Raw genomic sequence first — 144,179 nt, forward strand, 5'->3', positions numbered from 1 at the left:
GAATGGAAGCTACGCTTTAAGAATACGGATGCCTCTTTTCAGCACCAGGTAGAATGAAGACCAAGATAGGCAGCTAAAATGTGATACTTCCAAGCAAAATAGATTTGAATCGATTTGATACTGATCTGATTTGGCTCTCTGTCTTGGACATAAGAACAGAACATTGGCTATATCTTGACTTCACTTGAGGCCATGTAGAGACAGGGTTTACTGACATTTAACCCTAAGAATTTTGCTTGGCTTTAACAAACTGTAAGTATGCTATTGTTCTTCATGATGAATGTGACAACTGGTCACACCTTGTGGATCACATTAAGGAGATTAAAATTCCTGACAAAAACCTGTGTATAACTAAGTGGATTCATGGCCCGCTGACAAAAATAAGCCATTATGGGGTTTCTGCAGGTCTTTCATTGTTTGAAAAATATGCACCACATGGTGCTTAGGACAAGCTCACAATAAACTTCATTAGGTTCCTAAAAATATTTCATGTTGTATAATGTTGATAAGGTAATAATATTCTCAATCTCATTACACTGAAATTCCATTTTTCTTTTCCTTTCTAATATGCGGTGTCAACAATAGAATGAAGGAAAATGACATTAAGTATCTGAGCAGCTGGATACTGAAATTAATCTTATAAGGGTGCCTCACTCACAACTATATGTTACTGTGATTTTTTAATGCAATAATTTTAAGAAATCCTAGGGGAATGGATGTCAGGCTTACAATGTTTTTAACCAGAGAAACAGAATGTGCTAAAAAAACAAACAAACAAACAACACAACAACTGTATTATATCAATTCTTGCCTTTTTGGCATTGGATAGACTTAGTTTAAAAAATTCCTTGTTTATAAAGAAGGAGGAGGCCAGGCTCAGTGACTCACATCAGTCATCCCAGCACTTTGGGAGGCTGAGGTAGGCAGATCACTTGAGGTTAGGAGTTTGAGACCAGCCTGGCCAACCAACACGGTGAAACCCTGTCTCTACTAAAAATACAAAAATTAGACGGGTGTGCTGGAGAACGCCTGTAATCCCAGCTACTCGGGAGGCTAAGATAGGAGAATTGCTTGAACCTGGGAGGCATAGACTATAGTAGTGAGCTGACATAGTGCCCCTGTACTCCAGCCTGGGTGACAGAGCAAGACTCTGTCTCAAAAATAAATAAATAAATAAATAAAAGGAGGAAGAGGAAGATAAGAAGAAGGAAAACCCTAATAGTCAAGGTCTGCTTGAAAATTTGCCTTAAGATCATGTAATTCTTCTTGAGAAATAATGTTATAGTTTTGAATTTATAACAACTTCTCTGGAGGTAATGCTTGAGAGTCTAGAATTTTCTTAAGCAATCCTATGAGAATAAAATAGTGGCAGCTATGAGAAAGTCAAATGCGTGAATTACTTACCACTTATCCTGAATCAAAATAGCCTTAAGCTTTAAGTATTCGACGTGGTGCAACCTTTTAGGGGGAAATATATCGGTGCATCTTCACATTAATCCAAATGGGTCAGTGTAAAGATCCAAAATGAATTAGGTCTGTTTGGTCACCATTCTATTCTATAGGGTATGAGTTACATGCTCTGCCCATCCAAGACACTAGGATCATGACTATACATGCCATCTAGGTCCTTTCAGTTAATGTATTCATCCCTAAAGAGATTTTAAGGTAAACGCTACATAAAAAACTCCCCACTGCAACCGAGAAACACTTCATTCTGTTGTTGCTCTCTGTGTCCTGTTACTAATGCCCACTATGGCTATAATAGATTCTTTTTAGTTTATTTTTTTCTAAAGTATACTTATCTATATTAATGTGACATCCTAATATCTAAAGTAGATACATTAGTCATTTCTTTCCATGGAATAATTTCCTCCCTGAAGTCAGTAACATCTGTCAAGCTAAGGAAGGCACACAGCCAAATGTCTTCCTGTAATTGTAGAAAACCGTACTAGTCTCCTAAATTACCTGTTTGATTATTTGCTTCAAATAGGGTTTTGGGGAGGGGGTTGGAGTGGCGAAGGTGAGATCTTTGACAATGGTGTGGTGACTTCCATTGACCCTGGAAATTTTGGGCATATCCAAGTAAGCTATCATCCATGTGAGACATAACTCATGGGAAGTTACCTACAGAATGGCAATATTTGGTGCATTCCGTTATATTTCTCATCCTCAAATATCTGAGTTCTCTTTCAATAAGTAAATTTCTGGGTAAGAAAGCAAGAAAGCAAAAGGACTATGGAAGGAAACCACTATAGGCTCTTTGCTACAAAACGGTAGTTGGGGTCAGGTCCAAAAGTGTGTGTGTGTAATTGTGTGTGTACATACATATGATCATGTATTGTGTAAATATTTATGTGTATTATGTGTAGAGAATCAGATTTTTGATAACCCTTTTCTTGCTGACAATGTACTCACAGCAATTACTTTAAGTGCAAAGGTTTTTCTAAATTTTAATAAAAGAATTGGGGATCTTTACTTTGAAAAAATGATCATCTGGAGAGTGATGAAGAGGGTGTATAATGGACCTGATGGATGCTTTCAGTGTGAAAGATTTATCTCATAACAGAGGGATTTAACCCTGAGAGATGATGTGAGGCAGATATACGATGTTAAGGCCGGAGTGAGAACTGATGAATAGAAGTCATGGTAAAGAATGCTTTTGCTCAAAATATGGAAGAACTTTCTAAATTCTACCTAAAATTGACTGAACCGAATGATCACTTTTCAAGGGCACTGCGAAGCCAATTTGTACACTGGGTTGAAAGATGGACTCTAAGATTTCTTCTACCAGTAACGTTGGGGAACTCTATTATTCTAAATTGAAATTATACCTGCTGTGTGCTGAATTTCCCTTTGAACTCTTGACTTCTTTCAGAGCATGATCCAGGGATCAATTATAAAGCTATTAAAAGAGTGGCTTCCTCAAAAGACTGACTTTGTCTCCTACCTGTCCTAAAGCCTCCGTGTGCTGCTCAGACACTCCGGACTAGGTGTGATCTAGCCAGAAGGTTCTTTGAATGACTCAAGGGAGACAGAATATATTTTCAGCCCAAGAATGTCAATGACATTCGTTACATTAACACATTCAAAAGGGAAAATTGAAAGATTAGGAAGGAATATATATGAACTCAAAATATTATAATATCTCATTCATCAATAGAAGTCAAGCAAACAGCAGATGAGGTCATAGCAATAGCAATAACTAACCTTTACTTTATCAGTAATATTACTGTTTGACTTTTTTTTTTTTTTTTTTTGGAAACAGAGTCTCGCTCTGTTGCCCAGACTGGAGTGCAGTGGCATGATCTCAGCTTACTGCAACCTCCACCTTCTAGGTTCAAGTGATTCTCGGGCCTCAGCCTCCTGAGTAAGTGGGACTACAGGCACCTGCCACCATGCCTGGCTAATTTTTGCATTTTTCATAGAGATGGGGTTTCACCATGTTGGCCAGACTGGTCTCAATCTCCTGACCTCAGGTGATCTGCCTGCCTCAACATTCCCAGGTGCTGAGATTACAGGCATGAGCTACCATACCCGGCCTTGAATGCCTATTATTTCACAGTTTTGTCTCATTCCACCTTCATAACAATTTTATAAAATAGATACAACTATTAGCCCAATTTCATGAGCATAGAGATGTTCCAAGTAGGAATGACTAGTAAATGGCAATGAGATTTAAACCCGGATCTGTCTGTTCCCCTACCCCACCACAATCTTAACCACTGTACTCAGAGGAGATTGGGGTCTCCCAAATATCTTGAATGGCCCTACCCAGGTGGCCCTGAATCCGGCTCTCTGTGGGAGATCTTTGATAAAGAACCTGAAAAGACCACACCAGTCCTGGAGCACACAATCTCAAGACTATATGGAGCTTTGGAAGTAAAGGAGGGTGATCTATATGTAACGTATGGGGAAGAGATGAATAAGTTCAGAATTGGAGGTTATTTGAATGACACGGGAGAAGTTTGAGGAAGTAGACCAGCATTTTCACATAGGCGAAGGTGTATTATTCTATTGTATCTAGTAATGTAGTGCTCTTTCTTTTATTAAGAGCAAAGTAAGAGAATATTTTGAGAGAAATGGTCTAGGTCCAATATGAGGAACAAATTCCTGGAAGAGAAAATTGTAGAGCTTAGGAACACATTGCAAAGGAAAGTTGTGACTTTCAAAAAAATTACCCCCCAATGTGGACTAATTTGTGCTTTGACTACACAAACGACCATGTGACACTCACAAAACTTCAGGAGGGGAAAACAGCTAAATTTGTTGTTTACTCTCATGTAGTCTTAAAAAGAAAAAAAAATTTTTTAAAAATTTTTTTGCTTTTGAACTAGCCATACAAAGAGAAAATGAGGACCCATTTCACTTTTTCCAAATGGTTGTGCTGTGACTTCAATGGCACATTGCAAAGCAATGTGTGCTCACATTTTTAGTTTTATTTTATTTTATTTTTTAATTTTTTTTGCACTTGGCCAATTTCTGAGCTGGAAGAGTAGGCAGAGGTTATTTGGGTTGAGTCTCCTCCTGCTTCTTGCTGCTTTTGGATCCTGGTTTTCAGACTAACAGACACAATTCTCTCCAGTCTGTGTGCGAAGCTTATGTGAGTAAGGATGGGCGAGGAGCTTGGGCTCCCTCGCTACACAGATAAATCAACATTTCAACCTCGGGAAAGCCATTCAGGGTGTGATGATCACACATTGCCATTCCCTTGTGATTCCGTGATTCATTCATTTCAGGATGGATAAAATACTAAGTATGGGGAGTACTTTCCAACAAGAAATTTAGATGTCACTCAAGCTTTTGGAAAAACTGATAAATCTGTCACCTCGGAGCTGATGGAACTTTGTGAGCAGCAAGAAGGAGAGATCTTCAAGAGACTCCTACCATGTGGTTGTGATGCCAGAGGCTTTTCCTGATGGGCTTTCTCAGTTGAGTCTTGGTTTTCTCAGCTGTAAAATGGGGACAATGGGACCATACATGCGAAAATGCATGCTAATCTGAATCATACCAGAGATACGCTATGGGAGGTATTAGTATCATTGATAGAGTTCCTGTTGATGTGACATCACTTTTCAATTCGGATCAGTTATCTTTTTTATTTTTATTTTTTTGAGACAGAGTCTTGTTCTGTTGTTCAGGCTGGAGTGCAGTGGCGCCTCCAGCCACCACTCACTGCAACCTCCACCTCCCAGGTTCAAGCAATTCTCCTGCCTCAGCCTCCCGAGTAGCTGGGATTACAGGCGCCTGCTACCACGCCCAGCCTGGGTCAATTATCAATCAATAATTCCAATATTATCGGAAACATTGCTTTCCAAATTAATAATAACCCCTAATTATAGAGCCTTTACTATGTGCTAGGTACTGGGCTAAACTCGTTAACATATAAGGTCTTGCTTAATACTTACCACATACTAAGGTAGTGTTATTATCACTACTAATAAAGGTATTTACATTTATTAATCTACAAATGAGAAATCGAGGTTAAGAGAAAATGAGTAACTTGTCTGATGTTACCAAGCTTGGAAGAGCCTAGCAAGCACCTCTCCTACCGCTGTCTGACTCACGCTCCCTGAGAATCTTACTGTGGCTTTAACTTCATTTTCTAAACTTGCTGAACAGGAAGGACTTTCTGGTAAGATAGGAATGGGTTTTAGCGAATGTCTACGGTAGCTTCCTATCATGTTCAGCCGCTCTTCTGCCAAGCCACCATCAGGGCACAGACTTATAAAAGACAAATAAAAACCCAGGACCCCAATTCATGCTCCCAAAAGGAAAAAAGTAAGCTGAAAGCTGAGTCATGCAAGAAGCTGCTTTCCCTTTTGTTTCTAAGTAGACAGCTACAGATAAAAGGTTAACTGTCTCCACAGGGAGCAAATCTATGTTCATCTTATCTTGTGAGAAGCACCGATTTACTGAGCACAGGAGCAATGTGTCATTGGTTCTTCCCCTACCTGCTCCTTTTCTCTTGCAACACGTAGATTACCATGGCCTCCCGCTTTCCCTCTAGCCTGCTTTTCCCCTTTAAAACTAAAACCCTCAAACTCATCTGTGGAGAAAGGGACAGACCTGTCTCCCCAGTGCATCCTTAACTTTGGCAAAATAAACCTGTAAACTGATGGAGACCTGTCTCAGACACTTTTTGGTTTACAGCCTGATGCTTTTGTAGTGACGGCTGCTTGATACAGTAGAGGCTGTTGCCGCCCCACTTACATTCTCTCCACGTGTCAGCTCATCAGCCTGTATCTTCCAACAACTCACAGCTGCCTCCATTCTAAAGCATTCTCCATTCACCCTGTCAGACCTAGGAGCCTTGCATAACCCACCCACCCACCCTCAGAGGCCTTGGCCGACGTTGCACAAGCCCAAGCCAGCCCCTTCACCTCGAGGTAGGATGCAGCTCTGGTGCAATGTACTCCAGGGTGTCTCCATGTGGTCTCCATCTGAGACTACATTCTCGCTTAGCTTCCCCAACCCCAAACCTCCCTTTTTCTCTTATTGTCCTTTCTTTCTTTCTTTTTTGAGATGTAGTCTTGCCCTGTTGCACAGGCTGGAGTGCAGTGGTGCAATCTCAGTTCACTAAAACCTCTGATTCCTGGGTTCAAGTGATTCTCCTACTTCAGCCTCACGAGTAGCTGGGATTACAGGCGTGTGCCACCATGCCTGGTTGATTTTTGTATTTTTAGTAAGATGGGGTTTCACCATGTTGGTCAGGCTGGTCTCAAACTCCTGACTTCAAGTGATCCACCCATCTTGGCCTCCCAAACTGTTGGGATTATAGGCATGAGCCACTGTGCCTGGCCTTATTTTCCTTTCCTCAGGGTACAAGCCAATAAATCACTTGAATAAGAATCTTCATTTCAGGATCTGCTAGGTAATCTGAGCTAAGACAGTGGGCATGGTTGAAAGTTTTTCTGTGCTCTAATACTTAATTCAAAGTATTTATAGTACTTAATTTTTTTGAATTAAGTGTATTATAGTATATTATAGTACCTAAGTAAAAAATTAAGTACTTATGGTACTTAATTCAAAGTACTTAATTAAGTACTTAATTCAAAAAAGTAATTAATTCAAAAAAATTTAAAGGCTTGGAATTCAAATAATATGGAAGGTGTGATATCCTAAACAGTGGCTTCAAAGAGGTTGTTTTGGCTAATTTACTAAGTCTAATTAAGACATAGTAAATGGCTTAACACAGGTTGAGAATTCCTTATTTGAAATGCTGAAGTGTTTCAGATTTTGGATTTTTAAAAATTTTGGAATAGGGATGGGACCCAAATCTAAACATAACATTTATTTATGTTTTATATTCACCTTATGTCATAAGCTGGAGGTAGTTTTATACAACATTTTAAATAATTTGTGCATGAAACAAAGTACTGACTGAGTTTTGACTGGAATTCATCACATGATTCTTAATTTTCCACTTGTAGAGTCACATTGGTGCTCAAAAAGTTTCAGATTTTAGAGCAGTTCAGATTGTGGACTTTCAGATTAGGGATGTTCCACATGTCCCTTCTAGCTGGGCTGCTGCTTCTTGTCATACATTTACAAAAACATGCTATCTCCTCAGAGAATCTGCAATACAGACAGTTCCCATTTGGGGCACTATGATTGTGATAGCTCCAGTTCTCCAGGGTTTCCAGCCATATGAAGGACAGTGTCTCTTTCCCTCTCACAATGTCTAAAATGTGTCCTTTTTTTCTTCCCCAAGGGGAAGCATCTTCTCATGGTTTTCTCTTTGCCTTGGCTTCCACGCTGGTTGCTAAATCAGGCTTCAAATAGGACTGTGGTAATTGCGCTGAGGAACTGTGACTATGCTGTTCTGTGTTGCCCTGAAGCAATAACAACAATTCCTTGAGTTAAATAAATAAATATACTTTTTCCAAAAGGACCAATTTTAACAATTTGGAAGATAAGTTACACACACACACACACACACACACACCCACCCACTATTGGCTGTTAAGGGAAAGTATCTGTTTGGGGAAACCACCAAAAGGACTAGGAATTTCGTTTCTACCAGTTAATCATTTACAATTTTTAAGTCTAGGCAGGCAAACAAGGTCCATGACAAAAAGATAAGAAAGTTGGAGACCATCATAGGAACATTCACAAGTTCAAAGTCTAACGATTAGTCTACGTGGCTGATGTGGTCAATTTCATGGTTTCCATTCTCCCCCACGGTGCACAGTGTGGGTTGTGTCTTCAGGACAATGTGAGGACAACAGTGAGAATGGTTTCAGGATTTCTCCACGGCACTAAGCTCTTACTAAGCCATGGGCCCTCCTGACATTTACTTACTTAAGACAGAGCACTCTGTCTTCATCTCTACAACTTTCCCCATGTCCTAGTGGTTTTTCACTCATTTGTTATAATCATGATTTACTTAATTTCTTTACACACATCTGCCCATTGATGAATCTCATCTCCCCCAAATTTTTATAACCTTTCCTTTCTGATTGAACTTTTTCCAGATCCTGGTAACCTGCAGTTTTTCCCTTTCTGTACAGCCTATCTCTAGGTGAGTTCCAGAATGACTGTTACAATGTAGCTGATATAATTGTTTAGACTCCTGTAGCTCACTAGCAAAAGTCTAGGCGCTCCTTTGCATGATAATTTAAGTCAACCATTCTAGCTTTCTTGCCTCCTCCTTCCCAGAGCATTCTCCTGCCAGACATGGCCTCTGTGGGTCAGCTATAGCGTAGCAAGAGTCTTGAAAAGAGTCTAAGACTAAAGGAGGACTTGTTCTGTACCTGGAGTAGACACCTCTAAGCTTTTTTTGGATCATAATGTATTCATCCAGGTAGTAATTTCCTGCTAACATCACTTTACCAAGTAATGTTCCTTTCCTCACATGGCAAACATTTGCTCCATGGCATTTAATATGAATGTTTTCCTATACGCAAAACACATCCATTTATAGACACTCGCGCATGACCAAATGAATTATACGAAGTATAAAACACCATTTACAACTCATTAAAGATTATTTGAGTCATTCCTAATCAATGTCAGTTGGTTATGACTTATACAATCATGAATAAAAATACAACTTGACAAAATGGTAACTAATTTTTCTATATTTTCTGCCTTGTAAAGCCATCAAAGCAAAGATCTAAAAAGTTCATTTATCAGTTGGTCTTTTATTGAAAGGACTTGTTTTCACTGGGTAATGTCTTCAATAATGTCATCATTTTTGTTTGTCTGTTTGTTTCGTGATTTTTGATCCTGGAGAATGATGACTGGCTGGGCCCAGTGCTGTCCTCTTGCCAGGGAGGCAGAGGAAATGAATTCTTGGTATCCTCTTACCACCCCTTCCTCAACATTTTTTTCCCTTTCCTCTATTCACTCCACACCCCCTCTTCACATGCCTGCCTGTGCATTTTCCTATCAACCATCCATTGTTCTTGGTTAGGGGTTGGAATCTCTTTATAGAGAACCACAAAAAGTCTGCTGCCATTTTTTCAGGAGTATTGGGATATAAATTCAAAATTACTTCTTTCCAGTTATAAATTTTAAAAACATTTATTTTAACAGCTTTTTTAAACACAACAAAAAATTCTAAACATGATGCAAATTTACCTGTAATCCTACCTTTCAGAGATATTTGTCTTAGACTTTTGGTACCTTTGCTTTAAAAAAAATTACAATAATTGAGATCATTTTGTACATCAGTTCTTTAATATGCTATTTTTCACTTGACACTAATTTGTAATTATTTCCCAAGTCACTAAAGTTGTTATTGAAGCACAATTTTAAAGGATTCATCATATTGTACTATGTGGCTTCATCATAATTTACTCTACCATTCCTTTGATACAGAGTTTTTAGTCTCTTTCCAATTTTGCTATTGTAAATAATACTATAACAAATACTTTCCCCCACATGTCTGGGGCATTTTATTTTATTTTATTTTATTTTATTTTATTTTGATAGAGTTTTGCTCTGTTGCCCAGGCTGGAGTACAGTGGTGTGATCTTGGCTCACTACAACCTCCACCTCCCGAGCTCAAGTAATCCTCCCACCTCAGCCTCCTGAGTAGCTGTGACAAGCACATGCCAACACACCCAGCTAATTTTTGTATTTTTTCTACAGACAGGGTTTTGTCATGTTGCTCAGGCTCCTGGACTCAAGTGATCCACCCACCTTGGGCTCACAAAGTGCTGGGACTACAGGTGTGAGCCACCATGCTGGGCCTCTGGGGCATTTTATCATAATAGGGGATTCTTGAAGACCACAAGAAATGTCTCTTTGTGGCTAGGCATGGTGGCTTGAGCCTATAGTCCCAGCTACTTGGGAGTGAGGTTAGGGCTGGAGGATTGTGTGAGCCCCGGAGCTCAAGTCCAGAGTCCAGTCTGGACAACATAGTGAGACCCTTCTTTTTCTTAGAGAAAAGGAGAAAAAAGAAAGGTCTCTTTGACACTGAACTGCATGAATTGGTTACAGGCAGCAGCTATACTTTTGAAGAGATAAGGGGCTCTTGCTTTGCTTGCTTGTTGAAAATGTTAACTATTTTTGAGTATGTTCAAAGTCAGAGATGATCAAGCAACTGCTGTTGACACCGGCTTAGGTTATCACTTTGGTAAGTCAGGTGAAAGTTGACCGGTTTTCAACTAGTAAACCGAGTCTGCAGGCTTCCTAGTTTCTATTTTCCATGCATTATTCCAGGATGGCAGTAAGGCTGGCCCTTCTGTGAGTGTTGATGTAGTGTTCTCCATTGTCTAAAACACTGTATCTCCCATCAGTGATGATCTGTTAAAGGAAGAAAGACATCCATGAATAAAGAGTTCTCCAAAGTGTGATGTGTCCCAGGTAGAAGTGAAACCCTTATTCCCTTCTTGCTTCCATCATTGTATTTCAGATGGCTGCATTCTTTTGAAGTTCTTCCCTGTAGAGCTCCATGGAAGGACCCTGACTCCCTCTAGTGGACAGCACCACTAGGCAAACAATAATTCTGCCCAGTAAAGTCCAGAAGCCAAGAGTAAGTGTCCTTAAATGCCCTCTTGAAATAATGGAAGCTGTGTTTCTGAAGGAGACTCTTCCCAGTTCACAGAAGTTTTTGTCTTTAGCGGGCCATCTGTGCAACTGCTGCCACAAGACATCAGGGGATTTTTTTTTTTCCTTCAGGGCAGCAATTAATTCAATAATCTACAGAGTTGTGTTTCTTTTTCACTAGCATTAGAGACTTGTTATGTCCAGATTTACTTTATGCCACAAGCAAGAGGCATTACTAATATGAACAGAACCCAGAAGAAACGAGCTATGAATCTGAGAATGCTCATATAAAGAACTGGAAAAAAGTCATAAAATCATTCTTTTGCTTTAAAATAATTCATTAGGAATGTAAAGAAAAACAGAAGAGACTGTTACAAGCTGTCTTAATCTGTTTCGTGCTGCTATAATAGAGTACCATAGACTGGGTAATTTATAAAGAACAGAGGTTTACTTCTTACAATTCTGGAGACTGGGAAGTCCACTATCAAGGTGAAGGCACCTGGTGAGGGCCTTCTTGCTGTTCTTGTTCTGTCATCCCATGGCGGAAGGACAAAAGAGCAAGCGAAAGAGAGAGAGAGAGAAAGAGAAACAGGCAACTTGAAGACTTGAAGCCTGAAGTCCTTTTATAATTGGCACTCTGACCTAAATATATCCTATTGGGACCCACTTCCCAACATTATTGCATTGGGGATTACGTTTCCAACACATGTTTTTTTGGGGGGACACATTCAAGCCACAGCACAAGGATTACCGGAAAACCATATACTGTGTCCAAAGGGTCTATAATATTTTTTTCTCCCAGTTCATTCAATCACCTCAGATAACCATCCTGCCATTTTAGGAAGGAATTCAGAAGCTTCTATGTATGAATTGTCTAAATCATTTATTGGTCTCTACATGTGCTTATAACGAAGTCTTGGTAACCCGGATAATACAACCTGGCAGTGGACCTATACTTCCTACGTATCTACTTACCTAGGGCAAACTGCTTGGAAACGCTGGGTCTAGATTTTCTTATTTGTAAAATTACAGGATTGAATTAGATGAGATGTAAACAGCTCTTCTAGTTCTAAGTGTATATAAAAAAATAACATGTAGTCTCTTCTTAGAGAACACCTAAGGGAAGATTTCTTTCCACTGTTGTCTGCTACCATCACTGTTTGCCTGTGATCTAAGGCAAGTTCCATCAACAGAGCAGGAAACATTTCCTTTTTTCTCAATCCTACCTCAAGTGTCCTCTAAATGTGCCATTGCTGTTATGACCAGGGCATTCGAGCATCTCAAATCTGTACTTGTTGAAGAGCAGACAGCCTCTAGTACTTAACATGCAGCTCCAATGGCTGAAGACAAATGCCCCCATTTTATGGGAATCTCAAGAATGGAATGGCTGTACGTGAATCCTTTGTCTTTTATTTAAACTGAGATCAGAGTGAACACTATAGCTCTGACCTGTGCAAATACAATAAGCACTTCAGCCCAGAAACAGTTTTACCTCTTTTATTAGGTTGGGCTTTCAGTATGTATTTGAAGAGGAGCTATTTATGGGCTTGCAAACAAAGTGCTGGAGGAAAGGAATTTAAAGGACGTCCTTGAGCGAATTCAGGGGGTTTTATTTCAAAAGGCCAAACTGTGCATTAACCCTTCACTTCGTGGCACATACCACCTACACACTGCTCTTCCAGGGGCCTGGGAGAGATGGGTGGTTAGGTAGCAGGTGGGGAGGACAGGATTCACTTGCATGGTCTTGAGAAAGTCACTTCCTCAGTGTGCTGGCTCTTGCTCTGGGTGATGGGGACCTGTGGAATTGGGAAGAAAAAGCAGCTTGAGAAGAAGAAGAAGACAAAGAAGTCTTTTTGAGTAGGGATGTGGGTGCATTGATGCTGACGAGGTTATTTGCATGTCATTCAAGATTTGGTATTTTTTTAAAAACTTGATATTTTCATTTAGTCATAGTGGAAGAATGCATGAAATTTTTTTTGAAATAAAGTAGACTACTACTGCATTGGCATGCCCATTGTAAAATATAACTATAGTAGATTTTAAGATAAAAACAATTTGTTGGACAAAACTGCAATTAGTCAAGGCTCAGTTTATTGGAATGCCTGCAGTATCACCTCTCTGCCTGCTTAGGTGCAGACAATAAACACTGTGATGTAACCATGTCCTTTTGGTTTTAGTCTGCTCTGTTTGCAGTGTACTCATTTAACATCTTTAAGCTTGAGTTAGAGAGAGTAAGAAATAAATCTTTTATTTGACCACTGGTTACCTTCTTAAAAATTTGATGAGGGAGGTGGCTGAATCCCCGTTAGAGTAGGGCAGCAATACAGTTCCCAAAATATTTGCATGTGATGCAAGATAATAAATGATACCCCAGAAAAAAAGGTTTTGTGCTCTAATGAATTTAGTATGTCTCAAAGGGAACAAAGTAATCCCTGTTCTCGCTGGAACCTCAGCTGACCCTGCTGCCGTGTCATCCCATGACTGGTGGTAGAAGAAATGAGAGCATCCTTGTGTCCCCTGGCACTTGGACTTGGTCGGAGGAAAGTTGCTGGTCTGTCGCTAGGGAGTGTGTGTCTCCTGATCAAATGACTGGACTCCAGTGTTGAAGAACGGCTACATTGAAAGGTGCAGACACCTCATTGTACATCAGACTCTGTTGTCTCCCAGGCCACCTGGTATATATTCTGCCACGGCTAAGTCAGGCTGGACACGAGAACTCTGGGCCCTGTGTTTCAGAAGACCCTGCCCTGACTCTCCTCCAGCTGATCCCCTCCTGAAAGGGCAATGAAACTATGCCCACGCAGAGCCTGCAGCCCTTCTTTCTAGATCAGTAGTTCTCAGAATGTGGTCCTCCAAAGAGTAGCATCACATCACCTAGGAATTTGCTAGAAATGCACATTCTTGGCTCCCAACTCAGAACTCCTGAATCAAAAATTCTGAAGGACGGCTCCTGCAGTCAGTATTTTAACACCCCTGTTGGTGATTCTGATGCTTGCTCAAGTTTCAGAACTGTTCTGAGCTAAACCATGCTCTGGGATGCCCGAGACCCAGGAATTCGCTATTCAAAGGGCTCTGCCCACCTTGAGGGCTGGCACCAGTGTCCTTCCTGGGTCTGGGAAGAGATGTGCTTCCAGTGGCCAAAAGCAGCTCTCCCAGGAGAGTTGAGAATTAGACCTTGAACTGGTAGGTAGCTCATTCACAATTATACCTTCTATATCTAAGTCATTATTAAAGTACATTTTTTAAGTATGAGGACAGAATATGATTTATTTAACAGTTTGTTCACTTGATTTCACATCTATTTAGACATATGGTATACAGGCCTCCATTTTTACTCTTGTCCTGGCCTTTGCAAATGTTAGAGGTGGGTATGCTGCTAAAAGTCTATATTCATTCATTCATTCATTCATTCACCCGTTCATTTATTTATTCATTTATTTGTCTATCTCTTTACTGATAGTGTCTATTTGATAGTGACATCATCATCACACCTTTCTTTACTTCTTTAATCATGGTTTCATTTAGTCCTCTGAATAGATTTATAATGGCCTTTTTGAAGCCATTTTCTGTTAACCCCACAATCGATTTGTTCTCTCAGGCAGTTTGTATCACCAGCCTGGTGTATGGGGTCATACTGATCTGTTTCTTTGCATGTCTTGTCATTTTTTTATTGGAAACTGGACATATTGTAGTAAACTCTGAGTACCGATCCGCCCCTGCCGTGTCCCAGAACTTGTTATTGTTCTTTGCTTATTTGCTTAGTGACTGCCTATATTAGTTTAGTTAAGTGTTCCGCCCTCCCCAGCCCACTGGTCATCTGCCTCACTGAGCTAGGATGGGGCAGAAAGAGAGTAGTCTTGGCTCAGATAACATACTCTTTTTTTTCTTACTAAATTTTCATAGATTTTCTTGAATAGGTGTATCTTCTTTTGCTGTATATCTTTAGGCTTTATGTGGTTGTTTTAAAAATAATTTTTGGCTGGGCGCGGTGGCTCAAGCCTGTAATTCCAGCACTTTGGGAGGCCGAGGTGGGCGGATCACAAGGTCAGGAGATCGAGACCATCCTGGCTAACCCAGTGAAACCGCGTCTCTACTAAAAAATACAAAAAACTAGCCGGGCGAGGTGGCAGGCGCCTGTAGTCCCAGCTACTCGGGAGGCTGAGGCAGGAGAATGGCGTAAACCCGGGAGGCGGAGCTTGCAGTGAGCTGAGATCCGGCCACTGCATTCCAGCCTGGGCGACAGAGCGAGACTCCATCTCAAAAAAAAAATAAAAATAAAAAAAAATAATAATAATAATTTTCACAAATTTCACTAGGAAGCAGGCCTGCAGAGCTCCTCATATTGTGCTCCCAGACGTTGATCTTTGTGTTAATTTCTTATATTTAAACATTCTGGCTGGGCGTGGTGGCTCACGCCTGTAATCTCAGCATTTTGGGGAGCCGAGGTGGGCGGATCATCTGAGGTTAGGGTTCAAGACCGGCCTGGCCAACATGGTGAAACCTCATTTCTACTAAAAATACAAAAATTAGCCAGGTGTGGTGGTGGACACCTGTACTCCCACCTACTCAGAAGACTGAGGCAGGAGATTTGCTTGAACCTGGGAGGAGGAGGTTGTAGTGAGCCAAGATTGTACCACTGTACTCCAGCTGGGGCGACAGAGTGAGACTCCATCTCAAAACCAACCAACCAACCAACCAACCAACCAACCAACCAACCAAAAACACTGGATTGAGCATCCACTGTATGTCAGGTGCTGTACTAAGTGTTGGGAGTACAGTGGTGAACAAAAGGAGCACAGTCTTTTAGTTTGTAACCTAGCCATATGTTTGGCAAATGTGGCGAACTCAATAAATATCACATAATTAAATGACTAATAAATAAGTGTTTACATTTTTTTTTCACCAGAGGTCTGTGGAATTCCTAGAATATCTTGATAACTGAGTTTCCAGATATCTAGAGGCACTAGGAATGCTATAAAGACAGTATCTTCGTACAATAATCTTGTTCTATCATGATATTTGCACAATCTTCTTCTAATCCCAACTGTTTCAAAGGAGTACAGGTGGCAGTTACTATCATTAGTCCCTGTTAATTTTTTCTTTCTGCTTTTGGGGACCTTCATTAAGGGTTAAAAGTGTGCTCTTATCACAAGGCGGCAGGTTTGGTGACTGCTAGATCACACTCTTGGCATGGTCTTGGCCAGAAAAACCTTATTTTGGGTTGTGTGATTTCAGAAGATCAGTTTGTACTCATCTCCCTGGAGTTCTCTAATTTACATTTTCATCTAGAATCTGATATGTCCTTTCCAATGACCTAGAATGTGATTTCTTCCTGATCCTTATTGTTCTTTTAGGAAGGCACTACAGAAATGCTGGAACTGAACTCTGATAAGAGGACAACTGAGGTGTCTAGTCCAGAAGAACCTTGCTGCTGTTGCTCTGACCCCAGCGCTTCATTGGTGAAGGAAGAGTTGGATCAGTTGTCCAGGTGGGTTGTATTTGGCCAGATGGGTCTGAGGACATATTAGAGTAACTGGAAAGCTTTATCAGAATAAATATGATCTGGCTGGGCATGGTGGCTGATGCCTGTAATCCCAGCACTTTGGGAGGCCAAGGTGGGTGAAATCACATGAGGCCAGGAGTTCGAGACCAGCCCAGCCAATATGGCAAAACTGGATCTCTACTAAAAATACAAAAATTAGCCTACCATGTCGTGCACATCTGTAATCCAAGCCACTCGGGAGGCTGAGGCAGGAGGATCACAAGCATCGCTTGAACCCGGGAGGTGGAGAATTCAGCAAGCTGAGATCATGCCACTGCACTCCAGCCTGGGCAACAGAGCGAGAGTCTATCTCAACAATAACAGTAACAACAAAAGGAGTGGATATGTTGCTACCTGTAAAAGCTTGTCAGAGTCCAAAGTGAGTGTAGCAATGGGGTTGGGTACTTAAAGGGATTCAAGGAGTAAACATGATGGGTGCAAGTTGAAAAACTTCTCCCCCCAAACACAGATTTAATTTTGGAGAACTAATTGGGTACCCCCAGAAGCTTGTAGATCAAGACTATAGTTTTAGTAAATCTCCAAATAAGCATGTCCTGCCTCCAGCTCATGTCTGTTTGTGTCCTGAACTAAGGCACATCTAGACCCAGTGATAAGCATGTTATTTTAATAACCAGGAGAAGTGCTAAATTAGCAACCCTGGAGAATAGCATCCTCCATGCACAAAATGAAGCAAGAATCTCTTCCTGGAACTCAAGAAAGCCAGGTGAGAAGGAATTGGACTGGCTGGTTGAACTTCTCAGGATTGCAAGGTTGGGATATTTATTTATTTATTTATTTATTTATTTATTTATTTATTTCACATAAAAGCAGTTCTTCAAATACATAATTAAATGTAATTTTACTTTTAAGATTTCCTAAGAATTTTCATATGCTTAAGTTTAAAAAAAACCCTTATCATTCATATGTTCATTCATTTACTTCATCCATGCAGTCAGCACTTATTATGTGCTAATTATATGCCAGACACTGTTCCAGGCACTAAGATAAAGATGTAAGATACAGCTGGGCGTGGTGGCTCACGCCTGTAATCCAGGCACTTTGGGAGGCTGAGGCAGGTGGATCTCTTGAGGTGAGGAGTTCAAGACCAGCTTGGCCAACATGGTGAAACCCTGTCTCTACTAAAAATACAAAAATTAGCCGAGTGTGGTGGCAGGCACCTGTGGTCCCAGCTATTCGGGAGGCTGAGGCAGGAGAATTGCTTGAACTTGGTGGGGGCGGAGGTTGCAGTGAGCCAAGATCACGCCACTGCACTCCAGCCTGGGCAATACAGCTAGACTCCATCTCAAAAAAAAAAAAAAAAAAAAAAGATGTAGATGTAAGATACAGTCACTGACCTCAGGAAGTCAGTCCAATAGGGTTAATGGCTCTGTAGGCACATAATTATAATTTGGCAACATTCACTGAGTGATAGAGGGCTCTTTGGGGACATAAAGGGGAAGAACCTAATTCTGATTGGGTGGATGGGTGTTTCAGAGGAGGCTTCTTGGAGGAAAGGACACTTACATTGAGTCTTGGGTGAATAGGAATCAGCCAGAGACTAGAGGGCTGGCCATAAGAATCTGGGCATAAGGTGAGCCTATACACAGACACCGAAGTGAGAAAGTGAGAAACTTCATGGGCATGTTTGGAAAAGCGCAAGAGCTGGGTTTGGTGAATCATTAGTTGGAAGATGAGGATGAGAAATGGTGGTACTATTCCAGAGAGTCTTTTGTGGCTCATTAAGGAGCTTGGATTTTTCTCTCTAGGCAAAGAGCAGTTATTAAAATGTTTTATACAGTGAGGGGGCATGGTAGGGCTGTTGGAATTGGGTAAAGTGGATTGGGGACAATACTGGAGGCAGGGAAACCAGAAGACTGTTGACTGATATATGGAGAGAGAGGGTTAGATTTGAGAAATAGTTGAGAGTTATTATCTGGAAGAACTGGAGATTAGTTGAATGTAGGGATAAGGGAGACGGAGTACTGGATGATTGTCAAACCCCACATACCACAGCCAACCTCACCTTAAGAATAAACAGGCTGGTTGTGGTGGTGCACACCTGTAATCCCAGCTATTCAGGAAGCCGAGGTGGGAGGATTGCTAGAGCCCAGGAGTTCCAGGCTGTAGTGAGCTATGCTTGTGCCACTGCACTCCAGCCTGGGCAACAGAACATGACCCCGTTTTACCCCAAGTACTTTGGATTGCAAATCACATGCTTGGAATTCTTTTTTTTTAATTTTTAATTTTTGTGGTTACATAGTAAATGTATATATTTATGGAGTACCTGAGATGTTTTGATATAGGCCTGCAATGAGTAATAATCACGTAATGTAAAATGTGATAAACGTCCCTTCAAGCATTTATCCTTTGTGTTACAAACAATTCAATTATACTCTTTTAGTTATTTTAAAATGTACAATGAAATTATTATTGACTTAAGTCATCTTGTTGTGCTATCAAATACTAGGCCTTATTCATTCTTTCTAACAATTTTTTTGTACACTTAATCATCTCCATCTCCCGCTGCCCCACTACCCTTTCCAGCCTCTAGTAACCATTCTTTGACTGCCTATCTGCATTACAATTGTTTTGATTTTTAGATCCCACAAATAAGTGAGAACATGCGATGTTTGTCTTTTTGTGCCTGGCTTGTTTCACTTAGCATAATGACCTCCAGTTTCATCCATGTTGTTATGGTGAGTGACATGATCTCATTCCTTTTTTTATGGCTGAATAGTACTTCACTGTGTATAACTGCCACATTTTCTTTTTTCTTTTCTTTCTTTCTTTCTTTTTTTTTTTTTTTCTGAGACAGTCTGGCTCTGTTGCCCAGGCTGGAGGGCAGTGGCGTGATCTCAGCTCACTACAACCTCCACCTCCCAGGTTCAAGCAATTCTCTGCCTCAGCCTCCCGAGTAGCTGGGATTACAGGCGCCCACCACTACGCCCAGCTAATTTTTGTGTTTTTAGTAGAGACAGGGTTTCAGGCTGGTCTCGAACCCCTTGACCTCGTGATCCACCCACCTCAGGCTCCCAAAGTGCTGGGATTACAGGCGTGAGCCACCGCGCCCGTCCAAGTGCCACATTTTCTTTATCCATTCATCTGTTGATGGGCATTTAGGTTGTTTCCAAATTTTAACTCTTGTGAACAGTGCTGCAATAAACATGGGAGTGCATATATCTCTTCGATATACTGATTTACTTTCTTTTGGGTATATACCAGCAGGGGAATTGCTGGATCATATAGTAGCTCTATTTTTAGTTTTTTGAGGAACCTCCAACTGTTCTCCATGGTGGTTGTACTAATTTACATTCCCACCAACAGTGTATGAGAATTCCCTTTGCTTCACATTCTTGCTAGCATTTGTTATTGCCTGTCTTTGGATATAAGCCATTTTAACTGGAGTGAGATGATATTTCATTGTAGTTTCGGTTTGCATTTCTCTGATGATCAATGATGTTGAATATCTTTTCAAATGCCTGTTTGTCATTTGTATGTCTTCTTTTGAGAAAAGTGTTCAAATATTTTGCCCATTTTTAATCGGATTATTACATTTTTTCCTATAGAGTTGTTTGAGCTATTTATGTATTCTGGTTACTAATCCCTTGGTGGATGAGTAGTTTGAAAATATTTTCTCCCATTCTGTGGGTTGTGTCTTCATTTTGTTGATTGTTTGCTTTGCTGTGCAGAAGCGTTTTAGCTTGATGTGATCTCATTTGTCCATTTTTGCTTTGGTTGCCTGTGCTTGTGGGGTATTACTAAAAAAATTTTTGCCTAGACCAAAGTCCTGGAGAGTTTCTCTGATGCTTTCTCGTAGTAGATATATAGATTAAGGTCATAGATTTCACTCTTTGATCCATTTTGGTTTGATTTTGATATGTGATGAGGGAGAAGAATCTAGTTTCATTTTTTTTTTTTTTTTTTTTTTTTTTTTTGCGTATGGATATTCAGTTTTTCCAGCACCATTTATTGAAGAAACTGTCTGTTCCTCAGTGTATCTTCTTGGCACCTTTGTTGAAAATGAGTTCACCGTAGGTGTGTGGATTTGTTTCTGGGTTCTCTATTGAGTTCCATTGGTCTATATGTCTGTTTTTATGCCAGTATGATGCTGTTTTGGTTACTATAGCTCTGCAGTATAATTGTAAGTAAGGTAATGTGATTCCTCCAGTTTTATTCTATTTGCTTTGACTATTCTGGGTATTTTTTGGTTCCAAATACATTTTAGATTTTTTTTTTTTGTATTTCTGTGAAGAATGTCATTGGCATTTTGATGGGGATTGCATTGAATCTGTAGTAGTATGGACATTTTAACAACATTGATTTTTCCAATCCATGAAGATGGACTGTTTTTCCACTTTGCGGGACCCTCTTCCATTTCCTTCATCAGTGTTTTATAGTTTACATTATAGAGTCTTTCACTTCTTTGTTTAATTCCTAGGTATTTTATTTGTAGCTATTGTAAATGGGATTTTGTATCCTGCAACTTTACTGAATTTGTTTATCAGTTCTCATAGTTTTATTGTGGAGTCATTAGGATTTTCCAAATATAAGATCACATCATCTAAAAATAAGGATAATTTGAATTCTTCCATTCCAATTTGGATGCCCTTTCTTTCTTTATCTTGTTTGATTGCTCTAACTAGGACTTCCAGTACTGTGGTGAATAACAGTGGTGAACGTGAGCATCCTTGTTGTGCTCCAAATCATGCTGTGTTTCCCCATTCAGTATGATATGAGCTGTGGGTCTGCCATATATGGCTTTTATTATGTTGAGGTATGCTCCTTCTAACCCAGTTTTTTGAAGGTTTTTATTGTGAAGGGATGTTGAATTTTATCAAATAATTTTTCAGCACCAATTAAAATGATCATATGTATTTTGTCCTTTATTTTATTGATATGATGTATCACATTGATTGATTTGCATATGTTGAACCATCTTTGCATCCCTGATCCCTGGGATAAATCCCACTTGATCATGATGAAATATATATACACACATATATATCTATATAATGATTATATTATATAATATATAATATATATGTACCTATATGTATTTACATGAAGAGAGAGAGACACGAGGTCTTGCTCTGTCACCCAGGCTGGAGTTCAGTGGTGTGATCACAGCTCACTGCAGCCTCAACCTCCTGGGCTCAAGTGACCCTGCCACCTCAGTCTCCTGAGTAGCTGGGACTACAGGAGTGTGCCACTATGCCAGGCTAATTTTTGTATTTTTTGTAGAGATGGGATTTCCTCATAATGCCCAGGCTGGTCTCAAACTTCTAAGCTCAAGTGATCCACCCATCTGAACCTTCCAAAGTGCTGGGATTACAGGTGTGAATTACTGCACTCAGCTGATGATTTTTTAAATATACTGTTGGATTTGATTTACTATAATAGTATTTTTTGAGGATTTTTAAATTAATATTTATCAGAGATATTGGTCTGTAGTTTTCTTTTTTCAATGTGTCTTTTTTCTGGTTTTGATATCAGGCTAATACTGGCCTCATAGAATGAGTTTGGAGGTATTCTCTCCTCCTCTATTTTGCGGAATAGTTTGAATAGGATTGGTATGAGTTCTTTAAATGTTCTGTAGGATTCAGCAGTGAAACCGTCAGGCCCCAGGTGTTCTTTCCTGGGAGACTTTTTATTACAGATTTGCTCTCGTTATTTGTTATTGGTCTGTACAGATTTTGGATTTCTTCATGGTTCCATCTTGGTAGATTGTTTGTGTCTATGGAATTTTCCATTTCTTCTAGATTTTCCAGTTTATTGACATATAGTTGCTCATAGTAGCCACTAATGGCACTTTGAATTTCTGTAGTATCAGCTGTAATGTCTCCATTTTCATCTTTGATTTTATTTATTTGGATATTCTCTCTTTTTTTCTTAGTCTGTCTACCGTTTTGTCAATTTTGTTTAACTTTTCATAAAAGCAACTTTTTGTTTCATTGATCTTTTGTATTGTTTCTTTATTTCAATTTCATTATCTCTGCTCTCATATTTATTATATATTTTCTTCTATTAATTTTTGTTTTGCTTTGCTCTTGCTTTTTTAGTTCTTTAAGATGCATCATCATGTTGTTTATTTGAAGTTTTTCTACTTTTTGATGTAGGCACTTACAGCTATAAACTTTCCTCTTAGTAGTGCATTTGCTGTATCCCATAGGTTTTATTATGTTGTGTTTCTATTATCATTTGTTTCAAGAAATTTTTCTATTTTCTTCTTAATTTTTTCATTAACCCATCAGTCATTCAGGAACATATTGTTTAATTTCCATGTGTTTGTGTAGTTTCCAAATTTCTTTTTTATTGATTTCTAGTTTTATTCCATTATGATCAGAGAAGATGCTTGATATTATTTTAATTTTTTTGAATGTTTTCAGGCTTGTTTTGTGACCTAACATATGGTCTATCTTTGAAAATGGTCCATGTACTGAAGAAACAAATGTGTATTCTGCAGCCATTGGATGAAATGTTCTGTAAATATCTATTAGGTCCTTTTGACCTAGAATGCAGATGAAGTTTGATGTTTTTTTTTGTTGATTTTATGCCTGGAAGTTATGTCCAATGCTGAAAATGGGGTGTTGAAGTCTCCAGCTGTTATTGTGTTGGGGCCTATTTCTCTATTTACCTCTAATAATATTTGCTTTATGTGTCTGGGTGCTATGGTGTTGGGTGCATATATGTTTAAAATTGTTATATCCTCTTGCCAAATTGACCCCTTTACCTTTATCATTTTATAGTGACCTTCTTTGTCTCTCTTTTTTTTTTTTTTTTTTTTTTTTTTGAGCCAGGGTCTTTGTCCGTCACCAGGCTGGAGGGCAGTGGCACAATCTCGGCTCACTGCAACCTCAACCTCCTGGGCTCAAGGCATCCTTTCTCCTCAGCCTCCTGAGTAGCTGAGACTACAGACATGCACCACTGTGCTTGGCTAATGTTTGTATTTTGTGTAGAAATGAGGTTTTACCATGTTGCTTAGGCTAGTCTCAAACCCCTGGGCTCAAGAAATCCATCTGTCTCAGCCTCCTAAAGTGCTGAGATTACAGGAATAAGCTTCTGCACCCAGCCCTTTGTATCTATTTATAGCTATTCCTGCTCTTCTTTTGGCTTCATTTGGCACAGAATATCTTTTCTTATCCCTTTATTTTCAATCTCTACATGTCCTTATAGGTGAAGTGTGTTTCTTGTAGGCAATAGATCAATGGCTCTTGTTTTATCCAATCGGCCACTCTACATCTTTTGATTAGAGAGTTTAGTCCATTTATATTCAATGTTACTATTGGTAAGTAAGAACTTACTCTTACCATTTTGTTATTTGTGTTTTGGTTGTTTTGTGGTCTTATTTCTTTCTTTTCTTCCTGTTTTCCTTTTAGTGAAGGTGATTTTCTATGGTTATATGATTTAGTTTCTTGCTTTTCATTTTTTGTGTGTCCATTGTATCCATGAGGCTTGCAAATACTATCTTATAGCCCATTATTTTAAGCTGATAAGAAGTTAACATTTTTTGCATAAACAAACAAACAAGCAAAAAAAGAAAAATAATAATGATTCTCTAACTTAACTTTGTCCCCTGCTTTTAAACTTTTTGTTGTTTCTATTTATATCTTATTGTACTGCTGTCTTAAAAAGTTGTTGTATTTTTTTATTGCTTTATTGTTTAGTCTTTCTACCTAAGATAAGAGTAGTTTACACACCACAATCACAGTGTTACAATATCCTGTGGTTTTCTGTGTACTTATATTACTAGTGAGTTTTGTATCTTCAGGTAATTTCTTATTGCTCATTAGTATCCTTGTCTTCTTTCAGATTGAATACGCAACTCCCTTTAGCATTTCTTGCAGGACAGATCTGGTGTTGATGAAATCCCTCAGCTTTTGTTTGTCTGGAAAGTCTTTATTTCTCCTTCATGTTTAAAGGATATTTTTTCCAGATATGCTATTCTAGGGTAAATTTTTTTTTTCTCCAGCACTTTAAATATGTCATGCTACTCTCTCTTGACCTGTAAGGTTTCCACTGAAAGGCCTGCTGTCAGATGTATTGAAGCTCCATTGTATGTTATTTGTTTATTTTCTCTTGCTGCTTTTGAATCCTTTCTTTATCCTTGACATTTGGAAGTTTAATTATTGAATGCCTTGAGGTAGTCTTCTTTGGATTAAATCTGCTTGGTGTTCTATAACCTTCTTGTACTTAAATATTGATACTTTTCTCTAGGTTGGGGATGTTCATTGTTATTATCTCTGTGAATAAATTCTCTACCCCTATCTCTTTGTATACATTCTCTTTAAGGTCAATAACTTTTAGATTTTCCCTTTTGAGGCTATTTTCTAGATCCCATGAGTGTGCTTTGTCATTTTTTTTTCTTTTTCTTTTGTCCCCTTTGACTGTGTATTTTCAAATGGCCTGTAATCAAGCTCCCCAATTCTTCTTCTTGATCGCTTCTGCTATTAAAAGACTCTGATGCATTTTTTAGTATGCCAATTGCATTTTTCAACTCCAGAATTTCTGCTTGATTCTTTTTTACTATTTAAGTCTCTTTGTTAAGTTTATCTGATAGAATTCGGTATTCCTTCTCTGTCTTATCTTGAATTTCTTTGGGTTTCCTCAAAGCAACTATTTTGAATTCTCTGTCTGAAAGGTCACATATCTCAGTTTCTCCAACATTGGTCCCTGGCACCTTATTTAGTTCATTTGGTGAGGTCATGTTTTCCTGGATCATCTTGATACTTGTAAATGCTCATCTGTATCTGAGTATTGAAGAGTTAGCTACTTATTATAGTATTTGAAGCCTGGGTTTTTTGTAGCCATTCTTCTTGGGAAGACTTTCCATATATTTGAAAGGACTAGGGTGTTGTGATCTAAGCTGTGTCTGCTTTAGGGGGCACCCCAAGCCCAGTAATGCTGTGGTTCTTGCAGACTCATAGAGGTATCACCTTGATGGTCTTGGACAAGATCCAGGAGGATTCTCTGAATGACTGGGCAGAGACTCTTGCCTCTTCCCTTCCTTTCTCCCTGAAAATTGGAGTCTCTTTCTCTGTTCTGAGCCACGTGGAACTGGGGGTGGAGTGACGCAAGCACCTCTATGGCTGCCACCACTAGGACTGTGCTGGGTCAGACCTGAAGCTAGCACAGCATTGGGTTTGACTCCAGGCATGCTATAACTACTCCCTGGATATGGCTTGTATTTGCTCAAGGCCCTGGGGCTCTACAATCAGCAGATGGAAAAGCCAGCCAGGCCCATGTTCCCCAGGACACAGGTGATGCATTCGCCCAGGCCCCCAGTGAGTCCAGAGGTGCTGTCGAGCAGCCAGGGACTAGAGTCAAAAACCTTAGAAATCCACCTGGTGTTCTATCATACTGTCGCTAGGCTGGTGCTCAAACCACAAGATGCAGTCCATTCCACTCTTCCCTCCCCTTTCCAAAGGAAGAGGAGCCTCACCTCATGGCCACCACCATCACAGGCCCATGGGTGTGCTGCCAGACTACTGCTGATGTTCTCCTAATACCCAAGGTCTCTTCAGTCAAACTGTGGTGAATGCTGCCTGGCCTGGGACTCACCCTTTGGGGCAGTGGGTTCCCCTCTGGCCCAGGGCAGGTCCAGGAATGCCATTTAGGAATCAAGTCTTGGAACTAGGGACTCCAAGAGACTGCTTGGTGCTCTACCCCTCTGTGGCCAAGCTGGTACCTAAGGTGCCAGGAAAAGTAAAGACAAAATACCCTTTACTTTACCCTCTGCTTTTCTCAAGTTGAAAGAGTCTTGCCCTATAGCCACCATAGCTGGGAATGTACTAGTGTTACCTAAAGCCAGCAAGTCTCAGAGGCTCATCCAAGGCCTTCAATATAGTATCTGAGTATTGCTACCAGTAATTCAGGGCCCAAGAGTTGGGTCTTCAGTTAGCAAGTAATAAATCCTGCCAGGACCAGATCTTCCATTGAAGGCAGCAGGGTCTGTTTTGGCTCAGAGTGTGTCTAGATATGTCCTTCAGGAGCTAGGGTCTAGAAAGGGGGCCTCATGCCTTTAACCGGGGCCTTATACTACCAATTGGTATACAAGACAAAGTCCTTCCCACTCTTCCCTGTCCTCTCAAGTGGAAGGAAAGGGTCTCTTTTGGAGTCACAAGCTGTGCAGTCTGGGTTTAGGGGAGGGGTGATGCCACCACTCCCAAAACCATGCCAGCCAATGTCGCAGGTGGTCACGTGCCCGCCACCTTCCCCCCAACCAACTCGCTGCCAGCCCCAGTCTACTGTATTTAGGCCTAGTTCAGCACTAGGACTAACCTAGGAGTTGTAGTCCTTGTAGCCTAGACTGTCTTTCAAGTTTATTTATGGCCCCAGAGCACTTTAGCCTATGGTGGCGAGGATTGTGGGAACTCACGTTTTGATCACAAGGATCCGCAACTCCCCCTGGCCAGGGCTGATTTCAATACTCCCTCCATGCGCTGGTGTCAGCTGAGTTTGGTCCTGTTTTGTTTTCTGTAACCACAGGGCAACACGGAGTTCAGTGCCTCACAATTGCTGTGCTCTCCCTCTCCCCAGGGCACAGAAAGGCTCTCTGTACCATGATGCCCCTGCCGGGCGTTGGGGGAGGGGTGGTGTCAGCAATTCAAGACTGTTTTTCCTACCACTGCAGTTCCTTTTTAGGTTATATGAAGTTAAAACCAGGTACTGTGAGTGCTTACCTGATTTTTGGTTCTTTCTGTGTGTGGATAGCTGTTATATTGATGTCCTTGCCGGGGGACAATTCAGTGGAGCCTTCTATTATGCCATCTTGCTCTGCCTCCTTCTCCACATTCTTGGAATTCTGTCTTTTTAATTTCTTCATGTCTTGAAAATTCTTCCTCTTTTTTCCCCCCCAAACCCTACGATAAAATGTAAAAGTTACTAAGAAGCAAATACCTTTAAAACCTGTGACGGTGTTAGCTGAAAGAATTTTTTAAATTGTTGAGCTAAGATGTTCGTGGTTATGACTAGATTATGTTAGTGTATCGTTTGGGGGCATTTTTCTTCCTCTGGGGACTTTTATCACCTGAGCCTTAAAAGAAAATCTTTTTGTACTTTTTTTCTGAAGGGAGTAGAAGAAGTGGAAAAAGCAAAGGTATGTTGCCCTTAGCAACTTGACTTGAGCTATCATAGCGCCACTAAGCAAAAATAGCAACTTAATTAAAGGATATGGCTCTGTGGAACTTTGCCAGCCTACAGGGGAAAGCCAACCCACCCTGGCTCCAAGTGCCATACATAGGGCCAACATCTCCCGATTGGAATAGACATTTATCTTTGGTGTGAGTGGTTTAATTTATTCAATGAATGTTCTTTAAGCACCTTCTGTGGACAGCACAAAGACAAACACACTGTCCTCTGGAGAAGAGAGAGAGACAGAAGGAGGAAATGGAGGAGCAGGAAGAGACAGAATTTTAGACAGTTAAGATAAGCTATGTAGAAAGTAAAACAGAGTAAAGAAGCAGAGAGTGATCAATGGGGCAGGTGTGGCCTGGAGTAGGGGCGTAGATCATGCAGTAAGATATGAGTGCCCCAGATTTTCCATTGTCATTGCTGCCATGTTTGACACCTGAAGTGAATGAATCATAATTTAACAACCACCTCCCGTACACAGTAAAAGTATTGCTCTCAATAGGAATTGTAATAGGAAAAGAAGAATGACCAGGAAAGGGCTGGGCATGGTGGCTCATTCCTGTAATCCCAGCACTTTGGGAGGCTGAGGCAGGAGGACAGCTTGAGCCCAGGAGTTTGAGACCAGTCTGGGCAATATAGGGAGATTCTGCCTCTACAAAAATATATTTAAAAAATTAGCTGGGCATAGTAGTGCATGCCTGTAGTCCCAGCTACTTGGGAGGCCAAGGCAGGAGGATCAGTTAAGTCTGGGAGGTTGAGGCTGTGGTAGTTATGATTGTGCCACTGCACTCCAGCCCGGGCAATAGAGTGAGACCTTGTCTCAGAAAAAAAAAAAAAAAAAAAAAAAAAAAAAACCAGAAAAGAAACAGTAAGATTTTTCTTTTCTTGAACTTTGTTTATATATTTAGGCCAATAAAAATAATTTTTTAAAAATAAAGCCTAAGATAAACATTACAACACATAAAAGAGAAAATACACAGCACTTCAACAGATCTTGTATCTATACAGCAATTTGAACTAACATATAATTAGTCTGATATAATATCTCATGAATAATTTTTAGTAATTATTAGATAAATATTAATAAAATGGAAAGATCTGCAAAAAGTATAGTTTAGGTAACTATGAAATCATACCATAAATATTTTTTTCTCAACTCATTCTCTACTTTTAAAGCAATTATCTGTAGTCCCAGCTACTTGGGAGGCTGAGGCAGGAGACTTGCTTGAACCCAGGAGGCGGAGGTTACAGTGAGCCGAGATCGCGCCACTTCACTCCAGCCTGGTGACAGAGCGAGACTCTGTCTTGAAAAAAATAAATAAAATAAAATAAAATAAAATAAAATGAATACATTTCAAGTTAAAAGATATTATGAAAATTCAGTAAAATATTTAATGTATGAAATAAAGTTTGCACCTAAACCCCCCACCCAAAAAAATAAATAAATTATAACTCACCTCACAGTTCTCATTACTTTACTGTTTTGAAATTTATTTTCATTTTATTTTTTAAACTTTATTTCAATAGCTTTAGGGGTACAAATGGTTTCTGGTTACATAGATGAACTATATAGTGGTGAAGTCAGGGCTTTTAGTGTACCCATCACCTGAATAGTGTATGTTGTGCCCAATAGGTAATTTTTCATCCCTCCCTCACCCTCCTCCTTTTCTCCCCTCTTCTGAGTCTCCAATGTCCCTTACACTGCTCTGTATGCCCCTGCACACCCATAGCTTAGCTCTCTCATAAGTGAGAACATGTGGTATTTGGTTTTACGTTCCTGAGTTATTTCACATTGGATAATGGCCTCCTGTCCAAGTTGCTGCAAAAGACATTATTTTATTCTTTTTTATGGCTGAGTAATATTTCATGGTATATATAATACCACATTCTCTTTATTCTCTCATTGGTTGATGGGCAAGTAGGTTGATCCCATATCTTTGCAATTGTGAATTGTGCTATGATACACACATACATGCAGCTGTCTTTTTTGTAGGACTTCTTTTCCTTTGGGTGGATACCAAGTAGTGGGATTGCTGGATCAAATGGTAGATCTGCTTTTAGTTCTTTGAGAAATCTCCATACTGTTTTCCATAGAAGTTGCACTAATTTACATTCCTAGCAACAGCATATAAGTGTTCCCTTTTCACTGCATTGGCACCATCATGTGTTGTTTTTTGACTTTTAGTAATGGCCATTCCAACTGGGGTAAGGTGGTATCTCACTGTGATTTTAATATGCATTTTCCTGATGATTAGTGATGATGAACATTTTCTCATATGTTTGTTGGTCACTTGTATATCTTCTTTTGAGAAATACCTTTTCATGTCATTTGCCCACTTTTTAATGGGATTATTTGTTTGCTTTTTCTTGCTGATTTGTGTGAGTTCCTTGTAGATTCTCGATATTAGTCCTTTGTGTTTTAACATTTAAATATTAAATAACAAAAAACTGGTAGTCATGCCCATAATCTCAGCACTTTTGGGAGGCTGAGGTGGGAGGATCACTTGAAGCAAAGAATTTGAGACCAGCCTGGGCACCAAAGCAAGATCCCTGTCTCCATAGAAAATTTAAAAAATTACCCAGGTGTGATGGCACACACCTGTAGTCCCAGCTACTCAGGAGGCCGAGGCAGAAGAATCGCTCGAGCCCCAGAATCGGAAGCTGCAGGGAGCTATTATGGCTCCACTGTACTCCAGCCTGGGAGACAGAGCGAGACCCTGTCCCTAAAAAAACCAAAAATATAAAACCAAACAAACTCTATTAGTGGTCATGCTGAATGCCAAAATTGAGACTCAAATCCATCTTTATAATCATTGAGCTATCGTTGTTTATTTAGAATCCACTGTTTAAATGCAAGGGCGTATGGTACCATAGGGATTGCAGACATGAACTTCACCCAAAGCAAGCTCAAAAGATTCTGAATGGGGAAAAACTTACTCTTCAAAGGAACATGTATAGCTGTGTCTGTGTTGGAGGCCAATTGTGTAACTGGGATTTCTCCAAATTAAATTCCATATGGAATACAATGTGTATTCTAGAATAAGTTATTAAAATGAGGTCATTTGCCATTTACATATATTATTAATATTGAACAATAAACTACAGCAATTGCTCAGAATTTAAACCAGCTAAAGATTTTTTAGTAGGGAGGGATACTTTATCATTGACATTGTTTCAAACTGCTTACAAAGATGATAATAAAATGCAAACTGGTTTTGGTCAGATGTTATTGCTTTGAAATTCTCTGCAGACAATGTTCCCTTTTCTCATCTGGGTCTGAGGGCTTCAGTTGCTCTTCTGCCCTAGAAAGGCTACTGGATTTCCCCTAAACTCTCCTTCCCAACTACCTGTGCCTAAAATTCTCCTGTTTTCACCATTTAGGTGAAAGGCTTTTAGAATGCACATACCCTGGAGTCATATTGCTTGGCCCTAATGATAATTTTCACTTTCATCTGAAAGAGTTCATAATAGCTTATCCTGAGAGTTTAGCCATTCATTCTTCCATTGATATATCAAACATGTTTAACAATCCCATGATATAGGCCAATGAATGTGGCAGGGTTGTGGTCCTAAGGGAATGTACAATCTTGTGGGGGAAACAGGCACATGGAGCAGCAATTGACAGCAATTGACCTCTGGCATGGTAAGGACGGGTGCCTGGTTGGATGTCTGGAGACCCCACTGCTCTGTATGAGGCTGTGGGAGGGGAGCTAATGGGAAGAAACACCCAGGGGGAAGCCGAGGCCACTGATTACCATCTTAGAGCCTGCGTGTTTCCAGCCAAAGGCAGTACATCTGTTGGCTGTGCACCATCGCAGAGGTGGGTTCTGCTGGTGCCAAATACTCGGCAAAGACTCATTTCCGCTGCTGTTGGAGACAATAAAGAGGAAAGTGTCTCACCAGCAGGGACAGGAGGAATGGGAAGATTGAGTGATTCCCTAGAGGAAAGGCAGGACCACTTCTTCCTTAACAAACACCCCGACCTGCCTGATGCAGTGACTCCCTTTAGAGTTCCACTTCCTGAGAGGGGCTTTGATATGAAATGCAGCATGAACCTCCTTTGCATGAATTTCCTATTAATTAATACACTGCTTCCTCTCTGCCTAGACGTTGGTAAGAGTTTCCATGATACGAGGTAACTGAACTCCTGCCAAACTGTCTATCTTGTGCCTGCTTTGCATAACACAGCTTGTCTGAGGTTGAACTTGGAGTACAGCGACTGGTTCTGGGACACCCTCCCGCCAGGAGCTGAGTTTGTAAGCTGCGGTAGGTGAATGGTTGCTGTCAGGGAGCCAGAATGAACTCCAATAGGGGAAGGCTGGAAGTTGGATACAGCCAACTTGCCTTGTTTTAGGCATCCTGGAGCTGTTTTCTTTAGGGGTAGAGGAGAGGAAGGGAGATGCAGAGAAAAAGGGTTTAAATGAGAAAAGTCTTGGGAAGCCCTGTGTCCAGTCATTTCAGGTCAGGGCTGAGCTGGACTCTGCCCAGGAGCATGGCTGATTAGCATCTGAAGGCAGGAACAGGAGACGGACCTGAAGGCAGGCTCCCCATAGCTCTAGGAGTTGCAAAAGTAGAGGAAGGGTAAAGAGCAGGCTTTGCTTCCACCTCCACCTCCTCCTCCTCCTTTAAAGCCCAGGGAACCATCTATTTGATACATGCAATAGAACTGGATAATGCCACTCACTAGCTATATGATGTAGAGAAAGTTAACTTTTATAGGCCTTGGTTTTCTCTTCTGAAATATAGATTGGTCTTTTTGTTCTGTAAGCTCTCTCTCCCTGTGCTGAGAATCTGGCCTTGAAGTTCAGTCCTGTCCTGGGGTGGAGGTTAGGAGGGGCTCACGGGCAAAAAATGGCCCAGCTGATGTGTGGAGATCCCTTTCATCTCCAGGGTGGCGTGCTGATGAGCTGGTGAGCCCAGAGGGCACTCAGATGTCATTGCTCATGAAGGGCGTATTTTCATATTCTTGCATTAAAGTGATCACATACTAAGTGTTTAAAAAGAACAATTTCATGGCCCTTGTTCTCAAGGAGTTTCTGTAAAAACAAGACATAGACATACAGACAATAAATGAAAAACAACTCATGATGAAAACGCTGCTTTAGGGGCCTCTCCTGAAAGCATCATGGGAAGGGGTGTCAGCTGAGTGTTGGAAAGAACAGGTTCTTAGAATTAGCAGAGGGACTGATTAGAGCCTGCTGATTCATGGCTCAGGAAGCATCTCCCCGGTAACATTTGCAGAGTTCTTTTGGGGAAAAGAGAAGTGGCAGTCATTTGAAAGCTGGAACGAATGAGGCCAAGGTCACAGGGGCTCCGTCTTATACCAAGGATTAAAAAAATTGTTCCGGGTGGAGTGGGAGAAGGGAGAGTATTAGGAAAAATAGCTAATGTATGTTGGGCTTAAGACCTGGGTGATGGGTTGATAGGAGCAGCAAACCACCATGCCGCATGTTTACCTATGTAACAAACCTGTACATCCTGCACATGTACCCCAGAGCTTCAAAAATCAAAAATAAATGTTCCTTAGCCACACATTGTGCCTTCTGTGCCAGGCAGCAAAGAGGACCTCAGTGTCCAAGTCGGGGAATGCCAGCAGGTCCATGTAGCAGCCCCTCTAGGACTGTCTCAATGAAGGAAATTAAACTGCAGGGGCTGCCAGATCAGCACTCCCCAAACCCTGGTTCTGCAAATCCCCTTGCAAGATCGGCCCTGCCAGCCCTCTTCTCTCCCAAACTCCCCAGCAGTGTTGGCATTGGCTTAGTAAGGGGCCTCAGGTCAACATAGCTGGGTCCCACTAGGGCTGAACGGGTGCCAGCCAGTCAGAACCTGAAGTTGCTTCCCCATCCTTGCAGGGACACCGAGGTAATCTCATACCTTTGGGTAGCTGCTTCTTTCTGCCCTGTCTCCACAGCCAGCCCTTCTCTGCCTGCCTATCAAGATCCATTAGCTGTTGCAGCCCTGGCTGTCTTGGATCTCTCAGTTCCAGTGCAACCCAAAGACAATCTTCTTTGGGAAGACAATCTTCTTTGGGTTACAATTCTACTTCTTGAGACAAAGAATCTGTTAGCCCATGTTGAGTCAGGTATTGTCATGCCGATGCCTATCGACTTCAATAGGGATGGTACCGCCGCCAAGAGGCTGAAGAAAGGATCCAAAGCCAGTCAACAAGACCTAGGGTTTCTTCAGGAGACTTACATACAGGGATGGTCCACTGGCAATGAGCTGGATGGGAAGACTACTGCTATTTGTGAAAAGCATGTGGTTTGTATAGCATTTTCACTTAGCACCCTCCACCTAGCAGCTTCCATTTAACCTGAAACAAAGGGTCTCAGTCCCCTCTACAGCCTGTGTTCAAGGGATAGGCCAGCCTTTTCTCCAAGAAGTCTCTATGCATTCCTACTGCCATCAGAGCATGTCTCATTTCTTTAATTACTCATATGCAGAGCAGTCCTCCTCCTGCTAAACTGCGATGGATGGTGACTTTCTGAGATAAGAACTGGGTTTTGCTTGGGCCCAGTGGTTCACTCTTTATAATCCCAGCCCTTTGGGAGGTCGCGGAGGGTGGATCAACCTGAGGTCAGGAGTTCAAGACCAGCCTGGGCAACACAGTGAAACACCATCTCTACAAAAAATACAAAATTAGCTGGGCATGATGGCGGGTGCCTGTAATCCCAGCTGCTCAGGAGGTTGAGGTGGGAGAATTGCTTGAACCAGGGAGGTGGAGGTTGCAGTGAGCCAAGATCGTACCATTACACTCTAGCCTGGGTAACAGAGCAAGACTTAGTCTCAAAAAATAAATAAATAAAATAAAATAACCGGATTCTAGAGTCATTTCCACATCCCCAGAGCCTAGGACCGGGCCTGAAACATGAACCATGGAAGATTCTAGATACTCAATAAACTCTGTAGACAGAGGCAGTGAGTGATTGGGTCACTTCAGGGTTATCTGGCCAACGAAGGGGTGGCAGAGGGCAAGGAAGTTGGCAGTGAGAGGAATGCATAGGATAAGGACTTCATTCAAGATGTTCTCTGTCTGCAGCCCAACAGAAGACCCAAATCTGCTGGTGTGGGAGCAGACTGTTGCAATTGCCATGTGATATTCGTTTTCTTCACGCTCATTTCCTATTAATTAACACAATTTTTCCTTAGCAGATGAATTGGCTGGGACCTACAGAATCAGAGCCGATGGGATATCTGCCAGCCTGTCCATCTTGTGCCTGCTTTGCATAATGTTCCTTGTGTGAGTGCTGGCTGGATCTGGCCTTGCCACCTGAGAAATGACACTTGGCTTCTGCTTTGACAGGAAGATCTCCACCTTTGCTGTTCTTTCCACATCATGGATTTTACTTTCTTGACCCTTCCCGAATTTCAGTTTCAGGACCAGTTTGCGCTCATGAACCAGCTTGTCATATCTGGGAGGAGTTATCTTTTCAAAGGAGGGTCCTGTCACATTCAGAGGTGTTAAGCACTAACCATTCAACATCCATCTCTGCAAGTTTATTGGAGCCTCCTTTTACAGAAGGCTGTCTTGTCCTCATAATGAAACAGACCTTGATGCTTGGCAACAGGCTAAGGTTAAGCACCTTGATTCCTGTCTCCCATGCTTTCTGGAGGTTGTTCTCTCCAGTTTCACAGAGTTCTTTTTGCTGTAAGTGAAAACTCATTTCTGTTCCCTGAAAGCTACTTTTTAGCTCATTGCCTGAAGCATAATGCTATGGTTCACATTACAGAGGTTTGGATAACAACTTCGCATCTTTTTTTTTTTTTTTTTTTTTTTACACAAAACATTATTTTAAAGGAGGGGAGTGACTGAGTAATTTACAATCCCCAAATTATTCTTCTTTTAAAAACCCAATGAATCAAAATTTATAGACATCGTTCTCATTGCCATTCATTTAAAAATGAAGCAAAGTGTTTATATGGGACAATGTCTATTCTCCTGAAGAATGTCCTGGTTTGGGCACTTAAGGATGATGAGATCATTGTCAGGTGCTGAAATTCACACTGGGTAACTTAGGGACTCATCCTGTGACTCTTTATTTGGCTCTGATTGCAAATGCATTTTAAAAGTCTCCTTAAAGAAAAACAAAGCTTTTCATATTTATGATGAGTCTCTGGAAATTATGAAACACAATAGTCTTCTTCTGAATGTGTTGTGAATGTCTTAAAATTGTCAAAGTTTTCCTAATTGTTGGCTATAAAAATCTGCATGGACATGTGTTTTTTATTAAGACATAACGTCACACATCATCCATTCATAACACATTACTGACTCTACTCCCTCTATTAGCAGCTGGAAGGAGAAATGGAAAGTTGAATTGAAAAAATGAATTTATATATTCATTTAGCTTGGTTAATTAGCTGCTGAAATAATGTCTTCATTTTTTAATGGGTGCTCCACTCGATGGATAAGACAGATGCCCATGAGGAGGTGACAGCTCAAAAAGGCACCTGGTTTATGATAATGTTTGTCAAATACATGACAGGAAAAAGCAGGTTGCGATGTTCTATCTGCCAACAAACTAGATGCTGGCAAGCCTGGAGGCAGTTGACTGACAGCTCGTTTGAACTGAGGTTGCTTACATAATAATAGTACCATTTTGTATTCTTGGTAATGCTAATGTATGCAGATTCATGGGCAATACATTCCATTGGACTACCGTGTACTCGAGCTCTGATGCTGACCATCTGAATACAAGGAACCCCGGGATGCAATCTGATGCTTGACTTTACATGATGCTTACCCATGATTTGTTTTTTTTTAAGAGGGGTAAATGATTCACGTTGTGCTTTCACTTCTATTAATTGGCATCACCACCATCAACCTTCTGAGGCCATCTCTAGATTGCAATGGCAATTTTTTTGAAAATTGAAGATCTCATTGGAAGGAGGGATAACCTTTCTGGTCTTCAAAAGCCTGACTGGAGTTGACTCAGAGCATCTCCATTTTTCTTTTCCTTGGATATTCTAAAGTTCCCAAAGTTCATTTTATCAGGTCGAAATCATTTACCTTCTCTACACTGCTGAAAGTATGTTGAAGGTAGATATTGCCATTTTTATTTTGTAGAGGGGAAATTGAGATGCAGAGAAGTTGTGGCCTCCACTCAGTTGGTTCCTCCGATTTCTAGTTAATGCATTTTTTATATCCTCCTAACTAGGTCACTAGTGAGGGATGCCTGATAATTGGACCAGAAAAATGCTAGGTGTACAGATCTACTGGAGCTAGAAGAGGGGTGTGCACTTCTATTTCAGATGTGGTTAGGAGAGGGCTGAGTGTGGTTTATGAACCAAGCCTCCCAGAGCTGACTCCTACTCTGTCTCCTCAGTTCTTCCTGTCAGTCACAGACAACAGTATTCACTATGTATCTCCTAAGACTTTTATTTTCAGCCTGTTGCTACTTTTTGAATACAACAGGATGTTAAAAATAAAAGTTACTGCTGAGAACATCTATCTCAAACCTTTCTTTTCTTTCTTTCCTTTTCATTTTTCTTTTCTTTCCTTTTTTTTTTTTTTTTTTTGAGACGGAGTCTTGCTCTGTCACCCAGGCTGGAGTGCAGTGGCGCAGTCTTGGCTCACTGCAGCCTCTGCTTCCTGGATTCAAGCTATTCTCATGCCTCAGCCTCTTGAGTAGCTGGGATTATAGGTGTGCACCACCACACCCTGCTAATTTTTGTATTTTTAGTAGAAACGTAGTTTCACCAAGTTGGCCAGGCTGGTCTCGAACTCCTGACCGTAGGCGGTCTGCCCGCCTTGGCCTCCAAAAGTGTTAGGATTACAGGCTGAGCCGCCGCACCTGGCCTATCTCAAGCTTTTCAATTTGTGGACATTTTATGAGGGAATAGACCCAGAGCGTTTAAACAATTTGCCCGGTGAAGTTGCAACTTTCATCTCTAGTTAGTAGCAGTGCCTGGTTCACTATACGTGTCTTGACTTTTCATTATTCTTTATCTTTTAGTGATGGTTACTATTACAGTTAGTTTTAGTTGACCTTCTACTGTGTCAAGCACTACATCTTCCAAATGGGTTACATTATCCTCATTTTGCAAATGGAGAAGCCAGAAGTCTATATAGTTGAGTAACTTGTCCACACAACTGCTAAGTGAAAGACAAGTGGCTTGAGTTTAAAGAGCTGGCTTAAAAGCCCTGGCCTTCCTGCTTGTTCTTCCCATTTCACCTCTTTTCTGAAGGGAATGATACTGTTGCTTATTATTAGGATGGCCTAGAAATGGTATCACATATTTGCCATTAATTTATAAAGGAATATTTTGTAATAATGATTTTTTATAAAAATACTGCAGCCCAGGCCTCTCCTGCAGACATTCTGGGTTGGTACCCAGGGAAAGTTTTTAAAGCTCGCCAGGTAATTCTAACCTTCAACTAGGATTTAGAGGTATTGTAGGATGTCAGAGACAGGAGAAATCTCATTACTAATGGCTATCCTAGAATCCCAGATGAACTTGGATTCCCAGAATGTGTTTTCATCATTACTATAATCACCACTGCTGTCAATCATACTCACACAATGCATTAGAATCAGGTCAAGGAAAGGGTTAGCCCTATTCTGGTACTTCACACTGTAGCCATGATTTAGTTCCTATTTATACTTACCTTGATATGGATGTTCACTTTGTGGAGAAATGCAACGATGCCTGTACCTGTTAACCTCCCTGGCTAGTCATAAAGCCTTGCCATTTGATGTGGTGTGCAGGGCTCAGTCTGGGTATCGTAAGTGTCTCTGTTGTTTGTACCTCTATTATTTTGCTGTTAACCAGTGGGCTCAGTTGAGGAAAGTCTATCTGGTGCTCAGGTCTCTTTGGAAGATTACGTAAAACAACAACAAAAAAGCCCCCCAACCAAATGAATGGACCCCCTCTTGGCTAAGGGGATCACAGAGAAATCTGAAAAACTGAATTCCTGGCCATAACAGGAAGGGAAGTTGAACACACCTCATTATACCGTGTGGAGTTTAGGCACAACTGACAAGCATTAACATTAAAATACAGATAGTAAGTCTGACCAGACAGACTCTTTGTGGCAATAAGATACCAAATTCCAGCCTGACTTCAGTACAGCATCACATGATAGATAGCAGACCCGGAAGGAAATCAAATAGAGTTTTTATCTGACCCAAAATATATTTCTTTGATGTAATTTGGAATGACCCTGCAATGCTGTCTTTGGTAGAAATTTGCATCTGCAGAGAATCTCCATTAATGCAGCCAGGCCTTCCCAGGATCTAAAAGAGAGCAACTAAGAGTCTCACACCTGTTTAAGATCCCAAAAAAGATATTTACCATCTGTTCTCTGGAGGCTTCATCTACATAACAAGAACCTTGGTTTCTGTAACCCCCCTTATATTAATTCAAGCATTTCTTTTTCACTGGTTTCAAGTCTTTAGATACAATGTAACTCTTTCAACTAATTGTCAATCAGAAAACCTTTGAATCCATTTTTGACCCACTTTGAGAAGTCCTACCTTTTTAGGCTGAACCAATGTATATCTTACACGTATTGAGTTATGTCTTTGTAATTTCTGTCTCCCTAAAATATATAAAACCAAACCATAACCCAACCACCTTGGGCACACTTTCTCATGACCTGTTGTGACTGTTCCCTGGGCCATGGACACTCTTGTTGGCTCAGGATAAAACTCTGAATACTTTACAGAGTTTAGTTTTTCCATTAACAGTTTCTAGGGGAAGCGCTCTTCCTTAGGATGATAGCATGCTGAGTTTCAGTGGAGCGATAGATAGCCCAATCTCTTCTATTCCCAATTTTGACTTTGACTGTTTAGCTTGTAAACTCCTTAAGGACTGATTCCTTGACCCTAGATCTCCAATTGTAACAATGAATGGGTTAGGTTGCAATAGTGTTAAGCAGAAAACATAAGAGGCCACAGCCTGTTGAGGTAGCTCACAGCTGTAATCCCAGCACTTTGGGGGGCCGAGGTGGGAAGACCGCTTGAGCCCTGGAGTTCAAGACCAGCCTGGGCAACATGGTAATGTTACTGGGAAAAAGTCCCAATCCACACCCCAAAAGAGGGTTCTTGGATCTCATGCATGAAAGAATTTGGGGTGAGTCCATAGAGTAAAGTGAAAGCAAGTTTATTAGGAAAGTAAAGCAATAAAAGAACGGCGACTCTATAGGCAGAGCAGTGGCTTGAGCTGTTGGCCTAAAGATACTTACTGTTACTTCTTGATTACATGTTAAACAAGGGGTGGATTATTCATGAGTTTTCTGGGAAAGGGGTGGGCAATTCCTGGAACTGAGGGTTCCTCCCCTTTTCCTGGTAACTTCCTGACATTGCCATGCCATCTGTAAACTGTCTTGGCACTGGTGGGAGTGTCTTGTGGCATGTAATATATTATAATTAGCATATAATGTGCTGTGAGGATGAGCAGAGGTCACTTTCATCGCCATCTTGGTTTTGGTGGGTTTTAGTCAGCTTCTTTACTGCAAACTGTTTTATCAGCAAGGTCTTTATGACCTGTATCTTGTGCTGACCTCCTATCTCATCCTGTGATTTAGAATGCCTAATCTCCTGGGAATGTAGTCCCGCAGGCCTCAGCCTTATTTTCCCTAGCCCCGATTCAAGATGGAGTTGCTCTGGTTCAAACGTCTCTGACAGTGAGACCTTGTCCTTACCAAAAATTAAAAAAATTAGCCATCTGCGGGCTGGGTGTGGTGGCTTACGCCTGTAATCCCAGCATTTTGGGAGGCCGAGGTGGGTGGATCATGAGGTCAGAAGTTCGAGACCAGCCTGGCCAACATGGTGAAATACCATCTCTGCTGAAAGATACAAAAAATTAGCCGGGCATGGTGGCGGGCACCTGTAATCCCAGCTACTTGGGAGGCTGAGGAAGGAGAATCACTTGAATCTGAGAGGCAGAAGTTGCAGTGAGCCAAGATCACGCCATTGTACTCCAGCCTGGAGACAGAGAGAGACTGTCTGGAAAAAAAAAAAAATAGCCATCTGTAGTGGCATGCACCTGTAGTGCCAGCTATGGGAAGCTGGGGGGCTGAGGTGGGAGGATTGCTTGAGCCCAAGAGGTCAAGGCTGCAGTGAGCTGAGATTGCACTACTGCACTCCAGCCTGGGTGACAGAGCAAGAGCCTATCTCAAAAAAAAAAAAAAAAAAAGAAAAAAAAGAAAAAGAAAAAGAAAAAAGAAATGCCAGAAGCCATTATTAGTGTGGAACCATTAGTAACTTTAATGGGATATTTGCATTATGCAGCTGTCATTCAGGCTGATGGGAGAAGGTGTAGAGAGGAGGCAATAATTTGGTGCGGTTTTTTTTGAAACAGAGTCCCACTCTGTAGCCCAGGCTGGAGTGCAGTGATGTGATCTCAGCTCATTGCAACCTCTGCCTCCTGGGCTCCAGCGATTCTCCTGCCTCAGCCTCCCACGTAGCTGGGACTATAGGTGTGTGCCACCATGCCTGGCTAATTTTTGTATTTTTAGTAGAGATGGATTTTTGCTATGTTGACCAGGCTGGTCTCAAACTCCTGACCTCAAGTGATCCTGCTTTGTCCTCTCAAAGTTCTGGGATTACTAGTGTGAGCCGCTGCCCAGCCTGGTTGTTCTTTTTAAATTTTGTTTCCATTTTCATCTACAGTCAGGTTAGAATTGGTAAGAACCAACTAGAAAAATGGCCAGTGGAGCAGAGATGCTGACCACCAATACTTCTAAATCTCAGGGCCAGTGTGTTCTAAAAAAATTCAGGCTGAGTGTTGTGGCTCACGCTTGTAATCCCAGCAATTTGGAGGCCAAGGTGTTTGGATCCTTTGAGGTCAGGAGTTCAAGACTAGCCTGACCAACATGGTGAAACCCTGTCTCAACTAAAATACAAATATTAGCCAGGCATGGTGGTGGGCTTCTGTAATCCTGGCTACTTGGGCGGCAGAGGCAGGAGAATGGCTTGAACACAGGAGGTGGAGGTTGCAGTGAGCCAAGATCACCCCACTGCTCTCCAGCCTAGGCAACAGAGCAAGACTCTGTCTCAAAAAAATAAAAAAAAAATTTCAAAACTATTACTCCACATCAGGAATTTATCAGTTATTATAAAAGACAAGTGGATTTTCTGACTCTCTCATGTCACGTACCTATTTCAGAGCCTTTGCCCGTGGCCTTCTAGTCCAACAGTGCAGCCCAGCCTGCAAGGGCTGATCCAACTCCTTCTCTCCTCTCAATCCCATCTCATCCCGCTTCTCTCTCTCTCTCTCTCTTTTTTTTTTTTTTTTTTTTTTTGAGACAGGGACTTGCTCTGTCCCTCAGGTTGGAGTACAGTGGCACAATCGTAGCTCACTGTAGCCTCGAACTCCCAGACTCAAGCGATCCTCCCACCTCACCCTCCCAAGCAGCTGGGACTACAAATGCGAGCCAATATGACCAGCTAATTTTTAAAAAAATTTTGAAGACGGGGATCTTGCTACATTGCCCAGGCTAGTCTTGAACTCCTGGGCTCAAGTGATCCTCCTGCCTTGGCCTCCCAAAGTGCTGGGATTCCAGGCATGAGTCACTGTACCCAGCTCATCCTGTTTCTCACTGCAACCAACACTCGCCATGTTTGCAGAGCATCCCTGGCTGCCTCCCACATCTTTGCCTTTGCTCACAATGTTTCTTCTGTTCACCCTTCTCTTCCCCTTTCAGTCCAAGGATTTCCTGACCCTTCCTTCCCCTCTTGGTCTCCCTATTTTATCCACCACACAATACCCTCTTCAGATTTCTGTCTGAGGACTGATAACACTTCCTGACGCATGTTTGTTTAGATCATGAGCTTACCCTGTGACTCTCTGAACTCCTGTGATGGACTGCATGAACTTCTCAGTGCTGGACCCGTTTGACACAGTCTTTCGGAAAGATACTTAACAACTTTCTGCCTTAGTTTCCTCATCTGTGAAATGGGGATAACAAAAGGATTGTGGAAGAGATAAAGGAAGTGATATGTATAATAATGCATAATAATAATAAACATAAGAGTTACTGATATCCATGACATATAACAACTTTCCTAATAACTAACACAGCATTCACAATGTGTCAGGTTCTGCTCCAGGGCTTTACACATTTAACTCATTTAGTCCTCTGGGTAACCCTATCAGGTAATTACTCTTATTACCCCTGTTTACAGATTAGAAATCGGAGGCACAGAGAAGTTAAGGAGTTTTCCCAAGGTCACACAGCTTGTAAGTGATAAAGATGAGGGTTGATTCTGGGTAGTCTGGGCACCAGACCCTATGCCCTTAGTCACCAAGCAACTTTCCTTCAAATGATCGGTATTTGTTAATTACCATTAAGTATGAATATGTCTAAAATCTATGATCAAGCTTAGCCTGGAAGTTAAAGACCAGTGAGCCAATCCACAGGGAATACTATTCAGGGGCCGCCTTAAAGACATGAGCCAGCCCTGAGAGTTTCCCTCCTGTCCCCTTACTGACAGGTGGACCAAGAAAAAGGGAAAGAAAACCGTATTCCATCTTCACAGAGGTTCCAGTCAGTTCCTAGGCAAAGAAGCAAGAAATCAAAAGCATCCACAGATGTTGTGTCTACCACTCTGAGGCAGAAAGAGCTTAAGGAGAAGGTCTGACAAGGGACAGACAGTTTACTTATGGAAACAAGCAGAAAATTAAATTTGGTCCCTGCCCAGCAAGCATCTCACCTCCCACCATAGTGTCTGGCAGAGAAATGAGCCAAGGTGTCCTCTGGTGCAGCAAATGTTTGGCACGTCCATTTGCACAGGGGAGGGAAGAAGGCGCCTTCCCAAACCCTTCCCATCACCTTTCAGGATCTTAGGTGCCTTATCCACAGCCACGGCACAAACCTTTACCACTAGGGGGCGCCTAGACATTTCGGTTGGCTACCAGGCAAGCGGCCCGCTCAGGACAGGAGCAGTGCTCTGTGAAAGAATGGATTCCTGCTTTGTTCTAAGTACAAACAAGGGGGAAATGCTTCTGCAAAGTTAAATGAGGTTGACGCGCTCCCCGCGGCTGACGCGACAGTCCCTCCTAACTCTCACCCGCCCTGGGCAGCTCTCTCAGCGGGGTGTGGGGTGGGAGTGGGAGCTGATGGAGGGTGTTCTCTATTCAGACTCTACTTGTTCTAGACTGAGTCACTGGTGGGGGCAGCGGTGTTTGAAAGTGGGCATCACTCTTGGGCTTCCACATTGACTGTAGTTTTACAGAATGTTTGGTGAGTAACTAGTTTTCTAACTTTTCTTTATTTCTCTCATGCATTTGTCCATGTTCTTTCCTATCTCATCAAAGAGGATGCCAGGTAAACCCAAAGAAAGGCCCTAGGAAGAAATCAGTGCGAGTGCCAAGATGAGCCGGATCCAGGGTGGAGCTGAGAGGCCCCGAGGCAGCTGCTTTCACTGTGCGCCTTCCCCGAGTCCCAGCCCCAAATCACCATGGTGACAGATACCCAGCAGCATTGAGAAACAGCTTTTTGTTTTCTGCTACTCTTTTAACTCCTCACTCCACTTCCCTCCACCTCCACCCTCTTAAACCTATATATCCTCTTGCTCATTCCTGTGAAGGTATTGGCTGATAAGGAATAATAAGGACTTCCTAAACAAAGGCCTTTAAAATAAAAGTAGCTAACATTTATTCAGCGCTTACTATGTGTCAGACACTCTTCTCAATGCTTTGCAAATATTGGCTCACTTAATTTTCTCAACAATGTGGCAAAGAAGGTATTTATTTTACAGATAAGGTAACTGAGGCACAGAGAGGTTATGTAACTTGCCCAAGGTCACACAGTAGATGGGGGAGTCACAATTTGAATCTAGGGAGTTCTTACTTTTAAGCTCACACCTTGCTTGCAATACCAGAGAACCTTCAGAGATGTGAAACACTGGACTGTGGGCTACCAGGGGCCAAAAAGGGATTGTGATTTGGTGTTCTTAGTTGGTAACCCCCAAAATCACAAACGATGTCTACGTGGCAGGCTGGCCAGGGCTGAGAGCTACTGCCTTTGGCTTACATTTGAGCAGATTGCTGTTCTTCTCCTGAATACATGGTTTGGCATCCTTAGGGTTGGTTTATTATGACCCTAAAGACTGGATTTACTTTGTTTTCTTTTTGTTTTTTTTGAGGTGGAGTCTCACTTTGTCACTCAGGCTGGAGTGCAGCGGCACAATCTTGGCTCACGGCAACCTCCACCTCCCGGGTTCCAGTGATTCTCCTGCCTCAGCCTCCCAAGTAGCTGGGATTACAGGCGCCCACCACTATACCCAGTTAATTTTTGTATTTTTAGTAGAAATGAGGTTTCGCCATGTTGGCCAGGCTGGTCTCAAACTCCTGATCTCAGGTGATCTGCCCACCTCAGCCTCCCAAAGTGCTGGGAATACAGGCGTGAGCTACTATATATCCGGCCTGGATTTCCTTCTTATTCTTATTCTGGCCTGGCTCCCTCTAGATGATTGCAAACCCGGGATCAAGGACCCATACCCTACCCATCTTTGTATTTCCCACAGCCTCCAGATCTTGGGCTTAGTAGGTGCTCATTGCATGTTGACTTATTTAGTCTGTATCAGCCACCTTGAATTATGGGCTATGGCAAAGCTGCCCTTCTGGGACAGGCAAGTGTCATGTCCCATGGCCACTGATCCTTCCTTCCTTCCGTCCCTCCCTCCCTCCCTCCCTCCTTCTTCTTCATCTCTGCAAAGGGGCAGCATTTTTTTTTTTTTTTTTCTCGATTCAGATCTAACATGAGGGGCAGCTATCTCTGATAACTATGGGAAAGAACCTGTACTGTGTATCCCACCGCTCAACATGGTTTTTTTTTTTTTTTTTTTTTTTTTTTTGGTTTTATATGAGTAGAAAGGGCTAGAAAAATCTACCTGTTGTTTCTAATTACTTACCTTCAGTATGAAGAGTAAACTAAGCTGTATTATCTTATCTCAACCTGTCTTTTTTTTTTTTTTTTTTTTTTTTTTTTTTTGAGATGGAGTCTCGCTCTGTCGCCCAGGCTGGAGTGCAGTGGCCGGATCTCAGCTCACTGCAAGCTCTGCCTCCTGGGTTCACGCCATTCTCCTGCCTCAGCCTCCCGAGTAGCTGGGACTACAGGCACCTGCCACCTCGCCCGGCTAGTTTTTTGTATTTTTAGTAGAGACGGAGTTTCACCGTGTTAGCCAGGATGGTCTTGATCTCCTGACCTCGTGATCCACCCGCCTCGGCCTCCCAAAGTGCTGGGATTACAGGCTTGAGCCACCGCGCCCGGCCGACCTGTCTTGTATCTACCATTTCCTGTGCTTTTCTCTGCTACATGCTTCCTTTCCCGTGTATTTTATGAGCATTGCAAATCATTTTGTTCTTCATCCTCCTTTTATTTTTTAGAAACAGGTCTCTCGTTCTGTTGCCCAGGCTGTATCGTAGTGGCATGACTGTAGCTCACCGCAGTCTCGAACTCCTGGGCTTCAACTTCTGATCCCCAGCTTTTTGACTAACTGAACTCGTCCAAATATTAATTTAGAGACTGAAGCCCATTGACCAGAGGCTTGAATCCCAGGAGTTTCCAGGATGCAATTATCTTTCCTGAGTAACAGGATCTCTGGGAGACTCTAGATTCCTAGAGTAGGGCAGACTTTGCTTTAGAAAGAAAATTGGGGAGTATGCAGAACATTCTGGAACCCCCTATTCTGACCCAGAGCAGACAAGGGTATCTTGACCAAGGCTGACTGTAAGCCAGAATTGCTCCTTTCGAGGTGCAAGGGTGAAGCAGCCTCACTTGGCATATGTGGTTATTCCAGTCCATGCCTTGCTGTAGACATTCCTGAGATCTTTCATCTTCCTCTGCCATTATGTTCCCAACACATTGGAAATCAAATTCCCCAAATCGCTTCCTCCATATGGCCACACCTGATCAACCCTAAAGATCTCTGAGTCTTTCTTTATTCTACATCCTGTCATCATCTAAATTCCAAAATTTAATGATGGATTTTTTTCCAGACTTCTTCCATAGACCTGGAATATTTTTAGCATCTTTTCTGCAATAAATAGATTGGTGAGGATCTTGAGGTTATATGGAAGGTTTCCTACAGTTGTGTGTTTTAAATGAAATTTGGCTTTTATATTATTTTGGTAACCTGTGAATCTTTTGCTTAATAAAAATCCTCCAGGCTCTCTGCGTGATGTTTTTCTTACCAAAGACACAGACCTGGGCTTCCTGGGGTCCTCCTTCTGCAGCTGTGATAATCAGCAGTCTTCCTGGGGTGAGAGTCTCCTTAAAAGGGCCCTCGGTAATTTATCTACATCTTAAAAAGTTCCGTCAGCATCCAGAAACAATATACCCTACCGTGTAAGGTATGAGTTCTGTTACTCAGCAAAGGCATATTTTCCGGGCCTGGGTTTGGGGGCATGGGTCCTGAAATTCTCTCTGTGCCATACTTCTGTAACTTTTCTCATTGCGCACCTGCACCACAGCCCAGCAACCTCCTTTCCCCTGCTCTGGGATTACAGGATCTAGGAATTTTCCACTAAGTCCTGCCTTTTCAGGAGGAGGCCTGGGCTGGCCTAGCATACAAGTCTACCTTCTTCAGCTCATTCCCTCTCTGTATCTCACAGGCTTTGCTTGTGGTGCTCCACACATGCTACACCAGGCTACATTGAATCTGGCCAGTGGGAATCCCGGAGGGATGATCGCCTGCATAGAAGCATTTAATCCACACTGCCTTTGAAGCTGATAGATTGCTGATCTTCTCATGGCAATGATGAACCTCCTTGGCTATTTCTTTATGCCTATAAAGAGATTATCAAAACGAATTGAGCATACTTTAATTAATATTTTGGTTTTTTAGACGCAATCAGGCTCTGTCACCCAGGCTGGAGTGCAGTGGTGTGGTCTCGGCTCACTGCAACCTCCGCCTCCCGGGTTCAAACAATTCTCCTGCCTCAGCATCCTGAGTAGCTGGGAGTACAGGTGTGCACCACTATGCTCGCCTAATTGTTGTATTTTTAGTAGAGATGGGGTTTCACCATGTTGGCCGGGCTGGTCTCGAACTCCTGACCTAAAGTGATCTGCCTGCCTCAGCCTCCCAAAGTGCTGTGATAAGAGGCGTGAGCCACTGTGCCAACCCAGCTTTTTAAAAAAGGTTAAAAACAACAACAACAACAAAACCCAGGACCACTAATCAACACATAATCAATTGCAAAGGAATTTGAATAAATTTTCTTATTTTTCTCCTGAGAGAAATAGAGAGTAACAGGAAAGGGGAAATGGGGAGGGCCACTCATTAAAACATATTTTAATAAATTTGCTGTCTATTTCAGGAAGGTTTACACTGAAACTTATAACATACACAAATGAAAGAAATGAAAAGGTGACTCATTGGTTGGTATTTTTCTGGAAGACTGATTGATAATGTTTTCATGTATTTGAGATAATCAAGTTCAGAGAGCAAAGTCATGGGATATGAGTGACGCCCCGTGACCGTGGGGACCGCTGTTGATATATGGTTGTCTATTTTCTGTCTGTTGGGCAGTGTGTCTGCGATGCCCCTCCCACACACTTGTCTTGCTCTTTCTTCCCCTGACCCTTTCACATGACTGACTCCCTCTTGGTAGTGACTTTTCCTAAGATTCTTTTGTTGTAATTTAGTCATGCTATCTTTATACAAAGGAAAGTGCTAGAAATAGGTACTCAGAGTAAAACACAGCTTTCCTTCTCCTCTGAAAAGGCCATGACCTTATTCAACACAGCTTCTACTAGGTATTTGAAACAATTATTATTTATATATATACACATTTAATTGATATATGAGTTGTACATATGTTGGGGGTACCTGTGATAGTTTGATATCTGTATACAGTGTTACTATATCTTAATGTAGTAAGTGACCTATGTCTTGTGCTGACCTCCTGTCTCATCCTGTGACTTAGAATGCCTAACCTAATGTTGCTATGCAAGTTACCTATAGTCTTCCTTTTACAGACACTAACGGCAAAAAATCTATGTCACCAAGTCCATGTAGAAAAGTCATTGTATTTCATAGGATTAATGGTGGCAATCCCAGTTTGGATTGTTCTTCCATGCCCTAGTTAGCCCCTTTTATGGGAATGAGGAGAGGCAGGAAATGCTGGCAATCAATGGTTGTGGCCAGGCTCATTTACTATTTTGCTTTTTTGTTACTGTTGTTGTTAAAATGGAGTCCCTACTATCAAACTAGTCTTTAAGAAGAAGAAGAAGAAGAAAAGAGGTCTTGCTCTGTCGTCCAGGCTAGAGTAGAGTGGTGTGATCATAACTCACTATAGCCTCAAACTGCTGGGTTCAAGGGATCCTCCTGCTTCAGCCTCCTGAGTAGCTGGGACTACAGGCATGTACCACTATGCCTGGATTGTTTTCTTTTTTTTTTTTTTTTTTAAAGTAGCATCATTATTTTTTTCTGGCTATAGAAATAGTCATTCTGACCATTTAAAAAGTACAGAAAAATATGAAGAATATAATTAATAGCCCACAAAATACGAATGCTATTAAATTTCAGTGTCCTTTCTGTTCACATTTTCTAAAAAGAAAAATGTAAGTATTTGATAAAGTTTCAGTGTAATGACACATCTATCATCTATCTATCTATCTATCTATCTATCTATCTATCTATCTATCTAATTTCTATTACAAGATTGGAATCATATTCTACATAAGTTTTGTATCCTGTTTTCACTTAGCTGTATAAGGTGGCCATTTCCTGAGGTCTTTAAATATTTCTCAAAAACATAATTTTAATAGCTTCACAATAGTCCACCTCATATGACTGTACCAGGATTTATTTAACTGGTCTCCCACTTGCCAACATTTCAGTTGTTTTCATAGTTTTTACTACTATAAAGCAATGATAAATAGCCTTAGGTAAATCTTGTATTCTCAGTTTCATTCCTTAGGGTAGATATTTACAAAGTGAATCACTGGGCCAAGTGGTAGAAGCACTTCTGGAGCACATATATATGTGTGCGTGTGTGTGTGTGTGTGTGTGTGTGTGTACATGTGTTTATGTGCGTGTGTATCTATCTATCTATCTATCTATCTATCTATCTATCTATCTATCTATCTATCCATCTTGCCGAATGGCCCCTGAGAAAGACAGATGCAAACTAAAATCCTATCAGCAATGGATAAGAGGCCCACTCCCACTGCAATTTTATTAGCACTATTTGTTTGTGTGTGTGTGTTTGTATGCATTTAAACATACCTCTGCAAATAAATAGAATGAGATAGGTAAGAAGAGACGGCGTCTGATTTTAACTTGCATATTTTACAATTAGTGAGACTGAGTAATTTTACATAGATACTTGGATATAACATGCTGATCAACTATTGACTTGAAATATATTCATTTTTCCAGTGGATTTGTAAGGTTGTTAAGAGATTTGTATGTTTCTTTTTCTTTTTTTCATTCATCTTCCTTCTTATTATAGCATCTGAAATAAAACTAGCTCTGCACATTTAGAAGTAGGGACTCTGTATGCGTTGAAATGAAATATAAATTGTAGAATTATTGTGGCATTTGAGAGCTAATCAGACCACACAAGCAAAGCACATAGCGGTGGAAGGGAAGGCATAGGAGAGACAGCCTGAAGTTGATAGAGCAAACAGTGGTATTGTTGGAGGATTTGAGTTTAAATGAAAAATGTGAGGAGGAAATTGTTAATCATTCCCTCGATTTTATTTTTATTATCCTATTCCAATGAATCCAGATGCCACTGGTGAGGTAGGCAGCTTCTATGTACAGAACCACCCAGAAAGCTTAGGATATAGGAGTCAAGGGCACCTGCTTTGCACCAGAACTGGGTTTGGGCATTGCCTGGGCATTTTATATTTACTTTCCAAGTGCCCTTAGGCAAAAACCGCTTAACCTCTCTTAGCCTCAGTTCCATCAATTGTGCTTTGGGAATAATAATACCTCCTCCCCTGTGTTGTTGTAAGGATGAAAAGAAAGAATTTACATAAGCCTGGAGCACAGTGTGTGACACAGAATAGGAACCCGATATATGGTCGCTGTCATTGTGATCACATGAGAGTGTGACATGTTACCTGCAGCCAGCATCTTGCACCGAGGTCACCGTGCCATGCCTCTGTGTAGTCCTCGGATGGTAAAATGATGGTAAAATAAATTCAATTCGTTCTTCTTATTAATGCAAGTTTAGCCATGTGGCCTGTTAGCTGGTTTAATTTACCTCCCACCCCCATCATGTGTCAAGGGATGTTGATTTTCTGAACCCAAATGGAAATGAAAATGACCCAGTTAGAGGAAATGCAATAAAAAGACCAACCAAATATAAATCAGTGTGTTTTATTCATCCTCCACTCATGTGAGTCTCTGGATTTGACAAGCAGAATATGGTGGTGCACGGGAATGCAGACCCTGAGGTCTCTGTGCTTTAATTGAGTAACACGCTTCTTGATATCGACAGTCTTAGGACTATTGAAGTCATGCCTTTTGGCTCTTTGAATGGCTCTATTTCCATTTATTTTCCATTTCTTTTAAATTTTAATCACATTAATCATACACACATAATTTGGATATTAAAATTTGAACCTCATGCAAGCAGCCGATATACATAAAAAATGCTCAATATCACTAACCATCAGTGAAGTGCAGATTAAAGCCTCAGTGAGATACCACCTTATACCGTCAGAATGGCTATTGCTAAGCAGTCAAAAAAACAACAGATGTGGAGAAAAGGAAGCACTTATACACTGTTGGTGGGAATGTAAATTAGTGCAATTTCTATGGAAAACAGCATGGAGGTTCCTCAAAGAACTAAAAATGGAACTACCATTTGGCCTAGCACTCCCACTCCTGGGTATCTACCTCCCCAGAAAAGAAATCATTGCACAAAAAGGACACGTTCACTCATGTTTATCACAGCATTGTTCATAATAGCAAAGTCATAAAATCAACCTAAATGTCCTTCAATGGATGATTGGATGAAGAAAATGATGATTGATACATATACACCATGGAATACTACTCAGCCACCAAAAAGAATGAGATCATGTCTTTTGCAGCAACATGGGTGGAGCTGGAGGCCATTGTCTTAGGTGAAATAACTCAGAAACAGAAAATCAAATACTGTGTGTTTTCATTTATAAGTGAGAGTTAAACAATGGCCACACATGGACATACAGATGGAAACAATAGACACTGCGGATTCCAAAAGGGGGAAAGGAAGTGTCAGAGGCATGTGAACCAGAGCAACTCCATCTTGAATAGGGGCTGGGTAAAATGAGGCAGAGACCTACTGCACTGCATTCTAAGATGCTTAAGGCTTTCTAGTCACAGGATGAGATAGGAGGTCGACATAAAATACAGGTCATAAAGACTTTGCTGATAAAACAGATTGCAGTAAAGAAGGTGACCAAAACCCATCAAAACCAAGATGGCGATGAGAGTGACCTCTGGTCGTCCTTACTGCTACACTCCCACCAGTGCCATGACAGTTTACAAATGCCATGGCAACGTCAGAAAGTTACCCCATATGGTCTAAAAAGGGGAGGCACGAATAATCCACCTCTCATTTATCATCAAGAAATAACCATAAAAATGAGCAACCAGCAGCCCTCGGAGCTGCTCTGTCTGTGGAATAGCCATTCTTTTATTTATCTACTTTCTTGTTAAACTTGTTTTCACTTTACAGACTCACCCTGGATTCTTTCTTGCATGAGACCCAAGAACCCTCTCTTGGGGTCTGAATTGGGACCCCTTTCCTGTACCATCTTTCTGTTGACCACAGAAGTGACTATAGAGCAGAAACCCCTGACCCAAAAGTTAACTTTGGGTAAGTTTGGGGTCCTGTAATATCTTTCTGGTGACCACAGATGGGACTATAGTGTGGAAACCCCCAGTAAGTGGTGGGGTCTGGTAACATCTTTCTGGCAAACCCCCAAAAAAGTTGATACTGAGGAGACCCCCCCAGTCCAAAGGAAATAGACTGCAGCACTGATTAGACAACTTCGGGTAAGTGGTGGGGTTCCCGGGTAGAGGATGGGATTGGGTTAGAGGTCCAACTTAAGGGAGTTAGAGTCTCTCCTAAGACAGTGGCTTAGAGGCCCCTCTTAATAAAAGGCAAGGACACTTGACCAACCTTGGGTTAGAGGTCCAATTTAGGAGTGGTTAGAGTCCCTTCTAAGGTTTAGGGGGTGAGTGCCCCTCTCAGTAAAGTCCCTCTCATAAAGTCCCTCTCAGTTAAGAACAGGTTTGGCACTATGGGATATTAACTGTTATTCTCTTTGGATTAATCTGCCTTGCACTATTTGCTGACAGTTGTGGGTGACAGGATTAGGCATGTACAGGATCGTGGGACATGGGGAGCTTTCTCCTCCCTAAAAGGGGAAACTTGAGAGCTGATGGGTCTGCTGGAAAAGATCCCTTCGCTACCGAGAAGCAGCTGCCTGAATTTCTCAGGGTTGCTGTGCCTCACCTTCCCCACCCTGCTTCAGGCAATGTTTTCGTCTCTCTCTCTTTCTCTGTCTGTGCAAACTGGTTGAATGGTAAAAATGATTGTTTATCTCCTGTAAAGTTTTGATTAATGGGAAAAAGGATTTGTGAGGCTCGCCTTTAACTGTAGTGAATTTGGTGTGCTTTGTATGTCTTTCTGTACTGTTCCGTCATAAGAAGGGTACCTTAGGATAGAACACAGGCTTAGGACACCTGTAAGCCTGCTGTTCAAGATGGCCCAGCAAACTGGTCACTCATTTCCTTGGGAGCTTGACCTTGTAACCATGTGGCCATGCTTTCTCTTTTCACAATGATGGCCCCAGTTTTGGGTCCAATTCCTGGCTTAGGGAACGAATGGGTCCTTTAACTTCTGTCTGTCTATGTATTTATATGTATTATGTATGTGTAATATAAAAGAGCTTTGATTAATTGGTTTAATAATAATAAGAACCTAAATCAAATGTCAGAAAATTAAAAAATGTAATGCCTTTTATTTAGTTCATGTGACTTTAGCAATCTTTAGGAAATAAAAACAGCTTTAAAGATTATTGGTAAAATAAAAACATTTGGTCTAAGTTATGCAGGTCAGATATTAAATTTGCTAAATGCTTTAAGGTCATAAACTGCTTCTTTGACTTTTAAAAATTGTTCAATGTATCTCCTTTGGAGCATTAGATTCTAGATAAGGCCTGAGGACATGTGGAGTTAGCCATGCCCCTAGCTGTGCTGGAAAAAGTCAGCCCTTATCTGCACTTACTTTTGCCTGGTGTGTCCTGGGCTAGGCTCCACATCTAGCACATAACTAAAATCCTGAACTTACCAAGTTTTTCATAAAAAATAAGAGTCGCTAAGAGCTAACATTGTAACATGTAATTGTGACTACTGAAGAAAAAGTTCTACACACAAGATGTGTAAGGAAAGTAGAATGTACTTTTGGTAAAACATTATAAGAAGGCATGGGAATGTGGATTTCTTGCCTCACTTTAGAGGGTAAAAGGATGGTTTTAAGTGAGATGGGAAAAATCTGAAGGTCTGAACAGTTGTGGAAGAGATTCTGTGTGCAAACATATTGGCTAAAGTCAAAGGGGTATTCAGTTTTTCTGTAAATTAAACATTGTAATAAATGCATAAGTTTTTTCAAGCAAAAACCTGCGTATGATCTGGTCTTTGGCAAAAATTATAAAGCGTTATAAAAGGTTTATGAGAATGTTACCTTATGGCCAAACTGATTAAGATTAAATACACTTGTCTGTAAGGTTTTATTAAGAATTGGGTTTGACATCAATAATGCACTAATGCAACAGTAACATTTGCCTTATTTGGTATAAAGGTCATACAGGGAGCATTATCAAATGTGAAATAGTGTTTGTTTTTTTTTTTGGCTGTATTTGTATAAGTGTGTTATTGGTACATGATCCAAAATTATGGGAAACTCCTATAATCTGGTATGACCTAGTGTATGTTATTAATAATTGTTATGTTAAAATCATTGTATGCCACAGAGGTAACCAAATTTCTTTGTCAATCGAGTTTTTGACTGTGGCTGTCTTAAGATGTTTTGTCATCCACAGATAATTGTTGTCATGTTTTAATCCTCTTTAGGAGATGGTTTATAATCAGCTATAGGACTTTTTTATTTTTTTGAGATGGAGTCTTACTCTGTTACCCAGGCTGAAGTGCAGTGTTGTGATCTCGGCTCACTGCAACATCTGCCTTCCAGGTTCAAGTGATTCTCCTGCCTCAGCCTTCCTAGTAGCTGGGATAATAAGCATGTGCCACCACGGCTGGCTAATTTTTGTATTTTTAGTAAAGATGGGGTTTCACCATGTTGGCCAGGCTGGTCTCGAACTCCTGGCCTCAGGTGATCCACCTGCCTTGGCCCCCGAAGTGCTGGGATTATAGGCATAAGCCACCATGCCCGGCCAGGACTTTGACAGATGTTCTTAAATGCAAGTTTCTGATAACTTTGGAGATTGTGACATTTTAATAGAGGAAAAAAGTTTCAGGACACATGGAGAACTGGAATGTTCATATATATCAAGCAGAACAGGAGTTAAATGAACTGACCACACCAACAACAGTCTAAAAAAATCTTTTTCACTTTTTGCTTAAAACATTGCTGATCCTTTGTTTTGCTTTCCAGAGTCCAGAAAACTTTTCTTCTTAGTTATTTACAGCTTTTAACAATTGAGCAAAGTGTACTCCTTTGAACAAAATCTGGAGCATATTTGTTTCTCTGTACCTGATTTCTCTAGAATTTGGAAACTATTTGTAAGATCTTAATTTATGGCAATATAGTTATTTTCATAAGTGCAATAAGAACCTCTTTTCCTTTGCCACAGGACAAAATTGGAGAAATTGGTTATTCTTCCAAGGCTTTGGCTGGAATGGATGCTTTCCTTTAAGGAATCACACTTGACTCGTAAAGCCAATAAAAGCTGTTTGGGGAGCTGGCCTCATACCTTGCCTACAGAGTCCCTGTACAGGGTTTCTGACCTGTGGTAAGTAAAGAATGTCACTTTCTAACAGGTCCAGGAACCCCAAGTTATCTTTGGACCCCAAGGAAAGAAGAATTTACTCAACTCATAGGTATTTGAGGGTACAAACCCATGGCAGGGTTGGGCTCTAAAAAAGTCTTATCTAAGATTCCTTCTATGCAATAGAGTTCCATCAAAGCCAATTTAAAAAGAGCTTATGTGAAAAACAATTATTCTTGCTGCACTTTATACACATAATTAGGCCAAGTATAATAAAGCAAATCAGTCTTACTGTGATTTGTCTTTAATAAAAATGGGAAACTGGAGAGAGAAGTTATGTTTCAGAAACTATGATATGCTTGTATTAAATTTTTCTCATCAGTTGTTTTTAAGTTTGTTTCTGCAATTTAGGCTAACCCTGCTTATTCCTGTGAACCAACTAGTGATCTCTGACTGCTGTTCAGAAAAAACAAGAGGGATACGTAACATAAAAATCTAAATCAATATTCTAATTCTGGGCAAATTGCAATCAGCTAGCGACCCCATCTCAGCACAGTTGCCCAGTTCATGGAAAGCCTTCTAATTCAGTTTACTTGGAATAATTTTACTTATTTTACTTTACTGTTGTGGAATATATTGCCGTTGTACTCTGTATAGGAATGCAGGATAAGCTTACTCAACATTGTCTTAAACTGAACTCTTCCTATTTTTTCAGAGAGCGCCTTTTGTCAGAACTTAAGAGTTGTGAATGGCCCTTACCACACTGATGCTTTCTGATAGATCTCCCCTCTACCCCTAACACAAGAGATTCTGATAGGCAGGAATCATCACCCCTATTCAGCCTGAAGAAGTTACAGAAGATGAATCTTTGTCCCTCTACAACCCTTAGGATTAAGGGTTCTTTTATAAAAGGGAGAGGGGAAATGTAAGAGGCATGTGAACCAGAGCAACTCCATCTTGACTAGGAGCTGGGTAAAATGAGGCTGAGACCTACCGGGCTGCATTCCCAGATGGTTAAGGCATCCTAAGTCACAGGATGAGACAGAAGGTTGGCACAAAATATAGGTCATAAAGACCTTGCTAATAAAACAGTTTACAGTAAAGAAGCTGGCCGAGACTCACCAAAACCAACATGATGACAAGAGTGTCCTCTGGTCGTCCTCACTGCTATACGCCATAACAGTTTACGAATGTCGCGGCAAGGTCAGGAAGTTACCCTATATGGTCTAAAAAGGGGAGGCATGAATACTATTTGGGTACAATGTTTGGGTACAATGTTTACTATTTGGGTGATGAGTACATGAGAAGCCGTAATTCACCATTATGCAATATATCCATATAACAAACTTGCACATGTACCTCCTGAATGTAAAATTTTTTAAAAATGAACTTATTAGGCCGGGCGCGGTGGCTCAAGCCTGTAATCCCAGCACTTTGGGAGGCCGAGACGGGCGGATCACGAGGTCAGGAGATCGAGACCATCCTGGCTAACATGGTGAAACGCCGTCTCTACTAAAAATACAAAAAACTAGCCGGGCGAGGTGGCGGGCGCCTGTAGTCCCAGCTACTCGGGAGGCTGAGGCAGGAGAATGGCGTGAACCTGGGAGGCGGAGCTTGCAGTGAGCTGAGATCCGGCCACTGCACTCCAGCCTGGGCGACAGAGCGAGACTCCGTCTCAAAAAAAAAAAAAAAAAAAAAAAAAAAATGAACTTATTAGAAGTTTTCTCCCACAGAGACTCCCACCTCCCCTTTCTACTTCTTTTGCCCTCAAGAGACAAAACCCACCTATTTGAATATTAGCTACATTAGTATTAGTTAAAGGATTTGCCCAAGAGAACTCAAGAACAGAGACAGGGCCTGCTTGGTGGCTCATGCCTGTAATCCCAGCACTTTGGGAGGCCAAGGCGGGAGGATGGCTTGAACCCAGGAGTTTGAGATCAACCTGGGCAACATAGCAAAACCTCATCTGTATAAATAAAAAAATAAATAAACAAACAAATAATTAGCTAGGGGTTGTGGTGCATGCCTGTAGTCTCAGCTACTTGGGAGGCTGAGGCAGGAGGATTGCTTGAGGCCAGGAGTTCAAGGCTGCAGTGATCTATGATCGCAGCACTGCACTCTAGTCTGGGTGCCAGAGTGAGACCCTGTCTCAAAAAGACAGACAAAACAGACAAACAAAAAACAGAGACAAAAATAAAGCTTAGTATGACACATGCAATTCAAAGGCTTCCCAATGACAAAACCACTGTTGAGATTCACAGCAACCATCCATGCATCTTCCTTAGGCATGCCTCTTGTTCTCCTGGACGGCATTGGCATGTCCTTCCACGGAAAGAGCTAAGAGTCAGTACCTCCAGGCACCACAGGAAACGTCTGGACTCTCAGGGATGCCTCTCACCTAAGGTGCACCCTCGCTAGAGCTCGCCAGATTGGGGGCCCGGGAGCTGTGCTGGCACAGACGGGCTCCTGCAGCTGAAGCTGATCTCCCTCCTTCATGGTTTGGTGGGCAAGGAATCCGGTTGCCATGGCAACTCCAGCAGCCATTCAGGCTAGAGGGAACATTCCCTAAGGCTCATCTCCATCTGTGTGTCCTTGGCGATTTCCCTGCCTTGGTGAAGGAGGTGGGGATCCACTTCCTCCAGGGATCTCCCCCAGCTCACCGATGGTATCAATGGGCAGGGGAAATGCGTTGCCATGGCAGCAACTCCTCTAGTTCTTCCATTCGGAGAAAGTCTGGCTCAAGGGATCTGCCTGGTGTTCCCAACGGCAAAGCTGGCAAGGAACTGCATTATCATAGTGATTTCCACACTGTCTTTCCAAGAGAGGGTTGACTTTGTTGGGTGGCTGCTGGGGGCTGGGCCCTTGTTCCCACTGCCATGGTAATATCCCCAGTGGCACGGACCAGGTAGGTTTCTCACCAGCCAAGCCCCAATGCCGCCTTTCAAGTCTGTTCTTGTTTCCCTATGCCCCTTTTCTTCTGTTTCCCAAACCCCAGACATTCTGCTGGCGTCACCTCTCTTAATCCTGGAGATCACTGTGATCAAGCCTTTCTTCTTGCTCAAGACTAGTTTTAGGGTAGGATGCTGTCTTTGACTGTGTTCACCTTCCCTGCTGTCCACTAGAGTTACCCTCAACTAAAACAAAATTTCATTTTGGAAAAAGGAGGGTTTTGTATGCAAGATAATGGGATACAGTGAAATCAAAAGAGTAATCATGGGAATGTTTACCAATCCTGTAAGTCATACTGTGTTCATCCATGTGAGGGCGTCTTTTCCCTCCAGCTCTCACACTGTCTTCCTGTTCCTGGACTTGGAGCCGTTGGTGGGAGCAGAGCGGGCTTTGGTGTTGGAACATCTGGGTTTGAATCTTGTTTCAGTCATTTTTGTTTTTATTAGAGAGGAAACCTTGCTATATCACTTGGGCTGTTGCAGCTCACGGCAGGCTCACTGCAGCCTCAAACTCCTGAGCTCAAATGGTCCTCTCACCTCACCTTCCCAAGTAGCTAGGGTTATAGGCCCTGCCAGTGTGCCCAGCCTCAATCTGCTCTTACGAGCTGAGAGATCATGAGAGAGTCACATTTTTCTGGGAAGGAGAATTAGAAGGAGGAAGTAAGTATCTTCCTTGCCGAATTGTGGTAAGAGAGAGGCAATACGTAAGAAAGTTCTTTGTCAGTACTCCAGGCACTTAACAAACCTTGATAATTTTGGTAGTTTTTATTCCTATGGGACATTTGTAATGGATGTATTCATTCAGGTGGTCCTTCAGTGGATGAATTATGGGGTTCATTCCAATACTTCCCTTAAGGCAGGCTCTTTAACCTTCCAGGAGCATTACTTTTCTCATCTGTACCATGGGACAGTACCAGTCTCAGTGGAGGATTTTGAAGATTAAATGAGGTACTGAATAGAAATGCATACAGCAGGCCCAGGCAGACAGTTCCTGCCCGATTAATGGTTATTATTATTATCAGTTGCCTATTATGTGCTCTTACAGGATTCCCCTCTGAAGTCTTGAGTCAGTTTCCTGCTGCTGTGGCTCAGGCCTTTCCCACACGTACTCTAGTACATTATTTATTTATTTAGAGACGGAGTCTCCCTCTGTTGCCCAGGCTAGAGTGCAGTGGCACAATCTCAGCTCACTGTAACCTCCACCTCCCGGGTACAAGCAATTCTCCCACCTTAGCCTCCCGAATAGCTGGGATTACAGGTGTGCACCACCACACCTGGCTAGTTTTTGTATTTTTAGTAGAGATGAGGCTTCATCATGTTGGCCAGGCTCGTCTTGAATTCCTGATCTCAAATGATTTGCCTGCCTTGGCCTCCCAAAGTGCTGGGATTACAGGAGTGAACCACCACGCTTGGCCATATTTTTCAATTGACAAATAGTAATTGTATATTCATGAAGTACATAGTGTTGTTTCAATTACAGATAATGTACAGTGATCAGGATAATTAACATATCTATCTTCAGAAACATTTATTATTTCTTTGTATTGCGAATATTGTATATACTCTTTTTAGCTATTTGAAACTATGTAATATATAATAATAATAATTATTATTTTTTGAGATGGAGTCTCCCTCTGTTGCCCAGGCTGGAGTGCAGTGGTGCAATCTCAGCTCACTGCAACCTCTATCACCTGGGTTCAAGCAATTCTCCTGCTTCAGCCTTGCCAGTAGCTGGGATTACAGGCATGTGCTACCACACCCAGCTAATTTTTATACTTTTAGTAGAGATAGACTTTCACCATGTTGGCCAGGCTGGTCTCAAACTCCTGACCTCAGGTGATCTGCCTGCCTCAGCCTCCCAAAGTGCTGGGATGACAGTCGTGAACCACTGTGCCTGGCCAGAAACTACGTAATATATTATTGTTAACTGTAGTCATCCTGCAGTGCTATAAAGTACTGGCATTTATTCCTTCTATCTAGCTATAATTTTGTATCCTTTAAATCTCTCCCTACCCCTCTCTTTGAAGGGTGAGAATAAGCAAAAAGGGATGGGACCACACAAGACCCCCTGCAGACAGTGACTGTGCCCCAGGACCAGGGGTTATTTGAAATGACCAGAGGGGCCAAAATACTTCCCCCTCTTTTAATACTCAATGGTGGGTGCTATAGTTTCAATGTTTGTCTCCTCCATACCTCATCTTGAAATTCAGTCCCCAGGGTTGGAGGTGGAACCTGGTGGGAGGTGTTTGGATGATGGAGCTGGTCATGGATAGGTTAATGACCTTCCTGTGGGGACGAATGAGTTCTCACTCTATTACTTCTTGCCGGAGCTGACTGTTTAGAAGATCCTGGAACCTCCCCACTTGCTATCTGATCTCTGCACCATTTGCAGCTCTCCTCCACCTTCCACCATGAGTGGAAGCAGCCTGAGGCCCACCCTCACCAGAGGCAGATGTCCAATCTTGAACTTTCCAACCATCAGAACTGTGAGCCACAGAAACCTTTTTTTCTTTAGAAATTATCCAGCTTCAGGTATTACTTTAGCAACACAGAACAGACTAATGCAGTGGGTCAGCAAGCGTGGTCCTGAATTTTAGAGCAGGGACAAATTGTTTTGGGGAAACTTCCTCTCCTGGTTGCCTCTTTTCTTCCTTATGTCTCTTTATCCACCTTGACTGTCAATATCCTCTTGCAGACACTGGGACTCTTACCCAGGCCTACCCTCCCGCAAGTGGTGCCAACCAGCTCTCAGACCTTCCCCGAGTCCTCCTTCTCCACACTCACCTGTCTATTGCTTTCAACTACAGCTCAGCGTTCAGCAGTCTAATCAATAATTTATAGATAAGACATGAAAAAGTAATGAGCACTTAAAACACTGCCCCTCCCAGAAAATATTTCTGCAGTTCTACTGGGACTTTCAAAGGCTTTGCTCCTAACCCCTTGTGAAAGCTTTTCATATCTACATCAGCCTGCAGTGGTGGAGCCCTCCCCTCCCCGAACTACCACTAAACTTCCAGGACTTCAGATTTAATTGTGCTTTAATTATTTCATGTGCTAGTCTGTTCTCCCCAGTGAGACTGTAAATTTCAGAATTTTTTTTTATGCCAGCATTATTGGGCATAAAATGAACTTTCAGTAAATTTTTTTACAATTGATTTTAATAAGAGTGAGCATTTTTTTTTTCAACCAGGAAAATGTCTTCTATCATGGAGTTATATTTGGAAAGTTGGGTTCTCCTAAACCCCTGATGTATTCTAGCAACAATTATTTTTGAGGTTCTGTGCTATTTGCTTCTTCCTGAATAACCACAATAGGATGATTCTATTTCAATGAGGATGTCATCTCAGGTGGGCTAGCTTTAAGAGAGTTCCTAGGATGGCTGTGTATAAATTTGCATCCAAAGAGGTAGCTGTGGACCTATAAATGTACTATATTCGAAATGTCTGATTGTTTCTGATAAACCACTGGATATCTTAGTTCCAGGAAGTCCAAGTTTAAAATAGATTCTATTAAAGGAAGTGATGCATAATGGGGTTGCATCTTCCTTATTGATTAGATATTTTTAAGATGTACCTTTTACCCAAAACCAAAGGAGAGAAATATAAGAAAAGCATACTCTAAGATAATTAATTAAGTCAGAGGAAAACAGTCGGTAAAAGAAAATAAATGTTTAAGCCAGCCAGGTTATTTCCATTTGTAAAGAATGTTTCTTTCTCACTAGAGTTTTTCAAACATAGGACCCCTTCAGAAAAAGATTTCTGGTCTTTAGCTCCCATGAGTATAAATTAAGGAAATGCTAATAATATCTCACTAGGTGTTACTAACTGTTATGAAGATATTTCAGGGTAGAGCTGTTCACAAAGATAACATTCAATGCATCAAATTCCTTTTTCTGGCAGATAAATTAAAATGCCCTTTAAAAGGAAGTGCATTAGCTCACTGGGGTCAACGTAACATCCTCTGTAATGCCAAGGAGCCTGGCTTTCCGCTGAGGACTGTTTGCAGAATTGACTTATGCTCACTCACACCATCAGAGGAAAGCTAAGTGAGGAGGACTCCAGGGATAGTTTTTCCTTCAGTAAGTCCCCAGACGAAAAACGGGATACCTTGGGTCATGATATGGGGACAGAAACTGGAAAGGGAAGAGATGTGGCTCTGGTTGCCTCGGTCCCCCATCCAGAGGATTTAGGAGTAGGACACGCAGTGGGTGCTGTGCTCCAACACCCAGATCCCCAAATCCTCCATCAGGATAGAGACATTCGTATGCCCTGATTTATGGGTTAGGTCCCTGTCACTGGAGGAAGCTGCGTCTGGGGACTTGATGGTGGGGAATGGGATAAAACACAGGCTCCTTGCCTCAAGTCGGACTCTGAACGGTCATCTAAGCTCTCCTGCCCTCTGTGTGATGATGACTGAGGCCTTCATTAAGATTACACTGCAACATAACCCCTCCCTTTCCCAATCCTGTTTCTTTCTCTTCTGCATGAGTGTTGATTCTGAGAGTGCTTCCCACAAACTTCCTCATATAAATCTCCATCTCAGGGTCTGTTTCTTGGAGGGCACCTGACTAAGACAGAATGTCTTAAATTTTGAACTAAGATTGAGACTTTTCTACTGGGGAGGTTTCACTTGGCTCAGGAAACCTAGAACCTTAAGACATGAGAGGGCAACATTAACCAATTTTGCAGAGAAGGAACTGACACTCAGAAAGATGAGGACTAAGATCACACAGTAGACACTGCAGAATGGCCCTGCGTAGAACTCAGTTGGGTTAATGTCCAAACCAGTGGTCTGATCCATATCAAGTGTCCTCCCTGACATCTTCGTGATGAGAAGCAGGCAGCTGATAGGCAGGTAGATATGAACTTGCTCCCTTCTAAGAAAGGAGTGATGAGAGATACTGAACCAGTGAAGGGTCTAGCCCATTCCTGCAAAGGTGTTTAGATTTGTGCTAAGAAGGGGCTACAAGGAGGTGTCCAGGTTCCATGACTGCTCAGCTTCCTCCTATTTCCTTTCTTTTAATGTTGAGGGGACTATGAAATAGGTAATAAGCATCATAGAGAAGAACGAGGAGCTGAAGAACCCTGTAGGCTCAGCTGGTCCCATCATAACAATCTCGGTGAGGAGGACGGCTGCCAGAGTAACAGTAGCAGAGTCATCCTGAGCTCAGGCAGGCTGCAGAGTTAGTGCGGTTATGAAGCATTCCAGTGATCACAGTCTTACTGTTTAGTAGGTCATTCTTACAAAATGCTTTACAGGCACTGATTCATTTCTCCAGAAATCTCTCACCATATTATTGCCTTCCTTTAGTGAATGAGTCTGAAGCTTTCCAGTGTCAGAGGAAACTGAAAATTCTGAAAAGAGGTCTATAAAATTGCCTGTTTCACAGCCCCCTTCAGACCTTTTCTGTGGTGTATGTTGTTACTTTCCTTTCTGGTAAAATCTTCCCCTTCCTGCTTCCTAACCCAGATATTTATGGGTAAGATTGACTCCTGACACCCCTACCCTCAGCCAAAAGTGGGGAGGGGTGGGTCCTCAATGTCTTAAACCAATCAGCGCAATCCCATCCATGTTTCCTTGGTGACTATCTAAGAGAGTCCCTTCCTAGTTCTAAACCGATGAAAGTCAGCCCCTTACAGTGTCCTGGTCTCACCGGTTAGTTCCAAGAGGATATGAGAGCTAACTTTGGCCAATTAAAGTGTAAGAATTGATGGTTAGAGAATTAAAGTTTCTTGTCCTCCTAGATGGAATGATGTGGAGCTTCTTTTCCTCCTAAATGGAACGAGGTGGAAATAGGAGGCCTGGGACTGATGCCTCCATGTATATCTGTCTTGTCTCAAAGATGTCTAGCTTGAGGATGAAGGTAACACACCCTTGAAGGTGACATAGGTAAGAAATGTCACAGAGAAATGGAGATAATTGCCAAGATTGTGCTGGAGTCCTGATCAAATACCATTTGATTTTTACTCTGTTTCTGGATTTTTTAATTATTGTTTTTCTTTTTAACAGCCTTTAGAAAGCATGGCTTCTCAGGACTTTTTTTTTTTTTCCTTTTTCTTTTTTGTTTTTGAGTTGGAGTCTCGCTCTGTCGCCCAGGCTGGAGTGCAGTGGCATGATCTTATCTCACTGCAAGCTCTGCCTCCTGGGTTCACGCCATTCTCCTGCCTCAGCCTCCTGAGTAGCTGGGACTACAGGTGCTCACCACCATGCCCGGCTAATTTTTTTTGTATTTTTAGTAGAGACTGGGTTTCACCGTGTTTGCCAGGATGGTCTTGATCTCCTGACCTCGTGATCCACCCGCCTCAGCCTCCTGAAGTGCTGGGAGCCACCACACGTGGCCATCTCTGGACTTTTTAATTGCACATGCAGTTTGTGTTGAGCTTTCTATTTCTTACAACGAAACACATGCCACTCAACGTGCTTCCTACAGAGGCCACATCCTCTGCACACTCCTTTCCTGTGTAGTCCTAATCAGAGCCTGGGGAAGAGCAATTTCAAATAGAAAATAAAACTCTCGCCAGAAGGAAGTCAAAAGACTAGTTCTATGAATATCCACAGATGGATTTTACCCAATAGTCTTAGCTCAATTTACCCTGGTGTTCAAGGACTCAAGTTGGAGGTCATGCAGATTGGCTTATCTAAATATTTGGCTTCCCTAAGTAGTTTGTAGTAAAATATCCACAAGGACAGTGACGTGTATTACATGGTATAATTATACTAATCGTAGAGTGCTGAATACATGTTTTGCATCTTATAGGTAATTTGAAAATGAGAGTTGAACTCAAGTAAACTCAACTCCTGTTGCTGCTGTTGTCATATTTTCTAGGTGTCGGGGAGAAAGGACACTCCCTGTGACATGGTCAAGTTTGGTGATATAAAGTCAAGTCCTTTGGGTAGACTCCTCTCTTGTTAAATCACCAGCAGAGCACAGACCCAGAGCAGGCACTCAAATATTTGCTGAATAAATTCACTTTGAATTTGGAACCACAAAACTCAAGTGGTGACTTAATTTCACACAATCCTACTTTTCCATTCTTCACTTTCCTCCCTCGTAATGTACCTCTCTTAAAAACTAATTCTCTGCTGTAGAATGGTGATTTTGGAGGTGGTGGGGGTGGGGGGAATGGGAAGGTGATTGGTACAAAATCTCAGCTGGACAGGAGGAATACGGGTGTTTTTTGAGATCTATTGCAGAGAGTGGTAAATATAGTTAACAATAGTGCATTGTAAATTTCAAAATTGTCAAGACAGTAAATTTCAAATGTTCTCACCCCAAAATGCGATAAGTATTTGAGGTGATGGATATGTTAATTAGCTTGATTTAATTCTTCCATATGGTATTCATGAATTATAACATCATTTTGTCCTCCATAAATATGTACAGTTATAAATTGTTAATTTACAATTAGAAAAACCCCCAAATAAACAAATTCTCAGCCAATAACTTGGGGTGAAAAATGATCAAGGAAAGAGTGGGCCTCCTTTATATTTCTACCAGCAAATTCTTAGATCTCCCTTCAACTGCATTCATGTGTTCATTCACCAAACATGTTTATTGAGCATTTACTACAGCTAGGCCCTGTCGATGCATAGTGAAGAAGACAAAGTCCCTTCCTTTGTGTATTCTAGTGGGGTGAGTAAACACAAATAATCATGTAAAACAAACAACCAGGGTATCCTTTCAGGTAGTAATGATGTGCTATGGGGAGAATGTATGGGGGCTGGGGACTAGAGAGGGATTGGGGGTACAGTGGGGAGTGATTAGGGTAGTCAAGGAAGTCTGTTTTGAAGCAGCAATGTTTAAGCAAGGACTTAAATAATAGAGAGAAAGCCATATGAAGATTTGTGAGAAGGACCTGGCACCGTGGCTCACACCTGTAATCCCAGCACTTTGGAAGGTCAAGGTGGGTGGATCACTTGAGTCCAGGAGTTCAAGACCACTGTGGTCAACATGGTGAAATTCCATCTGTACAAAAAATACAAAAATTAGCTGGTTGTGGTGGTGCATGCTTGTAGTCCCAGCTACTCGGGAGGCTGAGGCAGGAGAACCACTTGAAACAGAGAGACAGAGGTTGCAGTGAACCGAGATCATGCCACTGCACTCCAGCTTTGGCAACAGAATAAGACTCTATCATTAAAAAAAAAAGTCCAAGATTTGTGAGACAGACATCCAGGCAGAGGAAATAGCAAACATACCTGGCTAGAGTCTCCTATCTTTTTCTTTTTTCTTTTTCTCTCTCTTTTTTTTTTTTTTTTTTTTTTTGAGACAGAGTCTTACTCTGTCACCCAGGCTGGAGTGCAGTGGCATGATCTCACCTCACTGCAACCTCTGCATCCCAGGTTCAAGCGATTCTCCTGCATCAGCCTCCCGAGTAGCTGGGATTTCAGGCACCTACCGCCATGCCTGGCTAATTTTTGTATTTTTAGTAGAGACGGGGTTTCACTATGTTAGCCAGGATGGTCTCGATCTCCTGACCTTGTGATCCGCCCTCCTTGGCCTCCCAAAATGCTGGAGCTACAGGTGTGAGCCACCGGGCCTGGTCCTCTCCTGTCTTTTTAATGGTGTCACTCAATTGCTCCAGCAAAGAACCTGAGTGTCATTGTTGTTTCATTCTTTTACTTACACCCCACTTCGGGTCCATCCTCTAGCTTTGTAGCTCTACCTCCAAAATCTCAAATCTGGCCATTTGACTCTATCTGCACTCTGCACTGTCACTAACCCTTCATTTCTCACATGGAATAGCTTGTTCTTCTGTTTCTAACTTGTTTCTCCACCTGTGAAAAAAATCTATCCTTCATAAAACAAATTAAATGATCTTTAAAAAGGTAAGCCAACTTATGAAAATTCCCTTTTTAAAACTTTTCAATATCTTCCAATAACTTTTTTATTGTACCAAAATATATATAAGATAAAATTTATCATTTTTAATAACACTTTTTTTTTGAGACAGGGTCTTGCTACATTGCCCAAGGCTGAATTTGAACTCATGCGCTCAAGCAATCCTCCTGCTTCAACCTCCTAAATAGCTGGGACTACAGGCATGTGCCACCATGCCTCACTTAAAATATCAAATTTTTAAGTGTGTAATTCAGTGGCATTAAAGTACATTTACGTTATTGTGCAACCATCAACACCGTCCATCTCCAGAACTTTCTTGTCACACCAAACTGAAACTCAATACCCAATAAACAACTTCTACTTTTCCCCTTTCTGTAGCCCCTGGCAGCCACCATTCTACTTTCTGTCTCTATAAATTTGCCTATTCTAGGTAACTAAAATAAGTAGATTATACTGTTGTCCTTTTGAATTTGCCTTGTTACACTTAGCATAATGTTTCTAGGTTCATCCATGCAGTAGTATGTGTCAAAATTTCATTCTTTTTAGCTTTGAGTAATTTTCCATCGTACAGGTACACATTTTGTTTATCCATTTATCTGTTGACGTACATTTGGGTTGCTTCCACCTCTTGGCTCTGGTGGGTAACGCTGCCAGAATACTGGTATACGAGTATCTGTTTGAGCCCTTGCTTTCAGTTCTTTTTGGTGCCTACCAGGAAGCGAAATGCTGGATTAACCCCATGTTTAATTTTTTGAGGAACCACCATACATTTGTCCACAGTGGCTGTACCACTTTTTACACCTGCCCAGCAGTGGCACAAGGGCTCCAATTTCTCCACATCCTCACCAACACTCGTTATTTTCTGTTTGTTTTGTCTTTTTTTTTTTTTTTTCCTTTTTGTGGAGAACGGAGTCTCGCTATATTACCCAGGCAGGTCTCGAACTCCTGGGCTCAAGCTATCCTCCCACCTCTGTCTCCCTGAGAGCTGGGATTACAGGTGTGAGCCACCACGCCCGGCCTTCTGTTTGTTTTGAAACAGTAGCCATGCTAATGGCAGAAGTGTTACCTCATTGTGGTCTTCATTTGCATTTCCATAGTGATTAGTGATGTTGAGGACCTTTTGTTGTGCTTATTGGCCATTTGTATATCTTCTTTGGAGAAATGTTTATTCAAGTCCTTTGCCTATTTATGAATTGGACTTTTTGTCTTGTTGAGTTTTAGGAGTTCTTTCTGTATTGTGGATATTAACTGCTTATCAGATATATGATTCACAAATATTTTCTCCCATTCCATGGGTTGCCTTTTTATTCTTTTGATAGTGTGTCTTTGATGCATAAAACCTTCAAATTTTGATGAAGTTCAATTTATCTACTTTTTCTTTTGGTGCCAGTGCTTTGGGTTCATATCCAAGAAACCACTGCCAAATCTAATGTCATGAAGCTTTCCCCCAATGTTTTCTTCTAAGAGTTTTATAGTTTTGGTTGCTATGTTTAGGTCTTTGACCCATTTTGAGACAACTTTTATATGTGGTGTTTCAATAATTTAAAAAATAAAATCCAAACTCAATGTAGCATATCTTACGACTTTATCTCAGCACTCCAACCTCCTCACCCTACTACATGACATTGTTAGAGTCCCCTTTCTGTTTGATTAACACGTTAAGCTTTTGTCCATTTCTGAACTTTTGAATTTGTTCCCTCTGTGTAGGTCACTCTGCATGGTTCATGCTGAAACATCATGTTCTTACAGAGGCCTTAACTGGCTACTCTCTCTTTTCTAGCTTCCCCATCTATTTCCCTTACCTCCCTTTTCAGGTTATTCTTCTTATTCCATCCCACTTATTTCTTGATAACGCTTAGAAAGTCTGCAAGTGCCATGTGTATTTGTTGGCTTGTTTCTGGCCCATCTGCCTTTCTATAAGTGAGGAAATGTGTCTGCCTGGATCTCTGCTGTATCCCCTGCCTCTAAACACTAACCAGCACAAGCAGGTCCTCAGTACAATTTTGATAAATGAATGACTGCCTACAAGAATGAGTCATTTAATGCATGGAAGTTAGTTGATGAAAGGCCTTAGGCAAGAATTCTCAATTTTATTTTTTTAAAAATACATGCATTCTATTTAACCTCAGAACTGTGGAAAAGCACCCCAAGTCTCCCATTAAGGTGGTTTAAGTCTATCAGTCAGGGAAGTTGTGGATCTCAAAGACTGCTTATTTTCCTTTATGCTTGTTTGAGATACTATGAATAAGTGTATTAAAGTCTAAATGGTGCTGTGTTTGGATTTGATCTACTTTCCTTTCTGTCCACCATTTGACACATGCTGCTTTGTTGTTCTACTCTGAGAACTGAAGTGTGGTAAACTTTTTGGGGGCCTGGATAAACAGGCCTTTCACAATGAGGGAAGAAAGATGTTGGAGGGAGGTGGAGGTGAGGATGATGATGGTGGTAGTGAATATTTCACAGAAAGCCCTGATGGGGCTAATCTGTCTATAAACAATGTTCTAGGACAATGGCCCTTTGATGATTGTTGATAATTGTTATGCTGAAAGAGAAAATGTATACACAGACTTCTACTGGGGTGAAGGAAGTGATACTTCTCTAAGCGGTTCATAAAATTACTCAGTCATGATAAATGTTGCATTGGGAAAGATGTTTTATTAGGGAATAATCATGTTCTCTGGTGTGATCTTATTCTGGCAGATAATTGCTGCTCCCAAATGAGATAAAGAGTGGTCCCTCATTTCTATCAGGCTGAACAGCAGAATACCACGGGTATAGGGAATAGGACTGTCCAGAGTCTGATGTTTATGTCCCTTGGCCAGCTTTTGGGAGAAGCTGCATGGAGATTGTCTCTACTTTGTGGGAATCCTTCCAAAATGTGAACAGAGCTGTGGCTTCCTCTTGTTGTGACTACAGCACAAATGAGTTAGAGTGGTTAACCAGGTTGGTGGGGAATTTGTCTAATTTGGTTAAAAGCATCTGTTTGAGGTGATTGAAATGTAAACAAGATACATCTTGCTGTTTAAATCATATTGGAGTTATTTATTTATTTATTTATTTATTTATTTATTTATTGAGACAAAATCTTACTCTGTTGCCCAGGCTAGAGTGCAGCGGCGTGATCATAGTTCACCGCAGCCTCGAGAGAGCTTGTCTTTTTGATCTGATGCCCACAGAAGATTCAACCCTGGGTGGAATTTACTCCCTCCTCTAAATTCTCCTAGCACTCTTGTTTCATCTGTACTGTATATATATATTTAATCTGTGTGTACACACACATATATAATATACATACACATATATATTTCTTATGAGGAACTGGCTTATATAATTATGGAGGACGCGAAGTCCCACGATCTACCATCCACAAGCTGTAGACCCAGGAAAGCCAACTGTGTGATCAGTTCAAGTCAAAAGGCCTGAGAACCAGAAGCACCGATGGTGTGAATCTCAGTCTAAGGGCAATAGAAGATGAGATGAAATATTTCACCTCCAACAGTGAGACAGAAAAAAAGCAGGGGAAAGGAGGCAAATTCCTCCTTCTTCCACCTTTTCTTTCATTCAAGCCCTCAAAGATTGAATACTGCCCCACCCGTATTAGGGAGGGTGATGTACATTATTAAGCCTATGGATTTAAATGTTTTGTTTTGCTTTTTTTAGGCAAGGTCTTGCTCTGTCGTCGAGGCGGCAGTGCAGTGAAGTGACCATGGCTCACTGCAACCTCAACCTCTCAGGCTCCAGTGATCCTCCCTCTCCAGCCTCCCAAGTAGCTGGGACTACAGTTGTGAGCCATCACATCCAGCTAATTTTTTTAATTCATTTTTTTGTTGAGATGGAGATCTTAATATCTTGTCCAGGCTGGTCTTGAACTCTTGGGCTCAAGTTATCCTTTCACCTCGACCTCTCAAAGTGCTGGGATTAATGTGGCTCTTATCTGGAAACACTTTCACAGACACATTCAGAAGGAATATTTAATTTGTGGCCCAGTCAAGTTGATACATAAAATTAACCATCACACTTACCCATTCACCTACTTAACAAGCTCTTGAAGGGCAGTATCTTGCCTGATTTATCATTGCATCCTACATATCCTACAGTACCAAGGATTCTATACACAAAAATTAATAGTAATAATAACAATAATTAACGTGTATTTATCCCATACACTGTGGCCATGTGCCAAGCTTTGTGATTTATGCATATTAACTTAATTCTCCCAACAACCTCTTGAGATATGTACTATTAAAAGTCCTGTTATCTGATGGGGAAACAGAGCTGCTCATTAACTTGCCAATGGTCACACAATAAATATTTGACCAGGCCACTGACTCTAGAAACTGTGATCTTAACCTCTACACTATATTCACAGATGGTGAATAAATGTATGCAGCATGTTGGGTATCTATACCCTTGGGTGACGAAGGTTATTTGACTCCAAACCACAACAAGCCTGGAGGATTCATATTGGTTTCTACCAGTTTTAAGCACTATTTTTTATGGAAGATTTCCAGATTATCAAATTAGGATGAACATTGATGTTCATTCATTCATTCAAATATGAATATTCAAATATTAATGGATCTTTTCAACAAATATTTATTGAACAAAAATTATGTGCTAGGCACTGGCTAGGCATGAGGATACAATGGTGAACAAAACAACTATGGTCTGGGCTCTGGTATAGTTTACTTTCAAGTGGGAATGACAGACATTGAAAAAATAATTATGCTAATGAACAAGTGAATTACTGCAAACGGAGGGGTTCTGAAGAAACAGGAGGCTAGTCTAAGACAGCACATAATGGAGGAATCAGGTCAGGGCCAGATATCAAGGAAGGCTTCCATGAAGAACATATCCTTCAGCTGTCTTCTGAAAAATGATTAGAACTTTACCAGGTGACATGATTTGGCTGCGTCCCCATTCAAATCTCTTCATGAATTGTAGCTCCCATAATCCTCATGTGTCATGGGAGGGATGGGGTGGGAGGTAATTGAATCATGAGGGCAGGTTTTCCTGTGCTGTTCTCATGATAGTGAATAAGTCTTAAAAGATTTGATTGTTTTATAAAGGGGAGCTCCCCTGCACATTCTCTCTTGCCTGCCACCATGTAAGATGTGACTTTGCTCCTCTTTCTTCTTTTGCCATGATTGTGAGGCCTCCCCAGCCATGTGGAACTGTGAGTTCATTAAACCTCTTTCCTTTATAAATTACCCAGTCTCAGGAATATCTTTATTAGCAGCAAGAGAACAGATGAAGACACCAGGGGTGGAGGATGAGATGGGTGGGAGAACAGTCTAGGTAGCTAGGCAGAGGAACAGCATGTGCCAAGTCCTGGACCAACAGGGACCTTGGCAAATCAAGATCTATTTCAGAACTTTGGCCATAGTGGTGAGCTCAGTTTAAAGCAAAACAAAGATCTGTATCTATATATCTGTATATGTACCTATGTATCTACATATAGGTATGTGTAATCACATATTGTGTATATTATATATATATACATGTGTATCTATATACTGTATAAAAAAACCATCTCAGTGTTTTTTTGTCATTGGTTGTTGTTGTTGCTTGTTTATTTGTTTTTGAGACAGGGTCTGGCTTTGTCACACAGGCTGGAGTATAGTGGTGTGATCATAGCAGCCTTGAACTCTTGAGCTCAAGCAATCCTGCCACCTCAGCCTCCCAAGTAGCCAGGACTAAAGACACATGCCGCCATGGCTAATTTTTTATTTTATTTTATTTTTGTAGAGATGGAGGTCTTGCTTCGTTGCCCAGGCTGATCTCGAATTCCTGGCCTCAAGTGATCCTCCCATTTCAGCCTCCCAAAGTGCTGGGATTACAGGCATAAGCCACCTTGCCCTGCCCTTTCTCAGTTTTTATTATGCATATATAATACGACAAAAATTGAAATTCATATGTAATACTGTTCTATACATTTTTTTAGATTTAAATATAATATGAATATTCTTCATGCTTATATTTCTTATGACCTTTAATAATACAGTATTTTATTGTATGCCTCATAATTTAATAAATCCTTTAATATTGTATATTTATTTTTCTAATTTTTCATGATTATAAATAACACCTCAATAAATATCTTTATATACAACTATTTTTGCATTTTTTTTTTTTTGAGACAGAGTCTCATTCTGTTGCTCAGGCTGGAGTGCAGTAGTGCAATCTTGGCTCATTGCAGCCTCCGCCTCCTGGGTTCAAGTGATTCTCTTGCTTCAGCCTCCCAAGTAGCTGGGACTACAGACATGCACAACTATGCCTGGCTAATTTTTTTTTTTTTTTTTTTGTATATTTAGTAGAGATGGGGTTATGCCATGTTGGCCAGGCTAGTCTCAAACTCCTGACCTCAAGTGATCTGCCTGCCTTGGCCCCCCAAAATGCTGGGATTGCAGGCATGAGCCACCACACCCTGCATACTTTTGCATATTTTTGATTGCTTTCTTTATGTAAACTTTTGTAAGCTTTTGATACATATTGCCTAATCTTGTCCCTATTTGTAATCTTACATTTGTATATGATTACCCATTTTACTCCTTCCTCACAAACCTTGGTATTTTTTCTTTATGATTTTAAGTCCTCACTAATACAAAATGCAAAAATGCTTTATTTTGCTCTCTTAATGATAAATGAGATTCTCCTGCCCCTTTGAAGGAAGTGATCCCATCCTCATGTAATTGCTTCCTGGATGTCGTTCCATTGCCCCCGTAAGATTCTCCTGTTCAACCCAGATTCTGAAACATCTCTCAGTCCCAAGCAGAGATGGGGAGCGTGGGAGCCCCAGACAGCCAGGCCCCTTGCTGTCCCATCCCATGCACCCTAACCTGTGCCTGCCTGGCTTGGCTTGGCTGGAATACTTCTGGTTCTTTGTAGTAGCCTGCATATTCTCTACCTCTCTTGACAATTTCCTTCTCATGTTTGCTTTCCAAATACATACCCAGAGTTCCCAGCTGCAATTTTTCTGAATCTTTCTTTTCTTTAATTTTCACCTTGCTCATAGTCTCCAGGGTCATCCATTAATTACATGCTTCCCCTAGCGCCCCCCACCTCCATGTCTCTCTCTCCCTTATTCTGCTCCTGTTGGTCAGAGTGTGAGCAATGGCTCACGTCATCCCTGGTCCCTCACGCCATCCCTGGCCTCTGATACATCACTTTAATGACACTGCTGACACCTACACAGCTCTCCTAAAATCCCTCCATTAGTCATTCCTTTGGTCAGGGCTCTTAAGGTCTTTTTAAAATTCATGCATGCTCTGTGGGAAGGTGGCATATCTAGCCAATTCTTAGCTATTAGTTTGTCTAATCAACTAGGTTCAGAGAACAGGGCTGTGAAGCATTTTTTAATAAAGGGGTTGAGAAAATATGAGGCAATACCTTAAAAGATGTTTCAGCAAGGACTAGGGAGGCTTGAAGGGGTTCCAAAAGGAAGTAGGAGGAGATGCTGACAGAAAAGGAGAGTGACTTCCAGAGCCAACTGGGTGGGAAAAATAGGAACGATCATTCTGGGACTACCCTTCACGTCTTCAGATTGACTTATTTTGGCAAGGGGGAGTTCTAGGCAACCGTGTAACGTATTGCCCAAAGCAGAGCACTTTTGAGAATGAAAAATGGGGTGTTCCATAAAAAGACCATATATACAAAGCAACCCCTAAATGCCAAAGGAGCTGAGAAACCAAAGAAGGAGGCAGATCAGTCCAGTGTGTTCTTAAAGGTGTTTTATCGGGGAACTGACAGACAGAGATGTGGTCTTGGGTGGCCACAGGACACGTGGCCCTCTGCACTGTTATTCCCCAGACTCAGGACTTATATCCCACAGGGAAAGGGTATCTGTGCTCCAGCAAGACAAGGCAAAGCAACTCTTCAGTACAGGCAAGAGTGCTATCCTCTGTGCCACAGCTTATAATTTGTGTGATAACATTAAGGTAGATTTGTTCTTACAGTAGGGACAGCAAATAAAGGAGGAGTCAGGAGGCATTCATGCAGCCAGGGAATAATCAGAAGTCAACATGGCAGATTGGCCTCTAAGATGGAGTCACAGCTGGGTGCAGTGGCTCATGCCTGTAATCCCAGCACTTTGGGAGGCTGAGGTGGGTGGATCACCTGAGGTTGGGAGTTTGAGACCAGCCTGACCAACATGGTGAAACCCTGTTTCTACTACAAATACAAAAATTGGCCAGGTGTGGTGGTGTGCACCTGTAATCCCAGATACTCCGGAGGCTGAGGCAGGAGAATAGCTTGAACCTAGGAGGAGGAGGTTGCAATGAGCCGAGATCGCGCCACTGAACTCAACCTGGCAGCAGAGTGAGACTCTGCCTCAAAAAAAACAAAAACAGCCAAAAAAAAAAAAAAAAAAAAATTATACCTGTCTTGGGATCCCCCTGCTTACAGGAAGTATTCAGGAGGAATCTGTCTGATTTTTTTTTTTTTTTTTTTTTTTTTTTTTTGAGACAGAATCTTATTTTGTGTCACCCAGGCTGGAGTGCAGTAGCATGATCTCGGCTCACTGCAACCTTCACCTCCTGGGTTAAAGAGATTCTCCTGCCTCAGCCTCCCAAGTAGCTGGGATTACAGGCATGTGCCACCATGCCCAGCTAATTTTTGTATTTTTAGTAGAGACAGGGTTTCACCATGTTGGCCAGGCTAGTCTTGAACTCCTGACCTTAGGTGATCCACCCTCCTTGCTTTCCCAAAGTGTTGGGATTATAGGCATGAGCCACTGCACCTGGCCTCTCTCTGAAAGGTTTAATAAAGAATTGTGCATTTTCCCCTATGGAGGCAAATAAAAAGTCTGCTTCCATCTATCAGGTCCATATACAGTCATAAGACAATTATTCATATGAAATTTTTAAGTGTCTTGATTCCTATTTAGGTACTATTGGTTCAAAGTAAAAGGTGAAATATAAAAACAGACTCCAAATGGAGAGATAGGCTGGGGCCAGGTTGTGAAGGGCCTTGAATGCCATGTTGAGGGGTCTCCACTTAATCCTGTCTGTAAAAAGAAACTGCCAGAAGGGGATGGATGCAAAATGACCTGTGGCTTATGCATGCCACCCTGGAGATGACGTTGAGAATGGGTGAGCGTAGCAAACACATTGGGAGTGGCGACGCTTTTGGCAGGAAGTCCAACGTGACCATGGTCCAAGTGACAGTGCTGGGAAGCTGAGTGAGAGCAGCAGTGGAGGTCACAGGGAGAAGTGATCGTATCTGAAAGACAGTGTGGAGCTAGAATCAATAACACTCGGTGAATTACTGTATATGGGGAATGAAGAAGAAGAAGGAATCAAAGATGGACTCAGGGTTCTCAAAAGATTGACTAGGTGAAGGGCAATGCTATTATTCCCCATCAGGGACACAGGTAGACAAATGAGATTAAGGACAAGGTAACTTCTGTATTTTAAATAAAGTTTAAAGAATCTAACTGGGTGTGGTGGCTCACGCCTGTAATCCCAGCACTTTGGGGGATTGAGACAGAAAGATAGCTTGAAGTCGGGAGTTCAAGACCAGCCTGGACAACATAGGGAGACCTCGTCTCTATTTTAACAACAATAGAAAACAAAAACAAAAATAAAGAAAGAAAAAGAAACGAAAAGAAAAAATAAAGAATGTATATGATACACCAGGGTTTTGCTGGCATTTTATGTATTATCTCAATCTTAACAGTTTTCCGAAGTAGACCTTGTCATTATCTCCATTTAAAAAATCCTAACACATTTTAAATGGACAAATAATAATTGTCCATATTGAGGGGTAAATAGTGATTCTTTGTGTTGGGAGCATTCAACAGCCTCCTTCTAGCTATTTGAAACTGCATAATATTTTGCTGTTAACCATAGTCATCCTACAATGGAATAGAACACTAGAACTTATTCCTTCTTTCTAGTGGTAATTTTGTATCCTTTAATAAATCTTTCCCTATCTCTTTCTTTCCTCTACCCTTCCCAGCCTCTGGTATTCTTTTTTTGCTTCTATGAGATTAACTTTTTTAGCTTCCACTATGAGTGAATATGAGTGAGTACATGCAGTATTTAACTTTCTGCTGCTGCCTTATTTCACTTAACATGATGTCCTCCAGTTTTATCCATACTGTAGCAACTGACAGGACCTCATTCTTTTTTATGGCCGAGTAGTATTCCACTGTGTATACACCACATTTCCTTTATTCTATCATTTGTTGTTGGACACCTGGGTTGATTCTATGTCTTGGCTGTTGTGACTACTACTGCAATAAACATGGGGGTGTAGATGTCTTGTTGACATAAGGAAAGCACAGAGAGGTTGTGTGCTTCACTCTGGCCACTCAGCTAATAGACGGTAAAGATGGAATGTGAAGCCAGCAAGGGCTCTCACTCTTTATCATTGTGCCTTTCCCTCATGAATTTTAAAAGTGTGAGGTGGTGGCAACTCTGGAGCTATCTGATTATTGGTATACATTTGGCAGAGGCAAAGTCTGTTCCTTTTCTGTTTTTTAAAAATAATTTTCTCTATTTTATTTATTTTATTCTATTTTTATTTTAGATGGAGTCTTTCTCTGTTACCCAGGCTGGAGTGCAGGCATGATCTCAGCTCCCTGCAACCTCTTCCTCCCGGGTTCAAACAATTCTCCTACCTCAGCTTTCCAAGTAGCTGGGATTACGGGTACCCACCACCATGCCCGGCTAATTTTTGTATTTTTAGTAGAGATGAAGTTTCACCATATTGGTGAGGCTGGTCTTGAACTCCTGACCTCAAGCAATCCACCCACCTCGGCCTCCCAAAGTGTTGCGATTTCAGGCGTGAGCCACCGCGCCTGGTCTGATTTGCTTTTGTTTTCCTTCGATGTAGGTGTGAGTATCTTTTAAGACTTGATGCAGAGCCCCATGCTCTTCTCTTCCTAGGTTATATCTACTTTCGCGGCTGCAACCATCACTGCATCCACGGGATGACTCCGGAGCATTTATCTCCGTCCTTGACAATTTCTCTAAATGCTTGTGGCACATCTTCAGCTGCCTGCAAAACAGTCCCAATCGCAAGGCTGCTGCCATCAAAATACTCAAGGCCTTATGAAGGATCTGTAATAGCCAGTTGTGTTAATCTAGAAAGACACCTTTTCAGAGCTTCACTTTTTCTATCTGTCACAAAAGGTGGTTTAAAGTAGATGTACAGTATAAGACTTTAAGGCTGGAAGGACTAACTGTTGGCAGAACCTCTGTCCTTTGTCTAAAGTTCCTATAGTTGTAACTCGTGCTGCCCAATACAATTTAATTTAAATTTAATTAAAAGTATATAAGATAAAAATTCCCTCCCTCGGTCTCACTAGCCACTTGGAAATGCTCGGTGGCCCCATGTGACTGGTGGCTACCACAATGGACAATGCTGATAGAGAACATGTTCATTATTGCAAGATGTTTTATTGCATATTTTTGTAATTTAAGCAACTATCAGGTCTGTATTAGTCAGGGTTCTCTAGAGTGACAGGACTAATAGGCTAGATGTTTTTTGAAGGGGAGTTTGTTACGGAGAATTGATTCATACAATCATAAGGTGAAATTCCACAATAGGCCGTCCGCAAGCTGAGGAGCCAGGAAGTCAGTCCGAGTCCCAAAACCTCAAGTGTAGGGAAGCCAACAGTGCAGCCCTCAGTCTGTGGCAGATGGCCTGAGAGCCCCTGGCAAACCACTGGTATAAGTTCAAGAGTCCAAAAGCTGAAGAATTTGGGAGTCCATTGTTCGAGGTCAGGAAGCATCCAGCACAGGAGAAAGATGGAAGCCAGAAGACTCACAAGTCTGGTCCTTCCAGGTTCCTCTGCCTGCTTTTATTCTAGCCACGCTGGCAGCTGATAAGATGGTGCCCACCCAGATAGAGGGTGGGTCTGCCTCTCCCTGTCCACTGACTCAAATGTTAATCTCCTTTGGCAACACCCTCCCAGACACACCCAGGAACAATACTTTGCATCCTTCAATCCAGTCAAGTTGACACTCAGTATTAACCATCAGAAGGTCTAAAGCCAAAATGTCTACAGCAATCATGTCCAAAGCCTCCCCATTCACCCAAATTCTCTCTCTCTCTTTTTTTTTTGAGATGAAGTCTTGCTCTGTCACCCAGGCTGCAGTGAAGTGATACAATCTTGGCTCACTGCAACTTCCACCTCCCAGGTTCAAGCAATTCTCCTGCCCCAGCCTCCTGAGTAGCTGGGATTATAGGCACCTGCCACCATGCCCGGCTAATTTTTGTATTTTTAGTAGAGATGGGGTTTCATCATGTTGGCCAGGCTGATCTTGAACTCCTGACCTCCAGTGATCTGCCAGCCTTGGCCTCCCAAAGTACTGGGATTACAGGCATGAGCCACCGCACCTGGTCCCCATTCACTCAATTCTGTTCTCCTGTATCTCACAGTAGCATGGAACATTATTGTTATGGACTGAAATGTGTGCCCCTCAAATTCATATGTGGAAGCCTTAACCTCCAATGTAACTGTATTTGAAGATCGGGCCTTTAAGGAAGTTTTAACCTATAGATTAAAAGGGAGTAGGTCCCTAATCCGATAGGTTGTTCCTCAGCAGGCTCCTGTGGCTGAGAATATCCCTATGCAGAGAAATGCTGGAACCCATTAGGGCATACTGGAACTCTCTGTCGTGACCTCTGTCAGGGCCAGGATTTGGGGGAGACAATTAAGTCACCCTAGGCACAATTTAAGGATTGTGGACTTACTGAGCTGCACTTAGCACAAATCTGAGAACAAGTTTTGACCTTGACATCTGGGACAGGCCTTGGGGATAATCTTGGGGCACCAACAGTGTTCCTCATTGTTCCATGGCCTTTTTAACACTTATTACAATATATTCTCCTTTATATTACAGTTATCTCTGTGCAGGCCTTTCCCCTTAATAAATCTTAAGTTTCTTGAGAGCAGAAACTTATTGTTCTTTCTAATCTTTCCTCTCCAAGTACTTAGTCACTCAAAAGAAATGATTGTGATGTTGAATTCCCTCTAACGTTGGCCTGTCTCTGTAGTGGAAAGCTTCCAGTCCATTTTCCCATTCTGAGTTTCATCCTAAACCAGCAGAAATAATATCTCTAAAAGATTTGGAAGGACTAGGTGTGGTGGTTCATGCCTCTACTCCCAGTGTTTTAGAGGCCAAGATGGGAGGATCACTTGAGGCCAGGAGTTTGAGACCAGCCAGCCTGGTCAACACAGAAGACCCTGCCCCTACAAAAAAATACAAAAATTAGCCAGGCATGATGGCCTGCTTCTGTAGTCCCAGCTACTTGGGAGGCTGAGGTAGGAGGATTGCTTGAGCCCAGGAGATGGAGGCTGCAGTGAGTCATGATCACACCACTGCACTTCAGCCTGGGTAACAGAGTGAGATCCTGTCTCTTAAAAAAGTATTTGAAGATGAAAGAGAGTCAATGCAGGAACAGGGTCAGAGATAGTAATTCAGAAGAGCTAGAGCAGTGGTTCTCAAAGTGTGGCCCCTGGATCCACTGTATCATCTTCCCCTTGGAGGGCCTCCCAGGCCTCACCTGAGACCTCCTGACTCAAACTCTGGGAGTGGGGCCTGGCAATTTGTGTTTTTATAAGCCCTTCAGGTAATTCTGAGCTAGAGAATCATAAGGTAGTGAATCAACCTTAGGGCTGGAAAGGATTTCTTGGAGTTAGCCAGAGGGAAGATTCTGTAACCTTAGAGTATCAGTCTTTTTCAGTAGCAGAGCTAAGCAAGACTGACCTTGGGGAATGTGGTTCTATTAAAAACACACACACACACACACACACACACACACGAAATCTGAAATGCTTTCACATTAAAGAGAAGGGTTTAGTTTGTGGAAATTTCAATCTGTTGAATAAAGACTAATAGAATGAAATAGATCCTGAAAGAACTGAAGCATGTCAGAGGACGCTTGAGCTGGGACAGGCCTGCCCAGAGGAGATCCAAATGTCAGAGCAGACACAAAAGCACAGCAGAGGACCAGAACTTGACACAGGTACCCATTTCTTGCAAAAAATGTATATTTATTTATACCGGGAAAAAAATACAGTCTATTCCCTGTAAAGACACAGAAAAAATCGTGGCATTTGAGAGACTGAGACAGTGGTCACATTTAAGACTATGAGCATCAGAGAGAATAGAGAAATTTACATGGCAGTCTTCACATAGAACTAGGAATACAAGGAAGCCAGGAAAATTCATGCCAGGCTTATTCAGGTGGGGAAATGGACTTTTCCCAGGTATTAAGCTTTGTATTAGCCAGAGTTTTCCAGAAAAACAGAATTAAGAGGATGTGTATAGATGTGTGTGTGTGTGTGTGTGTGTGTGTGTGTGTGTGTGTGTGTGTGAGAGAGAGAGAGAGAGAGAGAGATGATAGAGAGAGACTGAAATTTATTTTAAGGAATTGGCTGATATAATTGTGGAAGCTTAGTGAGTCCAAAATCTGCAGGTAGGTTGGTAGGCTGGAGACTCAGGAAGGAGTTGCAATTTGAGCTCCAGGGCAGTCTACAGAATTCCTTCTTGCTTGGGGAAAGTCAGTCTTCGTTCTATAGAGGCCGTCAACTGATTGGATGTGGCCCACCTACATTTAACAAAGCAATCTGCTTTACTCAAAGTCTACCAATTTTAATGTTAGTCTCATCCAAAAAATCACCTCCTCCCAAGAATAATGCTTGACCAAATATCTGGGCACCATGGCCCAGCCAAGTTGACACATAAAATTAATCATCACAGGCTTGTACACAGGAAAGCTGCCTGCTACCAGACTGGGGGAAGTGGTGCCAGTGACGTGGTGTGCTGCTACTGCACTGAATAACTAAGAGGAGTAGAGATCTGATGGGGAGCTGCCTCCTAAAGGATATACTACTTTAGTCACTTTCAGCTTATTTTAACTCATAAACTAATATTCTTATTAGAGGAAAGGGACGAATGATATGAATTTTGACTATAAACAAAGTAATAATTACTTATATCTCTCTCTTTTTCCTCTTTCTCTCTCTCTCTCCCTCCCCTTTTTTTTTTGAGACAGGGTCTCACTCTGTTTCCCAGGTGGGAGTGCAGTGGTTCCAACATGGCTTACTTCAGTCTTGACCTCCTGGACTCAAGCAATCCTCCTGCCTCATCCTCCTGCCTCATCCTCCTGCCTCTTCCTCCTGGGTAACTGGGAGCACAGGCACACATCACCATACCTGGTTAACTTTTTTTTTTTGTAGAGATGGGGTCTTGCCATGTTGCCCAGGCTGGTCTCAAACTCCTGGCCTCAAGCAATCCTCCCACCTTGGCCTCCCAAAGCACTGGAATTACAGGCATGAGCTGCTATGTCTGGCCTAATTATTTCTTTTAAAAAACTTATTTATTATTTTTGTATTTCTAAAAGTTGATATTAGATCCTGAGGGAAAAGAATAAATATAAAAACAAAATAAAACAAAAAAGATATATCATACTTGTACATATTTTTGGGCTACATGTAATATTTTCATACATGTATACAATGTGGAATGATCAAATCAGGGTAATTGGGATATCTATTATTTTAAACATTTATCTTTTCTTTGTAGTGGGAACATTACATTTCTCTTCTAGTTATTTTGAAATATACAATAAATTATTGTTAACTATAATTTCCTTACTGTGCTGTTAAATACTAGAATTTATTCCTTCTATCTAATTATATTTTTGTACCCATTAACCAGTTTCTTGTTTGAGACACCATGTCTACAATTTTAATTTAATTTCTACCACCGTTCTCTCACTCAGGGCTGTTCCAATTTCTAGGCCCTCTGCTTCAGCATAATCTGATTGCTTTTCAGGTGTTTCTTCATTCCTCTTTATATATTTTTACTCTGTTTCTTTTTTTTTTTTTTTGAGACATAGTCTCGCTCTGTCACCCAGGCTGAAGTGCAGCGGCATGATCTTGGTTGACTCACTGCAAACCCTGCCTCCCAGGTTCAAGCAATTCTCCTGCCTCAGCCTCCTGAGTAGTTGGGATTATAGGCACCCACCAACATATCTTGCTAATTTTTGTATTTTTAGTAGAGATGGGGTTTTGCCATGTTGGCCAGCTGGTTTCGAACTCCTGACCTCAAGTGATCCAACTGCCTCAGCCTCCCAAACTGCTGGAATTACAGGCATGACCCACTGTGCCCGGTCATCTATTTACTATAAAAATTAACAGGAATTTAGACTATTTCATTTTTTTGTTATTATGAATAATACTAGTACAATATTACAAAAACTAGGACATTGACAGTATTTTACATCTGGCTTTATGGTACTTTTCTATCCCATCCTCATACCTTACCCCACCCAAGGAGCTCAGCCACCTCCCTGAATCCTATGTTTATAATTTCCTTGCTTTTGTTTTTATAAGTGTGAGTATCCCTTATTTAACTGTTCTCTTGTTGAGTCTTTAGGTTGTTTTTAGGTTTTTGCTATTTAAATAGTAATGTTATTAACATTCTTGTACATATCACAGGGTATACATGTGCAAGAATTTCTTTGGGGCATATATCAAGAATGAAAGTACTCAATCATAGAGCTCAGCTTTGCATGGGAGATGAACATTTTTATGCAAGTGTTTTGGTATATACATATGCTCATTCTGTTGAGAACATTCCTAAAACTGACATACATGCATGCCTTAGTTCATTTAGGCTGCTATACCAGAATACCATAGATGAGGTGGTTTATTGACACAACAACATAAATTTCTTTCTCACTGTTCTGAAGGCTGTGAAGTCCAAGCTCAAGGCATGAACAGATTTAGTGTCTGCTGAGAGCCCACTTCTTTGTTCATAGACAGGGTCTTTTGACAGTAACTTCACTTGCTGGAAGGGGCAGGAGAACTCTCTGGGGTGTCTTTTACAAGGGCATTAATCCCATTCATGAGGGCTGTGCACTCATGACCAATAACCTCCCAAAGTCTTCATCTCCTAATACCATCATATTGGGGATGAGGATTTCAACATAAGAATTTTACAGGGACACAAACATTCAATGTATGGCAATGCACACACTCAATTTTAATAGATTGTGTCAAACAAGTCTCCACAGACTGTGTCAGAGCATTCCAGTTGCTCTACATTCTCATCAACACTTGGTACTGTCAGTCTTGAGATTCTGGTGGGTTTGAGTATTTTACTGTGGTTTTAATTTGCTTTTTCCCTAAGTACTAATATGTTTGGATTCCCTTTCACATGGCCATTATGATATCCTTTTGGGAGAAGTGCCTGTTCCCTGTTCAAGTCTCTTGCTGTTTTCTCAATTGGGTTGTCAACCTTCTTCTTCTTCTTCTTCTTTTTTTTTTTTTTTGTCTTTCTTTTTATATTTGGGATACAGGTCCATTGCAGATTATAGATACCGTGCATATCTTCCCCTATTCCATGGCTAGTCTTTTCACTGTTAGTGATATCCTTTGATAAAATTTGTTAAGTTTTAATGTAGTTGCATTTATCAGTGTCTTCTTTCATGGTTAGTGTTTCTGTGTCCTGTTTAAGAATATATATTTTTTCTACTCCAAAGTCATAAAGATTTTATGTCAGAAGCTCTCTTAGAAACTTTATGGTTTTATCATTTACTTTTAGATAACCTCTGGACTAGAAGTGGTTGTATGTAAGGTATGCACTAGGGTCAAGGCTAATTTTTTCCAACGTGTTTCAGGTCAAGATCCCTGGGAAACAGAATCTGGGACACTGAGATTTGTGTGAAGTTTTACTTGGGTAAAACTCTCAGGCAGAATGTAAAAGGGAGTGAAGGAAGCAGAACTGACACTTCCCCCAGAATGATGGAGGGAGAACTTAAGCTGTAATGGTACTGTTGCAACAGTGACCTAAACTATTCCCGAGGGGAGATTTGAGCCAGAAGTATCCTTCAGAGACCAATCTAGGCAAGGGGCCAGGACTTTGAACCTATACATCAAACAGTTTTTGAATATGGGCTACCCTCAGGGAGAGAATGTCATGCTGGATGAAGCAGTTTTCTTCGGCTAAGAGAAGTTCCAGAGAGGGATGTGGCTCCAAGCCATCTGCAGCCCACTTTCCCAGCAACTGGGAGAATGAGTGCCTCAGTGCTGAAGGTGGATCTGTGTAATCCAGTGGACTAAGAATCACGTATTGAAAGTGTCCTATTCCCACTGTTCTGCAGAGCCACCTTTATCACAGATCAAGTGACCATACACATGGGCCTGATTTTGAACTCTATTCTGTTTTATTTGTCTCTTTGACAACCCTTGAGCCAATACCACAATGTCTTAATTACTGAAGCTTTACCGAAAGTGTCAATATCTGGGAGTTTAAGGACATTTTGTTTTTCAAGATTGTCTTGGCTCTGTGCAGCTCTTTGCGTTTCCATTTAAGTCCCAAAATCATCAGGCATAAAAACATCTGCTGGGTTTTTAGTTGGACTTACATTAAATTTATAGATTCAACCAGAAGAAAATGGACACTTTTGCAGTATTGAGTCTTGTATTTAATCAACATCATCTATTCTTCCCTTATTTTGGTCTCCTTTAATTTCACTAAATAGTATTTTATAGTTTTCTGTGCAGAGTATTTGCAAATCTTCCCTTTTATGAAGCTACTGTAAGCTTTTCTTTTCTTTTCTTTTCTTTTCTTTTTTTTTTTTTTTTTGAGATGGAGTCTTGCTGTGTTACCCAGGCTGGAGTGCAGTGGCGCATTCTTGGCTCATTACAACCTCTGCCTCCCGGGTTCAAGTGATGCTTCTGTCTCAGCCTCCCAAGTAGCTGGGACTACAGGCATGCACCACCACGCCCAGCAAATTTTTTGTGTTTTTAGTAGAGATGGGGTCTCACCATGTTGGCTAGGCTGGTCTCAAACTCCTGGCCTCCAGTGATCCGCCCTCTTCAGCCTTCCAAAGTGCTGGGATTAGAGATGTGAGCCACTGCACCTAGCCTTACTTTTTTAAACAAATATTTCAACTTTAAACTACATTGGTGTAATATATATATATAGATACATATGATCCAATATCCATATTGATATAACCAATATTTGTATATTGCACATGCATCTAGCAACCCTGTTAAACTCACTTATTAATTCACATAATTAATATGCAGATTATTTTCGATTTTATGCAAACACAGTTATGTTGCCATTGGATAATTGCAATTTTATATCTTCTTTTCAGCTCTTTATATCTTTTAATTTCATTTTCTTTAGAAACTCTGAAACAATGATGAATAAAATATCCAGCTTAATAGCTGTAGTCGGTAATTATAACAAAATTTATTTAGCCAATGTTAGATTGAAGGACATTTAAATTGGTCCACACTTCTGTCATAAACAATGCTGCAGTGAGCATCTTTTTCACATATATCTTGTGCAGCTGCGTCGTTCATTCCTTAGAATGAATTCCTGAGTTTGTTGGAACAATCTAGTCAATGAAACATATATAAAATAAACAAAACACATTCTAAAAACAAGCATGTGTAGCTGTCAGACAACAATGTATTTTCTTAGTACTTCTCTTTTCAGTTATAATGGGATCACACTTATACAGAGAAAGTCTTCCATCTTGAAATATAAATCTAGAAAAAAATGATTTGGGAGATGTGAATATATTTGCCCCTTCATATTTCTGCTCTAAGTTACCTATGGCTTCCTGGGATTCTAACATCTTATTGTATTTAAACAAATCTCTTTCATAATTTCAGAACTGGCCTAATCTCTTGATAAGAAGAAAAATGCTTTTTCCAATATTTTCTTTTGATATTGTGAAAAGAAAGCGGAAAGAAGTGGGAGGAGCGGGGGGAAGAGAGAAGGAGACAGAGAGAGAACTAAAGGGAAAAAACAAAGTATAGACAAACCTTTTGAGACTTTAATTTCTCCACTCTTTCAAGTTTGTAGATGGTAATTCATGGTCTCAGGGCAGGTATGTGGCAGGTAGAAAGCAGAACCATCTGCAAGATGTTCCTGGCTTTGTTTCAAAAAGTCTATTCCAAATGAGAATAAATTCCCCAGGAAATTCCCCTGGTTTGGTATTAGAAGTGGTTCACAATCAGCCAGGTGCAGTGGCTCACGCCTATAATCCCAGCACTTTGAAAGGCCCAGGTGGGAGGATCCTTTGAGCTCAGGTGTTTAAGACCAGCCTGAGCAACACAGGGAGATCCCATCTCTACCAAAAATTTTTTAAAAATTCGCTAGGCACGGTGGTGTGTACCTGTGGTCCCAGCTGCTCGGGAGGTTGCGGTGGAAGGGTCCCCTGAACCCAGGAGGCTGAGGCTGCAGTGAGCTATAAATCATACCATTGCATTCCAGCCTGAACAATAGAATGAGAACCTGTCTGAAAAGAAAAAAGAAAAAAGAGAAGAGTTTCATAATCTCAGAGCAACAGTGACCCAGGCCTTGATTACTGACAGTGTCTCAGGGAGGCAGCAAGATTTAGAGAAGAATATTGGTAGGTGGGGATCATAGTAGGGCTGTCAGATAAAGGGCAGGATGTCTAGTTAAAATTAAAATTTATATAAATACTGAATAATTTGTTTAATTTATTTTTTTTTGAGACGGAATGTCTGTCACTAGGCTGGAACACAGTGTCGTGATCTCGGCTCACATCCGACTCCCTAGTTCAAGCAATTCTCCTGCCTCAGCCTCCCGAGTAGCTGGGATTACAGGCACATGCCACGATACCCAGTTAATTTTTGTATTTTTAGTAGAGATGGGGTTTCACCATATTGGCCAGGATGATCTTGATCTCCTGACCTCGTGATCCACCCACCTTAGCCTCCCAAAGTACTGGGATTACAGGAGTGAGCCACCACGCCCGCCATTTGTTTAATTTTTTAAATTCATATATTTATTTTTTTACTCTGTCAAGTTTCTGGAAAAGACTTTATTAAACATTTTTTTTTCCAGTTTTTAAAATTATTTGTAGAGATGATGGGATCTCACTATGTTGTCCAGACCAGTCTCAAACTTCTGGCCTCAAGTGATACTCCTACCTCTCCAAAGTGTTGGGATTATAAGCATGAGCCACCACACCTGGCTAATAATGAATAATTGTGTAGTATGTCTAAAATATTTCATGCAACATACTTATGCTAAAGTATTATTTATTTGTCTGAAATCCAAATTTAATTGGACATCCTGGGTGTTTGGTTGTTTGGTTTTTGCTAAATCTGGCAATCCTAGGTTACACGCACCTCAGAGTTCAGTGTGGCGTGAGACAGAGATTCCCGTGGCCCATGCACGGTCTGGCATGCATCAAAAAACTACTGGGTCTGAGTCTATACAATCAAGGGCAGTTTATATCTTAGTGGTAAACAGCGTGGCTAGATCCTGACGACTATGCCCCAATGCCTTGCCACCATGTGAGGCCCAAGAACTGGGTCCAGTCTGGTATAGGACAGGTAGATCTTTCCAGAATGGTTGAGGCTGAATTTCTGATTTGCTCCTTCAGATGAAGTATTAGAGTAAAAATTTAGCTTCTAGAATATTTAAAGCCACAATCCATATACATCCGAGTTTGTTAACCAAAATTTTTGCTTATGATGATTAGAAAGCAGAAAACTAAAACAAAAACAAATTTGGAGTTTCAAAATCTTGGTGACTTGCACTTGACTCTTGTTGTACAATGGTCAGACCTCAAGAAAAAGCATTGTTTGCATTGAGAAGGAACAGAACGGGCACAATGGCTCATGCCTGTAATCCCAGCACTTTGGGAAGCTGAGGTGGGTAGATCACCTGAGGTCAGGAATTCAAGACCAGCTTGGCCAACATGGTGAAACCCCATCTCTACTAAAAATACAAAAATTAGCCGGGCGTAGTGGCAGGTGCCTGAAGTGCCAGCTACTTAGGAGGCTGAGAGAGGAGAATCACTTGAACCCAGTAAGTGGAGGTTGTGGTGAGCTTAGATTGTGCCACTGCACTCCAGCCTGGGCAACACAGTGAGACTCCATCTCAAAAAAAAAAAAAAAAAAAAAACCAAACAGGATGGATGCATGGTCTTGGTCCCCTACTCCTGTGTCTGACTGTGTTCTCACATGGTTCTTCTGTGTTCCCTGTGGTCCTTCTGAGTTGCAGAGTACCTGGTATGAGAGATCTGCCCAGCCCAGGTCAGAGGGCATGCTCCTAGCCTACCCTTCCTGGTCACAGGCAGTACTCCTGTATGCCACCTCAGAGCCATCCAATGGCAGTAGGAGGTATGAATCAGCCTTGGTCATAAAGAATGTGCCCAGCCTGACTGAATGGGGTCCTCATTCAGCTTTATATGTAGGAGGTGAAAACCACCCCCCAAGTCACACATATTGTTAATTGTTAGAATTTCTACTCCAACCTGGACATGGCCCCGCTGTCTAGTGCGTTCAGCTAGGAGCAGTTGCAAGGACTTCTTTTTTTTTCCTTGTCCCTATGACTTAGAAGCCTATCTGGAAGGCAACCAAGTGGTTTTCTTGGCTATTCTTCCCCCAGGCTCACACTCTAAACTTGGAATTTCATGCCTTATCACTTCTATGGCAAGGAAAAAACCACAAAAACCAAGCCAAACCAGGAAGAGATAGTTTATGAATTAAAACTTAGCGTTCTTAGGAAGAAGATCTAAATGACCAGGCTGACCTGCCCACTTAATGGTGCATTTTCCCTTAGCTCCCTCTGGTTTCTTTTGACCTTTGATTGGAGGCTGTTTTTATCAATTTGTTTTAGTGACGATGTTGTTGGGGTGAAGGTAGGAAGTGATTTTCTCACTAAGAAGGGGGTCCTGGGCCCATATTTTTACTTCAGCTGCTCAAATGACAAGTTTAAATAAGGAAAACGATTCTGAAAAAGGAATTCAGGTGGGTATACTATGCAGAGATAAGATGTTTTATTGATTAAAATGGATTGATTTTTAAATTTTATCTTCTGAACTCTTTTTTTTTTTTTGAGATAGAGTCTCGCTCTGTCGCCCAGGCTGGAGTGCGGTGGCGCGGAGACGCCCGGCTAATTTTTTGTATTTTTAGTGGAGACGGGGTTTCACCGTGTTAGCCAGGATGGTCTCGATCTCCTGACCTCGTGATCCACCCGCCTTGGCCTCCCAAAGTGCTGGGATTACAGGCGTGAGCCACCGCGCCTGGCCTATCTTCTGCACTCTTAATGCCTAAAAGCCTACCCCTTAGTGCTATGGTCCAGTACTGTCCTGGTCCTTGTCCTACATCTACCTTCTTCATAGGCGGGAGTAGATGTGAGTGTGGGGAAACTAGCTTCCTTCCTAGACTTGGTAATACAAAGCCAATAAACTGGAGGAGAAAATAACTTTCTCTGTCCTGGCTTTTAGGAATTCACTAATTCACAAGTCATTTGGCTATGTTGACACCTATTCCTGGATATTTTTTGTCTGAGAACTACTCTTTTCCTCATCTTTGGGTCAATATTAGAGACAAACTTATTAGTGATCAAGGAATTACTGTATAAAATCTAATATCCTTTGCCTATATTTAAGAGGCATTCTGTGATCTGGCCTTTCTGACTTCAATTCTTAATTTACTTGAAATGAGTAGTAAAACGTATGAGTACTAAAAAGCAAAAGTCTTAGGCAAATATTTGGACTAAATATTATTAGCATGGATTATTGAAAGTACGGCTGTTTTTCTAGATTGCTTACATATCTAGTTGTCCTTCCTACCAGCTCCCACTGAAGGGCTGCTCAGTTTCACAGTTTCTTGATGTCTAAATAAATAAATAAACACAAAAACAAAACCCACAGTAATAATTTCTCTTGCTGCTAATCTATGATGAGACCAAGGTCTGACCTGATATCTTTGACTTCTAAATGAACGCTGAAATCAGCCTCTCTAGGGCATCTAACTATTTCTTCTTCCAAAAGAACTTCAAGAAAGTACTGTGGGAAGTCATCCTTCCCTGAGCTCATATCTTTAATCCTTTTTAGGGGATGACGACCAGAAGAGTGGCCTGTGACCTCCTTCTGTCAGAGGAGAAGCTCATTAACTTTATCTTTTCTCTTTCCCATCATTGGTCCGAGGGAATGTCAGAAATAACTATTATTGCCAATGAATTGCAAAGAAATGAGTTTTTATGTCTAGCTTTCAGGTGCCATAATTATCGTAATGTATTATTAAATGTGCCAGATTAAATTTGGTAAATGATACGTCTTCTCTAATTTCTGCATTACTGTTTATTTGTGTTTTAAAATCCAGGGACATTTCATGTAGGACCAGGCTGTGCTGCCGTTGATCACAACTGGGCTTTCTGGAGAATTCCGCTGTGCTTCTGTGATCTCACTGTGGGCCCCATGCTGGAAGCTCTGCTCCTCTCCCAGTGGGGACTCCACTTCTCATTTCCTGGGCCTTCTGTTCATGATTTACGGATGAGACAGAGGATGATGTTGGCTCCATCTGGAAAGTGGGTCAGCCAGTCTTCGAGGAGACACCTTGGAGACCTAGGAATAGTGCTCTGGATACAGATGACATAAGCTTAGAGACAGATAGGAGAGGGAAGAAAGGACTTGACCCTCAGAAAGTGAAATTCAACTTCAGCCTGAAGTGGAGCATTGTTCAAGATAAAGGCTCTGCAAAATGTACTGTAAATGATTCACAACTGTTATTAATGCAAAGATCCAGTTGAAGAAATTCCCTGAAGAAAAATCCATCCTGATCTCAAATGCTACCCCCACAGGCCTGCCAGAGCACCGAACTTTCCACAGGCAAATTGCTGGACCACTGGGCTAAGGACAGTAAGAAGGGCTGGCCATATTATTCAGGAGGCAAAGTGTGTTGGCACCTATGGAGACATTTGTTCCATTGGCTTATCAGATGTGTCAGCCCAGTGACTGGCAAAGGGTGAGGGTGGTCATGTAGCCCATGAAGCTCATTCATTTGGAGCGAAGACCATAGAAGAAATGGAAATTGATAATGATTTATTTCCTTCCTTTCCCTTCCCTTTCTGTTCCTTTGTTTTCTTTCTTTAATTGACCTCAGGACGTCTGATTAACCATAATCCTTGGTTCCATATACTTTAATCATTGGTCCACTTATGATCTCATTTAATTATTTTAAATAGGCACCCATGAGTCCACCACTTAGTACAAAAACTAGGACATTGACAATATTTTGCATTTAAATCTGTAGTCCTTCCCTTTCTCATCCTCATATCTCACTCCACCCAAGGGGCTCAGCTACCTCCTGGAATCCTGTGTTCACAATGTCCTTGCTTTTGTTTTTAAAAGTGTGAGTATCCCACAGTTTATGTAACTGTTCACCTGTTGATGAGCCCTTAGGTTGTTTTTAGGTTTTTTATATTTAAATAGTGATATAGTAATGTTATTGTACATATCACAGGGTATACATGTGTGAGAACTTCTTTTGGGTATATATCGAGATGGAAATTGCTCATAGAGTAGGTGAATACTTGACATCACAATTGTTTTGTGTGACATCACAATTGTATCTTTCAAAACATACTAATTTTACATTTGTACCAGCAGTATCCTAGACAATTTGTAGATCCACATCCCCTGCATTTTCTCCATGTCTGATGCCAATAACTTGGGTTTTATTGGACTTTTAACTTTTTGTCAGGCATGTAAGTTTCACTTGTATCTCACTGTGTTTTGATTTGCATTTCCACACTTAGTAATAACGTTGAACATCCCTTTCATGTTTACTGGTCATATATGTTTCTTTTGTTTTGAAATTTCTATTCATGTCTTCTGATCATTTTTCAATTGGGATAGAAGTACTTTTATACTGATATGCAGGAACAGTGATTTTTCTAAAGAATAAAAATCTTTCAAAATTTAAATTTAGGATTCTACTCCCAGATGGATTTAAACAGAAATGATTTTCTATATTAATATTATTTCTGAGTGAGGAAAATCATATTTGCATGTAATATACAGGGAGTATTAATGGAAAACATTCATGACCTTCTGAAAATTATAATCTTTTTAAACATTAATTAAAAAATTTTTAAATTATGAGTACAAAATTGTTGCTTATATTTATCAAAATATGATGTTTTGAAACAGATGTACAATGTATAATGATACATCAGGGTAATTGGGGTATCCATAATCATAAGTATTTATCGTTTTTTGTGTTAGGAACATTCCAATTCTACTCTTTCAGTTATTTAAAAACATATAATAAATTATTATTAACTGTAGTCATTCTATTGTGCTATCAAATGTTAGTTCTTACTCATTCTATCTCATTGCACTTTTGCACCCATTAACTATCTCCACTTTATCCCTGACTCTCTGCTATCCTTCTCAGCCTCTGGTAACCATCATTCTACTCTATCTCTATAAGTTCAAATTTTAAATTTCAGCTCTCACATATGAGTGAGAACATGTAATATTTGTCTTTCTGTGCCTGGCTTATTTCACATAACAAAATGACCTCCAGTTCTATCCATGTTGTTGCAAATGACAAGATTTCCTTATTTTTTATGGCTGAATAATATTCCACTATGTATGTTTACCATGCTTTCTTTATCCATCGAAAATTACAATCTTAAATTCAATAATTTTCGACCACTATGACCATTATCATCCTGCCTTCCCCACTCCTCTTTACTGCAAACCACCATCACCTCTTACTTTGGCTACTTCAACAGCTTCCTAACTGGCTCTTCTGTTTCTTCTCCTACCCTCCCTCTTAAGTCTATATGGCAGCCCCTATGATTTTGTCACTCCTGGAAAAATCTCCCCATGACTTCCCATAAAGCCTTACATGATTTGATCCTTGCCTCCTCTTTCCATCCCTAATTCCCTGGCCGCCATCCATGCAGTTGTTGATGCTATTCCTGGGATAAACTGAACTTGATCCTGTTGATAGACTGAGCTTGATCAGGGCCTTTATGTTCATTATTTTTTGCTAGGAAAGTTGTTCTCCTGGGTGTTCCTGTCCATTACTCTTCCACATCATTCACTTGTCTGCTCAGTACTTCCTAATCAGAGGTGCCTTGCCTGACCTCCAATCCCTATATATATTCTTATTCTACTGTATTTTTTTTCAAGGCATTTATTACATCTTAAAATTATGTCATATTGTGTTTTCATTTGTTTATTGTTGTTCTCCTCTGTGGACTGCAAGCACCATGATAGCAGAAACATGACTGTTCACTGCTATATCATTTCCATCTAGAACAATTGGATATCTTTTACGCAGAACATCAAATATATTATCTAGACTAGGACTATGTCTGGCACATAGTTGAAGCCCAACAGATATTTGCTAAATAAAATAAAATAATAGATTATACAGATGAGGAGGCAACCAGAAGTTTCTTGAATTGTTTACATAGATGTTCACAGATGACATCAAATCAGGAAATATAAAACACATTATACAAAATGAGTTCATAAGAACTGAGATGATTCTAGAAAATCAAGTGAACTGTTCATTGAATTGTGAATTGTTTTGGGACTACTTAGAGTTGGTAGTTCTGATTTTAAAGTAAAATTATTGGCCAGATGTGGTGGCTCATGCCTGTAATCCCAGAACTTTGGGAAGCCAAGGTGGGCATATCTCCTGAGGCCAGGAGCTCAAGACCAGCCTGACCAACATGGCAAAACCCTGTCTCTACTAAAATTACAAAATTAGCCAGGTGTGGTGGCTTGTGCCTGTAATCCCACCTACTCAGGAGGCTGAGGCAGAAGGATCGTCTGAGCCAGGAGGTGGAGGTTGCAGTGTGACAAGATTACGCCACTGCACTCCAGCCTGGGTGACAGAGCATGACTCTGTCTCAAAAACAAAAACAAAAACAAAACAAAAAAAGTAAATAGAAGAAAATAAAATTATTGAGGTACATTTCACATATCACCACTTTCAAATGAAATGAAATTTAGTAATTTCACTGAGTGGTGCAGCTATCACCATTACTTAGTATTAGAACATTTTTATCCCACCAATAAGATCCTTTGTGCCTATTTACAGTTGATTCTTGTTCTCATTTTTAGACTTGGGTTGTTACTAATCCACCTTCTGTCTCTATAAATTTGCTTGTTCTGGATAATTTTTTTTTTTTTTTTTTTTTTTTTTTTTTTTTTTTGTGACAGAGTCTAGCTCTGTCTCCCAGGCTGCAGTGCAGTGGCATGATCTCGGCTCACTGCAACTTCCACCTGCTGGGTTCAAGTGATTCTTCTGCTCAGCCTCCTGAGTAGCTGGGATTGCAGGCATGCGCCACCACGCCTGGCTAATTTTCGTATTTTTAGTAGAGACGGGTTTCATCATATTGACCAGGCTGGTCTCGAACTCCTGACCTCCTGACCTGCCTGCCTTGGCCTTCCAAAGTGCTGGGATTACAGGTGTGAGCCCCTGTGCCTGGTCTGTTCTGGATATATTTTTATTTTTATTTTTTATTTTTTTTGAGACGGAGTCTCACTCTGTCACCCAGGTTGGAGTGCAGTGGCGTGATCTCGGCTCACTGAAAGCTCCGCCTCCCTGGTTCATACCATTCTCCTGCCTCAGCCTCCTGAGTAGCGGACTACAGGTGCCTGCCACCACGCCTGGCTAATTTTTTTTTTTTGTATTTTTAGTAGAGAGGGGATTTCACGTGTGAGCCAGGATGGTCTCGATCTCCTGACCTCGTGATCCACCCCCCTCATCCTCCCAAAGTGCTGGGATTACAGGCGTGAGCCACCACGCCTGACCTGTTCTGGATGTTTGTTACAAGTGCATGGTCTCTTGTGTCTAGCTTCTTTCACTTAGCATAATGTTTTTGGGCTGTGCCCATGATGCTGCACGTGTTAGTGGTTTGTTCATTTTTACTGCAGAATAGCATTTTGTTACATGGCTGCACCACATTTTCTTTATGCATTCACCGATTGACAGACCTTTAGGCTGTTTCCAGGTTTTGGCTGTTACGATCAATGCTGCTGTGAACATTCACATCCACACCTTTGTGTGGACATATGTTTTCATTTCTCTCTTGTAAGTGCCTAAGAGTGGAATTGCTGGGTCATTTGTCAGTTACTGTTTAACTTTTGAGAAACTGCCAAATTGTTTTCTAAAGTGGATATGCACTTTACATTCCCATCTGCTCTATGAAGGTTCCTGTTTCTCCACACCCCTACCAACATTTGTTATTGCCTATCTTATTTATTATAGTCCTTCTAGAAAATGTGTGATGGTATCTCATTATTGTTTTGACTTTCTTTTTTTGTTGTTTTATTCAAATACCAACTTGAAACCGATGTTTTGATTTTCACTTTTCTAATCACTAATGAGGCTGAATATCTTTTCATACACTTATTAGCCATTTATATATTGTCTTTGGATATATGTCTATTCAGAGAGTTGGCAGTTGTTAAAGGTTTTAAGAAGAAGAAACACGTATTTGTGAAAGTTTTCTCAATAGGATTAGTTTCCACAAAGGCAGATGTAGGCCTAGAGTGTGCAAATAACTTATAATGGGAGAGTGTAAACAGGTTAACTTCGTTGGAATGGAGAATCTCCAAAAGGTAGGGAAGAACTGGTGGGATAAGTAAAAAAAAAAAAAAAAAAAAAAAAAAATCAGTAAATGGTCTTAAATGTCAGGTTGAAAAATGTGGCATGAGAGAAGTGGTGACAAAGATAGATTGGATTTTGATGCTTAAAACAAGTATTAGGGTTGAATATATATTTACTAGTTTTTCTGTTTGTGTGGACATAATAGGATGTATTCCTTAGTCTATCATAGAACAGTAGGAAAGGGATGGCTTCCCATGGTTATTTGGTTCACCCGTCAATCTAGTCAGAATTAAATAAAGCTCATTTCTGATATGTGGATATTGTTTTACTGGAGACCACAATTGATTCTTTAAGAAATGAGATTCTCTTCATTTCTTGGTTAATCCATTTCAGTGAAAACAACCTTGACATTCGAGAGCTTTCGTATCACTTTTTTTGTCTTCCTTAAATTTTATTTTATTTTTTAAGAAACAGAGTTTCACTATGTTGCAGAGACCAGCCTCAAACTCCTGGGCTCAAGTGATCCTCCCCTGTCAGCCTCTTGAGTCGCTGGGAATACAGGCACATACCATTGTGCCTGGCAAATTTTAATTCTTTACTTAAAAAAAAATCTGATTTGGGATATAAAAACAACCAGTTGAAACAGTTACATTTTAATCACATTTGGTACTCATGACACTGTGGATTCTTGAAAATTGTTTCTCTTTTTTGCCTTCTCTCCTCTAGCTTGTGTTTTTCGACACAATATATAAGAACTTGTTATTTCTGTAGAGTACTCTAAAAGAACTCATTCCTTCCCAGATATTGTGATGAGTGATGGTCATGTATTCTTGAAGTCAGTCCTATTATTGAAGAACCTTCTTTGACACAGAGAACAAAGGGAGCCAAAAGCTTGTACCAAAACTCTAAAATTCTTGTGTGTCTGAATAGAGAGCTGTTGGTAAACAGCACGCAAAATCTTGCCCGATACTCTTCATTCCAAAGTGTACATCAAAGTGACAAGTAGAAATGATTTATATAGGCCACAGCAGTTAGGCTTCTGCATCAGACCTACTTTAATGGTAATACCCAAAGCAATCAAAACAAGCCACTTTTTAGTACATTTTAATAAGTACCTCACAGATACGAAGTTCCCTCTCTTCCATTCCCTTGGGGACAATTCACACTTACAGCTAATCTCTCATTGAGCACCTGATGCTTGTCAGAGAAAAAGGAAGGAAAAGAATAGAGGGAGATGGAGGAGGAGAAGGAAGAGGAGGAGAAGGAGGAGGAGGAGAAGAAGGAGAAGGAGGAGAGACCAACTGACTAGAGGTTAGATTAAAAAAAAAAAACCTGAAAGTAAATTTGTCACCATTATTTTTTCTTTAGGGACAGCAGGGATCTGGAGGAAACATTTTTAGGCATACATAATATTACAGTTAAAATACAACTATAGATCTACAAAACAGTTTTCTATTTTGACTCATACTTCAGTAATAGTCCGTTTTCTTGGCATGAAGATATTTCCATTGGGACACATGCAGTAATTTTCTTTTTTCACAACATTTTGTTAGAACATATTTCTGTGACATGTTTGTTTCTTTGTTTTGTTGTTTCATACAATCCTAACTTTAAGATGATACCTGGGCTAGGTGCAGTGGCTCATGCCTGTAGCTGCAGCATTTTGGGGGGCCGAAGTGGGAGATTTGCTTGAGGCCAGGAGTTTGAGATCAGCCTGGCCAACATAGTGAGATCTTGTCTCTATAAGAAAAAATAAGATAAAATAAAATCTATTAAAAAAAGATAAAATAAAATCAAGATAATATCTGAAATTTGAACAAAATCAACACTACTGGATTATTTTCCCTCAATTTTTTAAAAATAGTAAACATTTTACAAGTAGCTTCATATTATTTTAAACTGATCTTTGTAAGTTTGGATTTATAATTTCCGCTTTTTATTATTATTTTAAATTGACAAAAATTGTATACATTTATGGTATACCACATGATGTGTTGAGATACATGTACATTGTAGAATGGCTAAATTGAATTATTCAACTTTGTTTTTTTTGAGAGGGAGTCTCGGTCTGTTGCCCAGGCTGGAGTGCAGTGGCCTGATCGTGGCTTACTGTAACTTCCACCTCCCAGACTCAAGTGATTCTCTTGCCTCAGCCTCCTGAGTAGTTTGCGATTACAGGCACCTGCCACAATGCCTGGTTAATTTTTGTAATTTTGGTAGAGACAAGATTTCACCATGTTGGCCAGGATGGCCTCAAACTCTTGGAATAAAGTGATCTGCCTGCCTCAGCCTCCCAAAGTTCTAGGATTACAGGTGTGAGCCACCACCTTAATTATTCAATATTTGCATTACCTTACATATTTAGCATTTATTTGTGGTAAGAACACTTAATATCTACTCTCTTAGCAATTTTGAAGTATACAATACATTGCTGTTAGCTATGGTCACCATGTTGTGTAACAGATCTCTTGAACTTGTTCCTCCTGTCTAACCGACATTTTGTATCTTTTCACTATCTCCCCAATTCCCTGCCCCTGCCCTAGGCCCTGGTAACGATCACTCTACTTTCTGCTTCTGTGAGACTTTTTTAGATTCCACATACAAGTGAGACCATGTGGTGTTTGTCTTTCTGTGCCTGGCGTATTTCATGTCAGCATCATGTTCTCCGGGTTTATCCATGTTGTCGCACACGTTTCTGCTCTTTATCAATGAAGAATTGCCATGAATTAGTGTGTCCTGTGCGTGTGTGAGATGTGCACACATCATATAGGTGTGGTCCTGAGGCAGGAGAATAGGGTCTGGAGGCAGAGAACTTAAGGCCAATTGGTACTGACTTCCTAAAGCTGAACCAAGGGAAAACACCAAAGTCTGGGGGCAGGGAATCTAAGGCCAATTCATGATAATTTCCTAATGTTAACTCAAAGGGAAAACACCTAGGTCTGCAGGCAGGGAACCTACGACCAAGTAACACAAACTTCCTAAAGCTAAACCAAAAGGAAAAACTCCATCTCCCCACACCTGAGTAGCAAAGGATCAAAGGCTACTCTCCCTACAGCCCTCCCCTATCCACCAGGGCTCAGATGGAAAGGAAAGTGTCCTGGATTGGTGTGGGCCAAGTATGGACCATCCCATCATCTGCATAGGGTGCCAATTCACCTCAGCCTTTAGCCACGGACCAAATCCGTCATCCAGATAAGGGGAAGCCAATAGGGACCTCAAAAGGAATACTTAAAACCCAGAAAACGTTGTAACTGGGCCCTCGAACCGCTTGCTGGGGCCCACTCCCACCCTGTGGAATGCTTCCTTGCTTTAATAAATCCCCGCTTTTGCTGTTTCGTTCCTGTGGTTCATTCTCTTGTTATTAAGGCTTTGTGTGTTTTGTTCAATTCTTTGATCCAAACGCCAGGGACCTCATGGCCATCCTTCTGGTAACAGTCCCAAATACTTGAAGTTCCCAACTTTCAAAAGTTCCTGTGTTAAGATGGAAAGCCAAGTCCTACATTGATTATGAAATAAACCCCCATGACACCCAAGGTAATATGCTGATGGAAACAATGTTATGAGCTCTGACAATATACATATACATAAGGTGTGATGTGCTTCCCTCCAGTAAGGGGAGCAGGCAAAATTGAGCAAAGAAAAAGTCATCCATTTATCATCTCTTCCTATCCACAAAATCAATTTTTTTTCAGTGTATTTTGTTTCAAAGTTTTGGTTGCTTTTATTTCTTGATGAGAAAGGGAGTCAATCTTTGGATTCAATGGAGTTGGGCTGTCCATAATTTGCTATAATTTTTAGTAAATGGTATATTGGCCCTTCACTGTCAGGTCAAGGACATGGAAAGTCATTTAGGTAAATGTTTTGCCTTAGCACATTCAGGATTTTCCTACATAAATACCATCTCCTAGTGTTTTCTTCCCTTGTGGTTGGAAAGTTCTTGAGATGTCTTTGGGTTTACCAATCAGTTTTGTGTGATGGGGAGAAGATGGAGGAAACTAGCAATTTGGGTCAAAGCCCCAGTGACTATGGAGATGATACTGTGTTTAGTAGTACTTAAAAAAACAACAAAACCAAAACATTTCATTGAGAATTCAGGGACAGCCCAAGTCATGTCTTCATAGTGAAAAGCAGAGGAGATAACTGTAGAAAGAGTTGGAGTGTTGTTAGAAGTGATGCTGACAGGGAGTAAGAGTTTAAGGGTAAACTGGAGGCAGATGAGAATAAATTGCTAAGTGAAAAACATAAATATCTTGGGTAAGCCTTCTAAGTTGGAAATAGACTGAGAGTTTTCTTTTTCTTAGCAGATTTTAGGCATCTTTGCACTCATTCATGTTGACTTACTCCTTTTTTCCATGTAAAATACATGGAAACGTGTAAGCACATATAGGCAACAGATTATCATGGTAAAAAGCATGGTACAGGGCAGTGGTTCTCCAAGTGTGATCCCTGGGCCAGCAGTATTAGCATCACTGGAAACGTGTTAAGAATGTGGATTCTTAGGCCCTATTCCAGACTACTGACTCAGCAATTTGGGGAGTAGGGGCACTAATCTGTGCATTGACTAAACCTCTCCAGATGAATCCAATATATAAACATTTGAGAGTCACTGGTCTAATTATTGTGAGCATGACATCTGGAGCCAGATGGGTGAATTAGGGCAATTTAGTTTTTTGGCTGTTTGATTCCCATCTGTAAAATGGAAGCAGTACCAAACTCACAGTGTTATAATAAAGATTAAATGAACTAAAGTATGTCAAATCCTTAGCTTAATGCCTGGCCACTGTACGTGCTATATAAATATAATAATAGTAATACTTTTTACTGGTTTTATTTTTTCACAGGCTACATTTCACAATTGATAGTAAGACTTTGTGTTTACCAAAAAAAAAAAAAAAAAAAAAAAAACCAAAACAAAACAAAAAACAAAAATAAACAATGAAACAACTTTTCTCCTAATATTTTAGAGTTATTTTCCTTGGCTCAAGGCAGGGCAGTATTTCTCAGCATGTGTTCCACGGATCATTTGTATCAGAATCACCTGAGAATGCAGATTCTAAAGTCTCACCCAGATCACAAATTTCAATTCTTTGGTGATACTTCTGCATCCTGAAATTTCAAAACCATTACTCTTGGATAGCAAAGATGATGATCTTCATTTTGCAAATGAGCACATGAGACACAGGGATAACATATGCTTGGGGAGAGCCAATCTCAGTCGACTCAAGAATAAGAACTGGATTTCTGATTTTGTGTTATATTAAAAAACTATATTGTCTGTAGTTTTATTTACCTTATCAGAAATTTGACTGGAGTTGTGCTACCTTGTTTACTGAGATCCATTATTATTTAATCTAAAAATAACCTTTACTGGCCGGGCGCGCTGGCTCATGCCTGTAATTCCAGCACTCTGGAAGGCTGAGGGGGGGCCGATCACAAGGTCAGGAGATCGAGACCATCCTGGCTAACAGAGTGAAAACCCGTCTCTACTAAAAATACAAAAAATTAGACGGGAGTGGTGGCGGGTACCTGTAGTCCCAACTACTTGGGAGGCTGAGGCAGGAGAATGGCGTGAACCCGGGAGGCGGAGCTTGCAGTGAGCTGAGATCATGCCACTGCACTCCAGCCTGGGTGACAGAGTGAGACTCTGTCTCAAAAAAAAAAAAAAAAAAAAAAAAAGAAAGAAAGAAAGATAACTTTTACCTTATAAATCTGGGAGGACTAGGAACAATGAGTTCCTGGTAAAGATACATAGAGCATGATTCACACTTAGTTGTAATTTTTCCAGTTGTGGATTGTGTATCTGAACAGAACTCCTATTTTATAGATGCAGAAAAAGGGCTCAGGGAGGTTGAAAGAATTGTCAAGAGTCACATGATTAGAAAATGGTGTAACCAATTAGAGCTGGATCTCTCAATGGCCAATCCAGTGCCCTTTCACTACGTCCTATAGTCTTAATCCTTGCTTATTTAAGTGATTTAAAGCTGCATTTAAATATTTTTTAAAACTCAACCTATACTGCTCATATAAAATATGATCTCAGTAGTTTGTGACCTTTTTCTTTTATTTAAAGATATGTTAATGTCACATCTTCCTTTTTATAATAGTGATAAATCAATCATACAAAGACAACTAATAACCCATATGTACATTACATACTACTTTTTCATCAGTGCAAATTCGGTTGTTCTAAAGCAATTAGATTGACTTTTCAGGCTGTGTTGAAAAACTTCTTGGGCTTTTCCACCCAGGGTCACAGGTCATGTACCAATAGTTCCATTAAAATACAATAAAGCTCCTATGCAGTATAAATGTTCATTTAGACAACTTAGCTCTTAATTTTGAAGCAACATGCATAGGGATATTTATCTCTATCTACAAAGTGTGCTTCTATAATTGGGGGAAGGAGATAATCATCCCCACCCCACTTCCTGTTTTATCTTATGAAATGATTTTCCTTTGTGTCAATTGTTTGTTCTATTCTTATTACATATGACCTTTAGCATATTGCATTTATTTTTTTCCACTTGTCTTTCCTGCCAAGGATAGAGTGCTTGTATTCTTAGTGCATCCATTCACTACTCCCTCAACTTAAGGTAAGTTTCTTCCCATCTTACATTTATCTGGTTCACTATTACATACTACCTGGGCAGTTACTCCTCATTCTTAGGGTTTCAGCTCAATTGTTACCTCCTCGTAGTCTTTCTTTCCTTTATCTCTTTATATATGTTCTCTGCTTCCATACCATGCACGCTTTATCACTTTGCAGTGTTTATTTCTTCATGGTACTTATCACAACATGCTATTGTCTTATTTATTTGTTTGCCTTTTTATCTCTAGCTCTGTCTCTCTATCCACTTGGCTGTAAGAGCCACGTAGCCAGAAGATGTGCCTATTTTGTCCCAGTACCAAGCACAATGCCTGACACATAGTAGAGGTTCAATGAACATTGGTTGAGTGAATGAATATGTCTTATGCAAGATGGTGTAGAATTTTGTAGTCTGCTTTGGGGAGTGTGTGTGTGTGTGCGTGCTAAATCTTGATCCCTTAAAAGAACCTCTTTTGGATTATTTTATTTATTGATAGACACTAACATAGACATAGGATTGTCTACTTACTCAGTCACCTTGATTCCAGACCTATTAAATGGACCAGAACCCTTAGAGCATTTGGAACTTTGTGCCTTACCTTGCATGGACCTAGGTTTCTTAGCACTCTGGACTGTAATGGACTGTCTTCTAGAGCTTGCACTCTAGGGTAGCCTCTGGCCACGGGTGGCTAGTGAGCACTTGAAATGTGGCTAGTGCGAAGTGCCTTGTGCTGTGAGTGTAAAATGAACATCAGATTTTGAAGACTTAGTGTAAAAAGTGTAAAAGATATCATTAATACTTTTACATTGTTTACTTATTGAAATGATAACAATTTGGATATATCGGGTTACATAAAATATATTATTAAAATGAATTTCACTCTTTTTATTTTTACTATCTTAATGTGCTATTTGAACATTTACAATTATTTATAAGGATCCTACTTCTGGTTCACATTGTATTTCTATTGTGCAGTGCTGTTCTAGATACAACTAGCTCATCCCAGCTGTTTGGCAATGTAGGTTGAAGGGGATCCATTGAAGGGAATACTAGAATTGCAAAAGTCTCTCATAGTCTGCATCTTTCTCATTAGATGTGCACTTGCGAAAGGATTGGTACCCTGGGAGAGTAGCTCAGGTGCCTCTCCAGTACAAACTCAATGCGAAATCCCGAGGCCCACACACAGTTTGTGTCCCAAGACACAGAAATGTTAAATATCTTGCCAGTGGTCACATATATTCCTTTAAAATAAAGCTAGAACCAGAATCCAGGTCTTTTGATTGTGCTTAGTTCATTGGATTACTTATAGAAGGATCTACTAATACAAGTATGTCTTCTTTTTTAAGTTAGATACTAGAGAATTTTAAAGAATTGTTAATAAGTTATGTAGGTTTTCTAAAAAGATCAATGAATGAGGAAATTATACTTTGGCCTTTAGATGGTTAAGTAAATGGAAAACCATAGTGTATACTTTGATACATTAGACAAGCAGAAACTCTTTCTGTTATTATTGCCACCCATACTATGGCAGAGCACTAAAATGGGATGACCTTTACTTAGCATAGGAGCATACATTGCAAAGCAAAATTTAAACAAAAAGTCGGATATGAACATGAGATCTACTTGTAAGTAAACACAAATCTAATAACCACTCTTTGCATAACTATAAAAACTCATTTGGAGACCAACCACTGCAGTCTGAAAAACTGGTTGCTGTGTCTTCTTCCAAAAACCCTCATCACTGGCTGTCAGGCAGACTTCTCTTCTTGGGTGAGGAGATTGATTTTTAAGTGAGCTTCATCATCATGAGCTTCCCATTCATTCACTAACTTAGCCACTATTTAGTGAAAGCCTACTATGTGCCAGGTAGTGTTCTGGGTGCTCAAGGTACCTCACTGACCAATGCAGATAAAGATTTTTGCTCTTTTGGAGCTTACATTCCAGTCCCTAAGTATTTTCCCAATAGGAAGGATGACATAAAATAGTACAGTGAATCTAAGCAGTGCCTGCTTAGAATGCCACGAGGGACATTTTTATTAGTTGGGAATTAAAGTAAGTTGGAGATTTTCTATTTGTGTCTTTCTTGGGTAATTTGAAAATAGAGGTGCATATGGAAAGTGGAGCTAGCTGTGCAAAACACTACGTATCTGGTATCAGTCTACTTTTTGAGTGTCAAAAGACACTTAAATTCTCTAATAAGCGTCAAAACATCAATTAGATTGTGGTAAGAAATTTACCAATAATTTGGGGGGCTTGGCATACTTGCTCAGTTCTTCTTTCTTCTGCTGGGATATCCCAACCTTTAGCTAACTAGAAGTCTTAGTTCTTATCTCTCAGTTCCAGGAACTCCCAGCCAGGACGATTTCACTTCTCACTCTACACAGGCTCCTTCTCATTCTCCCACAGCTCATGAGTCCTGCCCCTTGCTCTCTCCCTTACACATCTTTACCTGCATACATTTTTACGGGTTCCCCTCCATTCTGGCCCTCAGACGGAGATTCCTTAAATATCACTTTTTTTTCCTCTCTTTAAAACACAGCTGGTAGATTTCTCTATTACTCCCTCAGCTAAGATGAGCCTAGACAAGTATATTTAAATCATTTCTTTAACTGACAACAAGGAAGAGGATTTGATAATTTGCCTAAAATGAGCAGATGCTCAGGAGGACAAGTCACCATCCTATGTCCCTTCTGTCCGATTTCACCTAGAAATGAAAACTACTCCCTTCTCCCTCTTTTCCAGGCAAAAGGCTGATTTAACTAAGCATGCAAGACGCCAACACCCTCCTCCTCAGTACGTCCAAGTTTCCTTCGCTCTGAGCCACGGAATCTCAGCTTCTCCCCGCTCTCCTGCCCACCCTACGCCACCCCCGCAGGTTTCCGAGTCATCCGGAACGCGAGTGGGTGCGAGGACTCGGCAGGCTGCCTCCCGCGCCCCCGCCGCCCGCGGGCCGCCTCGGGTTCAGCACTGGACAGCACCCGCCCCGGCCCCACAAATGGCAGTCGGCTGATTGACAGAGGAGCCGACCAAACAGGGGACAAGACGACTTGCAGCCGCCCTACAAGGGTTTGGTTGCGGCCAAGCTGCCTCTTTAAACTGGCTTTCCTCCCCCGAGCAGGGAGCAAGGAGAGAGGCTGGAGTGTGGTTTGCGGCCAAACCTAGAGGCTGCAATTAACCAGAAGCCCGGCCTTCCCGACTCCAGAGAGACGAACGTCTTAAAGGACGTCTTTGCTCCTCGGAACTCGCGGCTGCGCTCGCGGTGCGGGTCTGGTCGCGCGCCCCGCGCCTCCGGGCGAAGCGGTCGAGGAGGAGCCAGAGCCGGGAGGCGGGAACGACCTGCGGCGGGTGAGACTATGGAGCAGCGTCTTCGGCGGCCGGGGCGGCAGCAGCAGCAGCAGCAACAGCAGCTTCTGAACGCGCCTCAATGAGAGCAGCGGTGACGGCAGCCGGGCCGAGAGACGGACGCGGGCTGACTCCAGCCGCTGCGAGCGCGAGGCCATGTAACCCACTGGGCTCCAGGCTGCGAGGTGCGTAATCCCCAGCCGGCCCCTCGCGCAGCGGGCACGGCCAGCGCTGCCACAGGTGACTTGATTTCTGCGACGGTAGCTTAGCCACCCGGGACCAATCTCGAAACATTCTTATTTTCAAGTCCTTTGGACTGGGTGCCATCTGGAGAAGGTGGGAAGACTCCTGGAAAAAAGTCTGACTGTTGAAAATTGACGATCCAAATTTAAAAAGTGATTCCCCCCGTTCCCTCCTCTTCTCTCTGCGAGGGAGATGGGAGCCATGGCTTACCCCTTACTCCTCTGCCTCCTGCTCGCTCAGCTGGGATTGGGAGCTGTTGGCGCCAGCCGCGACCCCCAAGGACGGCCGGACTCCCCTCGAGAGAGGACCCCGAGGGGGAAGCCGCACGCCCAGCAGCCGGCTCGAGCCTCTGCCTCGGACTCCTCGGCTCCCTGGAGCCGCTCCACCGATGGCACCATCTTGGCGCAGAAACTCGCCGAGGAGGTGCCCATGGACGTGGCCTCTTACCTCTACACCGGGGACTCCCACCAGCTGAAGCGAGCCAACTGCTCCGGCCGCTACGAGTTGGCGGGCCTGCCGGGGAAGTGGCCAGCCCTGGCCAGTGCGCATCCCTCCTTGCACGGGGCGCTGGACACACTGACACACGCCACCAACTTCCTCAACATGATGCTGCAGAGCAATAAGTCGCGGGAGCAGAACTTGCAGGACGACCTGGAGTGGTACCAGGCGCTGGTGCGGAGCCTCCTGGAGGGCGAGCCCAGCATCACCCGGGCGGCCATCACCTTCAGCACCGAGTCGCTGTCCGCGCCGGCCCCACAGGTCTTCCTCCAGGCCACGCGCGAGGAGAGCCGCATCCTGCTCCAAGACCTGTCCTCCTCCGCACCCCACCTGGCCAACGCCACCCTGGAGACGGAGTGGTTTCACGGCCTCCGGCGCAAGTGGAGGCCCCACTTACACCGCCGCGGCCCCAATCAGGGGCCCCGGAGCCTGGGCCACAGCTGGCGGCGCAAGGACGGGCTCGGCGGGGACAAGAGCCACGTCAAGTGGTCTCCGCCTTATCTGGAGTGCGAGAACGGGAGTTACAAGCCCGGGTGGCTGGTTACTCTTTCCTCTGCCTTCTACGGGTTGCAGCCTAACCTGGTCCCGGAATTCAGGTAGGGATGGCCGGGGGGCACGGGGGAAGGCAAAAGCTTTCCTTCCGGTCTTGCGGGGGGGTGCACGTGTGGGGAAGGAACCCTTGGCTGTGACACGAACGCTTCTCACCCTTAGAGCAGAGACCCGGGCTGAGGGACGCCCCACGCGGGCGCGGGGGATTGGGGGCGAGAAGCGACCCCCGCCCGTCAGTTTCCGGCGCTCGGCAAAAGCCATTCATTCTCTGGGACTTTCCCCGCACGGGGCGAGGGACGGGCAGCCCTTGGCAGGACGGAGACACCCCCGCTGCTCTGTGCTTCCCTCCAACTGCCTGGAGAGCAGGGAGGGGCGTTCCTCACCGGGGGCGATGCGACAACTTGGCGAGTGCCGGGTGTGTCCGCGAAGTGGCAAGCCTCAGATGAGAGGTGAAAAGGGAGCAGGAGGAACAGAGAGTTCCTTGTTTCTGCCCCTTTGGGGTAGCCTCTGCCTGCTTCCTACGTGTGCCGTTGGGGGCACCGGTTTGTTGTTAGTCAGAGCTTATAATTAAAACTGTGCCATCTCCTCGCAGTTCCGGCACCTCAGCAGTGAGTCAGTCCCAGCAGCTAGCTGTCTCTGGGATCCAGAGTTTGCAATTTGGTCAGGGTGCTCCTTCTACTGGTCTCCCCTCTCCCCGCAATTGATCTTTCCTTCCTTGGTGGCCTTTTCCTCCTCTTCCCAGTGTTAGGCATACCTAAGGGTTTTCCAGCCCTTCACGCACTCACATGATTTACAAATGGACCTAGTTATATTCGAGAGGGAGGCATCAGTTGTGACTGAATTCACTCAAGGAGACTGGAGGAAACTTAAGGGAGTCTGTATTTCCTGTCTCAAACTATAGCATTTGAGGGAAGCAGAGAATTTGCAAATTAACAGGTTTTAACTTCTGCCTGGGGAAGTGCCTGACCTTTGAGGCGGGTAATTTCTGGAAGCAACCTTTAAGAGTGGATGTGAGGAAGGAACTGAAGGAGTAGATACACCCAAGAGGGCTTAGGAGAGGGCCCAAGATGGACTGAGATCATCCCTTAGTCCCATGACGGAAGGCTCTGGAAAGAGGGTCTCAAGGGCTGAGATTGCTTTTGTACTTTTTGGGAACTTGGACAGGAGTGAGAAACCTTTGTGTGTGGATTATTTATTTATTTTTTAAATACCCTGGCACAGCGAGGACAGGATGCTGACCTGCTGAAAGATGCCAGATCAAGTACTGGGTGGGCAAGTGGGAAAGGTCAGAACGCTTGCTTGTCTTGGTACTGCCATTTACTGCTGAATGACCTCACGCAAGTTGCATAACCTCTCTGGGTCTCAGCTATTTATCTGTCCAGTGAGGGATTTGAACTAGACAGTCTCTAGGGAGCCATCCAGTTATCAAGTTCTGTAGCTTTTAATGTTGGCAACACTTGTGAAGGCATAAAGGATAATAACCCCCTTTGTCTGATTCTGTATGACCATATTAAATATATGTGTGTGGGTGTCTTTGTATGTGTTTCTATCTCTTTTAAAGGTCTTGTCTTAAACCAGACTAACTCTTTTCTACTTTCAAGATAATCTCATTTCCTCCTAATTCTTGCAGGATCCTATTAGTAAGAGCTGAGCCCAGCTTTGAATCTTTGCCATGCTGTTTGCTCGGAAGAGGAAAGACCAGCAGATGCCATTCACTGCCAGCAAACTGTTTGTAGCCTTTAAACGAGTCTTTTTAGGGAGCCTGAAGTTCCAGGATTTATCTATCTTTTTCATCTAACATTCACTTTATGTCAGGCTCTGTGCTAACTGCTTTGCATGCACTGTCTTGATTAGGCCTTACAGCAACCTTATGAGTTAAGTTTTATTATTTTCTCTATTTTACAGAAAAGGAATCTGAAGCCCAGAGGGGTTAAGCTTCTTGCCTAAGATTGCACAGCAGTAAAATAGCAGATCCAGGATTTAAGCCCACTTCATACTTCATATCATATGTACCACCGCTCCAAATTCTGTTCTATGAAGGTGTCCTAGGGGTTGCTATAAATAATGTAGTTACTGTGTAAAATACATGTGTTTCCGAGGGCCACTGTGGAACTGAGGATGAAAACAATTCATTTTCAGAATTCTCTCTCTTAATCATATGGATCAGAAAGCATAGTTTGCCTAAATGAACTCAGTGACTTCTGGCAGCCAAGTTGAAAGGCTGAGGACACAAAGGGTCTCAGGTTGACAGGGCTCAGACATTCCCTGTTTTTTCACTCTGTTTAGAAAATAGTTTGTTTCTTTAAGTGCCTTCCTACACAAAGAATACAAAGATGGTATTCTTCAGCCAAGGCACAAAGCCAGCCATTTAGTGTCTGGCTCTCTACTGCAGCTGGCTGGTCTCAGTAGAATCGCAAGGTAAATGCTCTCCTGTGAGTGCTTTGGCCCCATATCCTGTGCCCTTCAAATGCTGTATTGAGGGTCCACGCAGTAGAAACCAGAAGAAAATCTTACAGGCATCAGATAGTTCCACCTGTTGTCTCATAGATGAAGAAACAGAACCGTAAAATGACTTGTCCAAAAATCACGTATCAAGTTTGTAGCAACAACAGAAATGGGATCCAGGTCTTCTGCCTCTAGTTTATCCTATACTTGATAAATATATACCTGAAGCAGGTATCTGTGACTCTCTGGAGCTCTGTACATAACCTGTGTTGGCGACATACTTTATTCTCTATCATCACTTATCACAACCCAAAAAATTAACCCATAGAAAACAGCTGTCACTTAAAAAAGAGATTATATTGTTAATTTCACATATTGAGATAATATTTAAATGGGTCATTTCTGTATATCTTCATACTCATAAAAGGAAAATTTATGGAAACCAAAAAATATTTGGTTTTTTGTTGATGATATTTTATCATATAAAATACGCATTCTAAAATTCTACAGTATAGGTGGATAGTATTTGACAGGTATGGTAACAAGGTAAACCTCAAATGAATTTTTGGGAAACCAGATTAGGAGCCCTGATCATGATTTTAAATAGTCTTTTAAACATGTGAAGTGTTATTTGCAAAAAGCTTTATGTATAACAGAAAATCCACTGATAATGGTTTACTTATGAAAGAGAAAAGGAGAAATAACTTTTAGTTAAGGTTAGTTACTATTTTCCCAGGTCCGTCTTACAAGATTCAGACATTTAAATTAACGTAAATTACATCGTATTTTATTTTTAGGTAATATAAATCCAAAGCATGAACTTTAAAAGTAATATGCAGAACTTCTTATAAGAAGTTCAATATAAAAATATCTTCTCATATTACCGTTTATCACTGTAAAACAATCTCTCCGAATACATTCTATTCCCCTGTGTTTCAGAATGACACAAGTACCTTAAAATTTAAGACGTAGCATAATGCACATATGGAAATAGGAGTTTGCTGCTCATTTTTTGTCTTTGAAAAAATGGCACTCATTTCTCTTAAGTATTTCTTGAGTCTTTTGTTACATATCTATAGTGTATGAACACTTGGTTCTCATTTTTCATCCTAGTAAAAAACAGAGAGTAATAATTTAAGATACACCCTGAAAATATTTTTACTTTTATCATTAGGTTTGTAATATCCTTGTAGCATTTTCCTTAAAGCTAGGGTTCTTTTGTTTGCATAATGATTTTTCTTCATGGAACTTAAAGTACTATGGAGTTGGATCCCATTCTGTTGAATGCATAGATACCTCTCTGGCAGTGGTTGGAATCTTTCAGTGCCTATGATGGTTAGCAGGTACTTAAGTGTCTGTTGAATTTAAAAGAAGATGAATTTCTTTAAAATTCCTTTAAAGAATTAATTCTTGATGAACTTGAGAGGGAATTTGGAATTCCTTTGGTTTCTTCTCATTTTATAGTTGAGGAAGCTGAGACCCAAATAGCTAAAGGAATTTGCTAGAAGTGGAATAGCTCTTTTGGGGCAGGTGGGAATTAAGGGAAACCAATATTTACTGAGTATCTACTATACATTAGATATTTTATATATTTCAGTGCATTTAATTCTTAGAACTCTCAGGTCGAAACTAGTTCAGAAAAGTTGAGCAACCTGCCCAAGCTAATGTAGCTAGTAAATGAAGGAGCTAAAATCAAATTTAGATCTGTCTAGCCACGAAGCCTGCGTAGTCTTTCCACCATCCTGTGCTGATTTCTATCTCTTGATTCCCCAATTTTGTCATTAAAAATGTATAAGATGATATTGGTTTGAATTAAGTAATATACTTGGCCCAAACCAGTGATATACACTTATTCTTTTTGGGCCAACGATGCAACCAAGTATGTTGTACAGTGAGAAGAGTATTCAATTTGAGGCAGAACTTTGCCTCAAGTCCCAGTTTTGTCTCTGACTGACTGTTTTACCTGTCTGGAAATCAGTTTCTGCATAATAAAAATGTGGAAATAGACTTGATGATTTCCATATACCTCTTAATTGGCCTATCCACATAGTCAACAAATACTTTTTGGGAACAGGCCTGATACACAAATCTAGTACCTTGTGGAAATGATATGGGAGAGTCACATGCAAAGGAAGAGGAAACCAAGTGAATATTAGACTTGGTATTTGGTTTAAAAAAAAAGAAAGAAAAGTCAATAGGGAGATAAAGGAAAGATCACAATAGTGTGGAAATCTCTTTTTAGAAACTAATAAACATTAGTGTCACTGATTCACTCACTGCCTGAGTGCTCACTCCACTTTCTCTCCTTCACACAAGACACCCACACACCTCCTTCAGTGATTCTATTACAGATTTCTGCTTTCAACAAAAGAGGGCAATTCACATAGTGTAAGAGAAATGACCACATAGGATAGGCCAAACGTATCCTATGTCTTTCTTATAGGAGCTGAAAATGATGTGTAGGCTTACCTACAGAAATAGCCCAGAGGTGTTTGCCTGGGTTATAGATTAAAAGGTTTTCAGATGAACTTCTGCTGTGGAGGCTTTTAAGCCTCAGTTACATCATCTTTAAACTATGAAGAGTAATGTGTATCTCCTTTGAAATTCTGTAAAGGCCAAATGAAGAACTGTCATCACATAGGAAGTTTAGTAAATATTTTTGTATTGTAGCTTCTGTCTTCCCGAATACTATCCTCAGCTGGCCATAACTGTCTTCATTTACTTATATTAGAATCATTTGACTTAGAGTAATTTATAACTTATATAGCAGTTTAGTTTTGTTTCTAATCATTATGAAGGCTTGTAATGGCAATGGGTCATGGTAGAAATACTGGCCTTAGAGACAGAAGATGTTGGACCATATGGTTGACTTAGGGTGTTACCAGAGGCAGGAGTTGCCTCTTTAATTTTCAGTTTCTTCAACTGTAAATTGAGGATGTTGGACGAGATAACTCCTTATAACCCTAAAAAATCAATGATTATGCACATCACTCAATATGTCACTTTATTTTATTTATTTCTTTTTTTGAGACAGGATCTCACACTGTTGCCCAGGCTGGAGTGCAGTGGTGTGATCTTGGCTCACTGCATCCTCAACCTCCCAGGCTCAAGTGATTCTCCCATGTCAGCTTTCTGTGCAGCTAAGACTACAGGCCCGAGCCACCATGCCTGGCTATTTTTTTCAGTTTTTGTAGAGATAGGGTTTTGCTACATTGCCCAGGCTGGTCTTGAAATCCTGGGCTCAGGCGATCCACCTGCCTCAGCTTCCCAAAGCATTGGGATTACAGGCATGAGCCACACCTAGCCTGATGCATTGCTTCAACTTGTAAAGTTTTATTTGATTTGCTGCTGAAATCAGTTAATGAATGCTATATAAATGCAGAAAATGTTCATGTGTTCCATGTTTGACTTTATAATGATCATTTACTCACAGAATATTTATAGAAAGTCCTATCAATGTACAATGAGTTAAGTGCATAAACTAATAATGGAAATGAGAACTCCATTTCAAAATAAGAATAAGCATGATCTGATTTACAGGACTTAAGACTTCCTGATTTACTTGGAGTCAACATGAAGTTGCTTCATAGATTTCTAGACCAAGGGTCTCAGAATACTCCTATAATTTCTCTCAAGAGAATAAATGTTTAGACATTTGGAAGCTCCCTACTTACTTTTTAAAAACAATCTGTTTTCAATTTGCCTCTGTAGTTGGCTTTAAAATTTCAAAGAAGGGCTATATGTTGTGGTGTAGCAATGGTACAGGATTATCTTCCCATTTTCTAGGATATGCATTTGGAAGTAGAAATGGGATTTCCAGAACTGCAAAATAAATTACAAGAATTATGCTTACTGTCTGGAGAGATAACTGAGGCTCTCACTAGACTGTTTTTCCAGCCTCAACTTCTGGATAAGCCAAATGTTGCTTTCAACTTCAGAAAAGCAGCAGTTTGTTGCACATGGTTCAGATTTTAAGGCTACCCTTTTTCAGTCTTAAGAGTGCTGTTGAATTCAACATACACTGCATTTTATGATTATATTGTAATATACTGTGATGCCAAGGCGTATGTTGTTGATGCTATTTTGCACTTGGTTGGTACAGAAGCATTAGGCCCTGGCTGTTTTCTCTGTTCAGTTCTGATTTGGTGTTCAAAGAGTTATTTATGCAGAATTACTAAGATAGCACATTGGGATTTTGATAACTTTGGCAGCTTGATGGCTGTTATGTGCAAATAGGCAGTTCACTAGTACTGGGGCTTTGCTTGGGAGAGTCTGCAGCCAGCAGCATTGTGAAGATTTTCCCCGCACAGCAATGTCATGTGCATCAGTGGGGCTTGTTTTACTTGCCTTATCTGCCTTTCAGCTTTTGGTAATAAACTGAAATTTGTTTAGTAACAAACTAAAATTACACATAGCGTAATTTCCACTTTGGCTGGCCAATTACTCTCCCAAGTCTTTCTTCCTACAGGAAGAAAAACTTGACCTACACAAATATTTGGGTAGATGACTGTTCCATGAAATACTTCTTCAGTTTAGGAGAGGATTAATCCTCTTGGATAAGTCTTTCACAGCTTCCCCCCTCCACACCCTCCTCTTTCCTGCAGTGCCAAATCTAGTATAGAAACCATGAGTGAATTTCTTTTTTATACCCAAGGATATTATCGAGTGCCTCAAAGCAATTATAGGATACATCTAGTTTTATTACTTTCATTATAGGTAGAGCTCATAGGACACACAAATTAGCTTAAATATAATCTGATCCCAAGGTAGTAAAGTTTATTTTTCCAAACAAAAATCCTGTTACCTATCTCTTTGTACAAGGAGGCAGTTTCTGTCTCTTTTCTCTTCCCTCATACAAAATTGCTAATACTTCTGTTTAATTGAGATCCAATTAATTTTTATTCATTTTAATACCTGTTATAATCTTCCCCATTGAATAAATATGACTAAAACAAAACAATGTAGGATTTTAAAAAACCTGTCCAATTGGCAAAGTACCCACTGCACCTATAGCTTAAAAGGAATCTTACAGTTATGTAAGATTTTGGTTTATTTGTTTAGCTTTCTCACCATTTATGTGTCTTGTCCAATGTGTATGCCTTGTTACATTATTATAGAAGAACTTGCCACATGGCTTTTATCTGAGAAAGAAGGAATGGTGTGATAGTAAAGAATAATATTCTATCGATTCTAACATGCACCATTTTCACATTTTGATGTCTTTCAAATTGAGATGTGTCTTAACAATTGAGGGCATGTCATATTCAGTTGGCACTTCATTTCTTTCTGTGGTACACAATGTAACAAGGCATCTTACAATTAATGCCATCTTATATTTGATGAAATGTGATATCAGGAAATAGGAAAACAAACTCCAGGGTCTCTTCAACTACAAAGTTCTTTTTTTTTTTTTTTGGTTGTATATATTTATGGGACACATGATGTTTTCAAACAGGCATATGATGTATAACAGTTGAATCAGGGTAATTGTCAACTACAAAGTTCTATTATCATCTATAAGTTATCAACTTGTAGCAAAATATTCATATATGGAAGCAAAATGTAGACCTTACTGCTATATGTAAATTTTTAATTTAATTTTATTTTTTTAAAAAAGAGACAGGGTCCCACTCTCTCAGGCAGGAGTGTAGTGTTGAGATTATAGCTCACTGCATTCCTAGGCTCAGGTGATCCTCCCTCCTTAGCCTCCTAAGTAGCTGGGAGAACAGGAACATGCCACCATGCCTGGCTAATTTTTTTAATTTTAATTTTTGTAGAGACAAGGTCTTGCCTTGCCTTTCCAAAGTGCTGGGATTACAGGCCTGAGCCAGCATACTCAGCTCCTGCTGTATATAAATTAGATTGCTATTTGTCTTCATAATAGTTTTATTTAAAATAGACAAGCTATACTAAAACATGTAGCCACATTTTCTTTATATATTGTGCTAGAAACTATAGCAACTTTCATTTTCCGAACAGGTAAAATCAGAATTATCATAATTTTTCTCATATCCTCTGGCAGTTTTTCCCTTACACTGTGGGCAAATGCCTAGGATCGTGAAAATGAAAGACCACTGACAGACTAAGAATAGGAGGGAATAGATATGGTCTCTCCTTTCTAAACTGTGTAAAGGTTTCACAAGGGAAGTTACTTCTTATGTAGCAATGTAACCAGATTTGACCTATGAGATTTAAATGAAATTGTGAAGATAAGCATTTTTTTTCTTTTTATCCCATCAATTGCTTGGAATAAAATGAAGAGTTTGATTTTCCTCGTATTTGATGCCTCAGACCACTATGCCGAGCAAGGTTTCTCAACCTTGGAACTACAGACATTTGGGACCACATAGGCCTTTGCTGTAGGGGATGTCTTATTAATTGTAAGATGTTCAGCAGCACCTCTGGCTTCTATCCATTGGATGCCAGTGGCAACACGCCCTGCCAGTGTGAAAACCAAATGTGTCTGCCAAAAATACCAAATATCCCCTGTGGGGCAGAACTGCCTCTGGTTGAAAGCCACTGGTGTAGAGGAGCACATATGATACGTAACGTATAAAATGCTGCTCTGGGACTATCCCTATTACAAGGGTTCTGTATGTATGTGTACACATATGTGTGTACATATATCTGTGCGTGTGCATATAGATATGCTCATATATGCATTTGTCAGATTACATATCTATTTATTTATTTAAAATATAAGATCATTGTATATATAGAACCTGACACAAGTGAGAACTGAAACATTTTGATAGATCCATGAAATATGAATTCATTTACATTTGTATGTCATCAGGGCTCAAAAAGAACATCTGACTAAATTTGTAGAATCTGTTGCTAAGCGTGGTTTTACTACCTATATGGTTAAATGTTTAATATTTAAGGTTTCCCATAAAAGATGAATTTTGAAAGGAAAGGAAAGCACTTGGCAGGGCGCGGTGGCTCACGCTTGTAATCCCAGCACTTTGGGAGGCCGAGGCGGGTGGATCATGAGGTCAGGAAATCGAGACCATCCTCGCTAACACGGTGAAACCCTATCTCTACTAAAATTACAAAAAATTAGCCGGGCGCAGTGGCGGGCGCCTGCAGTCACAGCTGCTCGGGAGGCTGAGGAAGGAGAATGGCGTGAACCCGGGAGGTGGAGCTTGCAGTGAGCCGAGATTGCGCCACTGCACGCCAGTCTGGGCGGCAGAGAGAGACTCTGTCTCAAAAAAAATAAAAAATAAAAAAATGAGGAAAGCACTTGTGTGTGTGTACCTGGAAGAATAGAAAAAGGGAAAGGGGGTACAGCTGGGTGTAAAGGAGTGGGGAAAGGGAACAAAGGAAGATGAATGAACTGATAGAAAACAATTATCTATCTCTGATGCTGTGGAATATTGCCTTACTTTTACATGAAGCTCCATTTACCATTGAGCAATTTTACAGTTCTGATGAAACTGAACTATTTTTCCCTAGTAGGTAGTTGAGGAGTTAAGTTCTTGATGATTTAATCATTATAAAGATAAGTTGACTGTGCTTGCATTTCAGAACTTTATTTCAGCTTTTCCCATTAAAGGAATATTAGTACCTTAAAATATGTATTTTAAATATTCCATTTGCCATTTTAACTTATTGATTCAACTAGAAGTTGTTCAAAATTTGAACTTATTACAAATGAATTTCCTAGAAGAAATGATTGAAATGCTATATTACATAGACATTATTATTATTATTATTATTATTATTGAGACAGGGTCTTACTCTGTCACCCAGGCTGGTGTGCAATGGCATAAATACGGCTCACTGCAGCCTCAACCTCCCAGGCTCAAGCGATCCTCCCACCTCAGTCCCCCAACTAGCTGAGACTACAGGTGTGCACCATCACACCCAGCTAATTTTTCTATTTTTTGTAGAGGCAGGATTTTATCATGTTGCCCAGGCTGGTCTTGAACTCCTGGGCTCAAGCAATCCACCTATATCAGCCACCCAAAGTGCTGGGATTACAGGCGTGAGCCACCGCTGCTGGCCCTACATATACATTATTTAAAGCTTTAATAAGCATATGTTTAAAGATGCAGTTTTAAATATTAATAATGCTTAGAATTCTGTTAAGTCAGAAGCAAGCCTAAGAAAACAAAAACAATGACCACATGATAAAAAAAAAAATGTTTAGGCTTCGTGGTGCAAATTACCTTAGCACAAACTGAACAGTGACCAATTCTTTACTCCCTATCCATAAACACAAAACATACACGACCTACTGTGAGAAGGGAGGAGCTTGCTGTTGTACATCATGTTAATTATGGAGAAATAAGAGACAAAGTTGTCAATATTAGAGATGAATCCAGGGCTCCTGAAAACAAAGATGAAGACTATGATTTTTCTGGATAAGGCAGACTTTTAGGATGGTTGTTTTGGGTACTGACTTAATAATTAGTTCTTTGGAACTACAATACAGTCACAATACAGTCCCCTGAGAGTTATTTAGCAATGTGTCTGTCTTTCCATGTTTAAGAAAAAGAGGCAAATAACAAATGATATTGTGGCATTCTTTAAAGAAGCAATGTTTTTAGTAAACATCTTGTGAAAAGCTCCTTTCTGAATTGGAATTTTAGAAGTAAAAGGGATTTTAGAGATCACATAATCCAATTTATTTTTATGGGTGAGGAAAATGAGAGCAAGGGAATTGGTGACCATCACTTGCATTAGCTATGGCTGCAGCGAACTTGCAGTTTAATAACAGACACAAAGAAAAAGATGCTGAGTCATCAAGTAAAAGTTAATTTATGTTCATTATTCACTGATCCCAAACATGGCTGGGCACAAGGATCACCTGAAGAGCCTGATAATATGTTCCCAGGCCCTCCCCAGACCTTGTGAACAAGACAATCTGCAATAGGATCCGAAGTCTATATTAAACACAAAGTCTTAGTAATTCAGAAGTAGTTAGTCCTTAAACACAAACTTGGGAAAAAGTAAACAGTATTTGATAAAATTGAAACACATATAACTTATATAAACAACTTCATATAAACAGCTGATATAAACAACTGCAGTTTTAGTCACTGAAAAAATTTGGTTACGGACCATTCTGGGTACCTGAAACATTCCAATATTGTGAATGAGCCTACCAGTATTGCAAATTTACAATGTCCAGCAGGTTCTTTATGAAGGCAGGGAGCTCACAGGTTCTAAGCCTTGGAATGAGAAATCACTTGGTTGTATACTCCTATTTCTCCCTCACTTTAGTTTGGGTTTTTTGTTTTCTCAACTTTAAAATAGGGGCTATCATAGGAGCAACCTGCCTCCTGTTATTATCTGTCTCTTTATGTAAACGTCCTGTTTCCCAAAGAGTTCTACAGGTTTTTAAAGTACAAGGACCATATTTTATGACTTCCTGTATTCAGTGCTTGATATGGTTTGGCTGTGTTTGCACCCAAACTCTCATCTTGAATTGTAATCTCCATAATCCCCACGTGTCAAGGGAGAGACCAGGTGGAGGTAATTGGATGCTGGGGGCAGCTTCCCCGGTGCTGTTCTCATGATAGTGAGGGAGTTCTCACGAGATCTGATGGTTTTATAAGTATGTGGTAGTTCCTCCTGTGTTCATGCGCTCCACTGCCACCTTGTGAAGAAGGTATCTTGCTTCTCCTTCATCTTCCGCCACGATTTAAGTTTCCTGAGGCCTTCCCAGTCAAATGGAACTGTAAGTCAATTAAATATCTTTCCTTTATAAATTACCCAGTCTCGGGCAGTTCTTTGTAGCAGTGTGAGAATGGGCTAATACAGTGCCTCTTGAAAGTACCTTCCCTACTTCAGAAAAACAGCATGGGAATGGTGTCTAGGAGGAGGGGTTTTGGGATCATAAACCTAGGTTTGAATCCAAGAATTTCCATTTTCACTTACAGTGTGACACTGAAAAGTTATGTAACTTTGTGGCTCAATTCCCTCATTGCAAAAGGTATAGAATACCTCTTACTGTTGTAAAGAGTAAACAATCTTATATATGCAAAGAGGCTAACATAATTTCTGAAACGTACTAACCTTTTTAAAAAGTTATAGTCTGTAGTCTCCAAGTTATGATGGTTCTCCCTACAATTTTTCAAACTTTTGAGGTGCAAAAGCGATACACATTCAGTAAAATCTATACTTTGGTACAGCATTTATTCACATAAAGTATTCCACATTTTAGTAAAAAATAGGCTTTATTCTAGATGATTTTGCCCAACTATGGGCTAATGTAAGTGTTCTGAGCATGTTTATGGTAGGCTAGGTTAAACAATGATGTTTAGTAGGTTAGATGTATTAAACACATTTTCGACTTACACATTTTCAACTTAAGATAGGTTTACTGGGATGAGTTTATCAGAATGTAACCCCATATAAGTTGAGGAGCACCTGTATATTACATGCACCTGGCTATGGCTACAGGTGCTAGGGATAGAATAGTGAAGACAACAGACAAAAATCCTTGTCCTCATGGACTCCTTTATGGGAATGGGGGAGATGCATAATAAACAGGCAAAATAAAAATAAGTAATTTTTGATAGAAACAAGTGCTATAAGGAAAAAAAATAGGGGAATGTGGCAGAGAATAGCTGAGAGGTAGGGTAGAATGCATTCAATAGGATGGTCAGGAAAGACCTATTTGGAGAGGTGACTCCAAACTGAGAAAGGAAGGAATGAGAAGACATTCATGGAGCAAGCTGAGGTCATCACATTCCAGACAGGAAGCCACAAGAACAAAGACCTTGAGATGGAACGAACTTAAAGTGATCTAAGAACAGAAAGAAAGCCAATGTTTCTGGAATGTAGTGAGAGATGGGTAATGTGGTAGAAGATGAGAGGAAGGCATACAGAAGGTGCTCAATAAATGGTTAAAATGCTGTGGTAACACAGAAACATGTGAAGTTCTTTACAGATTTCCATCCCTCTAGGAATATGTAAACTGTGAATGCATCTTCATCTTTTTCCCCTTTGGGTGTCTTTATTGTAGCATTCTGGTTTTACTTTGTCTTGCTTTTTTCCTCTTCCTTTAAGTCTTGGCCTTCCTGCCCACTTCCTCCCTTAGCTCTAGGAGCTTGGGTTTTCCAGTTTCTGTGATGACACTTCAGTCAAAGAATAAGCTATTCATAGTTGCTCCATTCTCAAATTTAAATGAACAAACTGAAATATGTGAAAGGTAAAGGGATACAAAAAAAGAAAATCCAGAATTCCTTGTAAAAATCAGTTTGGTGCTTTTCTTGCTCTTAGGCTTAAGCCTGTAAAATGAAATGTTTTCAAGACACACATAGCAGTAGCAGAATAAGGAAAGAGGCACATTGGGTCAGTTCATGGCTCAGCATTTCTTTTCCTCACCAGCCCACCTGGGATGATATCCAGCAGGTCCCTGACCTCTTTCAAGCTGGAGGCTGGCAAGTCTGGCTTTCTGGCATTTCTTGACCCACACGTTGCTGCTTTTTATGGTGGGATCTAAAATGTTGAAGTCAGGGCTGCTGAAAGAACTACCAGTAAGAGACTCAAGGCACAGGAGTCAGATTGAAAGAGCCAGGCTGGGCCCAGTGGCTTATGCCTGTAATCGCAGCACTTTGTGAGGCCGAGGCAGGTGGATAACCTGAGGTCAGGAGTTCAAGATCAGCCTGGCCAACAAGGTGACACCCCATCTTTACTAAAAATACAAAAATTAGCCAAGTGTGGTGGTACATGCCTGTAGTCCCAGCTGCTCAGGAGGCTGAGGCTGGACGATTGCTTCAACCCAGGAGGCAGAGGTTGCAGTGAGCCAAGATCACACCACTGCACTCTAGCCTGGGTGACAGAGCGAGACTTCATCTCAAAAAATATATAAATAAAGAATGGAAGAGCCAGAAGTGAGACGACTTGAAGGAGTTAGAGGAGGTCAATTCTGCATGATGGGAAAAGGAAGTATAGGCAGACTTATGCCTAGTGAAGAGTAGTCACAATCGAAAACTGGCATTATGAGTTTCAGGAAATAAAATCATCATTAGCTTCTCCAATATGAAAAATGTGGAATTTAGTCTCGTTATGTTCTTTTCTTTACCCTCTCCATTGTTTTATTATAACTTTTCTATTGGTTATTTTGATTTTTACATCTGTAAATTTTAGATATCTTTTATTCTCTACTTTTCTTCTTTTGCTCTCCTACCTCTGTTGACTATTCTAATATTTTTGGATAATTAAAGACAATAACATTTGTATTCTGTCACCAGAGTATAAGAATTTTCTGCTTTGTCCATTAATTTCCTCTAAGAATTGACAGATAAATAATTGAATTCTGCCATTTTAAGAATCTTCCAAATTTCAAGGTAGGTCCAGTGGATCTCTCTTTTTCTAGATCACTTGTTCAAAACCATGCTACGTTTTGTTTGTGTATATCTCCATCAAGATTCTTTTCCCACCCCTTGGAGTTGCTAATTGCCTTTTCTTCATGTTAAAAAAACAAACAAACAAACAAAAAAACAAGGAATCACATTTATTTCTAAGATCAACTTTTTTTTTTTTTTTTTGAGACAGAATCTCACTCTGTCACCCAGGCTGGAGTGCAGTGGCATGATCTTGGTTCACTGCAACCTCCTCCTCCTGGGTTCAAGCAATTCTCATGCCTCAGTCTCCCAAGTAGATGGGACTACAGGCATGCACCACCACACTGGGCTAAATTTTTGTATTTTTGTAGAGTCAGGGTTTCACCATATTGCCCAAAGTGCTGGGATTACAGCCATGAGCCACCACACCCCGCCAGCCCAACTTCTTAATCATTCCATTTGTAAAGAAAATTCATATTTTTCTTGAAGACATTTCTGGAGTCCCATAATTTGTAGAAGTTTCTTTAGGTCTTTTTGAAGAACAACTATGGACATCTTTTCAAATTATTGACCTTTTGGATTAGTTCAACAATTGTGTGTTGGATGCAAGGCTTCCTATTTCTAGAATTCTTCCTCTTCTTTTTCTTTTTTTCACCCTATGGAACACTCAGACACATTTTTCAGACAAGATATGTGGAATATATAATTTCTAAGTCTTCCCATGTCAGAAAATGTCTTCTAATTGTTAGAATACAGAAGTATAGGTTCAAAGTCATTTTGCCCTCAGAATTTTAAACATGTTATATTGTTTTTAGCATTCATTATTGCTTATGAAAACTTTGATGTAACCTGATTTTTTATACTTTTGTAGGTAATATTTTCTCCTTATGGAAACTTTTAAGATCTTTTCTTTTTCCTTGGGGTTCCGAATATTCATGATGATGTACTTCGATGTGATTCATTTTATTGATTATACTTGCTACTTAGTGGACCCTGTCAGATTTTTTCACTCAGAAACTTTCTTTTATGATGACATAAATTATTTTCTACTATCCAGTTTCTCTTTCTGTAACTCCTACAGTTGAATATTTGACTTTCTGGATAGATTTCTATATTTCTTAAATTTTCTTTCATTTTATCCTTTAAAAAAAAAAGCTTTACCTTCTGGGAGATTTTATTGTTTCTTTCTTTTTGTGTTATTTTGAAATAGTTTTCCTTTGGCAATTTCTCTTAAAGTTCATGAACCCTTTTTTTGCTCTCGGATTATTTTTCACAGTTGTCTGTTCATTTTCTTAAATTTCTTTGAGGATCTTAATTTAAATACCTATAAATTCTCGTTTGTTCACTGAATTATTGTTGTGTCAAGTTTAGTTGTTTTGCTTGTTTATATCTGTTCTCTTTTATGCCACCAGTTCTGCTAAATGTGATCCTTAGTTGGTCATTATTCTTATGATTGAAGGACTAGGTTAGACTGTAAAGTGAGATGGCATGTATCTTGTGACAGATGTGCAGGCCTCATTTCTCAACAGATCTTTGCCTTGACTATTGGTCTTCTTTCCCCTTAGGAAGCTAGAGAAAGAAGCTGGCAGTCTCTGCCCCACCCTGGACCTTTACTCTAGGAGAACTAATAACCATTCTAGAAACTTTTCACTCTTCCCAGAATTCTTTCAATCTCTGCAGAAGAGTTCTTGATTTTTTGCTTGGGAAAAAAATGCCATCACTGCGCTCTAGGGAGGGTATGTGCCAACTCATGTATCTGTTTAGAAGTAAGTCCTTCATTTAATCACCTTGATGCCTGCTTTAGTTTCCACTCAACTCCTGATGCCTGCCAACTATGGTCTTAACACAAGCTGTCCTGGATGAGCATTTTCCACCTGTGCTCCAGGCTTCTGCTAAGCATGTCCTTAGCTGCCACCCCTCCCTGGCTTATCATCATGATCCTGGAGAATTCGTTCGAATCTCTGGTCAGCTACTTCTCCTCACTGTACTTATTCCCTCTTGTATGTGCTTCCTGTCATTACAGTTGGATATGGAGGGAGGAAGTAGAGAAACATGATCAGTTCACTATTTTAAACAAGAACGTGAACCTAGGTCTTCTGACCAGTCTTCTTACCCGTATACCTAGGATAAGAACATCAAATTCCGCCCTTTTACTTATTACCTGTGTCTTTAGGTAGAAGCCATTTCACCTCTTTGTGTCCCAAATTTCTTACTATTATTTATGGAGAATAATACTGACCATATGTGGTGGTAATATAAATTGAGGAGAATAGTATCAGTCACATACAGTTTCAACGAGGATGTTTTAAGGGTGTCTAGCATAATGTCTATTAGGATCTAGAAAAAAAATCTAAAATTTAAAAGCCTGTGTAAATTGTCAATTTTGTAATTTGACTTTCAGAGCCGTATGAATAAGATCCAACATAAAAAAGAGTAAATTTAAGAAGTTATTAAGTTTTAAAGAGTATTTAAAATTAAGAAGTTATATATTAAAAAGATATATCTTTGTTTGAAAATTAAAGTAAAATCTTAACACAAATCGTGTGTTTAATGAAATCACTAGATCTCAAGGTATGAGACAGCCATCGTGTATTTTAAGGCAGATTACATTGTTCACATACATATTCTTTCTCTGACAGAACATGCTTTGTTCTTATTTCTTCTTCCCTGGCAATGCAAAATAATATAACTTTGGACATGTTATGAAACTTTTATGAATCTAATTTTCTTCATCTATAAAGTGAGAAAAGTATTTCCTCCTCTCTCTCTCCTAGGACTCTTTGAATTAAACAAGTCAATAATAGAAGTGACCTCCTTGCACTGGGTTCCCTGACAAGAAATTGTCTCATCCCGTTCAGAAATGGTCATATCCAAAGAGGTTCTTTAAAGAATACTGGATGTGTTTGATAAAATTGTAGCTAAACATGATTACAGTGAAGAAAAATCACAAAAAATGAGATATTAGTCCGCTACCTTTGCAAAAACAGCAGACTCAAGATATATTTTTCAGGGGAATAGTCACCTATTATTGGATTTGAAACCTTAGCAATTTTAAGAGATGTGCTGTATTTAACCTGCAGAAGCCCCAAAACACAAGAATTGTATTTGTGGATAGAGGATAGATGTTCCATGCTGATTGACCTTACTTCATTATATATTTGTTGACTTTCTTTTTATCAAACTTATATTTTGCCACATAAAACATACAGAACTTCCCAAGGAAGACTTGACCTGATTGCCAAAAAGACTTCCAAGAACAAGAAGCCAGACAGATGGGAGACGTGAATACTATGTAAAGTTTTGGCAAGCTTCTCTGGATGTGTCTGCTGCAAAGTGGTGTGGGGGATGAGAGCATTTCCTTGCTTTCAGACTTGCTGCAAAATTCTCTGACATGCTTTAGAGGGTATCAGGTCTTACAATTTACATTATCACAGGAATATCAGGTCATGGTTGAAATTATGGATAGTTACATGGTTGGAAAATAGATTTCAATTTTTTTCTGGCAATATGTTGGGAAGATTATTATTATTTAATGGCACTAGAGAAAAAAGATGGCTACAAATGCCTCTTAAATTTGGCCTTCTACATAAGCAGACAGCTATTTGATAGTAGTATTCTTGTATAACTAATGCTAATTGTTTTGTAGAATTTAAGAGGCAAAAATAAGGGGAAAATGCTGTGACATTGTGTTCAGTCATCAATGGACCAAGTATATTTAGTTGTCGGAGGGTCTACGATTGGTATTAATATAACTAACAACTTAGTGCTCTGGCTATAAATGGGGTTGAGGGTTTGGTTGAAGTCTGACATCATTATGACAAGGCAGCTTCTATTATGCCATTGACATTTTCATCGTTTTTATTTGCTATAAGAGAGCATGTTAAAATAGTTCTAATCAGGCTGCCAATATTTAGAGAATTCACTTTAAGTTTTAGAAATAATCATTTGCTTTCCTGCCCTGACTGTATCAAACATGCTTGGTTGAATAGATGGAAGAGGTCCACTTTGGGCTCAAATATAGCTATTTTTTTAGCTTTTATTATAGGTTCAGGAGTATATGTACAGGTCTGTTATATAAGTCAATTGCATGCCACAGGAGTTTGGTGTACAGATTGTTACCCAAGTAATAAGCAGATTATTTTTGTTACCCAAGTAATAGGCATAGTACCTGATAGGTAGTTTTTCATTCCTCTCCCTTCTTCTACCCGTCACTCTCAAGTAGCCCTGGTATCTGTTGTTCCCTTCTTTGCATCTATGTCTTCTCAATGTTTAGTTCCCATTTATAAGCGAGAACATGCATTATTTGGTTTTCTGTTCTTGCATTAGTTAATGGCCTCCAGCTCTATGCATGTTGCTGCCAAGAACATAGCCTCATTCTTTTTTTATGGCTGCTGATATGGTTGGGCTCTGTTTCCCCACCCAAATCTCATCTCAAATTGTAATCTCCAGCATCCAGGGAGGGACCTGGTAAGAGATGACTGGATCGTGGGGACAGTTCCTCCATGCTGTTCTCATGATAATGAGTTCTCATGAGATCTGATGGTTTAACAGTGTTTGGCAGTTTCTTCACTTTCTCTTTTGCTGCCATGGAAGACCTGCCTTGTTTCCGTTTCTGCATGGCCTTCTGCCATGATTGTAAGTTTCCTGAGGCTTCCCCAGCCATGCAGAACAATGAGTCAATTAAGCCTCTTAAAATTACCCAGTCTCGGGTATTTCTTTGTAACAGTGTTAAAACAGACTAATATAGCTGCATAGTATTCCATGGCGTATATGTGTGACATTTTCTTTATCCAGTCTACTGTTGATGGTCACTTAGGTTGATTCTCTGTCTTTGCTATTGTGAATAGTGCTGCAATGAACATAAATAGGCATGTGTCTTTATGGTACAATGATTTATATTTCTTTGGGTATAGTCCCAATAATGGGACTGCTTGGTCAAGTGGCATTTTTGTTTTAAGTGTTTTGAGAAATCACCATACTGCTTTCTACAATGACTGGACTAATTTACATTCCCACCAATAGTGTATAAGTGTTCTTTTCTCTCTGCAACCTTGCCAGTATCTGTTGTTTTTTGACTTTTTAATAACAGCCTTTCTGACTGGTGTGAGATGGTATCTCATTGTGGTTTTGATTTGTATTTCTCTAATGATTAGTGATGTTGAGCATTTTTTCATATGCTTGTTAGCCATGTATATACTTTCTTTTGAAAAGTGTCTGTTCATGTCCTTTGGCCACTTTTTAATAAGGTTGTTTGTTTTTTGCTTGTAAATGTGCTTAAGTTCCTTATAAATTCTGGATATTAGACCTTTGTCAGATGCATAGTTTGCAAATATTTTCTCCCATTCTATAGGGTGTCTGTTTGCTCTGTGGATAGTTTCTTTTGCTGTGCAGAAGCTCTTTAATTAGGTTCCATTTGTCTAATTTTGTTTTTGTTGCAATTACTCTTGTCTTCATCATGAAATCCTTGCCTATATCCAGAATGGTATTTCCTAGGTCATCTTGCAGGGTTTTTATAGTCTTAGGTTTTAAAAGTCTTTACTGATCTTGAATTGATTTTTGTATATGGTGTAAGAAAGGTGTCCAGTGTCAAAATCTTCTGCATGTGGCTAGCCAGTTACTCAGCACTGTTTATTAAATAGGATATCATTTCCCCATTGCTAATCTTTTGTCAAAGATTAGATGGTTGTAGGTATATGGCATTATTTCTGGGCTCCCTATTCTGTTCCATTGATCTATGTATCTTTTTTTTTTTTTTTTCCCAGTACGATGCTGTTTTGGTTACTGTAGCCTAGTATTGTTTGAAGTTAGGTAATGTGATATCTCCAGCTTTGTTCTTTTGCTTAGGATTGCCTTGGATATTTGGGTTCTTTTTTGGTTCCATATGAATTTTAAAACATTGTAATTCTATAAATAATGTCATTGGTAGTTTGATAGAACTAGCACTGAATCTGTAAATTGCTTTGGGCAGTATGACCATTTTAACAATATTGATTTTCATGAGTATGGATTATTTTTCCATTTTTTGTGTCATCTCATTTCTTTGAGCCATGATTTGTAATTCTCAGTGTAGAGACCATTTACCTCCCTGGTCGGTGTATTCCTAGGTATTTTATTCTTTTTGTGGGAATTGTGAATGGGATAGTGTTTCTGATTTGGGTCTTCGCTTAGATGTTATTAGTGTATAGGAATGCTAGATTTTTGTGCATTGATTTTGTATATTGAAACTTTGGTGAAGTTGTTTCTCAGATCTAGAAGCTTTTGGGCAGAGACTACAGAGTTTTCTAGGTATAAAATCATACCATCTATAAGCAGAGATAGTTTCACTTCCTCTCTTCCTATTTGACTGTCTTTTATTTCTTTCTCTTGCCTGATTGCTCTGGCTAGCACTTCTAGGAGTATTGTGAGTGGGCATCTCTTATTCTCAAGGGGAATTCTGCCAGTTTTTGCCCATTCCGTATGTTGGCTGTGTCATACATAGCACTTATTATTTTGAGGTATGTTCCTTCAATGCCTAGTTTGTTGAGGGGTTTTAACATAAAGGAATGTTGAATTTTAATGAAAGCTTTTTCTGCCTCTATTGAGATGATCATGTGTTTTTGTTTTTAATTCTGTTTATGTGGTGAATCACATTTATTGATTTGTGTGTACTGAACTAACCTTGAATCCCATGGAGAAAGCCTCCTTGATCATGGTAGATTAGCTTTTTGATATGCTGCTGGATTTGGTTTGCTAGTATTTTGCTAGCATATATGTTCATCAAATATATTGGCCTGAAGAGTTTTTTATGTGTGCCTCTGCTAGGTTTTGGTATCAGAATGATGCTGGCCTTATAGAATGACTTATGGAGGAGTCCTTCCTTCTCAATTTTCTGGAATAGTTTCAGTAGGAAAGATATTAGCTCTTCATTTTATACATTTGATAGAATGTGACTGTGAATCTTTCTGGTCCTGGGCTTTTTCTGGTTGGTAGGCTTTTTATTACTGATTTAACTTCAGAATTTGTTATTGGTCTGTTTCAGAATTTGTTATTGGTCTGTTCAGGGATTCAATTTCTTCCTGGTTCAGTACTGGGAGGCTGTATGTCTTCAGGAATTTATTTGTTTTTTTAAATAAGTTTCCTAGTTTGTGTGCACAGAGGTGTTCAGGTGTTCCACAGTAGTCTCTGAGGGTTTTTTTTTGGCATTTCTGTAGGGTCGGTAGTAATGTCCCTGATATGGTTTGGGTGTGTCCCCAACCAAATCTCATCTTGAATTGTAGCTCCTATAATTCCCACGTGTTGTGGGATGGACCCTGTGGGAGATAATTGAATCATGAGGATGACTTCCCCCATACTGTTCTTGTGGTAGTGAATACATCTCATGAGATCTGATGATTTTATATGGGGAAACCCCTTTCACTTAGTTCTCATTCTCTCTCTTGCCTGCCACCAATATAAGATTTGCCTTTCATCTTCCACTAAGATTGTGAGACCACCCAGCCATGCAGAACTGTGAGTCCATTAAACCTCTTTTTCTTTATAAATTACCCAATTTCAGGTATGGATTTATCAGCAGCATGAAAATGGACTAATACAGTCCCTTTTGTCATTTCTAATTGTGTTTATTTGGTTTTTCTATTTTTCTTTATTAGTCTAACTAGTGGTCTATTTTGTTATTTATTTATTTTTTTAAACCTACTCCTGGATTCATTGATCCTTTGAATAGTTTTTCATGTCTCAATTTCCTTCAGTTCAGCTCTGATTTTAGTTATTTCTTGTCTTTTAACTTTGGGGTTTGTTTGTTCTTGTTTCCCTAGTCCTTTTTTCTTTTTCCTTTTTTCTTGTTATGCCATCTCTAGTTCCTTTATGTGTGATGTTAGGTTGTAAATTTGAGATCTTTCTTTTTTTATGTGGGCAGTTAGCACTATAAACGTTCCTTTTAACACTGCTTTAGCTGTATCCCAGAGATCCTGGTATGTTGCATCTTTGTTCTCATTAGTTTTAAAGAATTTCTTGATTTCTGTGTTAATTTCATTTTTTACCCAAAAGTTATTCAGAAATTCAGAAGCAGGTTGTTGTTTGCTTTCCATATAATTCTATCAGCTTTAGTAATTTTCTTAGTATTAATTTCTATTTTTTTATTGCACTGTGGTCTGAGAGTGTGTTTGGTATCATTGTAGGTTTTTTTTTTTTTTTTTTTTAATTTGCTGAGGGTTGTTTTATGGCTGATTCTTTGGATGATTTTAGAGTATATGCCTTGTGCATATGAGAAGAATGTATATTTTGCTGTTTTTGGGTGGAGAGTTCTATAGATATTTGTTCAGTCCATTTGATCAGACATTGAGTTCACATCCAAATATGGGTTCTTAAATATTCAGAGTTTTAAGAAATAGTTGATTAAATATAAGAACAAGCCATTTAATTGGTACAAGATAAAAAGTCTGGAAGACTGTGAAATCTGTTACTTTAAAGGACTTTCAAGGAGTGAAATAATTATTTTCTAGTTTTAAAGTTTAACTTTTTTTCCTATTATAAAATTACCTATTCACTTGGAAATTATAGAAAATAATGATCAACCAAAAGAAAAACATTCTAATCACCCACAATCTTAATGCTCAGAGTTAATAACTGATAACATTTTGGTATCTATCTTTGCTGTAAAACATATATGTTAAAATGATTTTCCTGTTTTCCAAAAATGTATACCAAATATCCTACACTGTGTTTTGACTTATATTTCAAAATTCATTAAGTATCCTTTTGTAGCACTATTCTTAGTGGCTGCCTATTATGTACATGTATTCAAGGTTTACTAGAAATGCAGCTTTGATTTCTGATGGTTAATTTACTTGCTAGAAGGTAGGGTGATTGACAGGTGATTTGTAAAGGTGCTGTGTAGATCCTACCTAGATTTTACTTGTGAGCTAACAAGGTAATTCTTCACTATTTTATGGATGCTGCCAGAAGACATGAGGCTCCTAGATCAGAGAGAAAGGACTTAATTATTCTAGAGCTTCAAGTCTGTCTGTGTCAGTTCCCACTTTTGCCCAAGTCCCATTGGGGAAATGCAAAGAGCCCATAATGGATACTTGCACATGAATGGGTTGCATTATAGTAGGAGAATTATGAACTCAGAGATTCACTGCCTTTACATTAAGCAGAAAGAAACCTGCTCTTTGTCTGGGGGGAGACATTAACTCATCACTCAAGGTTGATCACTGCAAAACACAAGCCTAGAAATGGTCCAAGTGGCTAAGTCAGGACTTGACATTCTTGGCATATCCAGCAAGACCATGATGGGAAGCTCAGGGCCCATGGCAGATTGCTTCTCCCAACAGGTCCCTTTTGCTATACGACTCATTCCTTGGTGCTTCTGGACAGATTTCTTCTCTTGCTGTGACTCTATTAGTCTATTCACCCCTCCCCCCCTTTTTAGACTGAATCATAAGATAGAATATTGGTCCCCAATGTTTTTGGCACCAGGGACTAAGTTTTGAGGAAGACAATTTTTCCATCGACGGTGGGGGAAGGGGGATGCTTTCAGGATGAAACAGTTCCACCTCAGATCATCAGGAATTAGGGTCTTATAAGGAGCATGCAACCTAGATCCCTTCCATATGCAGTTCACAATAGTGTTTGTGCTCCTATGAGGATCGAATGCCACTGCTGATCTGGCAGGAAGTGAAGCTCAGGTGGTAATGCTTACTCACCTGCTGGTCACCTCCTGCTGTGCTGCCTGGTTCCTAACAGGCCATGGACTGGTACCGGTCCATGACCCAGGGGTTGAGGGACTCTTGGGATACAGCATAAGGTTATATTTACTACTAGGTTGAGTTTATGATTCTACTTAAAGAATCATAAAGGATAGCTTCAGAACAAGTAAGTTTTGGGGTCGATTAGTGGGCTTTGTGTTTTCATCTAAAAGATCTTTAAGGACTCAGATAACAATGTAAATGCTACCTTTCCTAATTAATATTCTCTGTATGTTGGTTAGCTGTTTTTATATTATTTTGCTCTTATGCTATGATTAAGACAACTATGTATTTTATGCCTAGTGGTTTGGTAAAGATAAAATGAGGTAATATATGTCAAAATTCCTTGAAAACTAGAAAGAGCTAAACACTTGTAGGAGTTTAAAATATAATGTTTACCATGTGGTATATTCAACTGTACAGAGCAGGGTTTATAGAATATGTTTGCTTTGTTCATTAGTCACGTAGCTTATTATTGGTTAGGGTTAGTAACCATTGTTATTTCACTTGGTTTTTCACATTTTAACAATTTTGCGTCTCTAGCAAACATACAAAGATTATTTTTTCCTGCTTTTACTTTAATTTTGCAGAGGTTGCATTTAGAAATGGAAAGTTTTGAAAAAAGAAAACTTTATCTCAATTACCTACAGCGCTATAATTGAAATAGGAGGAAAACACGTTTTAAAAGTTGATTGACAACTAAAGAAATGATGGTATTCAAGAGGCTTTTGTAAAAGAATAAACAAAATCTGCATCCTGTACATCTGATATTGGTATATATGTTATTCTTCTACCAACCATCTCATCGCCAGAACCACTGTTCTCAGTATGAGACTCTGGTCCTATGTGAATGTGTGTGTGTGTGTGTGTGTGTGTGTGTGTATGTGTGTGTGTGTATTAGAATTGAGAAGTAAAAGAACAGAAGCATTGGAACTGTGTCACATGGTGCTGGCAGCAAGAACATCTCAACATCTCCTGACCACATGGTGGCTTCTACAAACTGTCAAATTAGGTAGGTCCCGAACCTGCTTTCACCTGAATTAACCTGCAAACCCACTAGAGCATGGGTTTGGGATTACTTGGAGACTGTATAGGAGAGCAGCTCACTTCCTATTTTTCTTTTTTTTTGAGATGGAGTCTCACTCTGTCGCCCAGGCCGGAGTGCAGTGGCATGATCTTGGCTCATTGCAACCTCCACCTCCTGGGTTCAAGCAATTCTTCTGCCTCAGCCTCCCATGTAGCTGGAACTACAGGTGCATGCCACCACACCTGGCTAATTTTTTTTTTTTTTTCATTTTTAGTAGAGATGGGGTTTCACCATGTTGGCCAGGCTAGTCTCGAACTCCTGACCTCGTGATCTGCCTGCCTTGGCCTCCCAAAGTGCTGGGATTACAGGTGAGAGCCACTGCGCCCAGCCACTTCGTGTTTTCTTTAGGCAGTTCTCTTTTATGTGTAATATGTAAATTGTATGGAGTATGGCTTTCTCCTTTATTCTTCTTGTTGACTACTGTTAGATCTGTGTGCCGCTCTCTCTCTTCGTCTTATAAGGCAAACCTTTAAATGATCTGGGTCTGGTTACTGGATTGCCTGTTCTTGAAAACCCTCATCATGGCACAATGCCACATCAGAGGGCTGAAGAGAATGCAGAGCAACAGTGGTAATTCAGTGCTCAATGCATTTTGTGTGAATGAATGAATAGATTGTATCTTTACTTCTGTTTTTTTTTTCTTCCCACTAAACCATTTTAAAGAATGACATCCTATGCTTTGCATCTGCACTACCGCCTAGCAAAGAGCCTTACATGTAGTAGGGACACACACGCACAATCTACTTTATAATCTACTTTATAACTGAAAAGTGTTACAGATAAAGAAATGTTAACTGTTGATATTATATTTTTATTTTAGTCTTTGGCTCCAAATCCTATCTAGTTTCTGGTGTCTTGACCCCTGGCTGTGTTTGCTCAATGGCTGGTGACTTAAGTCTTAGTTGTGTTAGAGGAAAAGTTAGCCTTATCCTCAAATAACCTAGATTATCTGCTTATATTTGCTAAGTAAGCAGCCACCAAGTACTTTGGTACTGAGGTCATGCCTAATTGCGGTAGATTTGCCAAATATTTTCTCTGTCATTAAAGCCCTGGGAGAACTGTGTTCTTGGTGCTCTTGTACTTTTTGTAGTTATGGGCATGAACTAAATGATAGAGATGCAGGGTGTTTTGTGAGCAATGTTTTCTTAGTATGAGAGGCCCCAGATAAGGAAGACACCCAAAGATGACTTCAGCTAAACTTAAAAGTCATGAGATTATGAATCTAGAATCTTCAGTTACACAGTAACAGAAAGGAAATCACTCTTCTTCCATTTCCAAAAAAGTATCTTGTTTCCGTTGAATCCATCCCATTTACAACTAGCCTGTGTGGTGTATTCTCTTATTCACATGCTATTTTCTTTTTTGTAAATAATTTTGATTAAATAGTTGCCAGATACCTCATTATTTTGCATTTTATTCACACAAATCTGCTTTGACAATCTCTTAATGTTGCTACATATACAACCAATGCATTTCTCTACTGCTGCATAGTGTGTGTTCTGTGCCCCTTTAGGAATGAGTGTGGATTTCTTTGAAAGAGAAACCCAAAAGCAGGATTTCTGAGTCATAGGGAGGGGTAAACTCAATTTTACTAAATATTGTAAAATTACTTTCTAGACAGCGTGCTTCAGTTTCCAGACCCACCAGCAGAGTTCCTATAGCCTCACATTCCTGCCAACACTTGGCATTATACAGCTTTCTACTTTTTTTTTTTTTTTTTTTTTTTTGCCAGTCTAACAAATGTGAAGTGATATCTCATTATTGTTTCAATTTGCATTCCTGATTACCAATGTGCTCAAGCATCTCTTCATATGCTTGTGGGCCTGTTGGGTTTACTTTTTTTTGTAAACTGTTTATATCCTTTGCCCATTTCCTGTTATAATTCCTGTATTTTTGTTGACTTGCAATAAATCTTGGTGTATTCATGACATTATATCCTTGTAAATTTTAGACATTGCAAAATCATCCAATATGTCATCTTTCAGTTAACTTTGTCCATAATGTTCTTCCTTGAAAACCAGAATTTTGGCCGGGCATGGTGGCTCACGCCTGTAATCCCAGCACTTCGGGAGGCCGAGGCGGGCGGATCACAAGGTCAGGAGATTGAGACCATCCTGGTCAACATGGTGAAACCTTGTCTCTACGAGACCATCCTGGTGAACACGGTGAAACCCCGTCTCTACTAAAAATACATAAAAAATTAGCTGGTCGTGGTGGCGGGTGCCTGTAGTCCCAGCTACTCGGGAGGCTGAGGCAGGAGAATGGCGTGAACCCGGGAGGCAGAGCTTGCAGTGAGCTGAGATCCAGCCACTGCACTCCAGCCTGGGCGAAAGAGCGAGACTCCGTCTCAAAAAACAAAACAAAACAAAACAAAAAAAACAAAAAACAGAAAACAAAAATTAGCGGGACATGGTGGCGGGTGCCTGTAATCCCAGCTACTCAGGAGGCTGAGGCAGGAGAATCACTTGAACCAGGGAGTTGGAGGTTGTAGTGAACCAAGATCGTGCCACTGTACTGCAGCCTGGCGACAAAGGGAGACTCCGTCTCAAAAAACAAAAACAAAAAAAGCAACCAACCAACCAAACAAAAAAAAACCCCAGAATTTTAAAAAGTTTCTGATGTTTTTTACTTAATCAAAATTTTACCTCGTGGTTTATGCTTTTGGGTTCTGTTTTTTGTCTCAGTCTATTTTCTACCACTATAGCGGTACTTGAGACTGGGTAATTTATAGTGATTGAAATCATTAGACATTTATTTGGCTCACAATAAATGATTAGAAATTTATTTGACTCCCAATTCTGGAGGCCAGGAAATCCGTTGTTGGGCGGCCCCACCTGGTGAGGGTCTTGTTGTTGTGTCTTCTTGTGGCAGGAGGGGAAAGGGCAAGACAGCTTACTCATGCACAAGAAAAAGGGAGCACGTGCACTAGAGGAGGCCAAATTTGCTTTTATGGCAAACCCACTCCCTTAATAACCACATTAATCCATTCCTGAGGGCAGAGCCCTTATGACCAATCACCTCTTAAAGGTCCTATCTCTCAACACCGTTGCACTGGGGATGAAGTTTCTAACACATGAACTCTGGGGGACACATTCAAGCCATAGCATTTATGAAGTCTTTTAATATCTTGTCAAAAAATTATCTTATGTTATCAGCTACTAACTTTATAGTTTTACCTTTTGCAGTCGAGTTGTTAACATTTGGAATATACTTGTGTACATGGTATTGGGTAGTGATCCAGTTATTATATTTATCCATTAGTAGCCCAAGTTCCTAATACTACCTTCCTTTATCATAAACATAAATGCCTCATATCCCTGTGTCTATCTCTGAGCTCTCTATTTGGTTCCATGGCTTCCCAAATCTGCCACAATTGGGTAGTATGTCCTAATATTTGGTTGGGCAAGTCCTCTTTTTCTTTTTCACAACTGGCTTTTATTATTCTACTTAAGCTTAAGCTATTTCTCAAAAATTCATACAGAATTTTGGTAGGTTGTGCTTAATTTTATACTTTCATTTGATGAGAATTCACATGTTTATTACAATGAATTATCCCCTGTCAGCGAATGGCATGGGTGTCAGTCCATTTTGCACTACTATAAAGAAATACCTGAGACTGGGTAATTTATAAAGAAAAGAGGTTTAATTGGCTCGCAGTTCTGCAGGCTGTACAGGAAGCAAGGCAGCATCTGCTTCTGGGGAGGCTTCAGGGAGCTTTTACTCATGGCGGAAGGCAAAGTGTAAGCAGGCATCTTACATGGGAGGAGCAAGTAGGGGTGTGCTACATACTTTTGGACAATGAGAACTTACTAGAACATACTCACCATCACAAGAACAGCACTGAGGGGATGGTGCCAAACCATTCATGAAGGATCCACCCCCATGATCCAATCACCTCCCACCAGGCCCCACCTCCAACAATGGGGATTACAATTTGACAAGAGATTTGGGGAGGACACAGATACAAACCATATCAGTATGGTTCTCTATTTATTCAAATCATTCATTATTCTTCATTAAGAGTTTTCAAAAATTTTCCATAGAGGCTTTGTGTATTCTTACTTAACTACTAGAGAATTTATAGGTTTTTTTTTTTTTTTTTTTTTTTTTTTGAGATGGAGTCTTGCTCTGTTGCCCGGGCTAGAGTGCAGTGGCGCCATCTCAGTTCACTGCAACTTCTGCCTCCTGGGTTCAAGCGATTCTCGTGCCTCAGTCTCCTGAGTAGCTGGGAGTACAGGCACCTGCCACCATGTCCAACTAATTTTTGTATTGTTAGTAGAGACAGAGTTTCACCATATTGGCCAGGCTGGTCTCGAACTCCTGACCTTGTGATCCACCTGCCTTGGCCTCCCAAAGTGCTGGGATTACAGGTGTGAGCCACCATGCCTGGCCTGTAGGTTTTGTTACTATTTTAAATGTTGTCTTTTTAGTTATAAATTTTTTTTACTGGAGATCGTTGGTATAGAGAAATGCTAATGCTTTTTGTTCTTTGATCTGGTATCCAGCAACCTTGCTGAACTTTCTTTTTGTTCTCATTTATCTACTGATTTTAAATGATCATGTCATGTACAAGTAATGACAATTTAATATATTCACTTCTAATCTTTACATCTCATTTTTCTTTTTCAGTTTTTTTGGTTCTTATAGAATTAGTCAAGATTTCAGTACTATGTTACATAGTATCAGTGATACAGTAAGCATTCTTGCCTTAAAGGGAATATCTTAAAAAATTTCTCCCTTAAGAGTAATGTTGCTAGAGGCAAGCCTTGCCAATTTAAGAAAGTTTCTTTCTATTTGTAGTTTGCCTTTAAAAATAACTAAGTTGTTGAACTTTGTAAAACACCTTTTTAGTTTGATTAAAATAATTTTTTCTCATTTCTTCTATTTTGAATTTTTTGGGCATATTTTTCTAGTGCTAAAATAACCTTTCATTCTGATATATATTCCACTATATCATGACATATAATTATTTTAATATATTTAAACATTTGTTTAGCTCATATTTCCTTTGAGACTCTTAAATCTACATGCATAGTTAAAATGTGGCTGTAATTTTTTTTTAATTCCCCTCGTGCGGTTTGGAATAAAAATCATGTAAAGTGAACTGGGTGGGGTTTTCTTTTTCTTTTTTGTTTGTGAAAACATAAAACCAGAACTGTTCCTTAAAAGTTTGGTAGAATTCGTATATAAAGCCATCTAGGCCTGAAGTTTTCAGGGAAGTGAATGATTTAGATTTTTTATGCTTATTGCACTATTGAACTTTTTTCTTCCTTTTGGGGTAAACTGGCGTTTTATATTGTCTATCAACTTATCCTTTAATCCTTCTTTTTTAGTTTTTCAGTTCATTAGAGAACAATGTATCCTAATACTGCTTTTTAAACATTCCTTTTTATCTCTTCATTCTGCATATGATTTGCATATTTTCTGTTTATTTGCATATTTTCTCTTTAATTCTTGAGTATCCCTTACTATTATTTTTTTTCTTTTGAGACAGAGTCTCGCTCTGTTGCCCAGGCTGGAGTGTAGTGGCGCCATCTCGGCTCACTGCAAGCTCCGCCTCCCAGGTTCACGCCATTCTCCTGCCTCAGCCTCCCAAGTAGCTGGGACTACAGGTGCCTGACACCATGCCCGGTTAATTTTTTGTATCCTTAGTAGAGATAGGGTTTCACCGTGTTAGCCAGGATGGTCTCGATCTCCTGAACTCGTGATCCGCCTGCCTCGGCCTCACAAAGTGCTGGGATTACAGGTGTGAGCTACCGTGCCAGGCCGAGTCTCCCTTATTTATTTTATTTTATTTTATTTTTTAAAAACTAGTGTTCTATAACTAGGAAGTTTTTAAAAGTATTTTAAAATACTTTTAGACTTTCAGAAGATTAGTAAAGATAGAAAAGAAAGTTTCTATATACTCTTTATACAGCTTCCTGTAGTAATACATCTTACATAACCATGGTAAAATTATCAAAAGTAAGGAGCTAATATTAACTACAGGCTTCATTCAGGTTTCCTGTTTTTCCACTAATGTCCCTTTTCTGTTCCAGGATATAAATCAGGATACCATATATTGTGGTATGAATTGTGTTCTCCAAAAATTGATATGTTGCAGTCCTAACCTCCAATATCTCATAATGTGATTGTATTTGGTGATAGGCTCTTTAAAGAAGTAAGTTAAAATGAGGTCATTTAGGGTGGGTCCTAATCCAATATGACTGTCCTCCTAAGAAATTAGAAGACAGACACGCACAGAGGGAAGACCATGTGAAGACACAAGAAGATGGCCATCTACAAGTCAAGGAGAGAGCTCAGAAGAAAGCAACTCTTGCTGATTCCTTTATGTTAAACTTCTAGCTTAAAGAATTGTGAGAAAATAAAGTTCTGTTGTTCAAATCACCCAGTCTGAGATACTGGGTTATGGCAGCCTTAACAAACGAACACACCATATTTTATTTGCGTGTTGTGTTTCTGGAGAAAGTTTTATTTCAAATTCAGCAGTCCTGGCTTTTTATATTTCTTCTACATTTTGTTAAAAATCTAAGCAGCTCCATATCAACATTATTTACAATACCGAAAGGGGAAGGAACTCAGGGGGCCCACCACAGATGAATGGCTAAACAAAATGTGGTGTATATAAAAAATGGAATCTTGTTAAGTCTTAAAAAGGAAGGAAATTCTGACACATATTACAACACGGATGAACGTTGGGGACATTATACTAAGTGAAATAGTCATGAAAATACAATTACTGTATGATTCCACATACATGAGGAACCTAGTGTAGTTAAATTTATAGAGACAGAAAGGTAGTTTTAATCCAAGAGCTTGGCAGAGTTGGGGAATAGGGATTTGTCGTTTAAAGGGAACAGTTTCAGTTTTGCAAGATGAAAACAGTTCCCAAGATTAGTTGCACAATAATATGTATGTACTCTATACTATAAAAGCATGTGTTAAAAATGGTTAAGATGGTAAATTGTGTTATGTATATTTTACCACAATTAAAAAGCCAAAACATGGCTGGGCACAGTGGCTCATGCCTGTAATCCTAGCACTTTGGGAGGCTGAGGCGGGTGGATCACCTGAGGTCAGGAGTTCAAGACCACCCTGGTCAACATAGTGAAACCCCGTCTCTCCTAAATATACAAAAATTAACAGGGCATGGTGGTGCGTACCTGTAGTCCCAGCTATTCTGGAGGCTTAGGCAGGAGAATCACTTCAACCAGGGAGGTGGAGGTTGCAGTGACCTGAGATCATGCCACTGTACTCCAGCCTGGGTGACAGAGACTCTGTCTCAAAAAGCCAAAACATAAAACCATGAACCAGCTCCTTCTTTAGTCCATGTCTTTTTATATTTATCAGACGCAGCTAGAAAGAGCCAGGTTTGGCATTTCTGCATTTGTCTAGAAACTTCCTCAGCCGGATCTACAAATTCACTTGTTCACAGGTGATGGTGCTGTCCAACATTCTACTTACTATATAACAAAAGTCCCTTTTGTTCCTGCCTCCAATGACATTGTCTTCATTGTCCTTCAAAACTCACCAACAGTTTCCCACTTTCATTAACCATCACTGAGGCCCTTTCAGCTTTTGCTTGGTCCCAAAGCCATTGGCATAGGTTTAGAGTTTTCATTATGGCAGCAGTCCATTTCTAGGCACCTGATTCTGTTTTGGTTGTCTATTGTTAGAAGTGAATGACTGATGGCAGCTGATCTCCAGGCACCTGTTTTCATCAGTCTATTTCAGCAGAACTTCTACCTTGATATCCCATCAATATTGACTACGTAGGCTGTTACTGTCCATTTTTTTTTTTTTAGTGACAGAGCAGAAAAATTATTGTCCAAGGTAACATGAGGAGGGAGAAAAGCAGAATTTCAAGTCTTTCCATCAGTCTATCCAGTCTCTCTCTCTATCCATTCCTCCATAGCAGTTTATGATATTTTGAATTTGCTTGGGTATTTTTTTTTCTGGGGGGGTGGAATGTCGGTTTAGCTACTCTTTGCTTCTCTTGTGTCTGCAATTCCTCCAAAGTTAATTTTTGGCTGTGGGCTGATTTAGGAGCTGAGGAAAAATGTTAAAAAAAAGATACAGACCATGAAAATTTCAGTGGGGAAAACACATCATTGAAAATCAAATATTATAATACAGCGTGCTAATTGATATGAAGAAGGTAAGCACAGTGTATTATGGGAGAATAAGGGACTCTCTTCCATATCAGACTTGGAGTTCATGGGAGGCTTGATAAAGTGGCCAGGTAGAAGGTATAATGTAAAGCATACTTAGGCAAAGGCACTTCATATATAAAGGCATCTATGAAAGAATGGTTTGAGATAGCATGAATTTTTTAGGACTTTAAATGCAGTTCTGAATTGTCTGGAACAAGGAATATATGTATGAGAGTGGTTGGAGAAGTTAGAAGTAGGAGGGCCCTGATTATGTCATTCCAGGGAACTTGGATTTTAATCTTTAGGAAAGTGAGCAATATTGATTTCAAGTAGGGAATTGTCAAGATTGGGTTTATATGTTTCAAATATTACATAGAAAGTAGTATATGACTCTTGGGCTTCAGCAACCCTTACTTGCATGGGAACTTTCTAAAATCCTGGAATGGGTACTAGAAATGAGTTTTGTGGTCAACTGTTTTTGTAAAATTTGCAAAAATAAGATATTTTGAATGCAGTGGTCTCTTTCTGGTATAATGTGCCTCCATTACACTTTTCCTAGGCTGTGGGCAGTTTTGCAAACTGGTTAAGAGGAAGTTTAGGATTTTTGTTTTAGTCTGGGTTTAGAAATACATACTAAAGTTGTTTGTGGTCACTTTTGTGTATAGTGAAGTTACTGGTCATTCTGGAATAGAAATGGCTTCTGGTAATACTCTTAATGCCCATGGTGCCTACCCATCCAACAGCTATCACCCAAAGACCTAGGGCCAAAGGTCATCTTGTCACATAAATGTGTATTCATGATTTTGTTTTTCTTAAAGAAGGTCCCTACACCATATAAACGTCAAGAGCTACAAACCAGGATCTTTACTTGGAGCAATGCCAAACAGGACCAAAGAGTAGGCTATTATTAAATTTTTTTAACCCGGGAAAGATGAGGGCCTGAAGCAAGGCAGTGGCCATGAATATGGAAGAGAAGGGTCAAGATACAAGAAGCACAAAGGGAGTCCAACCTATGGCACTTGGCCATTGCTTTGACTTGGAGGTCCATTCACAGAGAAAGACCAGCAGGGAAATGGTGTTTGATGGGCTGAATCCTGCTTTGGGCTTGTTTTTCTATTGATGGACAAATAGAGGAAAATGCTGGTCTGCAGTGTAGCTGAGCACCTAGGTGTTTGGGGGATCCTATTTGCTATATTTTCCATTCTCTGGAGGCCACTTACAGGCTATTTTTTGACCCTCACTTTCGTGTCCTGAGGCCATGAAACAGCAGCCAGCTTTCTCACCCTCAGAATTTCCCAGGAACACTTCCACCCCTGAGATGCCCACTCAGGGGATGCAGGGTGCAGGCCCGATGGGGCTCTCGCCAGGCCTGGTCTGTGATGGGACACATGGGTCCTTGGGTGTTGGATCTTTGCGTCCCTTTCAGCAGGATGCTCTTCCCCAAGAAGAGAGGGTTTTCTTTCTGTTATATTCCCCAAACCTTCGCTTCCCCAGGACAGGAAGTATACAGCACCTTCCCCCAGGGTTTTATAAGTCTCTAGGAGCCCAGGCTTAGGCTCTAATGAAGAAGCCTCAGTGTTGATTTCCCAGCTGGGAAACATAGCTCATTATCTTCCATGGTTTTGCACAATCTGGAATGCTTCACAAGCTGGGCTTGAGGTCTGTGGTGACTTTTTAGTTTCCATGTATGAGCTTGGAATGGAGGGCGAAAGCTTTCAGTCAGTTGAGTTGCCTTTTTCTGAAGTCAGTTTTCCCCAGGGAAGGAAACCACCACAGTAATTGCAGCTTTTTATTTTCCAAGTTAGCCGATGTCTGAGTAAGCTGGAATTCCACTGTCTGGGAACTGAACTGCCATGGCAAGATTGTTGAGAAAACTTGACCTCATTATTACCAGCAATTGTGGAACGAGTAGAAATGCATATTGATTAGTTTGCCAATTGTAAATACTTTCTAAATAAGATAGTCAAGAAAGAAAACCAAAATGTATTGGACAACAGTAGTCCGGTGAGAAGCTTTATGATACTGGTGATTTAGAGTGTTTTTATAAATCTGCTCTAATTATACCTTGAACTGTGTTGAGTCAGAATAGAGACTTAAATGTTAGACCTAATACCACAAAAACCCTAGAAGAAAACCTAGTTAATACCATTCAGGACATAGGCATGGGCAAGGACTTCACGTCTAAAACACCAAAAGCAATGGCAACAAAAGCCAAAATTGACAAATGGGATCTAATTAAACTAAAGAGCTTCTGCACAGCAAAAGAAACTACCATCAGAGTGAATAGGAAACCTACAGAATGGGAGAAAATTTTTGCAATCTACTCATCTGACAAAGGGCTAATATCCAGAACCTATAAAGAACTCAAACAAATTTACAAGAAAAAAACAACCCCATCAAAAAGTGGGCAAGGGATATGAACAGACATTTCTCAAAACAAGACATGCGTACAGCCTACAGACACATGAAAAAATGCTCATCATCACTGGCCATCAGAGAAA

At 40.6% G+C, this 144,179-nt stretch overlaps 1 protein-coding gene and 1 long non-coding RNA gene across 2 annotated transcripts in view; both read left to right on the forward strand.

Moving 5' to 3' along the window:
• The first annotated feature begins 42,989 nt into the window (after window positions 1-42,989).
• LOC140712489 (uncharacterized) lies at window positions 42,990-93,091 on the forward strand. Its single transcript, XR_012094094.1, has 9 exons — window positions 42,990-43,856; window positions 46,786-46,878; window positions 47,464-47,587; window positions 52,298-52,382; window positions 55,088-55,096; window positions 58,570-58,649; window positions 58,970-59,219; window positions 90,002-90,132; window positions 91,492-93,091. It is a non-coding gene; the product is annotated as an uncharacterized lncRNA (long non-coding RNA).
• A 13,592-nt stretch (window positions 93,092-106,683) lies between these two features.
• The window catches only part of GPR158 (G protein-coupled receptor 158), a 422,564-nt gene continuing 385,068 nt past the window's right edge, over window positions 106,684-144,179 (forward strand). The window contains exon 1 of the mRNA XM_008002559.3: window positions 106,684-108,013. Within this exon, the coding sequence (XP_008000750.2) occupies window positions 107,112-108,013 (902 nt within the window). The 5' untranslated portion in view covers window positions 106,684-107,111. The remainder of the gene's footprint in view (window positions 108,014-144,179) is intronic.

Source organism: Chlorocebus sabaeus, chromosome 9, assembly GCF_047675955.1.
Source record: "Chlorocebus sabaeus isolate Y175 chromosome 9, mChlSab1.0.hap1, whole genome shotgun sequence".
NCBI lineage: Eukaryota > Metazoa > Chordata > Mammalia > Primates > Cercopithecidae > Chlorocebus > Chlorocebus sabaeus.